General features: G+C 31.9%; 3 protein-coding genes and 1 long non-coding RNA gene across 9 annotated transcripts in view; 2 read left to right on the top strand and 2 right to left on the bottom strand.

The window, feature by feature from the left end:
• LOC143064633 (argininosuccinate synthase-like) overlaps positions 1–48813 on the top strand; it is a 64269-nt gene extending 15456 nt beyond the window's left edge. For 4 of the 6 annotated variants that reach the window (XM_076237589.1, XM_076237588.1, XM_076237584.1 and 1 more), the window contains exons 2-15: positions 983–1103; positions 1475–1543; positions 3416–3540; positions 3840–3960; positions 4636–4710; positions 5571–5641; positions 6290–6411; positions 7595–7679; positions 8793–8857; positions 9297–9370; positions 10577–10634; positions 11152–11308; positions 11819–11884; positions 12848–13046. In XM_076237589.1, coding sequence (XP_076093704.1) covers positions 996–1103; positions 1475–1543; positions 3416–3540; positions 3840–3960; positions 4636–4710; positions 5571–5641; positions 6290–6411; positions 7595–7679; positions 8793–8857; positions 9297–9370; positions 10577–10634; positions 11152–11308; positions 11819–11884; positions 12848–12890 — 1239 coding nt within the window. In that variant the 5' untranslated portion in view covers positions 983–995 and the 3' untranslated portion in view covers positions 12891–13046. Of the gene's footprint in view, positions 1–982; positions 1104–1474; positions 1544–3415; positions 3541–3839; positions 3961–4635; positions 4711–5570; positions 5642–6289; positions 6412–7594; positions 7680–8792; positions 8858–9296; positions 9371–10576; positions 10635–11151; positions 11309–11818; positions 11885–12847; positions 13047–42598; positions 42657–43166; positions 43324–43831; positions 43898–48629 lie in introns of those variants that run through there. The other 2 variants (XM_076237586.1, XM_076237585.1) reach the window with 2 other exon arrangements.
• LOC143064632 (nose resistant to fluoxetine protein 6-like) lies at positions 14243–39099 on the bottom strand. The gene is made up of 15 exons (XM_076237583.1): positions 38647–39099; positions 37500–37687; positions 36653–36728; positions 35829–35922; positions 35346–35530; positions 31592–31759; positions 30275–30371; positions 29388–29480; positions 24971–25139; positions 22799–22878; positions 21726–21833; positions 20676–20799; positions 19717–19903; positions 15140–15282; positions 14243–14497 (listed from the first exon to the last, which is right to left on the bottom strand). The coding sequence occupies exons 1-15, from the start codon at positions 39038–39040 to the stop codon at positions 14369–14371; spliced, it is 2235 nt and encodes a 744-aa protein (XP_076093698.1). The 5' UTR covers positions 39041–39099; the 3' UTR covers positions 14243–14368.
• A 13819-nt stretch (positions 48814–62632) lies between the features above and the next one.
• Positions 62633–118817, bottom strand: LOC143062563 (uncharacterized). Its single transcript, XM_076234227.1, has 46 exons — positions 118398–118817; positions 116624–116811; positions 115196–115271; positions 114753–114843; positions 113847–114040; positions 112342–112509; positions 111401–111497; positions 110843–110935; positions 110115–110283; positions 109633–109712; positions 109067–109174; positions 107315–107432; positions 106277–106463; positions 105342–105484; positions 103796–103921; positions 100088–100192; positions 99529–99904; positions 98221–98408; positions 97267–97342; positions 96391–96484; positions 95772–95962; positions 94948–95115; positions 94524–94620; positions 94027–94119; positions 93442–93610; positions 92613–92692; positions 91931–92038; positions 91055–91178; positions 90432–90618; positions 87567–87709; positions 86909–87031; positions 82009–82435; positions 80802–80989; positions 80083–80158; positions 79423–79516; positions 78957–79141; positions 77345–77512; positions 74699–74795; positions 74021–74113; positions 73238–73406; positions 71431–71510; positions 67013–67120; positions 66149–66272; positions 64376–64562; positions 63852–63994; positions 62633–63387 (listed from the first exon to the last, which is right to left on the bottom strand). Exons 1-46 carry the CDS (start codon positions 118783–118785, stop codon positions 63259–63261), a joined length of 6816 nt encoding a protein of 2271 aa, XP_076090342.1. The 5' UTR covers positions 118786–118817; the 3' UTR covers positions 62633–63258.
• Positions 118818–131147: 12330 nt separating this feature from the next.
• LOC143062437 (uncharacterized) lies at positions 131148–132782 on the top strand. The gene is made up of 2 exons (XR_012974750.1): positions 131148–131213; positions 132522–132782. It is a non-coding gene; the product is annotated as an uncharacterized LOC143062437 (long non-coding RNA).
• The last annotated feature ends 11397 nt before the right edge of the window (positions 132783–144179 follow it).

Here is a 144179-nt window from a genome sequence, read left to right as displayed (position 1 = left end):
AACGAAACAAACACGTTACCAATCAAAACAACTTGAGTGCATAGCTTAAACTGTGCACCAACAATAAATATACAGATTGACACGTATGACCTTGTACAAACATCACTGCAACATCATAGGGTTCCTCTATAGAGTAAATTGCTGGCTAACAGCATGATGAGAAACGATATTTCTCACACAAATCCCTCAGTCTCGGTTGATCATAATCCAGTTTTTATTTAATTAGAACTTCATGCATATCATCCAGACACCATTCACTAGTTGTATGATTTATCTGGCCAAGTTATCTTTACAAGCATGTGCTGTCTTTTGTCCTTTTTTACGATTTTATTTAAAGCCATAAAATTTATTCGTTTAAAAGAGTAGTTTGCTTGATTTACCCTTAAAGTTAGTGTCGTAAAACGAGTCTAACAGTAACAACTAAACAACTTGACTGCACCCAATAAACAATAAACCAGTTTCTGATTGTGTCCGCGTTGCTCGGTCTTTAGTTTTCTGTTTTCTATTTTGAGTACTGTTGTTTGCCTGTTCAATATTTTGTTTTCTGTCATGGCATTGTTATTTTATTTTAGACAAATGAGTTTGAAAATTACTTTGATATCTCTCGCTTTTCTTTATCATTCTGAAGTAAAATAAAATATATTTTCAATGTATTAAAACTGAAAGAAAGCATCGTGGCTTCTTGAGGCGTTAGTACGATTAAAATTTATTTTTAATTATTTAAATGCATAAACAGTTAATATGCCATGCTAACAGCACTATTACCACTTACGAATTCGATATAGCATATTTGCCAACGGTCTCAGATAAGATATAGCGTTGTTTAACCTCGGTTTACGGAGTCAATTCTAAATAAACCAATTGACAGTTTCGATCTTGCAAATAAAGAGAACAATACTCTGTTCGGTATTTATTATGCTCTGCAATCACATTCTACTTCTTTGGAAATAAAGAAATGAAACAGTGCAATTCTCTATTTTAGGCAAACCAATAGAATGACAAGTGAAAGCAAGCGAGTTATTTTGGCCTACAGTGGAGGATTGGATACTTCTTGTATACTAGTTTGGCTCATTGAAGAAGGTTATGACGTTATCGCGTTCTGTGTAAGTAGTGCACTTCTATACTTTTCTTTCGACTTTAACTTTTTTAATTATATGCCGATTTTGAAATTTCTTTTCGTTTTTGGTTGAAAATGTCGACATTCTTCCCAAATAAGATCTGGTATGAAATCCATTTAAGTTTAAGCTTTATGGACTTTACTATCATTTTTTTTGTTTTGGAAATAAGTTTCAAGTTATGATAGCTTTTATATTTTTTAATCCAAGACACTTTTTTCCTCCAAAGTGTTGGCAATTACAGATTTTGTGCATCACAGATAAATTGAATGAAAATAAGCGGATAGAAAAATGTTAATGTAGCATCGTTAGTTGTTTTTAAATTCGTGCTAATTGAACAATTTACTGGTTTTCCATAGGCAGATGTTGGACAGGAAGAAGACTTTGAAGCAGCAAAGGAAAAGGCAAAAAAACTTGGAGCAAAAAAGGTATTTCTATTTTATTCATTTCAAGAGTATATTAAGGATACACAAGTAAAAGGCTTAATTTTGATCAAATGTTTGAATACGAATAGTAAAGGTATAGAATACGCGTTCATGAGACAAGAAAAGCTAGAACAATATCAATTTATGAAAGGACAATTTATTTTAGTGCTGTTCTTCATTTCAATGGTTGTTGGGTGTACTATATAATGAACCATCATGAGGTCATAAGATAAAGACAGTTCTTTAATTTGTCTTGAACTAATTCATGATTTTTTTTCTGATTGATGATTTTTAAAAGGTATCTATATAATGATTGTCATACATAATTTTTAATTTAATGCAAAGTTAATGAAATCTTATCAATAATAAAAGTAAATTAGTGTATGAACTGGACAGTGGTCAAAACCAATTAAAGGAGGAATTAACGTCAATCCATGCCTTTACTTCAATTGAAAATAAATAACATTCAATCGACATATTATCTATAAATACTTTTCAATGAAATAAGTGACAAAAGTAAAGATAATATAAAAATAGTATACTTATATTCTAGTTTAGTTATAAAATAAATAAACAAATAATGAGCAAAATTAAAATTGAATTTCCTTATGTGTTTGCTTTATTAAAATATTACTGTTTGAACCGGATTTTAAAAATATTCTCTCAGTCATTTAATTTGTTCAAGATAAGTGGTTAATTCGACAATATCATGCTTTCATAGCTATTCTGTCTAAGTTTTAACATAAAGTCACTCAGTTCATGTCAAAAATATACCTACTGAACCTATAATTGCATATATGAGTGCACTAGTACCCGGAAGTTTGATATTACAAAACAGGTACATGTACATAACTTCTAATCTTAGAATCAGGTACAAATTACCTGTTTATTCAAATTTCAATTGTTTTTCAATTTAAACTTTTAACAAGGATTCTACGGTGGTGCCAGTTATTAAGCTTTGATACCAAAGTCCAATATTGTACTTCTCTACAAAGTGCCAGCTATGCATTTGAACTAGTTTTTTTTTTAAATAGTTGACGACTTTCGTCTATGTTTTTTTTGACGGGATCCGAGTTGTTATACATTTGTTTGATGTGTTTGTCATTTGCTTAGTGACTTTCCGTTTAGAACTTTCCTCGGAGTTCGGAGTTTGGAACTGTTTTTCTATACCTTAATGATAAAGTTGTTATTTTGATAATAAAGTTGTTCATTGTTATCAACGTCCACCAACAATAATTATGAGCTAGCACGTTGGCTTTTTCTTTGAATTATTTCACGTTTGTCATGCCTAGGCTAACTACTAAATTAAAAGTTGTTTTACATCATTGTCCCTTGGTGAATAGATAACCCCATGCCAATAATGCTACACCTCCTTATATTTTTTTTATATTCTACAAACAATCAGATTTTACTGCTTAAAATGAAGCTAATATAACCTTGAAACTATACAAGCTTACCAACAGTAAAGAACGAAAAATATCCACTTTTGTCATTAATTTTCACTTTGGATCCATCATGATATAACAGAGGAAATTGGCTATTGATAACGTTTAATTCACTTACATTTATTTTTTCAAATGGATCATTGTTTCATGGTGTACATGTCAAAAGTTATAAGAAGATGTGCTATGAGTGCAAATGAGACAACTCTCCATATCAGCCAAGTCATAATTTGTAAAAGAAAAACCATTATAGGTCAAAGTACGGTCTTCAACACGGAGCATTTGCTCACACCGAACAGTAAGCTATAAAGGGTCCCAAAAATGACTAGTGTAAAACCATTTTATCGGGAAAACCAACCGTATAACCTATATAAAAAACCGAGAAACGAGAAACCCTTATGAACCACGTTTAAATATGCCTTTCTTTTCGTAGATGATAGTTGCTGATGTCAGCAGAGAATTCGTAACAGATTTTATATGGCCTGGTATTCAAGGCAACGTAACTTATGAAGATCGATATCTCCTTGGTACCGCTTTAGCTAGACCATGTATTGCCAAGTAAGTATACTTTCTATTAGTTGTTCTATATCATTAAAATGTTCTGATTTTTTCTTAGTCAATGGATTTGCAACAGAAAAAAATAATGTTTATCAAACTTTGACAAGCACGAAAAAACGTTGGAAAATTAAAAATATCATACTATTGATAATATTAAAAGGTATAAAAAATAAGTTAACTTAGTGAAGCTACTTAAAAACTTGTTCATTTGCTCTTGAAATCAAATTTAAATTCAATTCTATGTAGTATATTGTACACGAAATCATGGTATTTCCACTTCAATATTTTTACCATGACAGAGCAATGATTAAGGTAGCAAATGAAGAAGGAGCTCAATACATTTCCCATGGTGCAACTGGAAAAGGAAATGATCAAATACGATTTGAATTAGCAGCTTATGCATTACACCCTTCCATAAAGGTAAAAAAGCAAATTAGTTCAACTTATTATGTTGGTTTCTTACTGATAATTAACATGTTCTTGTTAAAATATCCTCAGACCGTGAAATAAATGTCAACCAAAATGCCAACATTACATTACAAGTTTATTTCATAAGAGTCTGTACTTTTGATTGACTAAAAGCAATCACGAGGTATAAATTCTATATCAAATTGCATTTCTTAATAAAACTCACATTCATAACTGCACGTGTTTCCCGTGACGACATCACTACAACGCGTAAAACAAAAGAACATTTTAATATAATGTGTGCTTCGGTCAACGCTTTTACACACCAATAAAGTTACAAAAAGAAGTATCAATTCTTAAATAACATGTACAGCTTATATCCTTTCAATCCTATAGAACAAACATTTGCTTGATGATTCAATTCAGATAATCTAAATCTAAAAAAAGAAGACATACATGTTAACGTGAAATGCGTATTCATTTTGTAGTTGGACGACGGTAAGGAATCCATTAAAAAGCATGTGGTTCAGCTTTATATTTACTGAATTAACATTTATTAAATTACATATAAAGAATGATTATGTATTATTTATTATTGTAACTGAAAGTAAAGTTTCTTTATTCAATTTTAGATTACTTTTCGTATTAGTATGCAAGAGTTTTTATAAGATCTATATTTAATTTTAGGTAATTTCACCATGGAGAATGCCAGAGTTTTTCAATAGATTCAAAGGACGAAAAGACTTATTTGAATATGCAAAAGTAAGTTGTTATCATCCTGAGAGATTGGTATCTGCTATTATTATGAAAATTTAGTGAACTGTTTTATATTTGTTTCTATTTAGATATTTGTGTACGTCTTAAGAGTCAAAGCTGTGCAAGTATAATAGATGGTAACACAAAAAGACGTTTGTTGAAACCATCTTTGGTATTTTGTGAGTAGTTTCACTGTAAACCATTTAACTCCTCTTTTTCAGCACAATAATACTGTGGATAACACAAATAAATGTTTGTTAATTGAAACCGTCTTTGGTTTTGTGTGAGTAGTTTCGGCTGTTGTCTGCTCTATGGTCGGGTTGTTGTCTCTTTGACACATTCCCCATTTCCAATTTTATGTTTCACTGTAAAAAAAATCCGTTTTGATTATATTTCATTTCAATTTTTAAACATTTCTTCCATCTTGTTTAATTATTAAAAATTTGGGGATCTTTCCCTTAAGCAACTTTGTGGAATTATCAATACTATACTTTGTATTATTTGTGAGCTCTGCTCGCAGTATCTCTACTTGCTAATTTGTGTTTGAGTCCACAGCTTCGAAAGTCTAGCTGCAAAGTAGTCTAAACATTATTTAAAAATCCAAACAATTTTACTTTGAGGACATCTGAAAGAATTTGGCTTGAAACGAATGATATCACCATGCTTTCTTATTTTTTTTAATCGCTAAATGAAATATTCATGAATATTTTCATTGACCAATTGTGTTAAATTTGTGCACAAGAGAAAAGGTAGACAGAAGGTCAGTTATATGACTGAAGGATTAAATTCATGTTGAAATATTACTGTATTATTATTGATTGAAAAAAGGTATTGTCAATGCTTTTAAACTTGTTTTTTCCTTACAGCTTCACAATATTTCACTCCCAGTAAACCCTAAAGCACCATGGAGTATGGATGCAAATCTAATGCATATAAGGTAATTAGTAGAATCACAATAATGCAACTATGTTGAATTTATATCAACAGCCGGTAATATAATGCGAAATTCAAAACAACATATTTCAGCAACGATGTTTTTTATAAATGCAATATACGCTAAAACAAATGGAGCCTATTAATAAGAACTAAGAGATTTCAAAAGTGTATGACATATTAAGGCATTTGTTTGGGAATTGTTATTTATTTACTACAAATATTCCTCTTCATAAAGCCTTATGTAAATAGTTATCAAAGGTACCAGGATTATAATTTAGTACGCCAGACGCGCGTTTCGTCTACATATAGTTAATATATATTTCGTCCTCGAATAACATTAAATAGACCTTATATTTCTTATTTTGTTAAGATTCGTTAAAAATGTATCATTAAAGTAATCACATGTTCAAATTATATAAAGGCAAAACCATGAATATATTATTTGTTTCGTCTACTTACAGTTTGAAAAAAATATTGTAATTTAGAGATTTTCTAAAACAAAGGTACAGTTCATTTATGTTGATCACTCACGTCTGCTTGAAATTATTGAAACGATAAAAAAAAACCGTATTTATTGTTCTATGATATAAAATAGATAATTTATCAAACTGCTTATGATGCTTACTGACATCTTTTGTTATGATTACAGCTATGAGTCTGGCGTTTTAGAAAACCCAAATACAGAAGCTCCAAAAGATATGTACCAAATGACAACAGACCCTGAAAAATCTCCAGATGAAGCCGATGTATTAAGCATTGATTTTGAAAATGGTAAATTCCATCTTATTTTTTTATAAAAAAAAAAAAAACAATTTATTTATACATAGTAGATGGTTAGTGGAAATATATCGAAAAGAACAGCAGACAACACAATGAACCAAAGAAAAAATCAGAAGATACACCAGGAACTAGACAATCAATTGTATCATAAAAACTAAAGATTGGGAAACATGAGCGTGTACAATACATGACTGAATTCAAAAGTTCTTCGAGTATGAGCAGTTCCGGCTCAACTGGTGGCTTTTCACAAGTACAATTTTTGAAATAACGCTAAATCCATGCAAAGGCGTCAACGATATAATAAAGAATGAAATTGTGTCTGTTTGTGATATATGTTTTTAAATGGTCTTACATATAATAGATGCATCATCATAGATAACTTGTACTTTCCTATTTCTAGGTATTAAGCTTACTTAGCTGCATCTGTAGTATAATGTGCATTGTCATTTATATCTTTCTTTTCTGAAACATGATTTTATTACTGTAACTTATTGGGATGTATTACACTAAAATATAATACGTTATTGATGCTGAAAATAGTTCCATTTATTCAGAGTGTTAGGCTATACTATAAATAATTGCTTACGTTAATCACAATTCTAGTCTGATAATCACTGTTTCTCAGCTTACTGACAGACAGTTGATATCAGTTTGATGTTCATTTTTCACGGATATTATCTTGATTAGTTTTTTCCCTACAATATTCATGGTTTTGCCTTTATATAATTTGAACATGTGATTACTTTTATGAAACATTTTTAACGAATCTTAACAAAATAAGAAATATAAAGTCTATTTAATGGTATTCGAGGACGAAATATTTGAAAATTCAATACCTTAAACAAACGTTGAAAGAGCTGATAAAAACAATAGGGACATAATGTATAGCCAAATCTTGACAAGGATTCAGAGCTTTGCATTAGCGAGATATATTTCTTAACTTTAAATGATTTAATTTTTTTTATCAACAGCCAGCTTTAATCTAATAGTATCAATAGGCTTTAACTGCAACTTCCATATTCGATTCCAAATTGGAAATCTGCAGAAGACCATACAATTCTAAAAGACAATACTAATTACAGAATCTATACATCAATGACATAATTAAAGCTCTATCATGTTTTTAGATTATGTGCAGTTCTTTTTTTATAATATTTTTTTTTTATGCCTAAAGGGGTACCAGTAAAAGTAACCAATCAGAAGACAAAGGAATCCATGACTGATCCTTTAGAACTTTTCATTTATCTTAACAAAATAGGGTAAGATATGGGTTGAAACAAACTGAAACATCCTGTATAGTAGAATTATATGACTGGTAACATGCACATTCGTTTCGTAAAATGCTATTTACAGATACAAATACAGACTAAACAAGTAAATTTGTAAGGTGTAAATGCGTAAGCCTTTTTTTTTTTAGTTTTACCTATAATGTCTGTTTGTTTTGCTCACGCATTGTTTGCTTAAGGAAATGCCTTTACCAAGTCAAGAATATGACAGTTGTTTTCCATTCGTTTGAATAGTTTGAGCTTTTGATTTTGCCATTTGAAAAAGGAATTATCGATTTGAATTTTCCCTTGAGTTCGGCATTGTTATTATTTTACTTTTTATGACTTTTAAGTTCCACCTGGAACACGGTATCCCCCTAAAATGGAAACTTTCTAACTTGTGATAATTTGGGTTTTTTATGTGCTCTCATAAATGATTTTTGTCAACATGTAATTATTGCTTTCTTTGAATTATTTCTCTCAGAGACAAACAAAAAAGCATTAAAGGACAACTATTTTCTTTTCATTATTTACTTTATAAATAAAATCAAAATTCCATTAGATAGAAACTTGCTTGTTCAGCTGGTGATTACGTAAGGGCAAACTAAAAAGACTTTCTACTTATTTATGGAGACAATGGGATACATATTGGGCTCATTGATGTTTAAATCTCTGACGACTTTTGTTCAAACTTTTTAAAATAGTCTGTATGCATAATCAGAGTATATGAGTTTCCAAAATAAATAAATGTTAGATCTCGCGTTTTAAAATTGAAAATTTAACCGTCTTGGGTGGTTACGTATCGTATCACACTTGATGCAGTGGTATAATCTACATATATAGGTCATATATAGAACAAACACATTCCCAGTAGTCATCTATAATTGGCTTTGAAATGCTAATATGCGAAACAATTAATTCAGATAATGAACAAAATATTAAACGAAAGACAATATGATACACAATTACACATCAACTAATGACTACCGAATTACATACATTTGGCTTTAAAAATGCACAAATAGAATTTTGAAGGGTCGAACATGTTGATTACCGCCACCACTCTTTTTACCCTGTGGCATAGTGTAACATTGTTTTTCATTGTAGAGGTAAACATGGAGTAGGTAGAATCGATATTGTCGAAAACAGGTTTATTGGAATGAAATCAAGAGGTAATTTCTTTCTTTATTTAAACTTGTCTCAAATTACATAATTTACTAAATCTTGATATAAACCACATGTGATATATTTTCATTTTGTTGCAAGATGTAGCTGTCAGAAAAGGAGGAGCGAAAGATACCCGAGGGACATTCATACTACTATGTCAAAGACAAATTGTCAATGCCATAACTAAAAAAAGAAAGACCAATAGACAAAAAACAATTGTACAAAAAACAAAACATAGAAGACTGAGCAACACCACCACCACCACCACCAAAAATTAGGGTGATGTTAGATGCTTCGGAAGGGTACGCAGATCCTGATGTGGCACCGCCGTGTTGGTCATTGTATTACAAAACCGGTAACAAGTTTATTTCGGTAGATAACATTCGTTATTATATTGTTTGAATTCCTCGGTTTTCCCCCTAAAACTTACCATTTCTGTTTCAGGCGTTTATGAAACTCCAGGCGGTACAATACTTCTAGTAGCACACACGGATATAGAAGTTTTTACAATGGACAGGGTATATTATTTTAACTTATTTAAATGATTATAAACATCAATATTAGAATATGGGACACATTTTGAGTGAGCTACATGTCTGTTAACCTTGAGTTACCATTTAACATACTATGTTGAATGACAGACACAGTTTCCATGATGTGCAGTGTAATTTGCTAATAAGTTAAATTGTATTGATGAGATATTGTAAAAATAATTTACTGAACAAAACACCATATTCACAGATTCTGTACAACTTAAATATATAAACAAAATATACAGCCAATAGCTAGCAAATGAGATCAGACTGGCTCTTTGAGCTTAGTTTATCCCGTTACAATTACGAGTGTTCAAACCATTTGTATGGTTCTCAATCCTAGACAACGTAATACAAACGGCAAATAGTATGTGCAAACAAATACATTACTTACAAGAACGTAACACAGCAACACTATATTAAGTTAATGAATGCATTCAATAAAATTGAGAAAGGAAATGGTGAATATGTCAAAGCGACAACCACCCGATCATAGAGCAAACAACAGCCGAAGGCAACCAATGGGTCTTCAATGTAGCGAGAATTCCCGCACCCGTAGGTGTCCTTCAGCTGGCCCCTAAAATATGCATAATAGTACAGTGATAATGGACGTCATACTAAACTCCGAATTATACACAAGAAACTAAAATTTAAAATCATACAAGACTAACAAAGGCCAGAGGCTCCTGACTTGGGACAGGCGCAAAATTGCGGCGGGGTTAAACATGTTTATGAGATCTCAACCCTCCCCCTATACCTCTAGCCAATGTAGAAAAGTAAAAGAATAACAATACGCACATTAAAATTCAGTTCAAGAGAAGTCCGAGTCTGATGTCAAAAGATGTAACAAAAGAAAATAAATAAAATGACAATAATACATAAATAACAACAGACTACTAGCAGTTAACTGACATGCCAGCTCCAGACCTCAATTAAACTGATTGAAAGATTATTCAATAAACTATATCGATTTAATTAATCGGATGACCACAATATAAAACTGTGTTATTTGTTTCAGTTTTTCGATATATAGTTTTAATAGTCAAATAAATATTGAAAAAGTCAGCATACTTTACAAAATTTCTATGTTTAATTTCTTTGAATGAAATGCACAAAACAATGAATATAGCCTAACATATTCCTAAAGACAGTCCGTTGTCTTCATTGTTTACTGTTTCAATATTTGTCTAGGAAGTAAGGAGAATAAAAAGAGACCTTGATATCAAGTTTGCTGATCAAGTATACAGAGGTAAGGTATTAAATTCTTTTAATGATATTATTTCACCTATTTCCCGTCTTTTGGCCTTCATTCTGGCAGGTGTAGATGTTCAATTGACGTTTTCTACAGATTTTAGCTATCCTTTTTATTACTGTAACATATGGGCTTCAAAATTATTGTGATTATGTATCCTCAACCTGTGGTTTTCGTCAGATGTTGATTCTTTAATAAAAATATCCCCAATATCTTCAGTCACTATTATCGACTGCTGTTTTTCTTATTCTATAAAAATCCTTTTACGCTCTACACTTTTTGCGCTTTTCCCCATGCTAAATTCGTTATGAATTATTCGTTTCACAGATGATATTGGATATGTTCCTTATGTCGCAATAACAATTCCGTTCCCTTTTCACAAATTTTACATACTGGATGTGTACTCAAAGAGGAGCGAAAGGTACCCGAGGGACAATCAAACTCATAGATCGAAAATAAACTGACGACGCCATTATGTAGCATTTGTGTATATTTTTTCAAATTGTAATTTTAGGATTTTGGTTCAGTCCTGAATGTGAGTTTACACGTACGTGCATACAGAAGAGCCAGGACGGTGTAACAGGTTCTGTTAATCTTAAAATCTACAAAGGTTGTGTCTACGTTCTTGGTAGAACGTCACCAACATCTCTCTATAATGAGGAATTAGTTAGGTAGGTCAAAAACCAGTAAACACTTTCTTTTTATAAATCATTTGATAAATATTTGTCACTTATGTAATTTGATAGCTCCAATAAAGAGTGCAAAATAATAAATAATTTTACAGGGACAAGGTTCGGAAAGGAAAATAATGTATCTGACCAGAACATATTGTAGACATGATGCAAAATATAATCAGACATAATAAGATTGAAAACGACGGAAATAACATGAACTACAAACGGAGTGAAATCATGTGCATGACCAGGGTTTGCATTTCCCGACATGCATTTCCAAAGCTTATTTGCACTCGAGACAACACAAACGAACAATTAAACATAGCTCTTGTAAACGAAATTAGATACCTGAATATAAGTTCACCTCTGCATATATATATAACTGAAATCATTTCTTCGAAAGGTAAATACACCGATTTGTGGAAAAAATATGTCTTACTAGGGTAAAATATGATGGATTTATCATACTCGTGATGACACGTTAAAAAGCTGTGTTCTTCTTTGTAGTATGGATGTTCAAGGTGATTATGAACCAACAGATGCAACCGGTTTTATCAAGATAAATGCTTTACGGTAAAATAAAATAACACATTTAGTATACGTATAAAAAGAGCGACATATTGTTTTTTTTTATTTAAGTACTAGGAACAAAAAGACGTTTTATTGCGCCCAAAAATTGAAATAAATATAAACAAAGGTAACAATCGTCTAAGGTATTGAACCGCTCCTATAAGGATTCATTACTTTCTATATGTAACATTTAAAAAAAAAAGGCATTCATTGCAGTTTTGTCATTAGTTTGATTAAAGTCAGTCATTCCTTGTCAAAAGAAACCCATAGCATGGTGTTTTTTTAAGAATATCAACATACTTTAATTGCATATAAGAGTGCATCGGTTCCTGGAAGTACAAAACTAGGTTTCTCTTACCTGATAAAAAGGCGGCAAATTATGCCCTTTTACTACATATAACTTTTTTATTATAGAAAATGAAACTTTCAACAATAATTCCAGGTCTTTAAGCTTTCAAATCATACCAAAAATTACTTAAATATTTGACATATTTTTTAAATTGATAGCTTTTTTTACATTTAAAATCTCGTTTGGTCGTAGAATATAAATTCCCCAAAAATTAAGACAATAACAAAATTAAGATAAAATGTTTCTGCTGACACAGAACAAGATATTTCTTTTAGTGTGACCTACAGAATTAGACTATTTACCGGATTTGTAATCACATAAGCAACACGACGGGTGCCACATGTGGAGCAGGATCTGCTTACCCTTCCGGAGCACCTGAGATCACCCCTAGTTTTTGGTGGGGTTCGTGTTGTTTATTCTTTAGTTTTCTATGTTGTGTCATGTGTACTATTGTTTTTCTGTTTGTCCTTTTCATTTTTAGCCATGGCGTTGTCAGTTTGTTTTAGATTTATGAGTTTGACTGTCCCTTTGGTATCTTTCGTCCCTCTTTTACATTATACAATAAAGACACTAATAACATGGATAAATGAATGACTTTTTCTTTTTCATATTTTCAGACTTCGAGAATTCCAGCGACTTAGAAGTTTGTCCAACAAATAAGCAGCATATATTATTCCTTGATGTGTGTTTTTAAATGACATAATTCTTATTCTTAGTTTCAATACCCTCAAACCAAGATAAACTTGTAGTTTCGTTATGTGTTTTATATTTGCTTATCATAGTTATTAAAATTTGGAATAAAATTATATTCGTATACCAATTGTATTGTGTTTCAAAGGTATCTTTGTAGATTTATTACACTTGTGTCAATAATATTTGCATGGAACATCTACTATAGATGCGAATCCAAAATCTTATCCATCAGCTAAAGGACTTACAATTTTCCTATTCGTTTTTCTACTTAGACGAAAATTAACACTTTGTCTATATTCTGAATCGACTAGAACGGTTTTATTTTCAGGTTCAGAGAGTGTTCTTATTTATGTTATTTAAAACTGTTCTACAGTAGAACACTTATTGACAGATGTACACTAGAAATTCTACACATGTGTGAACTAGAACACATTTGTACAGCTGAGTTCTAGCTCTAGGCAAAAGTAGTTTGTCGATGTTTAAACCTCATAGATCAAGGGAAAAAATCATTGACAAGATCACATACAATATCTTGGGGAATTGGGTGAACTCCAAAGCAGCGCCAAATGCGTAGACAAGACGTAACAATCGGAAATGAGATGGAATCGGTAAAATAAGAAGATTTTCCAACAGTTATACCCATTGTTTCATCCGAACTACACTTCCCTAGAACAGATCCTGTTGTAGAATTTCTTTCACTAATGTAAAGAAATTATGTCACTTCAAATTATATACTTGTTAATATGTTCTAACCAAGAGCTAAGAAGTTTGGTTTAGTCAGATATTTCGGAGGAAATTTTGAATTGTACTCTCTCATGTTTGCAACACTGTTATTCATTTATATATGCAAGCCCAAACTACACTTAGTCGATTTTGTGATTTTAAATTTCATTCAAATAATCATTATCTGATGTATACGTTTAATCTGAATGAATAAAGATAACAAGTGAATGATAAACTTAAAGTGTCAAAATAGCCATCGCTTATCTTTATCTTAAAGATAAATGATTAAGCAACTAGTTCCATTTTTGAAATTGCTCTTTTTCTCTTGCATTCTAAACCATTGATCGAAATGTGCTCTGATACTTTTATACAAATGAGAAAATGAATGGCATACAAATTATGAAAAGGTACACCATTTGTTGCGATTTTTATATAATACTATCACTAGAGAAATGGACACCTGTTTAATGTAAATGACGGTCAGAGTCTTCTATTAACAGAATTACGCCTGATAATTCGAAAGTACATTATGATTTTTTTCTGTATAAACTGGATGCAACGTTCTCGGGTAGATTTGAGGCTTTTTAATCCGAAAATACTTTATCACTGTTTTTAATAGGAGAAAATGAAAAATCTATTGCACTTTTTTATAGAACAAATTGTTAGCAAAATTTATGATATTCACATTTGATATTATCATTTGTACAGTCCATAATCAACGTTTATTTCTTCGTTTTTTCTTGTCGCTTGAAAATCACCTTTTCAAGTCCCATCATCGGCGCCTCAAACGCCATTGAAGTTATAAAAGCTGCTGCATATGACAAGGCAAGATGTCCTAAAAATTCATAGATCTACAAGTAAAAATTTCATAATTAATTTATTTAGAATTTATTTTTTATTTGATAAATACACAATGTATCTTAAGTATGATTTAAAATATCCCATGTTTACTCAAGTATTCATCTTATTTATCGTGTTTTGGGCCTATTTGAATTACACGAGTAATTTGTGAGCATTAGTCTTACAATCTTAAATGTAACACAGTTGTTTAAAAAGAGATGAACATTTTTTTTTACTGTAATGGTTGGGACAAGTGTGGGTCCACATATGTTTGGTATAAGCACAATAAGTCACAATCAACACTCCTATAAATTATAAAAGTGGGGGATGTTAATGTTTCAAAAGTAAGACAATTTAAGATTTACTCTCCAGTCTGGTTGGAATCTGTTTATTTTACAAAATGGTTTTGTTTATTTCCTTGCTCTTTAAGTCAAAATATCAAACCATTCATCTTGATCAGCGTTCTTTGTGTAACAATATCTAGCCTATCTTTATGATCATATTTATTGAGTTTTGCACAACTTGTTTTCGGGTGTTTCTAAAATAATCGCCTTTAGGATTGTATGATAGAAACTAAAAAGTGAACAAAAAATATATAAATGTAATGTTGATGAAAAAGGAAAGGTGCAAGTAACAGTGTTTTCACCACTTACAATTTCTGTATCAGTAAAATGAATCAGCCTTCGTCTTGTCAATAGGTAGTAATAGATAATAGGAGGATGAACAAGGTATGCACAATATGTAAGTCTGCTAAGTGGAATAAAGCCTTTCCAGGATAATACTGTATTCACATAACCTATAAAAGGGAAAAGTTTAATTGAGTTATATCATCTAACATACATCAAACCTACTACATGTGAAAACACACATGGGATGTATTTCGTTTAAATTTATTAAACTATATTTGAAAGAGAAAATCTAGTTGAAAGGACACACAGATGTAGATTTTGTTCCAATACGCCAATATAAAAAGTATCTAGCAGCCATTAACACTCACTAAAATGTCATAAAGTATGTTTAAATAAACTTTTATAACAGGTAGATCCCACTGTCACTGTGTATCATCGCCACCGGAAATTGGGTACTAACGAAGCGGAGAAAAATAGAAAAACAAGTAAACAAGTTAAGAATTCATTCAATTTAAAGCATTACCACTCATTGGATGAGGGTGCCGCTTAAGAAATGATTTTCTGATATACAATTCTTTAAATTATTAGGCAGATAAGTACAAAATTAATACAAGATTGTGTGTAATACTCCAAAACTTGCCACTTAGTACCGGAAAATTTCGAGGTCGATCGTCCTCTGTCGCCCCATTCTCAAGATATTGAACTGTTTTTCATTATTTTTCCAGACACGTTTTTAGATTATTATAGTGTGGCATCATATTTACTGAATTTTTTTGTCAGAAACATGTTTTTTTAAAGAATATGGACAAAAACATTGTTTGTTTGTTGTACGGCGAATTGCAGGACGTTGTACGGCGAATTGCAAAATAACAACTTTTGTCTGTACGGCTTCTTGCAATATATTATAATTTTAAGAGGAAATTAATCAGTGTTTAAATAATATCAAGTGACGATATTTTGTTGATATCAAAGCTTTACAGGCTTACAAATATACAAAATGTCTTACTTATCAAATATTATTAAATATATGCCGTTAATTCAGTTCAGAAGGCCTCGTTGCGTACCGCTTTTCGATTTTGTACAAAAAGGTTTTTTTCAACCATATTATCCTAAATACATTTATATATCATTATACTACTAACGACTGTTGTCTTATTTGTTGTTAGGTTGAATTGTGTAAGTTCAATAAAATAAACCGTCCATTCATCTTTTGTTGGTGCTAGCTTTTTTTTAATTTTATATAAAAACAGTGGAGATGTGGTATGATAGCAAATAAGATAACTATCCATCAGGATAAAATAAAGTGTATGCAAGCAATTATGCTATCGTACGGCCTTCAACAACGAAAACTCGTACTACAGTCGTCTATAAAAAGCACCGACAGAAAAATATGGAAGGACTCAACAAGAAAACTAACGGCATAACTCATATACAGTGTAACAAAACAATTTATGAAAACAACAAATAAGATAGAGATGAAGAAACGACAAACACCGAACCACAGGATCGAGAATTCGGACAGACAAAATTAAGAAAATACTTTGTTTTCATCGAAAGTAAGGAAAAACAAATCGTGAATTGCATTTCGAACTAATTTTCTTGTCAGTTTCGTTTTAAAAATATATAATTTATATACATCTTAAATGCTGTCAAACAAAAGGTATTTCTATCAAATGCATTAACCATTTTATCTAATGCATAATTAGATGGGGTGAAAGGGGGTCCGTTAATAAGTTAACACTCAATTTTGGCAAAAACAGTTAACAAAAATTTTAAATATTGATAAGAGTTAACAGCAACTTTAATTACCATTTTTTCCAAACGAACCCAAAAGCAATGAAAAGGGGAAGTGCATAATTATCTTCAATGTATTCAAAAGTTTGAAAACCACTGTACAAAGTCGCAGAAATGCTAAGCTCCATAAGGAATCTTTTATAAAGCTGACTAATTTTCAGAAGACACACGCAAGTACCATATTTTTTTATTGACACATGGACAGACAATTGAACGGATGGAAAAGATCGACTCCAAGAAAAAGGACTATGTCATGAATAATCGAAAATGCTTCAAACAGCAAAAGGGAGGCTTCTTCTGGTTATGTATATTGTTGAGTAAATGTTTTATGTCAATCAGTCGTAGTAAACTTGGGTTATCGTCATGACGTAGGAAAGTGTAACAAACAGTTAGAATAAGTGAATACTATAGGGCCTGAACATTATTTATTTTTTTATGGCGGGAGCTCTTTTAAATTATGGTTACATTTCAGTCAGGGTATTCATACGACTCATTGCTTGCATGATTTTATTAAAAGGAATTACGAAGGTTTACTCATTTTTATTATAAATCATCAAAACCAGTGTATAAATCAGAAAGTAACATGTAAGGTGTCACAAGTTGAAGCGCTCTTTCATCTCCAAGTCCCAATTAAGAACTCTGAGCTGATATAAAAAGGTACTCAGGGTCAATATAACTCATCAAACATTCCACATACTTCTGAATTATTTTGATCATAGGACTGACCAGGGTTTTAGCTGGATAAGAAGTGGCCCTTCCTTTTAACGTTTTTGATACATAACAAATAGAAGGCAGATATAACTACATTGGTTAGACGTATAAAGAGGGGTATGAGATATCCCTAAACATGTTTAACACTGCCGCATTTGTTGCACCTGCATGACCCAACTTGAGTCTGTAACCTTTGCTACATTTGTATATAGTCTTGTATTTATTTACTTTTTTTTAAATTTTGTTTCATTTATATGTTTCAAGAAACAAACATTGAACTTCCACCCCCTTTTTGTAGTTAAATGATTGATCACTTAGGAGACAGCTTCGGGTATATCAATACACAGTTACAAGTTTAGTTTCGCATTATAGCCATGGTGAATTTTCTAAATATGAAAGTTTTTGTACAATTGAATTGATTTTTAGATAGTTGAATAATAATATAGCCTTCCTAGTGAGTTTATATGAACATTTAGATTGTTTTTAACATGTTTTAAAAGCCATTTTTCAGTTTGAACGTCGATACGTTCCTATCCGTACCGCCATAGATTTAAAAATTTTGTATTGTTTTTCAACAAAGATTTGACGCTCGATCTTTTCAATTCAATTGTATGGAAAAAAACATCAGAAATGCATATATTTTTTTTTTACCTTTTGATAGATATATGTCTATGGTTTCAGGAAAGATTTCACTCTTATTGATTGACATTTTCCTTTGGACCAAATTTTTGAGATCTTTGTGACATGTTCAACCCCCTATCTTGCAATATTTGGTATCAAATAAATGCTGATTGTTGCCATGGTTACACAAAAAAAGATTATATTTCACCATTATTACTATTGGAAATCAAATCTATGGACGATTCTCTTGCCATAAATATACACATGCATAACTCAAATAGTAAGCCTTATTTATTAGTAGGAAGGAAGGGAAAGAGGGTGTTTAAAAATTATGAGTGCCAATTCTAAGTTTTTTCCTATCTGTGAATTGACACCCCATCCTAGTGCATAATCTTCTCGTTGCGTTGGGTAGTTTCTTCTATTTGGTCGGGCTTCTGGTTCTTCGACATTTTCCTCATTTCCATTCTCAATTTTATCAAGGATTTACTATACTCAAAGATTTTTTACTTTGCGGAAGCAACGTAAAAAAAGGAATGGACAGCAAATTTTCATGTGATTCTTGTAAATTACAGTTAAAATCAGTTAACAGAGAAAATAATGTCAAAAACAGTGAACACTTTAAGTATTAAGTAACATATAACTGGAATCTCAATTTCAAATAAACAGTTAACAATATTGCAAATTTTAACAAAATAGATTACAGACAGTGGGTCGAAAACAGTTAAGGGTTTTTAAATTCATCAGTCAAATAACAGTTTTAAACAAATTAAAACCTTGAAAAAGACAAAAACAGTTTAACATAAAAGGGTACCCCCACTCACCCCTTAGATATTTGAACTTAATACTTCATTTTCTTTAAAAGGACGGTAAATAACTATTCTAAAATTAGCAAGTTGCCATACAGTTGAAAACAAGTTGCCATACAGTAAATTTGTCAACACGAGCAAGTTGCCGTACACTAGACTTTATTTTTCATGGTCTATATTCTTTAAAATACATCTTTTCGACAACAAATTTCAGTAAATATGATGCCACACTATAATAATCTAAAAACGTGTCTGGAAAAATAATGAAAAACAGTTCAATATCTTGAGAATGGGGCGACAGAGGACGATCGACCTCGAAATTTTCCGGTACTAAGTGGCAAGTTTACGAGTATTACACAAAATCTCGTATCAAATTTGTACTTATCTGCCTAATAATTTAAAGAATTGTATATCAGAAAATCATTTCTTAAGTGGCACCCTCATCAAATGAGTGGAAATGCTTTAAATTGAATGAATTCTTAACTTGTTTACTCTTTTTTCTATTTCTCTCCGCTTCGTTAGTACCCAATTTCCGGTGGCGATGATACACAGTGACTCTGGGGAGAATCTTTTAAAATTATAATAACGATTAACAAATCTAACAAAGCTAATAAACTTGATACATTCAAACTAGAAATAATCAAAATATAAGTTTGTGCAACTTATTACCTCCATATCCATGAGCACATGCAAATATCACCCAGGAGACTGCAGCGCCCCAAACGGTTCTGTGCACCGTAATGTAGAATGACGACACTTCCTGTGACGGACGATTACCGTTAACGTCATCATATATACCGTATAAAACTGCACATGCTAATACAGCGGCAACTAACCAACCAAATAAATTAACAAACTGAAAAAGAGATACACTTCAATAAATTTTGAAAATATTATTCAAATATTGATATAAAAATGTTTCTTGTTCGGAATGATAATTGAACTTTCGAAAGTGAATAGAAAAACAAAGAGCTTCTAACATGTGTTAGAGTAAGACAAACTTGTCTTCTCAGTGTTTCTTTTTTGTTAAAAGTATACATACATATATAACATATGAAAATATGGAGCCTTTATTAACAGTTTAGATATACGTTATGATAAAAGGGCAAGGAGATGAAAAAAAAGGAGTAAGCAACCAAAAACAGAAAATTTAATGAGGATTCATACTGTTATCACACATTGACACACATACCATGTGGACATATAATTATGTTATCTTACTCCTAGTCATCTTTTTTCATTTTGAATGTGTTCACATGTACTTATAATGAAAATGCAAAAAGTAGTTTTCATTGGTTGAGATATTTAGATAAACTCATCATAGATAGCAGGATTTTAATTTTGTAATTGCACAAGACGCGCTTTTCGTCTACAAAAGATGGACGAAAGATACCAGGGGGACAGTCAAACTCATCAAAAGACTCATCAGATACGCTTGAATTAAAAAATGGTAAAAATACCAAATAAAGTACGAAATTGAAGAGCATTGAGGACCAAAAATTCCTAGTTTTGCCCTATCAGAAACGTAAATCTTTATGATAAAAGGGAAAGTAAAAACATCCCATAAAAAGGTCAGTTAACTTACAGATTACATACATAAATATAATCCTAAAAAAATGAAGACTTACTTTATTTATTTTCAACTTTAAATCTGTTTTATAAAGCAGATATCCAGTAAACATTCCCACTAAGTAAGGTCCCATTCGGAAGTAAGGCCTGAAGTAAAGTTCTCCCCAGTGAGTCATATCTCCTCTGAAATAATCATTCAAAATAAATAATGGTCTGACTTAAAAAAAGTATCAACTTCAAACTCATAAGTTATTAAATGACAGACACGGAGATATCCACAATTCAACCATTAACTATAAATGTTTGTGTATTTTACATTTGTCGGTACGGTTTTCAAATTTACATATAATTCTTCAGTATTTCAAAATCCAGATGTGTTTCATATATTGTTTTTAACAAAGATGACCAAAGATAATGTTCCATCTGCAAGGCCACAATACCAGGCTCTATGCATCGATTATGACGTCACTGAATACGACGTATCACCAGTTTTGTTTTACGTGAACAACACGACGGATACCTTAAGTGGAACAAGAACTGTATATCCTCATGTTTAAGCACCTGTGTTTCCTTTTAAAGGACTAAAGAAGCTGTTGTTTTTGATTTTGTTTTCAGTTTGTTTTGCTTTCAATAGTTGTGTCGTCTCTATCGATGCCAGTTTTGTATATCCTTTGCTCATCCAAACTATCATATTCCGTAAATGTCTAAGAGCTCAATAGAAATACATTTACCAATGGACTATGTATTTGGTCACTTCTGAGACATTCGTTTTAATATGATGCATAATCTTCGAATATAACCCCTCAAGTATTTTAAATTGGTCTCACATGTTAAATATGAATGGCGTCCTGGGCATACAAACCCACTCGTGCGTTTTGGTGTTGCTCAATCATTTTTTGAAGATTTTGTGACTATTGTTTGACTATTGTTTGACTTTTCGCTCGATTTTTTTTTTGTTCATTGTCTGGTATATTTTTTTCTACTTGAAGTGTTTGAGATTGTCTTTTTTTGTATTTATTAGAAATAGGAAGATGTGGTATGCGTGCCAATGAGACAATTCTCCGTATCATCTTTTTTATAAATGAGTTATGGTAATACGTTATATTTACCCATCAAACATTGACATTGGAACATTCCATGTTGTTGCCATAACTCCCGTTGTTACCCACGTTCCAATTAAAAAAGCTAACAGTACAGCAAATCCAGCTAGTTGAAAACTAAATACGAACGATGTAAATAAGAAGACAGTCTAATTTGACAAATTCAATAACATTTTTGAAAAAGAAAGTCTTATATATTACCGTTACTCATCATACATTATCATATTATTATAACAAAGTCATCAATACGGCTCTATACTGGTCTGATCAAGCTAGATCTACAAAAAGCTATAGATACAGTCATTTATTATATTTTATGCTATAAAATACAAATAAAGGATGTAAAAACTGTAGATCTGTGGCTAAAATAGGTTTGCAAACCCGGGCCAGATTAAAAAATACTTTGTCATGTTAAGGATTCAAATGTGCATGAGATTTATGTCATACCGAAATACAAAATGTCTAGACCATAACACTGCTTCTCAATTTGATTTGAAAGAACTTAGGATTGAAGAGTTTTGTCTTAAAATAAAACTTTTTTTCTAATGTCAGTAAGTCAAATTATTTGAATATTATGTTAATTTCAAACGTTAGAGTTCCATAAAAGTTGTTATTTCTAAGATTTAGAAACCATAAGTGTGTCAGCTAGTTTTTGCAAGATTTAATAAATAAAACAAAATTCTTGAGAAGATTGAAAAACTTTGGGCTTGACAAGGCCTTCACACTTTAAATTCTTAACTTACATGTACGCAACAACATCACAAATTCATATCCTATTTCTTGTTATGTAGCAATGGTAAGCAAACATATACAAAAAATGAACACACATACACACACATGTAAGTCTTAACTTACATGTACGCAACAACATCACAAATTCATATCCTATTTCTTGTTATGTAGCAATGGTAAGCAAACATATACAAAAAATGAACACACATACACACACATGTAAGTTTGATTTATATATTGTCTGTTAAAAAGCATCTAATTATTTATTATTTGTAATGAAAGTTGTATTTGCCTTTGAGTTGTTTAATTTCCTTTTTCACTTCAACAATCTAGTTAATTGAAATACTTACAAATACAGCGGAATGATTATTAAAGGACTAAGTACAAAAAACTGCATATCATTAGCTAGGTACCAAGCCCATGCAAAGCACTGAAAAATAAAGATTTGAACAGTAACGAATGCGTTAACATATTATTTAAGTGTGTTTCAGTAAATATGGTTTCTTATGTTATGATAATAAACCAAGTCATCATTATCAATTTCCGAGTTATTATTAAGTATTTATGTATGAGGACTTTCTTCCACAGGAAATGCCTGTGCCAAGTCAGGAATATTTCAGTTTCTTTCCATTCGTCTGATGTGATTGAGCTTGTAATTTTGCCATTTGATAAAGGACTTTCTGTTATGAATTTTTCTTACGGTTAAGTATTTTTTTTATCTTATTTTTCTCTGTTTGAGATGTAATTGTATGTTGATAAACGCCAATTCAGATACCTACATTCATGGCAAAAACACTTAGACTTTAATGTAAAGATGTCACATTCAGTTTGAGAAAAAGATGTCATTGTGCATGCGTGTATATTTGATTAGAACATTTATAACATTCTCATGAGAATGGGATACCACATCTTAATGTTAATAGTGGTTAATAAAGCCCGTTCAATTAAAGACGATCCATGTAAACTAATTGGTCCTTTGAATTTTTTTAAAGGTTTTAAATTCGGAAATTACTAACATAATCTTAAAATATCGGTTCATATGCATTAATGTTTGTTTTTGAAAAATTAAAACATAAATACATATATATTGTTTTATCCTGCAATTGGGTGTTCTACTATACAGATACAGCCCTACAGATATCGCTATGCTGTATCTGTATACTATACAGATATCGCTTTAAAGCTCCGCCCATTGCCGGACTGAGGATTGTATGAACCTGCGTGACCTCTGAATGTGTATTGCAGTCGCATTCCAATGACGTATCAATTGCGAATTAACGATTACGTTTATTATACATTCTGTTTGTTGTCAAACATTTCTGTAGAGCAATAAGAATCACATCAATTTTCTGATAACATACACACATTAACAGCAGGCTTTTCTACGATGACAATGTGTATGATTGTGTAACAAAAACAACCATGTCAATTTCATCCTGCATGTTTATTGAATGTCGAGTCTGAAGCGTAGGACAAGTCGTACACTCCTGTTTCAAATTGGACAATGTTTCGATATTTGTTTTTACTGTAGAAATTAGTTGTTATGTTAAAATAGATAATTATTCACCTTGAGCGATGTATTATTGTTGACCATTCGAGATTCTTTTTTTGCGAACCCGTCTTCAGCTGAATGTGTGATTACTGTATCGTATTACTACACGGGCCTCAAGGGATTTCAAATCAAAAATAAATGCAAAACATGTGTTTTTGTGTCTTTCAAAACACAAATAATATACAGAATTAATTGCAGGATAAAGACAATAACTGTTTAGTGTCTTTAAATATCAGCTGTATTTATACTCGGCTCGAAACAGGTGTTATAGCTCGCTAAAAGCTCGCATACACCTTGTTTTCTAGCCTCGTACAAATACAGCTGATATTTAAAGACACTAAACAGTTACTGTCTATATATATATATGCAGTTATGAGAACTCATGATGCTACATGCTGCCGATACTGTTTACTTTTATTTTGGCATTGCACAATTTCGTGCGTTTCTCATTCTGTTTATGAAATCTTAACATTAAATACGATGGAAGTGTACTGATTGATACTGTGTCTTTTGTTTTTATGTTAGTTACTTTTGTGCCTTGTATCGATATTTTGTGTTTGCGAATTGCAACTGATGTTTAATAATTATTTATATATTGTGCTGTCCGGTTTAGGGGAAAGTTGAGCGCTCACAAACATATCTATTCTCGCCACATTATTTATGTGCCTGTTCCAAGTCCGTAGTTTGTTGTTTCATTAGTCTCATCTTAGTTTTTCGCAAATTGTTATGTTATAAATTCAGTTTTTAGTTTATCGTTTGAATTAATATATTGATTCACATTATTCATGTCGGGGCTACCATAACTAACTATATAGTATTGGTTTCTTATGTTGTTAAATGTCGTACATCCTCAGCATCTCATCAGATGGACATTCATTTTATTGTTGTGTAATAACATTTAGATTTTTTTAGGACAAACACTACTTGTTCCGATGTTATAGTAAAATGATCTATGAATTGTCAAACATACCGAATCTGCTGGTTTTTCAAAAAAGTTGTTGATGTACAGTAGATTATAGTACCAAGATGTTTTACAGTAATTATACTCATTTCCGTCTTTTTTCCATTCCGGACCACTACCGGTATATGGAAATAATGAAACATAAACCATCAATACCAACATGTATGGAGGAGTTAATCTGGAAAATAGTAAATGTATTCACAATCAATACCAACATGAATTGATGTGTTAATTTGTAAAATAATTCACCATCAATATCAATATGTATGGAGGGGTTAATCTGTAAAATAGTAAAATAATACACCATCAATATCAATATGTATGGAGGGGTTAATCTGGAAAATAGAAAATAATACACCATCAATACCAATATGTATGAAGTGGTTAATCTGTAAAATAGTAAAATAATACACCATCAATATCAATATGTATGGAGGGGCTAATCTGTAAAATAGTAAAATAATACACCATTAATATCAATATGTATGGAGGGGTTAATCTGGAAAATAGCAAAATCATAAACCATCAATATCAATATGTATGAAGGGGTTAATCTGTAAAACACCATCACAACCAACATTTATTATATACTTAGTAGTAAATACAGATGAATTGTATGTGTATTACAATCAATGGCAAGCGTGCTGTATCAGCCACCCGTGATGATATCGATATCAGCACGGTTGCAAAAGCTTTACCACACCTTTAATCTGTATGACGTCACGTCATCGATTGCAGTCACTGTTGCAAAGCTTTATCAAATCCCTAATCTGTATGACGTCATGTCAAACCTATAATCTGTATGACGTCATTTCAAAACTCCTTATCTGTATGACGTCATGTCACATAAAAAACATCTTACAAAATATTGAATTTTTGAAATACTAAGGCTTTTCTACCTCAGGCATAGATTACCTTAGCTGAATTTGGCAAAACTTTTAGCAATTTTGGTCCTCAATGCTCTTCGACTTCATTCTTTATTTGGCTTTTTTTAACTTTTTTGGATTCGAGCGTCACTGATGAGTCTTTTGTAGACGAAACGCGCGTCTGGCGTATATACAAAATTTAGTCCTGGTATCTTTGATGAGTTTATCTACTTGAGGTAAATGTGTATAATAAAGTGTATATGATATGGCTTTTTCAATGTCACACACCACATCAACCCTCAACCAATATAATCCCTCAGAGCAGAGCTCTTGGGATTATTATGGTGTCTCGGGTTGATACGGATGCGTTATTGAAAAAGCCATATAATAATCTCTATGTATGGAGGGGTTATTCTGCAAATTATAAACATCAGACACCATCAATATCAACATGTATGGAGGGGATAATCTCAAAAATTGCAAAATCATAAACCATCAATACCAACATGTATGGAGGGGTTAATCTGGAAAATAGTAAAATAATACACCATCAATACCAATATGTATGGAGGGGTTAATCTGGAAAATAGTAAAATAATACACCATCAATATTAATATGTATGGAGGGGTTAATCTGGAAAATAGTAAAATAATACACCATCAATATCAATATGTATGGAGGGGTTAATCTGGAAAATAGTAAAATAATACACCATCAATACCAATATGTATGGAGGGGTTTATCTGGAAAATAGCAAAATGATACACCATCAATATCAATATTTATGGAGGGGTTAATCTGTAAAATAGTAAAATAATACACCATCAATATCAATATGTATGGAGGAGTTAATCTGTAAAATAGTAAAATGATACACCATCAATATCAATATGTATGGAGGGGTTAATCTGTAAAATAGTAACACAATACACCATCAATATCAATATGTATGGAGGGGTTAATCTGTAAAATAGTAAAATAATACACCGTCAATATTAATATGTATGGAGGGGTTAATCTGGAAAATAGTAAAATAATACACCATCAATACCAATATGTATGGAGGGGTTTATCTGGAAAATAGTAAAATGATACACCATCAATATCAATATGTATGGAGGGGTTAATCTGTAAAATAGTAAAATAATACACCATCAATATCAATATGTATTGAGGGGTTAATCTGTAAAATAGTAAAATAATACACCATCAATATCAATATGTATGGAGGAGTTAATCTGTAAAATAGTAAAATGATACACCATCAATATCAATATGTATGGAGGGGTTAATCTGTAAAATAGTAAAATAATACACCATCAATATCAATATGTATGGAGGGGTTAATCTGTAAAATAGTAAAATAATACACCATCAATACAAAAAGGATGTATTGAGGAGTTAATCTGTAAAATAGTAAAATAATACACCATCAATACCAATATGTATGGAGGGGTTAATCTGGAAAATAGTAAAATAATACACCATTAATATCAATATGTATGGAGGGGTTAATCTGGAAAATAGTAAAGTAATACACCATCAATATCAATAATCACATTTGATTGGTTAATAGAAATACCTGTTCACCTCAGGTTAATTTATATTCCTTTGTCGTTTGAATTAGTTTACTGGTTAATCCAACACGTTTAATTTACCCACCCTTCCGCCCATTTCTTTTGTATTATTTGAATATTTTAGTACATGCGTTATACCTTATTAAATCGAAAATGTTAGTCTTTTTCAGATAATGTAGATTGATGAATTTGATGTCTATTTGGGAAGTGACTGATGCAATTATATATTTAGGAAGTTAATATTTATAAATAATATGGATTTTAAATGAGAAATTATTTGTGACATATATAGATATAGGAAGATGTGGTGTGAGTGCCAATGAGACAACTCTCCATCCAAATAACAATTTAAAAAGTAAACCATTATAGGTCAATGTACGGCCTTCAACACGGAGCCTTGGCTCACACCGAACAACAAGCTATAAAGGGCCCCATAATTACTAGTGTAAAACCATTCAAACGGGAAAACCAACAGTCTAATCTATATGAAAACGAGAAACGAGAAACATGTATAAATTACATAAACAAACGACAACTACTGTACATCAGATTCCTGACTTAGGACAAATGCAAACATTTGCAGCGGGATTAAACGTTTTAATGGTACCAAACCTTTTCCCTTTTTCTGAAACAATAGTATAACATCAAAACAAAGAAAAACACACAATAAAATATCAATTGGCAGGCTTAACTCCATCAAAAAAACGTAAATTAATACACTATGAACGAATAAATTTGATCTGCGATATCTGAATGTAAATGCACAGTTAATAAAATATTAGGATAAAAATTCAAGGCCAACAAGCAACAAACAAGTCCAAACAAAGCCATGGCAAGACACCACTGCGAAATATTTAACTCTACGAAAATTATCACATTTGAAAAAAAAACGGTTTTAATAATACAGGTAAATCTTGAAGTTTATACAAATGTAGTAAGTGAAAATTGGAAGATATTCTAACTTATCAAAGCTGGTATATAGACAAGTTCTATATAAATATAAAATAACAAAAAAAGCATTAAAAACAGTATCAACAGGTCGAATTAACAAGAAAATACGATTTGAGAGTACTCGCAGTTACTGACAGCTAGTTAAAAGCCAAAAACAATTAATAATAAAAAATCATGCATCACAGACTAAAATCAACTAAAACACATCCCAGGGATTTAGTATTTTAACGTCATGAACAGTCAGAGAAGACATGACTATCTATAAATGTTTATTTATGCAAAATATGATTATCGTTACTTATGTGTTGCGTCTTTTTTAATTACATCGAAATGGGAATAGAGGGAATTACGAGCAACCAAAAAAAGTAAGATCAAATATATGATCGGTGCAATTTAGGGATAAATTAACTGTTTTCCGATGATTTAGTCATGCATAGAGAGTATTTAAACAGTTAACTTTCCCTGCAAATTGCACCTATTATAATCTTGCATTTACTTATTTACTTTGATCTTGCTTAACTGCCTACCAGGGTGTCATACCACAGAGGGTAACATGTCGAAAAATATAAATTCTTGAGTCAAAAGTCGGAAATACGTGAAATATTTTAAACAATGCATTGCACAGGTAAATAAATTCGGCTTGAAAACATTGAAAATCGTTTGACCTGACAAAGTGTTTAAAAAGAATTTTTAAAAATTGCGGTGGAAATGTCTGAAATAGTGAATATGACTAACTTTTCAGAGCGGTTCGGATTAAAATGAAAGTTTATTTCAAAAGCTAAAGAACGGCAAAAAAACGGTTAACAAGTTTTATTCTGATTTCATATATCTGTATTAAAATCTGTACCACAATCTTCTTTGAACATTGCATAGTATGATACTATTGTGTTTTGTGCACTTTCCATAATACTGATGTTTGAAAGCAATCAGAGTTACAACGCCTTCTATTAACATCTTCATATATTTAAGAGTCTTATTGTATAACATTGATACAGAAAATACATATCTCTAAATTTTAAACTTGGTCTTACCTCCAAAATCTATGAAAATAAAACATTCCCCAGTTTAATTTTCCACGTTTTTTCGCCATTTCTTTCATCACAAGGTATGTCAATAACAGGCCACTGTAGAATGGAAATTTCAAATAAAACAAAACAATCAAGTTATATATCAATTATATGATAATTTTAGAAAATAAATCTGATTGTTTGCAACTCTACACATGGACATTTAAGCTGTGTGTTTCCGAATTTATTTTAACCTTGACTATTTTTTCATATGTTTCATACACTTCCGGAGCACCTGTGATCACCTCTAGTTTTTTGTGGGGTTCGTGTTGTTTATTCTTTAGTTTTCTATGTTGTGTCATGTGTACTATTGTTTTTCTGTTTGTCTTCTTCATTTTTAGCCATAGCGTTGTCAGTTTGTTTTAGATTTATGAGTTTGACTGTCCCTTTGGTATCTTTCGTCCCTCTTTTGTTGTTATCAGATAAAAAGTAAAATCACAAAAATACTGAATTCCAAGGAAAATTCAAAAAGGAAAGTCCCTAATCAAACGGCAAAATCAGAAGCTAAAACACATCAACCGAATGGATATTATTGATTTGGTGCAGGCATTTGCATAATGCATTTTTCCTTTAGTCTTGTCAAAATTTAGACTATAATGGTTTACTTTCACAAATTGTGACTTAGATGGAGAGTTGTCTAATTGGCATTTATACCACATCATTTAGATACAATTTAAAGTTGTAGCATCTCCAGATGCTTATAATTTCCCGTTATTCTTAATGAAAGTTAAGTTTCAATTTGTCGTTTCTTGTGCATCCGTCATTGAGTATAATCCTTACAACAATTCAGATAAACATATTAGGAAAAGGAGCTGTTTTCATTAACCAATACTATCTATTTAATTGTTTACCTCAAAACAAAAAAGGTGTCCACTGATACAAGAGCGTTACTAACAGCAGGAAAGGTAACTCTTTTCATCATTTCAGGTAGAAATGTACCCACGTTATCTGTAAATAAAAATACTCAGTATAAGTATTTAACGTAAACACAAAACAATCAATGATTTCTCGATCCCAATTGTCTTTCGTTGCTATACCTCAATCTCATGACCAGGATATTGTATGCATATGCATAAGTAGTAAATAACTTGACCATGTCTGTTGCTATATAAACTCGTCAAAGATATCAGGCATATAAGTTTGTTCTTGCTCTCCTAACAAAATACTCATTACTGATGCTCGAATAAAAGAAGGTTAAAAGTCTTGATTTAGAAAGAAGTTGTAGAGTATTGAAACCCCACAATTATGAAAGTTTTGCCAACGAAATGTATTCCTTAGGTAGAGAATCCTTAGTTTTTCAAACAATTCAAAGTTTTATACACATGACAATATTTATGATAATTCATATCAATACTAATTAATTATAAGACCAATGATTTCATTGCTACATCTCGTCTCTGAACGCTGTATCAAAATGATTCATTTTTAAATTGTTCTTTAAAGTATTGGCATCATTTAAAATTAAATAATTGTGGTTCTGCATCAGTAAATTGTGTTTTGTTTCATACACACACGAGTTGTAAGGATTGCTATTGTTTGCAATGTATACTTCTAAAGGAGGAGACCGAATTCATTGAGCCGCAACTCCTATGAAACCATGTTACTCATTTTGATCCCTTTTGGTAATGTCACGGGTTTGTTTTGTTTTACTTAGCTTATACGGTTATTGAGCTAAAAGGGTAAAAAACTACGGAAAACTTTGACACTTGTCACACTTTTCTAAGGGTATTTAATATTTTTATGTTAAAATCGAGATGAATGGGGTCTTTTGCATGACGTTTCTCATTTTCATCTTTTTCAAGAAATAGAATTGAATGCATGAATCGTGTCCAAATTTTTTCTATGTTGACGCCTCTTGTTTCAACACTTGCCCAATTGTACCGCGATTTTGCTGACATCTTCATGCTAGTGATATATATATTAATCAATTGAACTCTGGTTTGAATAATTGTTGCAACTGTTTTAATTTTAATTTGCCGTCATACACATTTTTTATATATTTCTTCTTCCTGAAGTATATAAACTGTTTTGATATATTAAAACTTTTTTAAAAGAAACTAATTCTTAGTTGTGGAAATATATTTGACGACGTATTTTACGATTTAAGCAATTGCTATGTTTCTTACTTCCTGTCAATATTTAGAAAAAAGAAAAAAACATTTTCTTACCAACATCAAAAAGTACAAATATATACGAGTGTCCAAGTATAACCCAAGTCATTGATATAAATCTGATTCCATTGATAGCTGTCAGTGAACCTTCAGGCTGATGCGTACTAAGAAGTTTTGAACCATTAGTATATACAGAAAAGGCAAGCAGGATTTTTCCAAATATTCCTGAAATAGCAAAAAGAAGTAATTTTTTATTTATAGACATTTTAATTTTCAGACGTATACAAAGATAGATTTGGACATATACAGTTTTAAAGAAAAGACTCAAAATATATATTATGACAATATGCTATTTACCTACTGCAACTTCGAGGAGAATGAATTTATATTTTATACAACATGATAAGTAAATCTGTTTCATATGATCATGCCTTCTTTTAAATCAGTAATATGTGATAAGCAAGAAAATGAAAGTTGAAATTAACATTTTGAACACAAATGTTAGTAATACCTGATTGATATATGGCACTAATATTAGCCATACCTTAGGTAATTGACACAAATGCTAGCCATATATGGTTAATAATTTATTAATACGTTAGCCAAACCTGGTTGATATTTGACACCAATGTTGGTCATACCCGATTGATAATTGACAACAATGTAGGCCATAACAGGTTGATATTGACACAAATGTAGGCCATAGCTGGTTGATATGGTTGACAATTGACACAAATGATAGCCATATATGGTGAATAACTAATTAAAACGTTAGCCATAACTTGTTGATAATGGACACACATGTTAGCCATACCTGGTTGATAACACATGTTAGCCACACCTGGTTGATAATAGAAACACATGTTAGCCATACCTGGTTGATAATGGACACACATTTTAGAAATACCTGGTTGATAATGGACATACATATTAGTCATACCTGATTGATAATGGACACACATGTTAGCCATACCTAATTGATAATGGACACACATGTAAGCCATATCCGATTGATAATTGACAAAAATGTAGGCCATAGCTGGTTAATTATGGACACACATGTTAGCCATACCTGGTTGATAATGGACACATATGTTAGCCATACCTGGTTGATAATGGACACACATGTTAGCCATTGTCAACGTATATTTGTTCCTAATAATATTTGTTCCTGAGGGAAACAATATTATTATAATATTTGTTCTGTGGAAATTATGTCATGGAATACTTTTTCCATCTGTATAATATTTGTTCCACTGATATTAGGAACTTATCTTATATATGTGGATGAGTATAACAAATGTTCCTATTATTCTGAAGTTTAGTTTACACCTGATTGATTAGTATATAAATCAAAACAGGTTTTGAATTTAAGTTATATGATTATTATGTAAAATGAAAAGTGTTAATGAGTTAGATATATTCACCTGTACGCAACACCTGAATGTATACTGAAACATGGAGGCTGATGAGTATAAATAAATGTTTCTGTTCTTAAATGATGGATTTTATGTTCAATTTCAGCTGTGAACTATAAATGTTAATTCTAATGAGAAAAATATCATTTAAAGTTAAAATATGCATACCAGTAACAGAGGTCGGTCATTTAAAGGCGTATCAAACGTATCATATACGTTGACGCATCCGCATCTCCAGATAAACCCAAAAAAACAGTATATGATCCCGAGCTTTAATTTTATGTACTTTCAAAATGCAAATGGGCGACTGATTAATTTCTAATGCAGAAATTTACAAAATAATAAGGAAATATCGAGTTTTGTGGAATATGTAACCCTACTTTTAAAGATATTCCGGATAGTTGGAGCAGTTTACAGGCATGATAAGAGTGAATACAGTAAAATCGTTTGTTTGTGTATGAACTTGTACTCACGTAGAACCAAATTACTAATTGACAAATAGAGTGATACTCAGTACTTTCTATTACCTTTTATGATAAAGTCGCAAATGAACAATATTCAAAGTTCCTTACATGTATATAAGTAGTACATTTGATTTTTTTTTGTGTTTATTCATATAAGATCTTGAAATATTTTTTAACTAGATTATTAAAGGATTGTGTACGATATTCGTGTACCTGCCCTACATTGGCTCCTTTTTAAGGGCATGTAAAAGGAGTTGATAGAACCCCTTATTTTTGTTTTACAAAACACCACTATCACAAATATTGAAAGTGTATGTTTGATTGTTTCGAAGAGATTCCAATTAGTTTTTTTAAATGAAGTATGGTCTTATTAATAAGCTCGGGAACACATAATAGTTTTTGATATATCTGCAGATGCGGATACGTCAACGTATACGATACGGTTAATACGTTTGTAAATGACCGACCTCTATTTGTGGATAATTCAGAAGTGACTATTTAATGTCTACAAAATTGGGAACAATTATTTCCCATATTCACGATACCTGTTCTTATAATAATTGTAAATACCAATTTACCATTCTGGCATTATTAATGGATAGAATATAATAGTATTATTAGGGCGGAAAAGATATGATATAAGATTTTTTTCCATTTTTTTTATTTTAATGAATGATATGTCAAAATGATGAAAGTCAAAATGTTATACCAGTCATGATATAATTTCTACCATAATATTGATTTCAAAGATTATTTATTATGTAATAAAACTTCCTATTGAAATTTATTTTATGTGATAAAAATTCTGAGGCATCGGTCCTTTTATTATGCTGATGGAATAAATATCACATAACGATAATTCCAATTGGAACTTTTGTTACATAATAAATTATCTTTGGAATAAATATTATGAAGGAACTTATATTCAGTGACACCATAACTGGTTGATAATGGACACACATGTTAGCAATACCTGGTTGATAATGGACACACATGTTAGCAATACCTGGTTGATAATTGACACACGTATTAGCCATACCTGTTTGATAATGGACACACATGTAAGCCATACCTGGTTGATAATGGACACACATGTAAGCCATACCTGGTTGATAATAGACACACATGTTAGCCATACCTGGTTGACAATGAACACACATGTTAGCAATACCTGGTTGATAATTGACACACGTATTAGCCATACCTGTTTGATAATGGACACACATGTAAGCCATACCTTGTTGATAATGGACACAAATTTTAGGCATATCTGGTTGATAATGGACACAGATGTTAGCCATACCTGGTTGATAATGGACACATATGTTAGCCATACCTGGTTGATAATTGTCACACGTATTAGCCATACCTGGTTGATAATGAACACACATGTAAGCCATACCTGGTTGATAATGGACATACATGTTAGCCATACCTGGTTGATAATGGACACACATGTTAGCAATACCTGGTTGATAATTGACACACGTATTAGCCATACCTGTTTGATAATGGACACACATGTAAGCCATACCTGGTTGATAATGGACACAAATTTTAGGCATACCTGGTTGATAATGGACACAGATGTTAGCCATACCTGGTTGATAATGGACAAACATGTTAGCCATACCTGGTTGATAATTGACACACGTATTAGCCATACCTGGTTGATAATGGACACACATGTAAGCCATACCTGGTTGATAATGGACACAAATGTAAATCATACCTAGTTGATAATGGACACACATGTTAGGCATACCTGGTTGATAATAGACACACATGTTAACCATACCTGGTTGATAATGGACACACATGTTAGCCATACCTGGTTGATAATGGACACACGTATTAGCCATATCTGTTGATAACGGACACACATGTTAGCCATACCTGATTGATAATGGACACACATGTTAGCCATACCTGGTTGATATTGTACTATCTGATCACTATCTGTGAGTAATGGGATTTTCTCGTTTGCCTCAACTGCAACTATTGCATCGGGTCCCTTTTGCTTTGCGGCCTGTTGCCACTTAGGCCACTGTATTAATGTTATATCGTATGCAGTACCAGCTGTCATTATGGTTATGAAGAAGGATATTACCACCCTAAAAATAAGTAGAAGTACTTTTTGTTGAATTTAGAAATAAACACATTTGTTTGAAAATACCCTTTATCATCGTTGTTTTTATTATCGATCAACAAAACACACCAAATTTGTATAGTTGAGCAAAAGTAGGATTACGGGATACGACTAAATCTGATAAATAGTAATATATAATAATCATTAATAAAATTAAGGTGGTCTTTTGAAGTGGGAATTCTTCAATTAAGCATACATAAGATGTAATATTCTCATCTTAAACATATATAGTTTAATATCAATTTTACTACACGACTACTTACAGTACGATTACAGCTCTAGTATCATACGGTCTATCTGGTTCTTGGCATTCTGCTTGGTAGGCTATAAATAGGTTGTTTGTAACATTTTTCACAGCTATAAGTACAATAGAATGAAATAGCAATGTCAATGTAAACAATATTTTATGAATAGATAGTTTTCAAATTCAAATAAGTATATATACATATAGATTATAGATTAGACCGTTGGTTTTCCCGTTTGAATGGTTTTACACTAGAAATTTTCCTTATAGCTTGTTGTTCGGTGTGAGCCAAGGCTCCGTGTTGAAGGCCGTACATTGACCTTTAATGGTTTACTTTTATAAATTGTTATTTGGATGGAGAGTTGTCTCATTGGCACTCACACTATAGGTATACTAACTGTTTATATTGAAATATTAATATACTGTACAGTTTATTAATTAAATCATCTGGTGTTAACGGTTTCTACAAATTTCCAAGAAATCATACTGTAAGTGATAACTATCTAATACGCTAATCTGCTAGTATATATTTTGTACAAAAGTTTATCACTAGGGTATATTACCACCTGATAGTTATGGATTCTGCCAATTTGACACGGATGTGGGGGTATGGGCATCCACCGATGAACAAAATCAGTACATGTACAGCAAAAAGTGAAGAAACAAAGCTTGAATTTGTGTTCTTCATCTCAAGATGTTCGCATTATATGTTTCTTGTACTGAAAATACTCTCATATTATCAATATGTTTTACTGTTGATTAAACATTACAACATTCAATAATATACAAGATGCATTTATTTTGAGAAATTTTATGCAAATATTGGAATTCAATCATACATACCTATATCAATTAAACGTTGTGTATCATTGACTGTACAACTGTTTGGCATACACATTCCAATATTTAACGGTGTGTACTAAAACATATTCAATAGCAATTTAGATATGCTAACCAAATCATATTTGCATTCTTTTCGGTTTTCGTTAAAAAGGAATATTGGCTATTCATAGGACCTTAGACGCAGTTTCTTGAGGTTTCAAAAAATTATAGCTCCTCAGCATTTTGTTATAATTTTTTTTTTTAATTTGAAAAATAGTGAAGATACGAGCGTCAACACCAAAAAGTCATATATGTATCTTTTCGGTTTTCGTTAAAAAGGAGTATTGGCTATTCATAGGACCTTAGACGCAGTTTCTTGAGGTTTCAAAAATTATAGCTCCTCAGCATTTTGTTATAATTTATTGTTTTAATTTGAAAAAGAGTGAAGATACGAGCGTCAACACCAAAAAGTCGGAAAAAGTTAGAGCGCCATAGCGGTTAGTAAAAAAGACGAACAAAATAACTGTCTATATAATTCCGATCCATGAAAATGTATTATGTCATGCGCTCCTTTTATTTCTTCTCTTGGCCTTTATTTTCAAATTACCTGTTTCACTACATTTTGAACTACAAGTGATATTTTGTACCTTAGCTTTGCTATGACTATGTATGTTTGTTTTATGTTCTCAATTTTAAAAGTAACGAAGACATACATAATGGCGGGTAAAAATCCGTTCGTCTCGTAACTTGGGTACGGTTTTTTTAACTTTATGTCAATGAAATGCCCGGACTTACCGGAAGAGCAATGTTATTGAGATTGACTGTTACTTTACTACCCCAATATATAAGATCAAGTGTTATGTCTCACCAGAGGTAGTATTGGTGGTAAAGCTTGTATGTTAACTACGGTAACCATGCAATATTGTGTTCCAAAAGAATATGTTAAATTATTAGCGACTGTTTGACCTTCAATGTCAAGACATTCTTCATAGTCACCCAGCCATTTGAACCCCCCGCCCAGCAAATTAGCAGGGGGTTTACCTGCAGAGTCCAACACTGAAAACAAAACAAAAACTCTCGTTAATCGTACTGATGATTATTGTAGTCTTTCTATCATAACTAGTGGAATATAAAAAGTCTTCTCCTTTCAATGTCAAAAAGCATAATGAACGAAATTTGGCTCTTAAAATACAGAACATAGTACATCGTATAGGTACCAATTCTTTGTTTATGTGTCACACTTGTCCAACTACAAGACAGACATGAAAAGGAGTCTAAACCGAGTAAGACTAGTTGCGTCGACATGTCTATCATCATACGATTCAAATTTAAAATATCAAAACCAAGAAGATATTAGACAGACCATAGGCACCCGATTGTAGGTCTATAACAAATTTAGCATGTATCTGGTGACTTGAGAGCATCTGATGTTATAACGATTGACAAGTTCATTACATAACCATGTTAGTTAAATTCCCCAATATTTTCATATACACTTTTTTCTTTGTATTGACAAAATGCTCACTTGAAACTATATTCATATTAAAAGTTACTTGTGAAAGGGTAGTCCTCAATGCTTTTATGTTAGTGTTTAAAAGTTCCTATATTCAAATAATTCATACAGAGGCCTAATGTCACTCAATATTTAACCTTCGTGTCATTTTTCTTGTTGGCCGATCAATTAGCTTGGAAACTGTATTGGTTATTTTCCTAAACTTGTCTTTTTAATTAGATTTATGATTTTTCTAGGTTTATTTTACATTTTTCCTTTTGTATGTTCATGATCTGCCTATTTTCTCATTTATGTCTTTAAAGTTAATATTGATTTCGACTGATGATAACTTCGATCTCTGAAAAGGCATTTGAATCTTGTTTGAAATATTGTATCAAACAGAGATTCAATCTTTTAATATCTGTGAGTTTTTTTGTCTTGTTTAAAAACGTCGATCGTTCCTAGTTTAATCTAGTTAACTGTTTGCATGATTTTGAGTCATTTATTGAATACAAAGACTTACTTCTCAGTGCCCAAAATTGTTGCTGATTTATTCCTTCAATAATGCCATTTGCATGAATTTTACAAAGTTCTGATATATCTGGTTCAGGTGGCTTGGTTGGTTCTTTGTTTGAACTGGTGCTAACAAGACCTGGAATTTCTGTCACATTGTCTGCCATAACACTACTTTGTGCTGATAACTCTTTTCGCAGACTGAACACTGTTCTAAGATCTGTAGCTTTGCCTATGGATTCGGCCATTTGTGCATATTTCAATGGCGATTTTTTAATGTTATACTTCTGTTCTTGAAAAAGTTTGTTCACATGTAAAAAATTATCTATATATCCCTGGTTTTGATTTAAAGAATAAACTTCAAAAGTGAAAAGAACAAAACAAATGAAAACTGACAGATTCATTTTAGGAATATTCCTCAGATCTGAGTTTGAGATTGATCACCTTAGTGTTCACAAACTTGATTAAAATTGAGGTATTTTGTAACTTTACTTCGCATAATATTTACTGATAACTTGATATGTAAATATTTTCATTCTGACGTTTATCACAGTTACAAAGGACAGTTTGCATGTATCTCTCATGAATGATGACATACACATGTGACATGAAGGTTAATAAAGAGACGTTCAATTTTATATATTGCACATATAATCTTAATTTTTAACCTACTAATTAAACTCATCTAGTTTAATTTTAAAATTTTATGTTTAAAAAAACATGAAAAAAAAATACAGAAGAGACAATGAAATGAAAAGTTTATTAGTTGATTGAAAAATTGTTGTTGTTTAACAAACTTTCATGACGGATTAATATAAGTTTTTCCAAACTTGTTTCCGAATTCAATATTTGAACTGCATGAAACATTATTAAACTGACATAACTTTCGGCAAATTTTCTTTGTCATAGCGGCTTTCGATTATTGGTTGAGAGAACTATCATCCTCAAAAATTAATTTGTAAATATGATTTAAAAAAAGATAATGAGTAAAGTCAGGTCAATGTCAGATTCAGATTTTATTAGTTTATTTCTATACGAATATGTTAAGCTGGGATTCATGTATACTATTTATTGCTGTAAAATTGATTAATAAATTATTTATTTTATTATCAAGACTAAAATGACTTCAATTGAAATAAGCTGTTTGCTTATATGGGTCACCCTTGTGTTAAGGCATTAGTTGTTCCTATGTAACAATCATTGCTATATTTGAAGGTAGTATTATGTATTTCTATATATTGCCTTTACCTGAAAAAATATTATCATTATTATTATTATCTTCTGTAAAAAGTAAAAGTGGCCTTCGTTAACAAGATCATTAAGCAAACTAATTTTCAGAATACATGTACTTATAAAACCAGTGGGCATTAAATATAGTGTTTATACTAATAAAATGTCGTTTTCCGCTAAAACCACCGGTCATATATATTGATAGCGTGATAAAAGAGATAAAGAAGATGGGTCATCTTCTGGGACAAAAATAGGACGTAACGATTAAGAGTGTTTTTTTATAAATCTTTCGTCATCGAAGACGCGTTCTCACCAAACATAATAATATTTTAAATAAAACTTTTTTTTAAACATACTTGATATGCATTCAAACATTTCTTTGGATTCTTTCAGAATTGTTTCACACCACACTTTCGTATGGTAGGTTGACCGTTATCTGAAATCTGGATGTGATTGATAGTAGTGAAAATATTGATTATTTCGAGAATTTCGAAGTCGAGCTACTGGCGTATCGTTTTAAAAAAGATTGTTTTTCATTTAAGTACACTTATATAATTTGGAAATGATGAAGAATAAAATAATATCCAGTTGAAAAATTCTTTAGAAATTAAAATTTAAATGAAAAAAAACCAACTTTTTAACAGAATAATTTTCGAAATGCGCATCTGACGGTGTAAAATGTTTACTTCGTTTAACTTTATCACTTGACAATGGTGTTGACTGTTTTGTATTTACCCCTTGGTATCTTCGGTGTCATTTCCTTTTTCTTTTCATTTCTTTTTTTAGTGGGGTAAGGGCTAGAAAAAATTAAACATCATTTTTTTTATTTTAGTTTGAATGCATTTAATTGACATTTAGACCGACAGATGACTCGAAAATTTATGTTTTTTTTGTTTTGCCTCGCCTGCGACGAACATTAAAGAATGCGAGACACAGTGATTACAACCCGACTGTGGCGTAAACTATTTGTATAAATTTTCGTATTTAAGAAGGTAAGAGACCTGGTTGCTTCATACTTTATGTATATTAGGTTCCTTATGTTTCCGTCGCTCATGTGTCCATTGTCCTTGACATCATTTTCATGGTTCAGCGACTGCATTGGTAATTTTTCTTGTAAATGGCTCAATAATTATGAGAAATAGGATAACTGTATTTTGTTTATGGGTTTCTTGCAACGTCTAGGAGTCTGTCATTTAGACTTGATTCACCTGACCTCAATCACATTTTATGGATTAGATATCAATAAGACAATCATATGTTGAGTATGGTATGATTGCAAGGTAAGCATCTGATCATTCTGGGTTCATCTGACCTTGCTTGACCTCACGTCCAAAGTCATGGAGCAATGTGAAGTTTTTTATTTTATTTATTCTGGTAAAATAGTACAATTCCTTTTGGTGACCTGTATTTTGCTTTGTATACTTTTGTTTGTGTACTTTTGTTTGTATTTTTTTAGTTTTTTTTATTGTGTGGCTATTTAACAGGATGTCGCCTTCCATTATGACGTATTTCTGTTCACCTAGCATTGGTATTTGGTTTCTATTGGGAAAAAGTGGCTTCTTATATGTTTACTTCCCTGTAAATTTCATCCAACAACGTCATAAACTTGAAGAGGAAAATTACAATAAATGAAAAACATAAAACTATTTTAATGGCTTTGGCTAACTCGTCTGTGAATTTGTATGTGATAGTTTAGGTTGTTTTATGTAATGTATCCGTTTTTATTCTGTAGTTAATCACCACTTTGGTTTTATCATATATATCTATTATATTGTCATTTTATAAAAAAAAAATACTGTTTGCAAAAGTATGAATCATTCTAAATAATAAGGACGTTCTTATCCCAGGCAGACAATCCCTCAAGATACTATGTCGTTCCCACAAGATAGTTATATCGTTCCCTCAAGATAGTTATCTCGTTCCCTCAAGATGCTATGTCGTTCCCTCAAGATACTATGTCGCTCCCTCAAGATACTATGTTTTTCCCTCAAGATGATATGTCGTTCCCTCAAGATGCTATGTTGTTCCCTAAGATAGTTATCTCGTTCCCTCAAGATGCTATGTCGTTCCCTCAAGATACTATGTCTTTCCCTCAAGATACTATGTTTTCCCCTCAAGATGATATGTCGTTCCCTCAAGATGCTATGTTGTTCCCTAAGATAGTTATCTCGTTCCCTCAACATAGCAATAAAATTATATTATTATGAGGGAACAACATAGTATATTGAGGGAACGACAAAGCATCTTGAGGGAACAACATAACATCTTGAGGGAACGACAAATGAGAAATAGAATATATAGAAACAAAATATACAGCCAATAGCAAATGAGATTAAGACTGGCTCTTTGAGCTTAGTTTATCACATTAACACGAGTGGTCAAACCATTTGTATGGTTCTTAATCCTAGAAAACGTAATGTAAACGGCAAATAGTGTGTGCAAACATTACTTACAAGAACGTAACACAGCAACACTATATTAAGTTAATGAATGCATTCAATAAACTATATCGATTTAATTAATCGGATGACTACAAAATAACCTGTGTTAATTGTTTCAGTCTTTAGATATATAGTTGTAATAGTCAAACAAATATTGAAAAGTCAGCATACTTAACAAAATTTCTATGTTTAATTCCTTTGAATGAAATACACAAAACAAGGAATATAGCCTAACATATTCATAAAGACAGTCGGTTGTCTTCATTGTTTACTGTTTCAATATTTGTCTAGGAAGTAAGAAGAATAAAAAGAGACCTTGATATAAAGTTTGCTGATCAAGTATACAGAGGTAAGGTATTAAATTCTTAATAATATTATTTCACCTATTTCCCGTCTTTTGGCCTTCATTCTGGCAGGTGTAGATGTTCAATTGACGTTTTCTACAGATTTAAGCTATCCTTTTTATTACTGTGACATATGGGCTTCAAAATTATTGTGATTATATATCCTCAACCTGTGGTTTTCGTCAGATGTTGATTCTTTAATAAAAATATCCCCAATATCTTCAGTCACTATTATTGACTGCTGTTTTTTCTATAGAAATCCTTTTACGCTCTATACTTTTTGCGCTTTTCCCCATGCTAAATTCGTTATGAATTATTCGTATCACAGATGATATTGGATATGTTCCTTATGTCTTAATAACAATTCTGTTCCCTTTTCACAAATTTTACATACTGAATGTGTACTCAAAGAGGAGCGAAAGGTACCCGAGGGACAATCAAACTCATAGATCGAAAATAAACTGACGACGCCATTATGTAGCATTTGTGTATATTTTTTCAAATTGTAATTTTAGGATTTTGGATCAGTCCTGAATGTGAGTTTACACGTACGTGCATACAGAAGAGCCAGGACGGTGTAACAGGTTCTGTTAACCTAAAAATATACAAAGGTTGTGTCTACGTTCTTGGTAGAACGTCACCAACATCTCTCTACAACGAGGAATTAGTTAGGTAGGTCAAAAACCAGTAAACACTTTCTTTTTATAAATCATTTGATAAATATTTGTCACTTATGTAATTTGATAGCTCCAACAAAGACTCCACAATAATAAATAATTTTACAGGGACAAGGTTCGGAAAGGATAATAATGTATCTGACTAGAACATATTGTAGACATGATGCAAAATATAATCAGACATAATAAGATTGAAAACGACGGAAATAACATGAACTACAAACGGAGTGAAATCATGTGCATGACCAGGGTTTGCATTTCCCGACATGCATTTCCAAAGCTTATTTGCACTCGAGACAACACAAATGAACAATTAAACATAGCTCTTGTAAACGAAATTAGATACATGAATATAAGTTCACCTCTGCATATATATAACTGAAATCATTTCTTCGAAAGGTAAATACACCGATTTGTGGATTAAATATGTCTTACTAGGGTAACATATGATGGATTTATCATACTCGTGATGACATGTTAAAAAGATGTGTTCTTCTTTGTAGTATGGATGTTCAAGGTGATTATGAACCAACAGATGCTACCGGTTTTATCAAGATAAATGCTTTACGGTAAAATAAAATAACACATTTAGTATACGTATAAAAAGAGCGACATATTTTTTTTTAATTTAAGTACGAGGAACAAAAAGACGTTTTATTGCGCCCAAAAATTGAAATAAATATAAACAAAGGTAACAATCGTCTAAGGTATCGAACCGCTCCTTTAAGGATTCATTACTTTCTATATGTAACATTTAAAACAAATAATCATGATTTTACGGAATGGAAAAAATATTATCAACAACACAACTTCTAGGTTATCTACGTGCATAAATAAACGTATTGGTAATGCCACTACAGCCAGATTATTTAACAAAAATGCACGTGGATATCCACAAATTTTCCCGTGCAATGCCAAAAAATGACTAACATGTTTTAGATTAACTTCTAAAAATACTATAAGGTCAACAGTGAACGGGAGAACCTTTTCGCTCTCCTTTTCCTGTGATATTACCTGAAAAACTCAAAACCTTATATATGTGGTAACTTGAACCCAACCTAAGTGTGGTATTCAATATGTGGGACAGACGGGACGAGAGTATTTCAAAAGAAATCAAGAACATCTGTACCGCTTTCGTAGACCCAAAAAATTCAAAAGTTTAGTATATCAGCATTTAGATAAGCATAATCATAATCTGAAATATATAAAATTCCAACCGCTCGAAACCGTTCAAAAACAACCAGGAGAATCGCACAAGCAATTTGAAAAATCACGCGAAGTTCGCGAATTGTTTTGGATAAAAAGACTTCAAACAGCTTATCCTCTCGGTCTAAATGATAAAATATTAGGGCAGGGGAACATATCTAAAACTCATATCGATGTCATTAATATTGTTGATAAACGACTTAGAAATAATAGGTCTCATGGTAAACGCAAAAACCGCAATCAACGTATTAAACATCGTATAAATTATACACTTGCTGATCTGTTATCTATAATAAAGAATAATGGCAGACATCAAGTATTATGCAAACTGGGTCAGATACCTATAAGTAAATTATATGCTATTTTTCTGGAGTGTGATAAAATTTCTTTTTTAGCCCATTTTATGAATACACCCGTATTATTACAGCTTTTTGTCATCACAGGCTTTTTTCTATTATGGATAAACCTGAAAATCATAAACGACATTTTCTCAAATTAAAATATATAAATAGAGGTATTGATTTTATTAATTTGTCTAGCATATTCAATGACTCTTCTGTCTATAGCTTAATACCTCCATATTTTGATAATATAGAACAACCCATTATTTCGTATTCTTATAAAAAAAACGAGCAGAAATTTGATTTTCAATTATACGTCAATTACAACAGACGTCAATATAGAAAATAATGTTCCTTCCACTTGAGATTGCGAAACATCTAGTTTTAAATATGTTCCCTATGGTCATGTTATCACAGGAGACCTCAACATAGTCGATGACCGTGAAGTCATAACTTTTCTAAAGAAAGGACCGAAATACCGTCCTCCATCTAAAATAGATTGGAAACAGTGTCGTCAGGTCATTAAAGACGCTCTGTCTGCCTATTGTAAAAATTGGTGCAAACGTGAAAAATCCGATAAAAAATCTTTAGACAGTTATTTGAATAAAATTATGAATACTGTTGATATTCGAATATCTCATTTAGAAAACAATTCTGAAATTAATAATAGGAACCATGATATACCCATTTCTAGAATAAAAAACAAACTCGAGGTACTCGCAGAGCGGTTTGTGTTCGTACCGGCAGACAAGGCAGCAAATAATGTAGTGGTGGTGTGACGCATATACTACACGAAAGTTCTTCAAAACGAAATTATCAATTCCTCTACATTCAGGTCAGTGCGCACCACAGAGAGTCAAATCGTTAACAAGCATACCACTGCCACTGCCCAGTTTAAAGCATCTTCCGAACATTTGAAAGTCCCTACCATGTACTGGTTACCGAAATTACACAAAAAACCATTTTAATTCCGTTTCATCTCCGCTTCGAGTAAGTGTTCTACTACTAATCTATCAGTGCTTCTAACCACCTCCCTTACTACTATCAAAGAACTGGTTATTAACTTTTGTAATAAAGCTTATGAAAATAATGGTATTAATTATTTTTGGAGTGTTAAAAATTCTTTAGAGGTTTTAGATAAAATACATGCTTTCAATGGTCCTTACAATTCTGTTGACAGTTATGATTTTTCTACTCTGTACACTACACTTCCACACAATCTTTTAAAGAAAAAGTTTTTGAATTTGATAAAATGGTCTTTCGAAAAATCTCATTGTAATTTTATTTGTTGTAACTCGTTTAAGGCCTTTTTCTGTAACGAAAAAGGAAAGTATGCTAGATACACTTACTGGAAATGTGAGGATATGATTGAAGCTTTAAACTTTCTGCTTGATAACATTTATGTACGTTTCGGCGATAAAGTGTATCGTCAAGTAGTAGGTATTCCTATGGGCACCAACTGTGCCCCTTCAATAGCAGATTTATTTCTATATTGCTATGAATCTCAGTTTATGACCAAACTCAGTAAAGACCCATCATTGTTACATTTGGTTGATACATTCAAAAATACCTACCGTTATCTGGATGATATTTTTTCGTTGAATAATCCAGAGTTCTCTAAATATACTTCAGAAATTTACCCAAACGAACTTACTTTAACTAAATCTAACAAAAACAGCAGCAGTTGTCCTTTTCTAGATTTAGACATTTCAATTTCAAACGGGAAACTTCACACTAAAATTTACGACAAAAGAGACGATTTTTCATTTCCTATTGTTAATTTTCCTTTTTTAGACGGCGATGTGCCTTTGGCTCCATCATACGGTGTTTATATATCGCAACTCGTTCGGTTTGCCCGTGTGTGTTCTGATGTCATAGATTTTAACGAACGTAATCAATGCATCACTGGTAAATTGTTGTGTCAGGGATTTCGATACCATAAATTACTTAAAACTTTTACTAAATTCTTTCATAGATACAAAGATTTGATAAGTAAATTTGGCTATACCTGTAGAAAGCTTATTAAAAATGGTATTTCACATCCTAAATTTTATGGTAATATTGTACTTAAAGCGAGGAAATCACTATGTGATCCTTGTAAACTCATCGAACCTTTAAACAAACTTATAAGTAAGGGTTATCGTACCAATATTGTAATTAGATCTCTGAATATAGTTCACATTGGCACTAATATTGATTTTGTCATTAGCAAATTAAAACATAACTAAATTTCCTTATCTTTTGAGGCGAGATGTATAGAGACACAGACACGTTAACTTTTGTTTCTATAGAAGTCGCTCTTCACTATACTACTACCTGTCGATACATTTATTTTTGGCATTGCACAAGTCATGTCTTCTTTGACTATTAATGACGTTAAAATACTAAATCCCTGTGATGTGTTTTAGCCGATTTTAGTAACTGATGCATGATTTTTTACTATTAATTGGTTTTGGCTTTTAACTAGCTGTCAGTAACTGCGAGTACTCTCAAATCGTATTTTCTTGTTAATTCGACCTGTTGATACTGTTTATAATGCTTTTTTTGTTATTTTTTATTTATATGGATCTTGTCTGTACACCAGCTTTGATTATTTGTAATATCCTCAATTTTTCACTTATTCTTACAACATTTGTATAAACTTCAAGATTATAAAAAACCGGTTTTTTTCTATAGTGAACATTGATTGGTTAAATATTTCTCAGTGTGTTTGAATTTGTTTGTCAGCTTTTTGGTCATGAATGTTTGTCTCTAATATTTATTTAACTGTGCATTTGTATTCAGATATCGCAGATCAAATTTATTCGTTCATTGTGTAATCATACGTTTTTTGATTGAGTTAAGTCTGCCAATTGATATTTTATCGTATGTTTTTCTATGTTGTGATGTTATGCTATTGTTTCGGAAAAAGGGAGAAGGTTTGGATCCATTAAAACGTTTAATCCCGCTGCAAATGTTTGCACCTGTCCTAAGTCAGGAATCTGATGTACAGTAGTTGTCGTTTGTTTATGTAATATATACGTGTTTCTCGTTTCTCGTTTTGTTTATATAGATTAGACCGTTGGTTTTCCCGTTTGAATGGTTTTATACTAGTAATTTTGGGGCCCTTTATAGCTTGTTGTTCGGTGTGAGCCAAGGCTCCGTGTTGAAGGCCGTACTTTAACCTATAATGGTTTACTTTTTTAAATTGTTATTTGGATGGAGAGTTGTCTCATTGGCACTCACACCACATCTGCCTTTATCTATTCATTGCAATTTTGTCATTAGTTTGATTAAAGTCAGTCATTCCTTGTCAAAAGAAACCCATACCATGGTGTTTTTAAAAGCATGGTGTTGTTAAGAATATCAACATACTTTTAATTGCATATAAGTGTGCATCGGTTCCTGGGAGTACAAAACCAGGTTTCTCTGACCTGATAGAAAGGCGGCAAATTATGCCCTTTTACTACATATAACTTTTTTATTATAGAAAATGAAACTTTCAACAATAATTCCAGGTCTTTAAGCTTTCAATTCATACCAAAAATTACATAAATATTTGAAATATTTTTTAAAGTGATAAGTTTCTTTTACATTTAAAATCTCGTTTGCTCGTGGTTTATAAATTCCCCAAAAATAAAGACAATAACAAAATTAAGGTAAAAAGTTTCTGCTGACACAAAATAAGATATTTCTTTTAGTGTTACTTTCATTATACAATAAAGACACCAATTACATGGATAAATGAATGACTTGTTCTTTTTTATATTTTCAGTCTTCGAGAATTCCAGCGACTTAGAAGTTTGTCGAACAAATAGGCAGCATATATTATTCATTCATGTGTGTTTTTAAATGACATAATTCTTATTCTTAGTATCAATACCTTCAAACCAAGATAAACTTGTAGTTTCGTTATGCGTATTAAATTGGCCTATCATACACTACAAACCATTAAAAGTCTGAAATGGCCTATATCTGTACTCGACTGTACTGATTTTTACTCGACCAGTCTGAATTCGTCTGAGATTTACTTGATAATACTCGACTGTAGTCTGAACCATACTTAACAGTCTGAATGTGTACTTGACCAGTACTTAACCGTTTTATACGAGTCTGAACTGTACTCGACCTAGTCTGAATCGTACTCGACCTAGTCTGAACCATACTCGACCTAGTCTGAACCATACTCGACCTAGTCTTAACCAAACTTGACCTATTCTTTGTATCTATCAACTGAAATTGATCAATTTAGGAATTGTTTTAATGGACTATTTTTCCATTAATTTAAGCCTAGTACAAAAATGTATAGCTTTATGGTTTCAGTTGAGTTCAGGTAATGCAAAAATGTAATGCAGTGAATGTTTTTTTTATTAAGATATATATAAAATAGTATATAAAACAACTTAATAAATTTCAAAAAAATGAGAGCTTAATTGTTTTGTTTTATATAATCATTATAATAGAATTTCCATAGCAATCCTTGATAACCTTTTTACAAAAGGAAATGTATTCCAAAGTAACAGTAAAAAACAATTTCAATTAATTTAAGTATTTTTTTGGCAAATTAACATGGCATACATAAAGCACTTTAATATGTTCTAATTACCTCAGTACATGTGTGTTTTACAGGTAAAAAAAGCCCTATTTTCTTAAATTCGTGTATTACTTATCTAGTACATACATGTATATTCGAAAGGACTTGTTATTTAATTTAAACAGGATGTTGCAATTTTGAATCAATGTTATTTAGAATTTAATACCTCTGACCAGGTGTGATCTTATTTATGAGTTTGCCCCCAAGCAGAGGTTATACTTTATATTTCGAGATCACCATTAATAAGAAAAAACAATTTTACTTATTTATTTAATTTTATCCTTTTTTTTATATAAGTTATATATAATATATTTTTTTATCCTAAATATAATCAGAGATATATTTCTTTTATAAGGTTAAAATCTTTTATAAATTTTATTGGCTGTTGTTATATATGTCAGTTGAAAAGAAATTTATTTTAACTGTGAAAACAGTAGAGTTTTTTTTGGTCTAGTATGGTACAGACTGGTCGAGTATTGTTCAGACCTTTGGTTTAGTATGGTTTAGACTGGAAAATAGGTCGAGTACATGTCGAGAATAGGTTAAGACTGTTTCAGATTGGTCGAGTAATAGTTCAGACTATTTTCAACGGCAAAGAAAAGGCTCATGTACGATTCAGTACAGTCAAGTATGGTTCAGACTGGGGTCGACTAATGTCAAGTAAAAGTCAGACCAATTCAGACTGGTCAAGTAAAAATCAGTACAGTCGAGTACAGATATAGGCCATTTCAGACTTTAATGGTTTGTAGTGATAGTTATTAAAATTTTAAATAAAATAAGATTTGTATATCAATTGTATTGTGTTTTAAAGGTAGCTTTGTAGAGTTATTTCACTTGCGTCAATTATATTTCAACGGAACATCTACAAAACTTTACGACAAAAGAGATGATTTCAGCTTTCCAATTGTGAACTTTCCATTTCTAAGTAGCAACATTCCAGCAGCACCTGCATACGGGGTATATATCTCCCAATTGATACGATATTCCCGTGCTTGCATTTCCTATCATGATTTTCTTGATAGAGGGTTACTGCTCACAAGGAAGCTATTAAACCAAGAGTTCCAAATGGTGAAGTTGAAATCATCCCTTCGTAAATTTTACGGACGCCATCACGAGTTGGTTGACCGTTATGGAATAACCGTTTCACAAATGATATCGGATATGTTCCTTACGTCGTAACTACAATCCGCTTCCCTTTCATGAATGTGACCTACCGAATTAGACTATTTACCGGATTTGTAATCACATAAGCAACACGACGGGTGCCACATGTGGAGCAGGATCTGCTTACCCTTCCGGAGCACCTGAGATCACCCCTAGTTTTTGGTGGGGTTCGTTTTGTTTATTCTTTAGTTTTCTATGTTGTGTCATGTGTACTATTGTTTTTCTGTTTGTCTTTTTAATTCTTAGCCATGGCGTTGTCAGTTTGTTTTAGGTTTATGAGTTTGACTGTCCCTTTGGTATCTTTCGCCCCTCTTCTACTAAAGATGCGAATCCAAATTCTTATCCATCAGCTAAAGGACTTAAAATTTTCCTATTCGTTTTCCTACTAAGACGAAGATTAACACTTTGTCTTAAACAAACAGTCTATATTGTGAACGTGGAATAGTTTGTTTTTGTTGGTTTGTTGGTAATTGGCTATAATTGCTGGAATGAAAAAACCAATTCTTTGTAAAATAACAGATCTTTATTAATTGCTGGTCAATGTTCAAGTGCATACATGATAAACAATACATAATAAGTTCATACATATATAATTGAAATAAACATTAGTCATTTAAATTGAATGCAGAATAATATAACGATGGAAAATATATATTCGCATTATAAAACAATAAAGATAAAATGGGGGAGCTAACTAACTCAATTAAATTAATGTGCTGATGCCAAATAATGTCATCATGAGACAAGAGCCTCTTTTTGGATTTAAATAAAGTGTTGCTAGGGTAACCAAATTATTCACTTTAAAACAAGGTTAAATTAATGATGCATAAACAGAACATTATTACGTTAAACACAAGAATATAAAAACATGATAATAATAAACAACAATGGAATCTGGACCATAAAAATGCATATGGAAACAAAGAGAGAACTGTGCTTTATTTTCATTTCTCGTTCTGACTTTATAAAACAAACATTTATACATGATTCAAACGCATACTTAAACTGTGCAAATTATTAAAACAATATACACATCTCAGATTGTTACCTTTTAGCCTTCATAGTTAATAAAATACACATTCTCAATAATTTTGCATTTGACGCTGTTTATTTTATTCTTAAAAATGGGAGATAACTCTTTAAGATATAGCTAATACCGCTATGTTACTTGAAATAAATAATGGAATGAAACGTACTATAACTACTTGCGCTTTATGATCATATTCAATATAACTACTAAATAACTCAATAAAAACACCAACGCTTAATAATATTTACACGATAAAGCAAATGACTAATATAAGTAAGTCTTGTCTTTCAAATACTTTAACATTACGAACTATGAAAATATGTACAAAGTCGCTTTATTTAAACATTACAGTTAGATAGTAATTAAAAAGAATGATAAAAATGCTAAATTCAATAATAGAAAACTTTAAGACTTTGTCTCTAAAAATAATTATTTACATTAGAAAATTCTGTAAATGTAAAAATACTTTTAACTTCAATTAAGCTGTTACGAATGCAACTATACCCTTTTTAGTTTATAATATCTTAACATGTAGAAAATAATCATTTAAAATATCAATGCATAAAACATGAAAATATTCATTTAAAAATATCAATGCATAAAACATGAAAATATTCATTTAAAAATATCAACTTATTAAACATAAAGCGACACTCACCTGGAATGAAAAACCAATTCTTTGTAAAATAAAAGATCTTTATTAATTGCTGGTCAATGTTCAAGTGACCCCAATTTCATAAAATACAAGTTTTGTTTCATTCCCAGGTGAGGCCCAATTAAGGTAAAATAAATATGTACACAAAGTAAAATATCTCATAAACTATGTCACTGGCCCCATGTCACCTAAGAGCTCAAATCTACGATAGCGTGGTCTTAATCCGGACATGCTAATCCAACATATTGTTAAAGGTTACATAATATTTGCTATCGCTAATAGATAATATATTAGACTCTAATTTATAGCTTTTGTAAATCTTTTGTAGAAAAATGTCAAATAATAGCTATTTTAATTCTTTGTCAAATTCTGGTATTTTATATAATCTCTTTTAAAATTAACTTATAAAAGTTGGGTGACATGACGACAGCGAAATTCTTTTATTTATAAAATAAATCAAAACTCATTTCTATTGATACTATAGTAAAAATATGTAAAAGGTCTATAAGAAAAGTGATGGTGCGTTTTCCCCTATCACAAATATCCCCGTCATTAGAGATTCTTTGTCCTCAAAGAACATAAGAAATAAAGTAAAAAGTATCCAAATTCTAAAAATTTCCCTCTGGGATCAAGTCAACATTCACTTCTGAAATACATATTTACAACAAGTCACATGAAATAATAGGATATTATGCCCTTTTTTCAGCATACAAGCATACAAGTCAAATATTAATGTTATATGTCACACAATGTAAAATTTGAATAAAGAGGTATATCTTTGAAAGAATTGCATCGTACCAGTGTTCATATTGAGGCAATACACGCAACTATGGCAATCAATAAACAACCTTGAAAACATTGTTGTGTACAACTAAGATGTATGATGTGAATGGTGATTTAAAAATGTTTTTCAACATTTTGCCTTTAATTGGATTGACTGTAAAAGTGTCAGGTACCTTGATTTGTTGTTTTGTGTGTACATTAACAATGCTTAAGCCTGACATTTCAACATTAAGTTTTGTATATAAAGTACCAGATATTCTCATGTTTGTTATGTTATTTGGTGTAGCAATATCCCAATCTGATAGACATAAAGGTAAATTAACAACTGGTATTGTAAAGCATGTTAAACCATTGCTGAAATCAAGTATGATTTTAGTGTGATGTCTTGTGCAAACTTGTTTATATAAATAATGCAAAAAGTGAAATCACAAAAATACTGAACTTAGAGGAAGATCAATTGGGAAAGTCCATAATCACATGGCAAAATCAAATAACAAAACGCATCAAAAACAAATGGACAAGAACTGTCATATTCCTGACTTGGTACAGGCATTTTCAAATGTAGAAAATGGTGGATTAAACCTGGTTCTATAGCGCTAACCCTCTCACTTTAATGACAGTCTCATCAATTTCCGATATTTTTACATTGATGCGTTAAATAAACAGACACAATAAATAAAATAGTCAAAATATGGGTACATCAGTCATCATCGTTTAACAATTTTAAAAGGAACAATTTAACAGAACACAAACACATCTACTATCTACGAACACACTTATTGATTTGAGTGTCTGACGTCAGAAAATTTTATACGTCACATAAATTTGTCGTTCAATGTGCGTACAAACAATTTTAAAATTTTCATGGGAATGTTAGCATACAGGGTTAAAAAATCAAAAGTATGTAAGAATAAATTTAAGAAATAGACCGAGATTTAATACTCCAACAAATGAAATAATTGTGATTGCTGCCAACACAATTGATGGCCACTGATTTAACTGTGGTGATAATAACGAATCACAATTTTGAGTTGTTGATATAGGTGATTGCATGTAATGAAATGTTGGTGGTGTTTGTGGTGTCACAAAAGCAGCTGATGATGGAGCTTTTTGTAACAGTATGAGTGCTGTTGTCAATGCACGAACTTTGTTAAATAGTATAATGCACGCTATCGTCAAAAGTATTGATAACACAAGAGATATCAGCGAGATCATCTCATATGTGTTTGGCCAAGAATCGTCAATATCTATTTCACGATCAAGTAATGGTTCTGACAATGAGGTAAATATTTTTCTGTCGGCTTTTGCTGCTTTCGCTATTCTTTTCAGACTTAAGTGTAAATTATTATTTTGTGCAATGACTGAATTAAAAGTACATGTATGGTTGTAAAAATGAAGGTTTGGAAGTGAAATGTCTGCTGGTTCTGTAAAAATCGTGTCACCTAATATTAAGTTGTATGTGTCGGATGAAAACAAGTGTACAGTTGAATAAGTGCTAAGTTTACAGGATGTACTATAGTAACTGTGTTGGTAGTGTTATCAAACAATCCTATTTTTGCAGGTATAAATATTGAATCTGTTTTAACAGAAAAGAGACCTGGGACATGTATTATACAAAAGGAACATCCTTTATAAATTTTATGACCTGATGGACAGTCAAAAGCAAGTGTTTTGGTTTTGTACACAAGTAAACTTGTGTCAGTTATTTCTTTGACTGCTGGCTGTATAATGTTGGTGAGAAATCGGAAATTGCAATTTGAATGTACGCTTTTTTTGTCATTGAACAGTAGTGCAAAGGAACAGCTTGGTGAAACAGATGAAAGTAAAGGAAAAGTTTGTGTACAGTACAGTGTATCTATTCTTGAACATGTTTTTATAAAGTCATCTGATAATTCTGCATATTGTCTGTTGTCAGATGTGATAACTAAGTACTGTGGAAGATCTAATAACTGAGTTGCATGATTGCTGGTTGTATTTATAGGAACTGGATGCGAATTTATTTTGTATAAAGTGAGTGGATTCACAAATGTAGTGATTGGAAATTTGATGCTAATGAATACATTTTTGTGATGTCTTGTATATAAAATGTTAGCTTGTGAATAATAATATGATGGGTTCACATTATTTAAGTAAAAACCTTTGAATTTGTCATTTAATATAGATTGAATATGCTGAATGGTATGTTTGAGATTAAAAATGGTGATAATTTGCCTTTAACTAACTCATGTACAGCTATTTTGAGTTCTTCTAGATACTTATTAATTTCAGCTGTTTCATTCAATTGTTTGAGTAATTTTGACAATTTGATGCTTATTTTCTCAAATTTTGAGATAAATTTTGCAGTTTCTTTAGTTATATTTTGAATACCTTCATAATTGTTCTTAATACCCAATATAATATTGTCAAATCTCTTATTTGTTTTTGACATATATGATGATAACAATTTATCGTGATGTGTAATGTCTTTGGCAAATTCATTGTTTCTTCGAATTAAAATGTTAACATGTTTTGCTAATCTATTTACATCCTTAGTAGTTGCTGTGCCAAATAGAGATTTTGAAATTGAGCCAATAAAGTCAAACAATCCACGCTTTAGTCTAGATTCTGTATTGGACTTGTCTTCAATATCAATATGTGGAATAAGTTGATGAATCACATCCACTGTGTGATTCACATCTGATGATACTTGTGTTCTGATAGCAGATCATTGTGACAAGACTTGGTTTAAGATATAACAATGCTGATGTGTAATATCACATTGTTCAAAGTTTCCATCAGTTTGTTTGCTAGGAAGGGGAATCTTGAAAGTGTGAAGCCAATTTTCATGACCCGAAAGTAAATTTGGTTGTCTCTCAAACTCTACTCCATAATTGAAACGCTGTATCTGGTACACCTTGTCAGCTGACACACATATCATTATCCACAACCATATAAAAATCCTGGCAGAAAACAAAGAAAAAGGAAATTGATAGAATGTGAAATGTTTGTTGGGTAAGAGGTTGCATGCCTCTTTTAGCACTAAGTAACATGAGCATAAGCTCATAATTCTTAAGGGGGTACAGATCACCTAAGAAAAGTTAACTCTTACTCATAGTTTGATTCATTGCTACGTTTTAAAATTATGTGCAATATGCAAGCTTTTAAAAGATCGGGATTAGAATGTTTACATTATTGCTAAGATCAGCTGTGCACCCTTTGTTATTCATTTAATCTTTAAATTCATTTGAAGTAACTCATTTTCCATAAATGAATCTTCAATGAGACATAATAGGGAAATTTCAAAGTGCAATAAATTTACCAAAAGAAAGCCAGGACGTTAGAAAGGGAGGGAAACAGAAAGAGAAAGGACCATAACTGTTTTCGTTTTTTACTAGGCCATGCCTATGTCTTAAATATAATGAAATAAAGTACAAAAATTCAAAAGTCTAAGGATGCTACCATTTGATTTTAGGGGGGGGGGGGCTAGGATTTACAATTGTGTCTTGCACTTTTTTCTATAGTTGTAATCATCATTATTGTCCTGTATTTTCTATTTCTCATTCTTTACGGACCTGCAATTTCCATTAGTTGAAATTGTTTTCATATATTGTCATCCTGCTTGTTATGCCAAATTACTGATCCTGTCTTTGTTTGTTCAAAAGCCTGTCTTGCCTTTTTTCAAATTTCATCCAAGCCCCCCTCCTCAAATGAGGGTGGATAGGACCTTTATCGGGACTCCGGGATCGACTGTTTTTAAGGTCTGGATTCAGAGATTGACTCTTTCAAGATCTGGAAATTTGTTTTCGGGATGTCGGGATTTAAATTTATTTAAATTCAGGACCTCGGGATTTCGGGATCAGGGCCCTACCTACCCCCGCCCCCTTTAAATGGTAGATCCCTCCGATAATTAAATTTTAACCAAATAAATAAGAATCCCTGGACAATTACACAATGCTTATGTTCGTAAGTCTTCTTATCAAATTGATAAAATTAAAACTAAATTGACTCCAAAATACTTTTTTTTTAAACGAAACATTTAGTTTTTAAAGAAATACACTATGTACGTAGTAATGTAAAAAAAAAGATTACGAATAATTTATAATTTCATAATTGCTGCCATATTTTTTAAAGTGCAATTGAATATTTTATTGCATGCTTTATATTCATGTAAAAAGTAAGAAGATAACCAGAGGGATAATCAACCACCAGTGCATCATTTACATGTCACGGAACAAGGCAAACAGAAGAAAACAACGTCCGATGCAGTCCAAAAAAACACGACACATATTTTTGCTTTCTGAATTCATCTTAATAAACAAAATACATCTTTCTAGTATTTTTTTCCAACCTTTATCCTGACAGGTGTAGAAAATTAACGGGTGTCTTCTATTCCGTCCGCAATTTTAAGGAAAGTAAAGTCTATATTTAGAATCATAGATGAAACTGAAACTACACATGTATGATATAAATAGAACATGTTATGTTCGCTTTATCAAATTTAAATTTCGAAGACATAGCAAAATTTGTTATTTTCTTTTGTTGCGCTTTTGTCATGTTTGTGTATCTTTCCGATTTTTTTTTATCAAATGCAATTTTGAAATAAATATATAAAAGAAAGTGTGGTGTTATTGCAAGTGACAAGTGAAAATGTTTCTTCTCAAGTCTCAATTCAAGATAATAACTGAATAGAGTAATCATTCTCTATAATAATAAGCACCCCAAAAATAATGTGAAACTTGTCACTGCCGTACTTTTAACTAAAAAACAGTTGTATCTAATTTTCATAACCTCTGCAGAAATACTAAAAAAAAATCTATGTTAAACGAACTTGATTTAACAGTATAAGAATTTTCCACAGTCGGCTCTATTTCATCTCTTATGAGCCATGGTTCTTTAGTTTTCACCAATGGTTGTGTCGTTAAGTTTTGAACTGTATATTTGTGAATCTGGCCAAAAGACCAATAAATTGACAATTTTTATCATGTAAAGCATCTGCCAACTTTAAAGCTTTTCCCTATGTATCATGTGTATTTTTGGCGTGTCATGCTTTTAATTTCAACAGCTCGTATCTCAAATAAAAAATCAGTTACATCCTTTTTTTGCCCCTGCAACTGAAAGTCAAGGGGGGGGGTGATTATTTTAACACTGTCCGTCTGTCCTTCCGTCCGTCCCATTATTGGTATATAATTATTTGGCATTACTCCTAGCCTCCTACTGTTTGATTCCTAGGAAGTTTTCACTTTGCTGTCTGTTGAGTAGTTAAGCACGTACACTGCGCTTCAATATAAACGATTCCCTTTTCAAACAAGTTTATGTGACTACATGTCTATTATGTATTCCGTGTGCATTGAATGGGTTGACATTTCATAAAATGTGTCTATATTGTTGTATGGTCGATTAAAGCTTGTGTAATATGATTTCTTAAAATAAATATGAATTCATAACTACATAAAAGTCATGGCTCGTACAAGTGTTTCTTACCAAAAAACACAATTATCGTCCTTCAGGTCAAAGTTCAAGGTCACATGAAGGTCAAAATGTTAAGAAGGCACACCACCTCATGATGATACATCCACATGCCAAAGATGTAAGGCCTAGGTCAAAAGGCAAAGAAGTTATGGCCTACATGGTTGTGTTTTTCACAAAAAAATCCCATAAAGTTGACCTTGAGGTCACATTTGAAGGTCACACAAAGGTCATCATGATGCAAGACACTTAACCCTGTGATGATACATCCACATGCCAAATAGCTAAGGCCTAGTTCAAAAGACGAACAAAAATATGGCCATTATGTACTTTTTGAATAGATTTTGCTCTTATTTAATGAACCAATTTGAGGGTGGGGCGTAATTTAAACTTAAATACCAAAAAATCTAACGATTAAATTTTAAAATTTTTTTGCCAGAACAACCGACTAGTATAGCACTTTAAATGCTTAGTTTTATTAAAAAAAATAAACGACACATTTTTTTTCAAAAAAGAAATTCTTCTTCAAATCCCAGAAGCACAGCATACAAGAAAGGGGTATCAGTGAACTAATATTCACCTCCTTGACCTAATAATTCTTTCTATTGGGTACTCTTGGTCATCATTTTGATCCTTTGGATCTACATCATCATCATCATCATCATCATCATCATCATCATCATCATCATCATCATCATCATCATCATCATCATCATCATCATCATCATCATCATCATCATCATCGTCGTCGTCGTCGTCGTCGTCATCATCATCATCATCATCATCATCATCATCATCATCATCATCATCATCATCATCATCATCATCATCGTCATCGTCGTCGTCATCATCGTCATCGTCGTCGTCGCCATCATCGTCATCGTCGTCGTCATCATCGTCATCGTCATCATCATCATCATCATCATCATCATCATCATCATCATCATCATCATCATCATCATCATCATCATCATCATCATCATCATCATCATCATCATCATCAGGTGCTTGATGTGCATCCTGTTGAGGTTGTACTTGTGGCTGAACTGGCATTGGTAAATCTGGACGAGGCACATTCCTGGGAGGTGCATTTAAATTTTGTCTGTGATCAGGTTGGTGGTATAGTTTTAACCTGTTTGCCTTGATCATACTTTTGAGTAATTTATGGTCGCCACATCTGCGCAATTTGTATGTGTAATTAGAACCTTTTTCAACAATGCAGAATGGTCCATCTTGTTTCTTGTAAAGTTTAGAGGAATATCCAACTGGTACTTTTGAAGTAAATACTAAGACTTGGTCGTTTACTTCAAACTTTTGCAATTCTGTACGTTTGTCATAATTTGTTTTCTGCTTTTGTTGAGCATGGTTTAAGTTTTCTGTAGCTATTGCCTTAGCTATTTTCAAGTTGTTAAGGATATTGTCAATATGTGTTTTCAGGTTTTTGTTAAGATCTTCTCTTGGGATAAGGTTGGCATCAAAAGGAAGGTTCATGTCTTTGCCGAAAACAAGAAAGAATGGAGAATACTCTGAAGAAGCAGATGGAGTCATCCGAAAAGCCAATAGAATACTAGGCAGTAGTTCTGGCTAGTTTGATTGTTGTTCATTAATGACAGTTCTAATGCATTGGATGATGGTTTTGTTGGTACGCTCAGCAATTGAATTTGTTTGCGGATGGTAAGAGCTTGTGAAGGAATGTTTGACATTGAAAATGTGGTTGACTGCTGCAACAAGTTTGCTCATGAATCCTTGACCACGATTTGTACAGATTGAAACTGGGCTTCCATATCTTGTAAATATCTCTTTGTGCAATACAGAGGCAATTTCTGCTGCACTTTCTGACTTAACTGGAAAACATTCTACCCATTTACTGAAAGAATCTACTATGATTAAAATGAAGCGATGTCCTTCGCTTGTCTCTCTCTTAAAAGGACCAATAAAGTCCATGTGCCATCGGGCAAATGTGTCTGTAATTGGCATTGGTGTCATTGAAACTCTTTTGGAATGTTGTGGATATTTTGCTTTTTGACATGGTTCGCAACCTCTAATGTATTCTGTTACTACTTGGTACATGCGTGGAAAAAATAGACTGGTATGTTCGATCAAAACCAAAGTGCCCGTGATCATGGTATGCTTTCATTAGATCATTTCTAAGTGCACGTGGCAATGCTAGTTGTTTAATGAACCTTTTGATTTTTCTTAAACCTTTTTGTCTTGGTTGATACTGATGATACAGAACATCATCTTGCATGATATACTGGCTTGCCTCAAGGACAACTTTTTGTGCTATTTTCTTGTCATCTGGATGTGTGTTGTTTTTAACATATTCATATATGTGACAAAAATCTGGACATTCACTCTGAAGTTTGCCTATTTCAATGGGTATGATATCAGATGTTGTTAATTCTGCAACTAAAGGTGATGTACTTTTAGGCTAATCAGAATAGACAAATGTAACTTCTAGATAAGGATTTTCAGAATGGTCAATAGCATGAATTGAAGGTATGACATCTTCAGGTTCAGAAATATCAGATTCTTTTGTGACTGGATATTCACGTCTGGAAAGACAATCAGCAACGACATTTGTTTTACCTTGTCTGTATAAAATTTCCATGTCATATCTTTGTTACAAAACTGACCATCTGGTTAAGCGACCAGTGGATTGTTTGATGTTGTTCAGAAATTTGAGAGCATTGTGATCTGTATAGACTTTGAAATGTTTGTATGCTAGATAAACATGATAAGTTTTGACACTTTCCAATATAGCTAGACATTCATGCTCACTTGCTGACCATTTTCTCTCTGCTTCCGTTAAACTTCGACCACCATAAGCTATAACTTTTTTCTTGGCCTTCTGAATCTAATTGAGCAAGAAAATAACCAATAGCTGTGCCGCTGGCATCAGTGGTAAGAATAAAGTCTTTCGACATGTCAGGATAAGCAAGAATAGGAGATGAGATCAGAGTTGTCTTGAGTTTATCAAAAGCAACTTGACAATCCTTTGTCCATTCAAAAGGTACATTGTCCTTATTCGGTTTATGCAAAGGACCTGCAATGTGGCTATACCCTTGAACAAATTTTCTGTAATAGTTACAGAGACCTAAGAAACTTCTGACCTGTTTTTCAGTTTTTGGAACTGGGAAATTTTCTACAGTTTCAATTTTAGATTTGTCAACTTCAACACCTTTCTTCGAAACTTTATTGCCTAGATAAATCATTTCTTTGCGTGCAAACTGACATTTGCTAGGTTTAAGAGTGAGGTTTGCAGCTTTCAATCTGTCAAAAATCAGCTGAAGATGTTTTAATTGATCTTCGAATGTTCTGCTAAAGACAAGTATGTCATCTACATAGACTAGAGCAATTTGGTAATTGAGACGATGAAGAACCTGAGTCAAAAGATGTTGAAAAGAAGATGGTGCTGCTGATAAACCAAAAGGAAGCCTTTTCCACTGATAAACACCACAAGGAGTGACAAAAGCAGATTTGTGAGCTGTAGTTGGGTCTAACTGACACTGCCAGTATCCGGACAAAAGATCCAGATCCAGGTGCAGCCCATTCACTGGTGGACTCTTCTATGATACCGTGTTCAAGCATTTTGTCAATTTGTTTGTTCATTTCTTCTAGAACTGGTGGAGATTGTCTGTAAAATCTTTTTCGTATTGGTGGCGCATCACCTGTGTCAATTGTATGTTTGTATAGATTTGTATTTCCTAGTTCACTAAGAACTTTGGCAAAAACTTGTCTATTTTTAGATAGAAATGCTTGGAGAATAGTTTTTTGATCTTCTGACAGATCTGAATCACTGAAATCAAAGTCTGAGATACAATATCTTTGGGATTTGGGTGAACTCCAAAGCATCGCCAAATACGTAGACAAGATGTTACAATCGGGAATGAGATACAATACGTAAAATAAGAAGAGATTCCAACAGTTATACACATTGTTGCATCGAAACTACACTTCCCTAAAACAGATCATGTATTAGAACTTCTTTCACTAATGTAAAGCAATTGTATCACTTCAAATTGTATACATGTTAATATGTTCAAACCAGGAAATAAGAAGTTTGGTTTAGTCAGATATTTCGGCGGAAAATTTGAATTGTACTCGTTCATGTTTGCAACACTCTTATTCATTTACATATGCAAGACCAAACTACACTTTGTCACACTAAATTTCATTCACATTATCATTATCTGACGTATACGTTTAATCTGAATAAACAAAGAAAACAATTGAAATGATAAAAAGTCAAATGGTCAAGATAGCCGTCGCTTATCTTAAACTAAAAAAAAACTGAAAAAAATAAATGAATAAGTAACGAAAAATATTATGCTCTTTTTCTGTGTCATTGTTCGAAATGTAGCCTGATACTTATATACAAGCATGCCATAAAAATAATAAAAAGGTTCAACATTTGTTGCGATTTCTTTTTTTAATTCAATCACTAGAGAAATGGTTATTTGTGTAATGTAAATGACAGAGTCTTCTTTTAACAAAATTACGCCCTTTGTTATTGAGAACGTACATTATATCAATATGCTTTGTTTTCTGTATAATATGTATGCAAAGTTCCCGGGTCGAGTTATAATTTAGGCTTTTCAGTCTGAAGCTACTATATTACTGTTTTTAGAAATAGAAAATGAAAAACCTATTGCATTTTTTTATAGAACAAATTGTCAGCAAAAGTTATTTGAATCACATTTAATATCATTTCTGCAGTGCATAACCAACGTCTATTTCTTCTTCTTTTCTTGTCGCTTGAAAATCACCTTTTCAAGTCCCATCATCGGCGCCTCAAAAGCCATAGAAGTTATAAATGCTGCTGCATATGACAAGGCAAGATGTCCTAAAAATTCATATATCTACAAGTAAAAATATCGTTCTTAATTGATTTAGAACTATTTTTAATTTATCCAAATACACAATATATCCTTCAAAATTTTCCAAGTTTACTCAAATATTTAATTTTTATTTACGAGTTTATTTATTTATCGTGTTTAAAGCCTTTTTCAAATTAAAAGAAAAAAAGTAAGCAAGTGTCTTGCAATTTAAAAGTTTTTCATAAAAAAATAAAATAATAAAAAAAGAAATGACCAGTTTGGCAACACAAAATATCAAGAAATTCATCTTCAGCGGCGTTCGTTGCGAAACCATTACTAGCTAATCTATATGATCATATTAGTATTACACAACTTGTTCTCGAGTGCTTCTGAAATAGTCGTCTATAGGTACAGATTGTACATAAGAAATTTAAAAGTGAAAAACCACAAAAATATAATGGTGATGACAACGCAAATTGGCCAGACACTGTTTTTGCCCCACTTACAATTTCTGTATCAGTAAAATGAATCAGTCTTCGTCTTGTCAATAGGTAGTAATAGATAATAGGAGGATGAACAAGGTATGCACAATATGTAAGTCTGCTAAGTGGAATAAAACCTTTCCAGGATAATACTGTATTCACATAACCTGTAAAAGGGAAAAGTTGTATTGAGTAATACCACCTAACATACATCAAACCTAATGCATGTGAAAAAATACTTGTGATGAATTTTGTTTAAATTTATTAAACTATATGTGTAACAGAAAATATAATTGAAAGGACAAATATATACAAAGAAAGATGTAGATTTTGTTCCAAAACGCCAATATAAAAAGTATTTAGCTGCCATTAATATTTAAAAAAAATTCATAAAGCAGGTTTAAATAATATTTTATAACAGATAGATCACACTGTGTGAAGAACGTTTCAAAATTATGATAATGTTTAACAACAAGTCTAGCAACGCTTATAAACTTGATACAGTTGCACTAGAAACAATCAAAATATAAGTTTGTGCAACTTATTACCTCCATATCCATGAGCACATGCAAATATCACCCAGGAGACTGCAGCGCCCCAAACGGTTCTGTGCACCGAAATGTAGAATGACGACACTTCCTGTGACGGACGATTACCGTTAACGTCATCATATATACCGTATAAAACTGCACATGCTAATACAGCGGCAACTAACCAACCAAATAAATTAACAAACTGAAAAAGAAATACACTTCAATAGAAATTCTGTTTTGAAAATATTATTTAAATACGGAATGTTAAATTGAAAGGAACTTTCATAAATGAATAGAAAAACAAAGAGCTTCTTACATATGCTAGAGTAAGACAAACTTATCTTCTCAGTTTTTCATTTCCTTTAAAAATATATATACATATATAACATAGAAAATATGGAGCTATTATTAACAGTTTAGATATACGTTATGATAAAAGGACAAGGTGATGAAAGTAAACTAGTCAGCCACAAAAAAAAAAAAACAAACAGAAAATTTAATGAGGATTCACACTGTTATCCCACAATGACACACATAACATTTGGACATATAATTATGCCATCTAACTCCAAGTCAGCTATTTTCTTTTTGAAAGTGTTCACATGTACATATAATGAAAATGCTAAAATCAGTTTTCATCAATTGAGATAATCAGGGGATTCCGAAACTTAAATCTTTATGATAAAAGAGAAACAGAAATATCCTGTAAAAGGTTCAGCTAATTTATAGATTACATACATAATATATAATCATATAAATATGAGGGGCCTGATGGGTTATTTTCGTTCTTCGTGATCGGCGCATTTTGGCTATCGTGATCCGTTTTTCTTTTTTTTTCTTCTAAAATCTGATTTATTGCACTATTGCTGTTATAATGAATACCATGTCTACAGCATTTGACAAGGCACCCCTGTAGTATTAGTTTTACTGAACAAACAGGGAGATTGTTCAGTAAATTAATAATAATAATAAATGGTTAGATTACATTCTATGTATCAAAGTATGTATACAGATTACTACAGAAATTAATTTTCGGAAACAAATTACATAAGTGAAAAGCTTTGACTCTGTATATATGCCAGTTGACCTGGTCATGACCTATTGATTAAGGATCACACGATAGAGGCAAATTAACAAGCGAAACAGTTTGTATACATATTAATTATGTTGGAGTACATGCTTGGTTGCAAATTGAAGTACATTATATTAGTCTATTTATTTATGAATATTTGATATATTAAATGAAGGATGCTTCTAGGATAGTAGGGGTTTAATATTTTTTCCGTGATCCTTTTTTCTACAGATTTTTTTTCCTCATATTTCCGTGATCCGTGATCATGGAAATTCATTTTCTGTTAATCGTGATTGACGAAAAAATCAACTCGTGAATCGTGATGAGACCCCCCCCCCCCCAAACCAGGCCCCTCAAATATATCATTACATTAGATGTATGTTTCATTATAATACGTTATTCTGATTGGCTAACTGCAATCTCGCGTTATTCCTTAATCAACTGCATGACACATTAAAATTTATCATTCATGATGACACGAGGTCCCATAATAAAGTGCACAGGTAAATTTAATAAAAACTTGATAAAAATCGTGTTTTCATGATCATAACTAAAAAATGTAATTATAAGTATGTATGCTTGTAAAAGTGTTGACCCATGCGCACATTTTTAAAATGAAGCGCTTCCACTCTTCATACAAAATGTATTTCGGTTAACGCTTTTACGCCCCAACGAAGTTACAAAAAAAAGCATTCAATTCTTAAATGAAGACTTACTTTATTTATTTTCAACTTTAAATCTGTTTTATAAAGCAGATATCCAGTAAACATTCCCACTAAGTAAGGTCCCATTCGGAAGTAAGGCCTGATGTAAAGTTCCCCCCAGTTAGTCGTATCTCCTCTGAAATAATAATACAAATTAATTAAGATCCGCATTTATGAAAAGTAGCTTCAAACGTAGATGCTATAAAATGACGGACACGGGGATATACATAATTCAGCCATTAACCAAATGTGTTTGTGCATTTTATATTTGTCGTACAGTGCGGTTTTCAAATTAGTATACAAGTCTCAAGATTTTCAAAAATGCAGATTCGTTTAAGATATCGTTTTTAACACAAATGACAAAAGATAAAGTTCAATCTGCAATACCACAAAACCGGCCTCTGTTTATCGATTGTGACGTCACAGAACGCGACGTATCACCAGATTAATTTTACTCGCCGTGAACAACATTAAGTGGAACAGCAACTGCATATCCATCTGCTTTAGCACCTGTATTTCACCTAGTTCTTTTAATTGGCAACATATGCTTTTGTTTTTCCTTTTGATTTTCAGTTTGGTTTGCTTTCAATAGTTTAAACGATATCCCCGGGCTTGTATGTCCTATCATGTTTTACCTTGATAGAGGGTTGCTGCTCACAAGGAAATTTTTAACCAAGAGTTCGAAATGGTGAATTGATATCATCCCTTTAAATTTCAACAGCACTAGATTGATACTTATCAGTCCTTCAGTACTGACATGATTTATTCATTGTTTTGTCATGGTTTTTTTTTTCTTCTTGTAGTGTTTTAGTGTCTTTTTTTCTAATTATTTTTCTCCTTTAAAAAAAATGAATTATGGTATTAAGTTATATTTACCCATCAAACATTGACATTGGAGCATTCCATGTTGTTGCCATAACTCCCGTTGCTACCAATGTTCCAGTTAAAAAAGCTAATAGTACAGCAAATCCAGCTAGTTGAAAACTAAATACAAAAAGTCATATACAATATATATACATTGTCGGAAAATATAAAATGTATTTGTACTCGCTACGAAACAGGAGAAAAGCTCGGCGGAGCCTCGCTTTTCGTCCTGTTTCTTAAGATGTCTCCCTTTGGTGCAAAAATGCCATTTTTTGGCATTAAAATTGAAATATCTTTTTTAACTCATCGGTGACCTATATTTTTTTTATTATAGTTTTCAAATAAGCTGTAAATAAACTAAATAATTGTTAAATTTAAGCGATTTCTGTAATTTAGCTCTTTTTTTATTTCGATATCACCTGTATTTCTCCTATTAGTTCATCAGAAAAAAAGGACATTAACACAAATTTTTTTATTTCATTTTTCCATTAAGTATAATTTTTATGATAAATAAAATTTAGAAAGCAAATGGGGAATGTGTCAAAGCGACAACAACCCGACCATAAAGCAGACAACAGCCGAAGGCCACCAATGGGTCTTCAATGTAGCGAGAAGCTCCCGCACCCGGAGGCGTCCTTCAGCTGGCCCCTTAAAAATGTGTATACTAGTTCTGTGATAATGGACGTCATACTAAACTCCGAATTATACACAAGAAACTAAAAATAAAAATCACACAAGGATAAAGTTCATTTGTTAAAAAAATATAGCGAAATCCTATATTGGAAAAAAATATATATTTATACCCGCGAGCCCACTTAAATGATTTTAAAGAACTTAGGATTGAAAGTTTAACAGAAAAAACTACATAAAAATAAAACTTTTTTCTAATGTTGGTTAACCAAATTCTTTGAAGTTTTTGTAAATTTCAGACGTTAAAGTTCAATTAAAGTTGTCATTTTTATGATTTTTTCCAAGATTTTCAAAGATAAAAAAATCTTGCGAAGATTGAAAAACTAAATGGGTTCTCTCAGAGTTCTAGATTTCTGACTTGTGCAATAATGTTGAACCATTGAATTACATTCAAACTATGACATTTAAAATGCGTTTCTACTTCACATTCCAACAAGTACGGATATTCTTTTCGGGTGAAAGTTAAAATAAAACAATATCATATGTCTATAACTGTATTCAACCTTTCAAAAAGTACCACATAGCTTCTCAAGACATAAAAGGAAGCGGTATATTTCAACAAGATCTTGGCATAAAACGAGAGGAAAGCTTCATGTTACAAGTTATACCCACTTAAAAGTCTTAACTCCCATATACGCAACCGCATCACTACTTCATAGTATATTTCTTATGTAGCAGTGGTAAACAAACAGCATTAAAAAAAAACACACACACACACACACACATTTAAGGTAGATAGGGTGACTTCCTCCATCTTGGATTTGGAAATACCAGAAAACAAGGACTAGATATTTAATAGAATGAGCAAATTTTTAGAGTAGTAGGCAATTCATGTGTAAGAACTTTCATTTCAATATAGAAAATTACATGTTTATCATACTTATGGTTGTGTTTTACAACAAAAACAGAAAACTTTTGTTTGATTAAATTTTTTCCAACTTTACCACATAAGGGAAGGCAACTCAAATGCAAGGGCAGATAATTCAGATTAAGGTACTTTTACAATAGAATGTGTTGGGAATTTACCTATTTTATAATGTAGAAAGAAATTGGTATGGTGACCCCATTTTTTCTTTTTCTTAACTGAAAACATACTATTACAGCTATCTTCTCATATGTTATCTCAAAGTTATATGGTGTAGTTTACGCTTTATTGCCGAAAATTTGGTTTTCCATGCAAAATTTATACAAACCTGTTAATTTTGAACACCATGTTGCGTAAAAATAAGCCCCGTGACCAATTCTTTTTTTTTCTTTTTTTAGCTCACCTGGCCCGAAGGGCCAAGTGAGCTTTTCCCATCACTTGGCGTCCGTCGTCCGTCGTCGTCCGTCGTCGTCCGTCGTCGTCGTCGTCCGTCGTCGTTAACTTTTACAAAAATCTTCTCCTCTGAAACTACTGGGCCAAATCAAACCAAACTTGGCCACAATCATCATTGGGGTATCTAGTTTAAAAAATGTGTGGCGTGACCCGGTCAACCAACCAAGATGGCCGCCACGGCTAAAAATAGAACATAGGGGTAAAATGCAGTTTTTGGCTTATAACTCAAAAACCAAAGCATTTAGAGCAAATCTGACATGGGGGTAAAAATGTTTATCAGGTCAAGATCTATCTGCCCTGAAATTTTCAGATGAATCGGTCAATCGGTTGTTGGGTTGCTGCCCCTGAATTGGTAATTTTGAGGAAATTTTGCTGTTTTTGGTTATTATCTTGAATATTATTATAGATAGAGATAAACTGTAAACAGCAATAATGTTCAGCAAAGTAAGATCTACAAATAAGTCAACATGACCAAAATGGTCAGTTGACCCGTTTAGGAGTTATTGCCCTTTATAGTCAATTTTTAACCATTTTTCGTTAATTAAAGTAATCTTTTACAAAAATCTTCTCCTCTGAAACTACTGGGCCAAATTAATCCAAACTTGGCCACAATCATCTTTGGGATATCTAGTTTAAAAAATGTGTGGCGTGACCTGGTCAACCAACCAAGATGGCCGCCACGGCTAAAAATAGAACAAAGGGGTAAAATGCAGTTTTTGGCTTATAACTCAAAAACCAAAGCATTTTGAGGAAATCTGACGGATAAAAATGTTTATCAGGTCAAGATCTATCTGCCCTGAAATTTTCAGATGAATCAGTCAATCGGTTGTTGGGTTGCTGCCCCTGAATTGGTAATTTTGAGGAAATTTTGCTGTTTTTGGTTATTGTCTTGAATATTATTATAGATAGAGATAAACTGTAAACAGCAATAATGTTCAGCAAAGTAAGATCTACAAATAAGTCAACATGACCAAAATGGTCAGTTGACCCGTTTAGGAGTTATTGCCCTTTATAGTCAATTTTAACCATTTTTCATAAATTAAATTAATCTTTTACAAAAATCTTCTCCTCTGAAACTACTGGGCCAAATTAATCCAAACTTGGCCACAATCATCTTTGGGGTATCTAGTTTAAAAAAATGTGTGGCGTGACCTGGTCAACCAACCAAGATGGCCGCCACCGCTTAAAATAGAACATAGGGGTAAAATGCAGTTTTTGGCTTATAACTCAAAAACCAAAGCATTTTGAGGAAATCTGACATGGGATAAAAATGTTTATCAGGTCAAGATCTATCTGCCCTGAAATTTTCAGATGAATCGGTCAATCGGTTGTTGGGTTGCTGCCCCTGAATTGGTAATTTTGAGGAAATTTTGCTGTTTTTGGTTATTATCTTGAATATTATTATAGATAGAGATAAATTGTAAACAGCAATAATGTTCAGCAAAGTAAGATCTACAAATAAGTCAACATGACCAAAATGGTCAGTTGACCCCTTTAGGAGTTATTGCCCTTTATAGTCAATCTTTAACCATTTTTCATAAATCTAAGTAATCTTTTACAAAATCTCCACTGAAACTACTAGGCCACAATCATCTTTGGGGTATCTAGTTTGAAAAATGTGTCCGATGACCTGGCCATTCAACCAAGATGGCCACCACGGCTAAAAATAGAACATAGGGGTAAAATGCAGTTTTTGGCTTATAACTATGAATTCAAAGCATCTAGAGCAAATCTGACAAGAAGTTAAATTGTGTCAAGTCAATATCTATCTGCCCTGAATTTTTCAGATGAATTGGACAACTGGTTGTTGGGTTGCTGCCCTCCAATTGGTAATTTTTAAAGAAATTTTGCCGTTTTTGGTTATCTTGAATACTATTATAGATAGCGATAAACTGTAAACAGCAATAATGTTCAGCAAAGTAAGATCTACAAATAAGTCAACATGACCTAAATGGTCAATTGACCCCTTAAGGAGTTATTACCCTTTATAGTCAATTTTTAACAATTTTCATTAATTTGGTAAATATATGTAAATTTTTACCAAATATAGTTCTCTGTTACTAATGGGCAAAGTTCATTATAGATATAATTGTAAGAAGCAAAATCGTTCAGTAAAGTAAGAACTTCAAACACATCACCATCACCAAAATACAATTTTGTCATGAATCCATTTGTGTCCTTTGTTTAATATGCACATAGACCAAGGTGAGCGACACAGGCTCTTTAGAGCCTCTAGTTTTAAAGCATGATATAAACTATATTTTGTCAAATTATTGAAAAATTCTATGGATTATAATTTAGACACCCCAGTTACCTTAAGTTTGATTCATATTGTATGTTATAAAGCATAATTGTAAGCAATTTTGTTGAGTTGATTAATTTCTTATTTCACTTCAACAATTTAGTTTATTAAAATACTTACTAAAACAGCGGAAGTAGTATTAAAGGACTAATTACAAAAAACTGCATATCATTTGCTAAGTACCAAGCCCATCCAAAGCACTGAAAACAAAATTTGAATAGTAATATTATATATATAAGTGTTTCAGTAGACAGTTTTCTTATGCTCTGATAATAAACCAAGACTAGTATCAATTCCCAGTCATCATTAAGTATTTACCTATTAGGACTTTCTACCAAAAGAAATGCCTGTACCAAGTTAGGAATATAACAGGTTTTTTCCATTCGTTTTGTATGATCGAGGGCTTGACAGGCTTTCTGTTTTGAATTGTCCTTTGAGTAGTATTTTCATTATTTTATTTCTTTCTGTTTGAAAGGAAATTGTATGTTGATAAACGCCAACTCAGATACCTTCGTTAATGGAAACAACACTGAGACGATTTAATGTAAAGAGGTCAAAATCAGTTTGAGAAAAAGATGACATTGTGCATACGTGTATATTTGATTAGAACACTTAACTTTACCTTTAAAGTTCTGAAGAGAAAGGGACACCCCATCTAAATGTTTATGGTGATGTTGTTGATAAAGCCCGTACAAGTAAATACGATCCATATGAACTATTTGAATAAAAATATGTTTAAATATAATCAATTTAATTCAGTAGCAAAATCTTAAAATATTGGTTTATATAGTACTTACATGAATGATCATTTTTGTAAAATTAAAACATAAATAAACATATATTAGTTTTCTCGTTTGAGTTGTTTTACATTGTCTTATCAGGGTCTATTATAGCTGACTATGCGGTATGGGCTTTGCTCATTGTTGAAGGTCGTACGGTGACCTATAGTTGTTAATGTCTGTGTCGTTTTGGTCTTTTGTGGATAGTTGTCTCATTGGCAATCATATCACATCTTCTTTTTTATATTGTTATACAAATGTACAGTTATGAGAACTCATAATACTAAATGCTGTCGATACTGTTTGCTTGTAGTTTGCTATTGCACAAGGTCATGCGTTTCTTCAGACTGTTTTTAACGGCTAAACAATAAATCCGTTGGAAGTAGACTCATTGGTACTTTAGTCAAGTTAGCTTTGAGATACTGCTAGTACTCGTATTTTGGTGCTTTGTGTCTATTGCTTTTATGTTAGTTGTTTTATGCCTTATACCGATAGTTTGTTTTATTTAAAATTGCAACTGAAGTTCAACGTTTATTGTTATGGTGTGCTATCACACCACTGTTTCGGGTTAGGGGAGGATTGAGCGCTCACAAACATGTCTAACCCCGCCACATTCTTTATGTGTATGTACCAATTATGGAGCTTGTTCTTTAATAGGCCTTATTTTAGTTTTCGTGAATTGTTATGTTATAGAATCGGCTGTTGATTTTTTATATTTCATGTCGGGGCTTTCATAACCAATCATATGGTATTGGTTTCTCAAGATGATAAAGGTCGTACATTCTAAGCGTCTCCTTATCTCTGTATATTTTCTGTTCTTCCTTTGTAACATTTTGATTTTTATGCCCAATTTATGGGCATTTTGTTTTCTGGTCTGTGCGTCCGTCCGTCCGTCCGGCCGTCCGTTCGTTTGTCCGTTCGTCCGTCTGTCCCGCTACATGTTAAAGTTTTTGGTCGAGTTAATTTTTGATGAATTTGAAGTCCAATCAACTTGACACTTGGTTGACATATGATATGGTCTTTCTAATTTTACACGGTCCACTGAATGATAGTGCGAATACTTGAGACACAATCTTGTTAAAGACTCTATCTACTTGAGCCATTGTCCCGATGTTATAGTAAAATGATCTATGAACTGTCAAACATACCGAATCTTCTTGTTTGTCAAAAAAGTTATTGATGTACAACAGATTATAGTACCAAGACGTTTTACAGTAATTATACTCATTTCCGTCTTTTTTCCATTGAGGACCACTACCGGTATATGGAAATAATGAAACATAAACCATCAATACCAACATGTATGGAGGGGTTAATCTGGAAAATAGTAAAGTCATACACCAGTTAAATATGAATGAATGAGATATGAACTTACCGCTATAAGCTAGCACCACAACGACACAGAAAAAAAATTGTGTAATGAACGATTTTGTCATGGTGGGTACACGAAAGTATTGACAACACTACAAGCAATAAGCTGTAAATAAGTAGCGAATGTCATTTTTGTAATTTTGTATCGCCTGAAATGAACATTTATTAAACAGATCAGAGTGGTGTTTTGTGTTTTTTATTTCAATAAAATATGAAATGCAATTGAATATTCATTAAAACGATTTTGAAACAATGCATTGCAGTGGTAAGATAGGTTTGGCTGGAATCTTTGAAAATCAATTGAACAGATCACAATTGACCAGACAAAGCGTTTGAAATATTATTTAAAAATTGAGGTGGAAATTCTGAAATAGTGAATATGACTACTTTTAAGAGCGGTCAGATTAACATGAAAGTTGATTTCATATTCTAAAGACTGGCAAAACACGATTCACAAGTGTTATTCTTTTTTTTTGACATCTTTATGTCTTTGAGAGTCTTATTGTGTTACATTGATACATAACATACATATCCTCTTTAAATCATAAACTAGGTCTTACCTCCAAAATCTATGGAAATAAAACATTCCCCAGTTTAGTTTTCCTCGTTTCTTCGCCATTTCCTTCATCACAAGGTATGTCAATAACAGGCCACTAAAGAAATAGGAAATAAAACAAAACATTCATTACGTAAGTAATGTTTCAATAATCTAATAATTTTAGGAAATAAATCTGAACTGTAGACATTGACATTTGAGCTGCGTGTTTTACGTATTTTTAGTCGATTTGTTTTATATCATGTTGTAGTCAAATAATGTATTTTCTTTTCAAAATTGTCAAAATTGTTTTTCGTTTTTTATACAGATTAGACCGTTGGTTTTCCTGTTTTAATGGTTTTACACTAGTTATTTTTAGGCCCTTTATAGCTTGATGTACGGTGTGTGCCAAGGCTCCGTGTTAAAGACCGTACTTTGACCTATTATGGTTTACTTTTACAAGTTGTGACTTGGATGGAAAATTATCTCCTTAGCACTCATATCACATCTTCTAATATCTATATACAATCTTAAGATATTAATTATTTCCAGTTGTTTTAATTGAAAGTAAATTTTCAATTGTCGTTTGGTGTGCATCAGTCATTGAGTTTTAAATTAATTCTTACAACAAAACTGATAAACATTCTAGGAAAAATCTGTTTCCATTTACCACGACTTTGTACTAGTTTTTTTTATTGTTTACCTCAAAACAAAAAAGGTGTCCACTGATACAAGAGCGTTACTAACTGCAGGAAATGTAACTCTTTTCATCATTTCAGGAAGAAATGTACCGACATTATCTGTAAATGAAAATACCCAGTATAAAATATTAAAAGTAAACGCAAAAAGAATAGAAAACTCTCTTTTCCAACTTTTTTTAGTTGCTATATCCCAAAGACATGACTTTGCTTTTGTCACAATCGATTTATGATTTTCGAACAGCGGTATACTACTGATGCCTTTATTTATGCATATGCATAAGAAGTTAACTTGTATGTTGCAATAGAAACTCATCAAAGATCTCAGGTATGGAACAAAATACCCATCACTGATGCTCGAATAAAAAAAGGTTAAATGTTTAAACTAAGTCTGAAGTTGTAGAGTATTTAAACATCATAATTCGAAAGGTTTTGCCAATGTAATACATTCCTAGTGTAGATAATCCTTAGTATTTCAAACAATTCAAAGTTTTATACATATATGTGACCATATTGATGATAATTCATGTCAACACTATGTAATTATAAGACCAATGATTCCACTGCTACATATCATGTTATGTACATGTAATAGTATACGTTTCCGGTTTTTTTTTAAATTTTAAGGATAACCTCGTAAATGTAAGTGCAACCAATAATGATTGTAATTTATTTGTTAATTAGATGACGTCGTCTATTATCGCTGTATCACAGTGATTCATTTTTAAATTGTTCATTAAAGTATTGGCATTATTTAACATTAAATTATAGTGGTTTTGCATCAGTTAATGGTGTTTTATTACATACACACTCGAGTTGCAAAGATTAATATTACATGCAAGGATTATTTATACTACTAAAGGACGATACCGATTTCAATGAGCCGCAACTCCTTGAAACCATACAAAGTTGGAAATATTTGTGATATGACGTATAATTTTTTTTTTTGAAAATATCCAAATTCGGAGGGAGAGATCCGATTGCGCCATTACTTTTTCTCCAATGCTACGTTTGCACCACATGTTTTAAAGTTACATGGTGTCATTTACGCCAAAAAAAAAAACAACATAAAATTGCGCCAATTAGAAGAAAAATGACTTCCCTCCTCTTTAATTCGGACGTGGAACCGACAGTTTACACGGCAAATGTTTCCTTTTCTGAAACATGTTTTCTTCTTACTGCTGCTACATGGGTACTTCCCAATTTAATGTATGTAGTAGCTTGTTTATTGTCCAAACACACAAACATTGAAGGATGAAATGCATAAAAGTTCGTAATAATGCCAAATAATAATAAAGCCCATAAGCATGGTGGGAACAAAGCACTGTGTCATCAACATATTGACTAAAACATAGTCAGCAAAAGCTTCTATTTTCTTCTTTATTTGCATATCTTTATCAAATATTCAGCAAGTTTTATTCTCTCTCTGTACATTGACTGTCTACAGATGCTCATCTTCATGGTGAAATATATCCGAACATATGATACTTTTTAAGCAAAAAATAAGAATAAATATATTAATCATTAATATTTATGATAGATATGTGTACAGGTAAATTGGGGCAAATGAGTTCCGAATATTGGCGCAATTGATACATTTGGAAAACAAAATTTGGCGCAAATGATACCGCTGAAAAACAGTAATTGGCGCAAAAGAACTGCTGCAAATGCGGAAACCGTTATTGATCTGTGTTTTATTTGCTTTTATGCATGCTTTGTCGACGAACTGCCACTTCTTTTTTCATTCGATTTAGAAGGATTTTTTTCCATTGTTTTACTCGTTTTGATCCTTTTCGGTAATGTCCACATATTTTACGTAGCATATGATACCTCTGCCTGTGGACTATCAGTCCCCGAGGGTATCATCAGCTCAGTAGTCAGTGCTTCGGTACTGACATGATTAAACAAACTTTACTAAAATTGTCCGTTTATAAATTTTGAAATTATTATGAAACTAAGGTTTCAACTCCCTCAGGCAAAGTTGGCTTTAGATGAATTTGGCTATTTATTTTAGGTATTTTTAACATATAGCTCTTCAACGATTTACGGTACTTATACATCTTCGGATTTCAAATGTTTGGCTTTGAGCGTTCCTGATGAAGGTAAATCCAGAAAAGCGCTTCGGACGCAATAAATTATTAAACGTGTTGTTTCATATTTTTTATTCATACAGTTATTTAGTTAAAAGGATGAAAACTACTGAAAATTTTGACACTTTGTCAACCTTTTTTTAAGGGTACTTAAATTTTTTATGTTAAAACCGAGATGAATAGGGTCTTTTGCATGACGTTTCTCATTTTCATCTTTTTGAAGAAATAGAATTGAATGCATGAATCGTGTCCAAATTCTTTCTGTGTGCACCTTATTTCTGTGTCGACGCCCTTTGTTTCAACACTTGCCCAGTTGTACTGCGATTTTGCTGACATCTTCATGCTAGTGATATACATATGAATCAATTGAACTCCGGTTTGAATAATTGTTGCAACTGTTTTAATTTGCCGTCATACAAATTTTGTATATATTTTTTCTTCCTGAAGTATATAAACTGTATCTTAGTTGTGGAAATACATTTGACGACGTATTTTACGATTGAAGTAATTGCTATGTTTCTTACTTCCTGTCAATATTTAGAAAAAAGAAAAAAATCTTACCAACATCAGAAAGTACAAATATATATGAGTGTCCAAGTATAACCCAAGTCATTGATATAAATCTGATTCCATTGATAGCTGTCAATGAACCTTCAGGTTGATGCGTACTAAGAAGTTTTGAACCATTAGTATATACAGAAAATGCAAGCAGGATTTTTCCAAATATTCCTGAAATTGTAAACAGTAGTAACATTTTTATTTTTAGACAAAGTTACATTTGGACATATACAGTTATAAAGAAAGACTCAAAATATGTATTATGACAAAATGCTATCTACCAACTGCAACTTAGATCTAGTAGAATGAATTTACATTTTATACAACATGATAAATAAATCTGTTTCATATGATCATGCCTTCTTTCAAATCAGTTATATGTGATAAGCAAGAAAATAAAAGTTGAAATCAACATTTTGAACACAAATGTTAGTCATACCTGATTGATATATGGCACTAATATTAGCCATACCTTAGGTAATTGACACAAATGTAAGCCATATATTGTTAATAACTGACTAGTACGTTAGCCATACCTGATCATGTTAGACATACCTGATTGATAATTGACACAAATGTTAGCAATACCTGCTTGACAATTGGTACAATGGTAGCCAAACCTGGTTAATGATTGACTTGAATGTTACCAATACCTGGTTGAGATACTAGTAGACACATATGTTAGCCATACCGCGTTTATAATTGAGGCAAGTGTTTGCTATACCTGCTTGATAATTGACACAAATGTTAGCCACACCTGGTTAATAATGGATTCAAATGTTACCCATATCTGGTTGAGAATGGACACATATGTTAGCCCTACCTGGTTGATAATGGACATAAATATTACGCAATCCTGGTTGGTAATGGACACACATGTTAGTCATACATGATCGAGAATGAACACAAAAGCTACCCATACCTGGTTGACAATAGACACACATGTCAGCCATACCTTGTTGATAATGGACAAAAATGCAAGCTATGCCTGGTTAAGCATTGACAGAAATGTTAGCCATAACTGGTTGATAATGGACACAAATGTTAGCCACACCTGGTTAATAATGGATTCAAATGTTACCCATGCCTGGTTAAGAATGGACACATATGTTAGCCATACCTGATTGATAATGAACACAAATATTACCAACACCTGGTGGATAATAGACACAAATGTTACCCATACCTGGTTGATAATGGACACAAATAATACCCTTTCCTGGTTGATATTGGACACACATGTTAGCCATACATGATCGAGAATGAACACAAATGCTACCCATACCTGGCTGATAATGGACACAAATGTCAGCCATTACTGGTTGATAATGGACACAAATGTAAGCCATACCTGGTTGATAATTGACAGAAATGTAAGCCAAACCTGGTTGATGATTAACACAAACGTTAGCCAAACATGGTTGATAATTGACACAAAAATTTGCAATACCCACTTGAAATATGACACAAATGTAAGCCATACCTGCTTGATAATTGGCATACATTTTAGTCATAACTGATTGATAATGGATACAAATGTTAGTCATAACTGGTTGATAATGGACACAAATGTTAGCCATACCTGGTTGATAATTGACGCAAATATAAGTCATACCTGGTTGATATTGTACTATCTGAACACTATCTGTGATTAATGGGATTTTCTCATTTGCCTCAACTGCAACTACTTCATCAGGTTCTTTTTGCTTTGCGGTCTGTTGCCACTTAGGCCACTGTATTAATGTAATATCGTATACAGTACCAGCTGTCATTATGCTGATGAAGAAGGATATAACCACGCTAAAATAAGTAGAAGTACTTTTTGTTGAAATAAACACATTTGTTTGAAAATACCCTTTATCATTGTTGTTTTTATTATCGTTCAACAAAACACACCAAATTTGTATATTTGAACAAAAGTAGGATTACGGGATATGACTGATAGTAGTAGATATTAATTATTAATAAAATTAAGGTGGTCTTCTGGAGCAGGAATTCTTCAATTAAGCATACATAAGATGTAATATTTCTCATCTTAAACATATATAGTTTAATATCAATTTTACTTCACGACTACTTACAGTACGATTACAGCCCTAGTATCATACGGTCTATCTGGTTCTTGGCATTCTGCTTGGTAGGCTATAAATAGGTTGTTTGTCACATTTTTCACAGCTACAAGTACAATTGAATGAAATATCAATGTCAATATAAACAATATTTCATGAATAGATAGTTTTAAAATCCAAATAAGTATATATACATATATTTTTACTAGTTCAAAACGTATGTGTATATTGAAATATTTGAAATTTACTGTACAAATTCAAATTCAAATTCAAATATACTTTATTGCTAATCAAAGCTCCCCCAAGGAGCAGAACAATCAACATTAATTACATACAAATGATTACAAGTGATTCAATATGATTAAGACACAATGTTGTACAATATATGAATTGAATCGGTTTCTAACAATTTCCAAGAAATCATAATGTAAGTGATAACTATATAATACTATAATCTATCATGCACAGGGAAAACACCCAAAAAGTAAAGAAACAAATCTTGTATTGGTGTTCTTCATCTCAAGATGTTCGCATTATATGTTTCTTGTACTGATAATACTCTCATATTATCAATATTTTTTCTGTTGATTAAACATTACAACATTAAATAATATACAAGATGCATTTATTTTGAGAAATTTTATGCAAATATTGGAATTAAATCATACATACCTATATCAATTAAACGTTGTGTGTCATTGACTGTGCAACTGTTTGGCATACACATTCCAATATTTAACGGTGTGTACTAAAACATATTCAATTGCGATTAAAATTTGCTAAACAATTTATATTTTTGCAATCATTTCGTTTTGCATTAAAAGTAAAGTACTTGCTATTGTGAGGATCTAAGACGTAGTTTTTAAGGTTTCTAAAATTATCACTCCTCAGCATTTTTGTTTTCAATTTCGTTTTTTGATTTGCAAAATAGTGAAGATACGAGCGTCAACACCAATAAGTCGAAAAATGTAGAGCGCCATAGCGGCGAGTAAAAAAGACGAACAAAATAACTGTCTATATAATTCAGATCCATAAAAATGTATTATGTCCTGCTCTCTTTTTATTTCTTCCCTTGGCTTTTGTTTTTAATTTACCTGTTTCAATACATTTTGAACAAGTGACATGTTGTACAATGCTTAGCTTCATAATTATTTCGTTTAAGAAAATAACTTGTTGCTATGACTATGTAGCTTTGTTTTATGTTCTCAATTTAAAAAGTCATGAAGACAGACAATAATGGCGGGTAAAAATCCGTTCGTCCCGTAACTAGGGTACGTTTTTTTTTCAAACTTTATGTCAATGAAATGCCCGGACTTACCGGAAGAGCAATCTTATTGAGATTGAATGTTACGTTACTACACCAATATATAAGATCAAGTGTTATGTCTCACCAGAGGTAGTATTGGTGGTAAAGCTTGTATGTTAACTACGGTAACCATGCAATATTGTGTTCCAAAAGAATATGTTAAATTATTAGCGACTGTTTGACCTTCAATGTCTAGACATTCTTCATAGTCACCGAGCCATTTGAATCCCCCGCCCAGCAAATTAGCAGGGGGTTTACCTGCAGAGTCCAACACTGAAAACAAAACAAAAACTCTCGTTAATTGTATTGATGATTATTGTAGTCTTTCTATCATAACTAGTTGAATATAAAAAGTCTTCGCCTTTCAATATCAAAAAAACATAATGAACGAAATTTGGCTCTTAAAATACAGAACATGAATACATCGTATAGGTACCAATTCTTTGTTTATGTGTCACACTTGTCCAACTACAAGACAGACATGAAAAGGAGTCTGAACCGAGTAATACAAGTTGCGTCGACATGTGTATTATCATACGATTCAAACTTAAAATATCAAAACCAAGAAGATTTTAGACAGACCATAGGCACCTGAGTGAAGGTTTATAACAAAATTAGCATGTATCTGGTGACTTGAGAGCATCTGATGTTGTAACGATTGACAAGTTCATTACATAACCATGTAAGTTAAATCCCCCCATTTTGTTTATGTACATTTTTTTCTTTGTATGAACAGAAAGCTCACTTGAAACTATATTCATATTAAAAGTTATTTGTGAAAGGGTATTCTTTAATGTTAGTGATTAAAAGTTCCTATATTTAGATAATTCATACAGAGACCTAATGTCACTCAATGTTTAACCTTCGTGTCATTTTTCTTGTTGGACGATCATTTAGCTTGGAAACTGTATTGGTTATTCTCTTAAATTTGTCTTTTTAATTTAAGATTTATGATTTTTCTATGTTTATTTTACATTTTTTCTTTTGTATGTTCATGATCTGCCTATTTTCTCATTTATGTCTTAATATCTTTAAAATTTATATAGATTTCGACGGATGATAACTTCGATCTCTAAATAGGCATTTGAATCTTGTTTGAAATATTGTATCAAACAGAGATTTCAATCTTTTAATATCTGTGATTCAAATGCCTATTCAGAGATCGAAGTTATCATCAGTCGAAATCTATATAAACTTTTTTGTCTTGTTTAAAAACGTCGATCATTCCTAGTTTAATCTACTTCTAAAACTAGTTTGAACGATTTTGAGTCCTTTATTAAATACAGACTTACTTCTCAGTGCCCAAAATTGTTGCTGATTTATTCCTTCAATTATTCCATTTGCATGAATTTTACAAAGTTCTGATATATCTGGTTCAGGTGGCTTGGTTGGTTCTTGGTTTGAACTGGTGCTTACAAGACCTGGAATTTCTGTCACATTGTCTGCCGCAACACTTATTTGTGCTGTTAACTCTTTTCGCAGACTGAACATGGTTCTAAGATCTGTAGCTTTGCCTATGGATTCGGCCATTTGTGCATATTTCAATGGCGATTTTTTTATGTTATACTTCTGTTCTTGAAAAAGTTTGTTCACATGTAAAAAATTATCTATATATCCCTGGTTTTGATTTAAAGAATAAACTTCGAAAGTGAAAAGAACAAGACACGTGAAAACGGACAGATTCATTGTAGGAATATACCCCAGATCTGAGTTTGAGATTGATCACCTTAGTGTTCACAAACTTCATTAAAATTGAGGTATTTTGTAACTTTACTTCGCATAATATTTACTGATAACTTGATATGTAAATATTTTCATTCTGACGTTTATCACAGTTACAAAGGACGGTGTACATGTATCTCTCATGAATGATGACATAAACATGTGACATAAAGGTTAATAAAGAGAAGTTTAATTTTATATATTGCACATATAATCTTAATTTTTAACCTACTAATTAAACTCATCTAGTTTAATTTTCAAATTTTATGTTTAAAAAAAACATGAAAAAAAATACAGAAGAGACAATGAAATGAAAAGTTTATTAGTTGATTGATAAATTGTTGTTGTTTAACAAAACTTTCATAACGGATTTATATTTCCAAACTTGTTTCCGAATCCAATATTTGAACTGCATGTAACATTGTTAAACTAACATAACTTTCGGCAAATTTTCTTTGTCATAGCGGCTTTCGATTATTGGTTGAGAGAACTATCATCCTCAAAAATTAATATGTAAATATGATTTAAAAAAAGATAATGAGTAAACTCAGGTCAATGTCAGATTCAGATTTTATTAGTTTATTTCTATACGAATATGTTAAGCTCGGATTCATGGATACTTTTCATTGCTGTAAAATTGATTGATAAATTATTTTATTATCAACACTAAAATGACTTCATTTGAAATAAGCTATTTGCTTATATGGGTCACCATTGGGTTAAAGACATTATACAATTATTGACTTTTGATGAGGTTGATACAATGATTTATCAACCCCAGAGATGTGATATTCACCAAGGCCAACGGCCGAGGTGAATATCACATCTGGGGTTGATAAATCATTGTATCAACTGATATCAAAAGTCAACAATTGCTTTATTATATGACTCTTTAGTTCTCAGTGTCATTTTCATATTTTTAGATTGTGAAATATATCCTTGGTTAGATGGTATTTTGCCTATTTAAATGTCCTCACGCTAGAATCTGTTGATCGGCGAGTATTTTTAGAATCCTTTTCTATCAAAATCTTCTTAATTTCCTCATTATTTAACGATGGAAAGCGTTTTTCAGTAGCTACTTCTGCTGCTCCAGCCATACTTTGTTGCCGGAAACATGTAACTGTCGTCTGTTAGATAGAAACGATTTTATGTCGAGAGCGCTGATTGGTTGATATTTATTCGGTCGTCCAATTAAAAACCATTTTATTTATACATCCCTTAAATAGCTAACAAGAATTCCCCGTTTCTATATTTAGGTACACGGACGCTGTTCCAAATCTTATATTAACCTCTCGTGATTTTTGACGCGGTGAATATAATGTTTTATCAAAGAGGATTTCCTATGCTTTTAGCCAATGAGAAAACAGAAAATTTATAGTCATATAATAATAGTTGTTCCTATATAACAATCATTGCTATATTTAAAGGTTGCCTTATGTATTTCTATATATTGCCTTTACCTGAAAAAATTTTATCATTATTATTATTATCTTCTGTAACAAAAACATCAAGATCATTAAGCAAAAAACGAAAACTAATCTTCAGAATACTTATAAAACCAGTGGGCATAAAATATAGTCTTTATACTCATAAGATGTTGTTTTTCACTTAAACCACCGGTCATACATATTGATAGCGTGATAAAAGAGATAAAGAAGATGGGTCATCTTCTGGGACAAAAATATGACTCAACGGTTAAGAGTTTTTTTATAAATCTTTCCTCATCGATGACGCGTTCTCACCAAACATAATAATATTCCAAAAAACTTTTTTCTAGACGTACTTGATATGCATTCAAACATTTCTTTTTATTCTTTCAGAATTGTTTCACAATTGTTGACCGTTATCTGAAATCTGGATGCGATTGATAGTAGTGAAATATTTCGATAATTTCGAAGTCGAGCTACTGGCGCATCGTTATTTTTTTTTTTTTTTTTTAAATTCATTTAAGTACACTTGTATAATTGGATATGATGAAGAATAAATTAATATCCAGTTAAAAAATTCTTTAAAAATTAAAATTTAAATGAAAAAAAAACCAAACTTTTAAACAGAATAATTGTCGAAATGCGCATCTGGCGGTGTAAAATGTTAACTTCGTTTAACTTTATCACTTGACAACGGTGTGGACTGTTATTGACCGATTTGCGCTTTTGTGATAATCCCGTGGTATCTTCTGTGTCTTTTCTTTTTTCTTTTCATTTCTTGTATTAGTGGGATAAGGGCTAGAAAAAAATTGAACATAATTTTTTTTTATTTTAGTTTGAATGCATTTAATTGACATTTAGACCGACCGATCACTCGAAAATTGATGGCATTTTGTTTTGCCTCGCCTGCGACGAACATTAAAGAATACGAGACACAGGGATTACTACCCGACTGTGGTAAACTATTTGTATAAATTTTTGTATTTAAGAAGGTAAGAGACCTGGTTGCTTCATACTTTATATATATTAGGTTCCTTATGTTTCAGTCGCTCATTTGTCAATTGTCCTTGACATCATTTTCATGGTTCAGCGACTGCTCAAGAAATGCATTGGTAATCTTTCACGTAAATGGTTCAATAATTATGAGAAATAGGATAAATTTATTTTGTTTATGGGTTTCTTGCAACATCTACGTGTCTGTCATTTAGACTAGATTCATCTTGATCTCAACCACATGTTTATGGATTATATATCAAAATTAAAGTGTATGAAAATGTATGTTTCGCATATAGTATAACCTTAAGACAATCATATGTGGAGTATGGTATGATTGCAAGGTAAGCATCTGATCATTCTGGGTTCATCTGACCTTGCTCGACCTCACGTCCAAAGTCATTGGGCAATGTGAAGTATTTTATTTTATTTATTTTGGTAAAATGGTACAATTCCTTTTGTTAAACCTGTATTTTGCTTTGCATACTTTTGTTTGTGTTCTTTTGTTTGTATTTTTTTTAATTTTTTTATTGTGTGGCTATTTAACAGGATGTCTCCTTCCATTTTGACGTATTTCTGTTCACCTAGGATTGGTATTTGGTTTCTATTGTGAAAAAAGTGGCTTCTTATATGTTTACTTCCCTGTAAATTTCACCCAACAACGTCATAAACTAGGAAAATTACAATAAATGAAAAACATAAAACTATTTTGATGGCTTTGGCTAACTCGTCTGTGAATTTTTATGTGCTAGTTTAGGTTGTTTTATGTACTAATGTATCCGTTTTTATTCTATAGTTAATCACCACTTTGGTTTTATCATATATATCTATTATATTGTCATTTTATAAAAAAAAAATACTGTTTGCAAAAGTATGAATTATTCTAAATAATAAGGATGTTCTTATCCCAGGCAGACGACCCTAGCCGTATTGGGCAAAACCTTTTGAAACTTTTGGTCCCCTGTGCTCTTCAACTTTGTACTTGTTTTGGCTTTCGAACTTTTTTCATTTGAACGTCACTGTTTAGTCTTGTGTGGACGAAACGCGCGTCTGTCGTATTAAACTTTAAACCTGGTACCTTTTATTAGCTAGTATTCGTGTGTTTCTCTGTCCTTTATGTTCCCCCATTCATTTGTATTGTAGTCCTGTCATGTAATGTTGTCATTGTAATGTTATATTTAACATTGCCACAAAACCAGGTTCAACCCACAATTTGTTTCTAAAAATTTCCTGTACCAAGCCAGAAAACTGGGCATTGTTATATTATTATAGTTCGTTTCTGTGCGTGTTACATTTTAATGCTGTGTCGAGTTCTCCTAATATAATTGATGCGTTTCACTCAGTAACCCGGATTTGTTGGTTTTTTTTCCAATCGATTTAATATGAATTTCGAACAGCGGTATACTACTGTTGCCTTTATTTAGTGAGTTTGTAAACTGTAAATAAGAGAATCAATATAAAAAGAAAAGATTCGGTGTATTAAGAACAACAGTACAATTACAACTTATAATACTTATGCATATGATTTAAGCCATAAAAAAAGAGTTGAGGTACATTTATTACTTATTCCAAACATTATTTCAAATACCTTAAATTTCATTAGACAGGCATGTCTACTTCATGACCTTTGTCCATAACCAAAACTCAAAACTTGTTTTCATAGACTAAATACCCTCCCTTAAAAAAAATCGATTTTTCAGCAATAAATGTCTTTTCCAAGAAACTAACTACTAAGGTAAACAGTAATCTTATTAAGCTTCTCTGAACTGAAAGCAATTGTACTTGGTATGGGTTTATACATTTTGGTATGTGGTGTGTCGGAAAAAAAAAGAATAATAACTTAAATAACGCAGTGGTATATCAAGGTACTTTTATTTTGACATAATATTGAAAAAAAATTCACAACAGACTGAACAGTGTCCAGATAAACGAACACGTTGATAAGCATTATTGTTTATTCCAATTTTGCTTCATTTTGCTTTCACTTGCGCAAACACTCATTTGTCACTCAATATACAAATGTTTCAAGTTTTGAGAATAAAAACACTTATTTTTTATGCTCTTTACTTTTAAATATGACTTTTTCGAGTCCAATCATCGGTGCTTCAAAGGCTAAAGATGCAAGAAACGCACCAGCATATGACAAACATAGATGTCCAAGAAATTCATATATCTAAAAAGAGAAAATTTAGAAATCAAGTAAAATTCATTTCGATACCTTTTTATCTTTTAAAGAAATCAATATTCATGTTTCAATTTCTGTTAAATCTTTCATGTTTGAGGCCCTTATTCTTGAACATGCTTAATGTTACATCTGGTATTAACAAAACCAGAGTTACTTGATTGTCCTTGATAATCGTCACTCCGCTTAAATTAAGATAATCTAGATATTTTGTTAAAAAAACAACTCGGTTATTTAAAATAAGTACGGAGGAATATAAAAATGCCAGGTCAAAGTGTGATCTTAAATCGTTATTAACATCATGATAATTTTGTAAATGATAGCTTTCAGCAACTAAAGGAGGATGTATGTAAGCAATTTGACAATATATATTTAGATACCATATTGGTAAAGTATGATCAGATACCCAATTTCGTTTAATGGAATCATTGTATTGATAGAAAAACAATATTTCTTGTATAAACAAATATAACATAATTAACATGTAAAATATACTTTGTGTTTATGTTTACTCCTTTCTACTCACAATTTCTATATCAGATAGATGGATCATTCTTCGTCGTGTATATAGATAGTGATATATCACAATGGGATGTACCAGATAAGCACAATATGTTAATCTACTCAGTGGAATAAAGCCTTTCCAAGATAGAACTGTATTCACATATCCTATAAAATATGTTTAGTGAAATATTATAATAATCATCCCTTCGCCATCACGAGTTGGATGACCGTTATGGAATATCCGTTTTACAGATGAAATCGAATATGTTCTTAATGCCGTAGTTACAATCATGTCAGAAACTAACAAAACCTTTAAATAGACTTATTAAAAGGGGATATAGTTACGATACTGTTGTCAGGTCATTAAAGATTGCATATTTTGGCTTTAACATTGATTCACTGATAGGGTCTTTGCATCGGAACTAAACACATTTATTTCTTAAAAAAAACAGTTGTTGGCATGACACGGGTTATGTTCTTCTCATATATTTTATGATAGTATGATACTAAACCCCTAACGGGAGGGATTGTACCTGATATTCATATGATGAAGACATAATCTTTCAATCAGTTTAATTGAGGTCTGGAGCTGGCATGTCAGTTAACTGCTAGTAGTCTGTTGTTATTTATGTATTATTGTCATTTTATTTATTTTCTTTTGTTACATCTTTTGACATCAGACTCGGACTTCTCTTGAACTGAATTTTAATGTGCATATTGTTATTCTTTTACTTTTCTACATTGGCTAGAGGTATAGGGGGAGGGTTGAGATCTCATAAACATGTTTAACCCCGCCGCAATTTTGCGCCTGTCCCAAGTCAGGAGCCTCTGGCCTTTGTTAGTCTTGTATGATTTTAAATTTTAGTTTCTTGTGTATAATTCGGAGTTTAGTATGACGTCCATTATCACTGTACTATTATGCATATTTTAGGGGCCAGCTGAAGGACACCTACGGGTGCGGGAATTCTCGCTACATTGAAGACCCATTGGTTGCCTTCGGCTGTTGTTTGCTCTATGGTCGGGTGGTTGTCGCTTTGACATATTCACCATTTCCTTTCTCAATTTTATGTTCCCTTTTCACGAATGTGACCTACCAATTTAGATAATTTACCTGGTTTGTAATAGAAGAGGGACGAAATATACCAAAGGGACAGTCACACTCATAAATCTAAAACAAACTGACAACGCCATGGCTAAAAATGAAAAAGACAAACAAACAACAGCACACACGACACAACATAGAAAACTAAAGAATAAACACAAACCCCACCAAAACACTAGGGGTGATCTCAGTTGCTCCGGAAGAGTAAGCAGATCCTGCTCCACCCGTCGTGTTGCTTATTTGATAACAATTCCGGTAAATAGTCTAATTCAGTAGGTCACATTCAGGAAAGGGAAGGGGATTGTAGTTACGACGTAAGGAATATATCCGATATCATTTGTGATACGGTTATTCCATAACGGTCAACCAACTCGTGATTTACGAAGGGATGATTCCAACTTCACCATTTGGAACTCTTGGTTTAATAGCTTCCTTGTGAGCAGCAACCCTCTTTCTAGGAAATGCAAGCACGGGAATATCGTATCAATTGGGAGATATATACCCCGTATGCAGGTGCTGCTGGAATGTTGCTACTTAGAAATGGAAAGTTCACAATTGGAAAGCTGAAATCATCTCTTTTGTCGTAAAGTTTTGTTTTCAACCGACCCTCATTGTCAATTTCTAGATGTAAGTCAAGATATGATGCCGACTTAACTGTATCTGTAGTATCCGTCATCTCTAGCTCGATTGGATAGATGCGTTCCACATAGTCACCAAATTTTGAATTATTTAGTGAAAGAACATCATCTATATAGCGAAAAGTAGAGTTAAAGGATAGTGCTAACTTCTTATCTTTCTTCCTAAGAAGTTCCTGCATGAAGTCAGCCTCATAATAATAAAGAAACAAGTCGGCAAGTAGAGGGACACAGGTTGTTCCCATTGAAATGCCGACAGTCTGTTGAAAAACACGTCCTCCGAACGTAACAAATATGTTGTCAATCAAGAAATCAAGCATCTTGATAATATCAGTTTCAGAGAATGTTCTGTTCGAATCAGAGTGATCCTTTACAAAGTAGGATTTATCCCTCCCTAAGACAAGATACTTGTATCTACGTTAATATATAGCATGCGCAACACGACAGATGCCACATGTGGAGCAGGATCTGCTTAAAATTCCGCAGCACCTGAGATTACCATTTTTTTTTGGTTGGGTTTGTGTTGCTTAGTCTTTAGTTTTCTATGTTATGTCTTGTGTACTATGATTTGTCTATTTGTCTTATTCTTTTTAGCCATGGCATTTTCAATTTATTTTCGATCTATAAATCTATAAGCATGAATAGATATATGGTATTTTTCGTCCCTCTTTTGTAACAGAAAAAGAAAAACTGATAAAATTATGGCGAAAGGATAAAGCTAAAAGGTAAACAAATGTACATAAAATATCTCACAGAAAACAAAATTAGTAAAACAAACAAATACAACTGGTGAGGAACTCATGTAATCAGAAACAGTTGGGAGTTCTTGTGGTTTCGTTCTCCTTAGTTGTTGCGCGTAATCTTGATTAGTGAGAATTTATGAGATGTGCTTAATTACTTTAACACAAGATTGTTTGCAATATTTATCTGATCATACAAAAATACATTCAATATCAATGTATCTTGTTACAATTTGAACGTATAGAATGCGCTTTAAAAATAAAAACAACCGGGTTTATTAACGGTAGAAAACACCAAAAGCAACAATTTCAAATAATATATAATATAGAAAAAGATGACATAGGTGACAAATGCTTTATTTGTAAAACTATAATATTTGACAAAAGATATGTTATAAGATTGTGATTACCTCCATATCCATGAGCACAAGCAAAAATTACCCAGGCCACAGCAGCACCCCAGACGGTTCTATGTACAGTTATATAGAACGAAGATATCTCTCTTGATTCACGACCGCCGTTTACGTCTTCATATACACCATATAAAACTGCACATGCTGATACACCCGCTATCAACCAACCAAATAAATTGAGAAACTATCAAGATAAATACAAATCTAAGATTAGACCAGGGGATGTCTAGGAAAACATTTTTAAAAAACATGAATTTATTGATCCTTATTTGGGTGGAAAGCTCTTGTTTTTTTTAGAAAACATGAATTGATCGCTCCTTATTTGGGTGGAAATCTCTTGTTTTGTAATTACAATTATAAATCAATCGTCAACAAGAAAATCCACAAATAACTCTCGTTGTTCTATATTTTATGTTACGCCCCATTAATTTCCCTTATAACCAAGTAATCCTATGTAGCAAAAAACAAAGCTTCCACCATTCCCAATCAACCGTCCGAATCGGAAATAAAAGGAAGTAAAGCTCTCATGCGTGCCATAGGGGACTTGTCGAGTTGATTTTTAAATTATAATGTTTGGTTGCTTTTTCTTTTTATCCCTGTCAATTTAATGTCATACTTACTCTGTTCATTTTGAACTTCAAATCTGTTTTATAAAGTAAATATCCGGTAAACATGCCAACAAGATATGGTCCCATTCTGAAGTATGGCCGCAAGTATATTTCATAGTAGTGGGTCATATTACCTCTAAACATAAACAATAAAGCATGCATATAAATACAACAAGATGAGAACAGTAGGGATAAATAAACTCATCATAGATACCAGGATTAAAATTTTATATTACGCCAGACGTGTGTTTTGTCTACAAAAGACACATCAGTGACGCTCGAATCAAAAAAGTTTAAAAGTCCAAAAAAGTACAAAGTTGACGAGCATTGAGGACCAAAAGTTCCTAAAACGCTTTGCCAAATACAACTAAGGTAATCTATTCCTGAGGTAAAAAAGCCTTAGTTTTTCAAAATTTAAATGTTTTGTTAAAAACAGACTAAAATAAACTCAAATGGAACAAAGTTATCTTATAATAAATGGTTTTCTCTTAATCTGTAAAAAGTCTTGTTTTTTATACATGAAAAAGTATAAAATCAAATGTAGGCAGGAACAACCATTATTATCAAATCTAATCTAAAATTTATAAAAAATATGAACAGGTTACAGTTACTTATTTATTAGAAAAGTTGAATATTAAACAAAATCAACGAAATCCCGTATAACACTATAAGCTGGTTCATAATAATTTATTATTTCAACACATGACTTCAGGATATAATGTTGGGTGAACTAGCTTGCAAGGTGATATGTGTATTGCTTATTGTTGAAGGCCGTGTAGTGACCTACAGTTGCTAACTTTGACATTAGTTGGTCTTTTGTGAAGAGTTGTCTAATTGACTATCATACCCCGTGATCTTATTTAAGATAGATGAAAAAATGTTATTCACCCGTCAAACGATGACATTGGAACATCCCACTTCGTAGCCATTATTCCGGTTGCTATCCATGTTCCACATAGAAATGTTAATAGTATGGCGTAACCAATCATCGGATAACTAAAACAAATATATTTACATTACCTTAATACAAACTAATCAAGCAAAACAGTTTTTGTAATTTTACGGAATAGTTAAAACTAAGTGAATTGACTTTTGCAATTTTTGCTATTTGCAATAATATATTCATACCATCGTTCAATTATTCGTTCAAAGTCAAGATTCTGTAATTCTTGTGGTTCGTGGATCATGTGGGGGGTTGTCGTTCGTTGTTTTCTGCCATAAACATAATATCTGTTTTTCGTTTGAATTGTTTACATTTTGCCAACCCAGCGTCCTTTATAGCTGACTATATGGGGTTTCCTAATTGCCGAAGTCCTATAATAATTGCTTACATCATTGATGTCTTATTGGCAATCATACCATCTCTCCGTATTATTCAAATTGCTTGCTTTGTTGTTTGCCAGTTCTTGGGTTTTTTTTTTTATTGTTTACAGTACTCAATTTTTACACTCTATTGACGTTTAAGCAATAATTATTCTAGTTAAAAAAAATTGTCAAACGAGCATGATATTTATTATCATTTGATCGAACTTCTTCTGAAAGGGTCACCATAAAATCTCAATCAACTTACAAAAATAATGGCAGTATAATCAAAGGACTGAGTACAAAAAACTGCATGTCATTAGCTAGATACCAAGCCCATCCAAAACACTGAAATACATATTTTTGAGAAAGCGATGTATTGAAATTAATATCACAACTAACGCTTTTAACACGTATGGATAAAAGAAAAAAGACAAAATCACATGCTGTACACTGGTAAAAATAAAAGAAAGAACTTAATTGCAAAAAGAACAAACTTCAATGAATATTATCTAAAGTTTGCATAATTACATAATTACGGGTTTCGTGTAAATACTATACAACATTAACCACCAAACCAAGAATTGAACGCAGTCTTTTATAATGTTCAAATCAAACCATTTGGGTTATAAATTATGTTTGAACAAAAATAAAATATGTTTCTGTCATTCATGATAACAGTAGACAAAAATTTTATATTAATTTAGCTCTCCAAAACTATGTTAATTGCATTGATAAATTGACACATTAATATAATCAATTTAGTACAAATAATTTAGTACAAGATACATATGTACCAAGGTTTCACTCAAAAACAATATTCCACATCCATCATTATCTTTATGAAATACATCATGTAGAAAATATGAGTATATGTAAAACCAAGGCTCATGAAAAGATCTATAAAGTGAGGTCATTTGGGCAGATTCTGCATTTTTTAATTAAAATGTATTAGACAAAATTCTAAAATGTAAATACTTATATCGGATAAATTTGCACATGTTCATTTATAGAGGATTTATCGTATAAATGTCCAAACTTCTAATACCAAATGTTAAAAAGGTCCTTAAAAATGCTACTCAGTTAAGTTATCGTACCGTGTCTTCTGGCTTTTCAAAGAAGTTATTGATATACAAGAGATTGTAATACCAGGAATTTTTACAGTAATTATACTCTGCGCCATCTTTTTTCCATACTGGACCACTTCCGATATATGGAAAGAGTGAAACATGTACCATTAGTACCAACATGTAAGGTGGTGTCAACCTAAGACAAGAAAGTACGTTAAGGAAATCTAAAAATTAACAAAAGTATAACAAGTTACAAATTTGTTTTGTGCGAAGTGCTTTTCTGTATTTAACTTCATTAGGAACGTTTAAACCTAAAACAAATATTTACGATAAAAACATTGTCTTGGTAAACAGTTAAAAATTGATGTGCTGATGATGTTAGCTACGCGAATTTTGCTTTTAAGCTATATGATTATTCATATGATATAGCTCAGTATATTTCAGAAAAATAGACGAACGTCTTTTTGAATTAGAAAACAAACAAATAAATAGAACAACTAGTATGGTCACAGTTGAAAAAAGGTTGACATGATACAGTTATCGCCTAACAACACCTACTTAGACATTTTGGACAAAGCTATTAAATATGTATGGAATATGTGTTATTCATACCTCCAAAATCTGTGAAAGTAAAACATTCCCCAGTTTATTTTTCCTCCATTTTTCTTTAGCTCTTTCATTACTATGTAAACGAGTAATGTTCCACTGAAATTTAAATGCATATTGTGCTTTTGTGAATGGTAAATGGTAAATTAGTTAAACTAACAACTAGTTAGTCCTGTATAACTTAAAGAGATGTTCGTGAAATCGTCGACACGACTTCATGCAATGCTCATACGTAGTATTTGTAGCTTAATTGAAACATATTGTAGTTTTAACATCAATTCAGTAGAAATGAAATTCTGAATTTTTGTCTGGTTTTTGATAAAATTCATCGTAGATCTTCTTTAAAATATTCATCTTGTTTTTTCCTGTGTAATTATTGTTAACAGATTTTGTAAAACTCCGACCGGTATCTCGTCAGTATTTTTTGTAGGAATTAAATGAAAAATAATATTCTAGCAGTGATATCAACAACGAAATAACTTCAACTAAAGAGTGACATTTACCTAAGAACAAAAAATGTATCTACTGAAACCAAAGCATTACTAATGGCGGGAAATGTTGCTCTTTTGATCATCTTGGGTAGAAAACTTCCTACATTATCTGAAATGAAATATTTTGCTGATATTTTTATCAAATATTAATACGAAAGTATAACGAGGGCAGTTGGTTTTCAATCACCACTACCCATTAAACTAGAAAAACAATAAAAAGTACTTAGGGACTTTCCGTTTTGAATTTTCCTCAAAGTTAAGTATTTTAGTGATTTTACTTTTTGCAGTAGACGCAATCAATTGCTTATACATATTTCACGTGAATTATGCGTATAGGCTCGATTAACGTGAAATTCACATTAATTTCACGTTAAATACACGTGAACAAAATTTGCCTATGTAGACTATAGTGCTTAACTGCATCAAGATATCTTACCAACATCACTCAAAATGAATCCGTACGCATGTCCAAGTATAACCCAAGTCATGGATATAAACCGTATTCCATTGATAGCTGTTAAGGAACCTCCTGGTTGATTTGTGTTTAATATCTTCGAACCATTAGTGTACACAGAAAATGACAGCAAAAGCTGACCAAACATTCCTGCAAATATTATATGTTTTTTTTACTTCTTTAAGATAATTAGGGGAAAAAAAGAAAACTTGAAACCATCTTGATTAAACTATGTCTATATTATCGAATGCTTATTGTCACGAGGTAGGTGCGATTGATATAATGCAATTACATATGCTATTTAATGAAATTAAAAAATCAAATCCGTCAACAATGTCTTAAATGAAAAGACTGTCTCGATTGTTATTTTTTTTCAATCTTGATGGTAGGTCTCAATGATTACGACGTATTTTTACACTGTAAAAGTTGTAACTGTTTTAGATCAGAAAATCTGGAAACGATTTTATTATGAACAAATTAATGTAAACCTTAAGCTCAATGCAACATTTTGAATTCTCAAAAGAAAAAACAGCAGCATATATTCATAAACAGAAAATGCAAAAGTAAGACAACTGACAAGTAGTATATTGCTTTAAGTGATATAATTAGGAAAATACGGCATCTGTTTCTTTACCCTCACCTTAAAGGAAATATCAAACGCAAGCAAATATACAAGCCAAATAAATTAATCGTTGCTTTAACTAAGAACACAAGTACATGTTAGTCTTTGAACTAGTTTTTGAAATGAGTATCAAACTATTAATGCCTCTAAACATTGTTTCATTATTAAGCTGGTATAAACAGACCTGGTGTATATTTGCTATAACTATCTGTTTCATCATGATGAATCAATGGCGTTTTTTCACTTTCTATAAATGCTGTTTCTGCATGTAGTTCCGAATGTCCAGTTGTTTTCTCCCATTTAGGCCGCTGGATCATTATTACATCATACACGGTTCCAACAACCATTACAAATACGAAGAGAGATAATATAACACTAAAAAGGTAAGAAGAATGGTCATCAGATAATTTAATGATAGTTGAATTTTTGAGTATTTAGTATAAATAGTACAATTTAGGACCTATAAACTAGATGTTTTGAATAAACCACAGTTAACAGCACAATGTACAAAGCTTAATTGGTTTATCAATCATTCAAAATCAAATGATTTTTTAAATGTACATAAGCGTATCATTTTCCAAAAATGTAACATAAAGATATATGAAGAGTAATGAATATGCAATTGCATACAAAAATGACATTGCATGTTTATAGTAAAACTTTCCAAATGTATATACAAACGGACATGTACGAAATGGATATAACGCAGGATTAAAACCAATGCATAACAAAATCTTCACTCTATGCATTCGTATTTTTAGTAATATAATCATATAAACAAAATCATATTATTTAATACCTACAGAACAATAATAGCTCTCGTATCAAAAGGTTTATCTGGTTCCTGACATTCCGCTTTATTAACTATAAATATGTTGTTTGTATAATTTCTAATGACTGAAAAGAAATGTTACATACGTAAGAAAGATATAGACATATATGGTTAATACAATTTTAGTAATCTTGTCTTTCATTTTTGCAAAAATGCTTTGTCTATATGCTATTATGTATTTTCTTTTTACATATGACTAGCTCTGTTTCTGTCATTGTGTTATTGTGCCAATCTTTGTTTACATATTTGTTTGATTAAGATTAAAACATGATGACTGCAGTACTCCTATTCTTTTACATTTTTACCTAGTATTATGTCTGTTTGTTTTGTTCACACATCGTTGTCAATATAATGGAATTTGATTCGACTGTCATACAAGTGAGAGGTTTAGCTATAGCTATAAAACCAGGTTTGGTACACCATTTGTTGATTGATAAAAATGCCTGTACAAAGTCAAGAATATGATGGTTGTTTATCATCCGTTTGTTGTGTTTAAGCTTTTGATTTTGCCATTTGATTAAGGACTTTCCGTTTTGAATTTCCTTGGATTTAAGTATTTTTGCGATTCTATTGTTTACAATCTACAAGTTTATATCCCAAAGTTGCTTTGTTAGTGGGCGATCCTTCCTCACAATCCTGGTTCCATATTTATGGTATGATAACCAGTGTATTACAGTACTAACTGTTACTTTCATTACTGTCGAACTGTATTTTAATTTTCATTTTGTGTTTTATTCTTTTTCTTGTGTAATCATACACATATAATTTTTATGTTTTCTTTTGACAAACAAAAAGTATAAAAAAAACCTTAATTTAGGTTTTTAATCAGGCTATCCAAAATACTTACTAGAGTTAGTTAATATTTGAGTATCTTGCTCTGAACAGCTATCAGGTAGACACATACCAATACTTAATGTGGTATACTGTAAAATTATTAATATGGAACAGTATGTAAACTTTTCAACCTTCAGCACTCTTCAAATAGATTAGCCCTACTTTATGTAAAACACAATGTAGATGCACAGATTTTGGTTTACGAAGGTACATAACATCCTCATTAAAAGCGGCCAGATTTGACTAAAAAGTTCTCCCAATCTTTTGTCATAAAGGTGCTTGATTTATCCATTGACAATATATGTTGTAGTGGACTTGTCTTTCAACAGATAGTCGGCTGTTACCAAGGGTATCTATTTCAATTGTTTATTGCTTGATGAAGCTTATAATACCATCCATCTCATTGAAACGAAAAATAAAGGCCATCACAGATACAGCTTTCAAGTACGGTTTGAATCAATTATTTTAAAGATAAAGTTAAATATTCTACAGTGCAATACTGATATAGTCAACATGGACATGTTTCCTTTATGAAAAACATTCTCCCGTTTTACTCAACAGTGACGGTTTTGAACATTTTGACAGAATACGAGTAGTCATCGTTTTTCTACATGAAATGAGTAGTACGACAGGTGGTTCTAGTTTCAAGATACTGTTTACCCTATCAGAGCACATCATTTCATCCCCGTTATTTAAAGATGTTCTTATTGATTTTGCCTTAGACAAAATTCATGTAAATACTAAAAAAAATACAATGATAAAGATACTATTTGTAGGTTATCCTGTCTTTCTTGATAAAAAATTAAACCATTCATAAATGTGTTAGAGTTTGGTGCTAAACCAGTCATTGAATAAAAGAATACGATCTAAACTCATTACAAGTAGCTCTGTTATTATGATTATTGGTTAAAGGAATTCCAATATACCAAGAAACATTTAACCAGTATCATTAAAATACTTTTCTCACCTGAGGTAATACGTTTGGAATAGCTTGCAAGTTGATTACAGATAACATGCAATATTCGGTACCAAATATCATTTCATTGTTTCCAACAGTAGTTGACCCTTTGATATCCATGCATTCGTCGTAGTCTCCAAGCCATTTGAATCCTCCTCCAAGTAGATTAGCAGGTGGCTTTCCAGCAGCATCAATCACTTACAAAACAACAAACGGTTAAATGTTAATCTAAAACAGAGACTTTTGTACGTACCATTTCCTTCCAATAATATATTAATTACAAATACACACTACCCGAATAAAATAAATAATAAACACAAAGAAAAATATATCGTAACAAGTTGTTACAGGATAATTTTTGTAGCTCAAATACTTTTTCAGACGAAAAATGTAATTCATGTTGATGAAGATGTAAGCAACTATATACCTTTAATCACGGGGCGATATTAAACAATGATCAAACCCAATACCAAATATAGATAATAGAGAATGGAAACGGGGACCAAAGAGCAGAAAACAATCCAAGGCCACCAATTGGTTTTCAGCACAGTGAAGGTTTTATTTTAATTTGACTATAACACTGTGTGTAATGTTTACATTAGTGATTTATAAAAAAAGGGCATCATTTCAATTTCATATTTTTTTTACATTTTCAAGCAAAAAGCCTTTTGCCGTATTGTTTTGTTTTAAAACGAAATGGTAATATTTAGATTAGATAAAACTTGTTTATGTTTTACTAATCTAGATATATACTAAAAAGGAAGAATTTAAAAAAAAAAGTTAATCTCTTTTGTTAATTTCATGTAAGAAATTTCTCTTTTCTTCTACATTTCTTCACTTGTTAAAACACCAGACAACAACAAATAACAACTATACACAAAAATATTAAACACTAAACATCAATAAACAAACGAATCATACACAACAATGAACAAACAAACAAAAACACATAACAAACAAAATTGAAAAATATACAAAAATGTTAAATCAGGCATTAATTTTTATATATATATATATAAGTAAGGCCGTTAGATTTCTCGTTTGAATTGTTTTACATTGTCATTTCGGGGCCTTTTATAGCTGACTATGTGGTATGGGCTTTGCTCATTGTTGAAGACCATACGGTGACATATAGTTGTTAATGTCTGTGTCATTTTGGTCTCTTATGCAGAGTTGTCTCATTCGCAATCATATCACGTATTCTTTTTTATATTAATATATGTTATCAAAAAGCAGTAATTAATCTCACGGCTATTGATATCAATTACATATATTTTAAAGCATATATGTTACTGAAAGCTCCGCAAAACAACTTACTTTTAAATGCCCAAATCTTTTGTTGAGCTACAGCTTGTACCACACTAGATACACCAGTTAGACAACGATCAGACACCGTCGGTGATGATGACTTTGAAGTACTTTCTGTAGATGGCACTGCAGTCACGTTGCTTTCCTGCACTTCGCTTCGAAGGTTTGAAAAATGATAACAGGAGATTGTTCGTAAATCTGTAACATTGGACAACATTCTGGTAAGCTTTCCATATTCTATGGGTGATTTGATCACGTATAAATCTGACCCCTTCGCAATACTATTGATATGCACAAATATGCTATGATATCCGTCATAGTTGTCGAATGAAGAATATGCGCATCTATCCAAAGACGCCACACTTAAAATTATCAGTTTAAAGAGCAAATTCATTTTTTAAAAGCTTGCAGTGTTTTTAAATAAAAATTGATGGACAAACATAGTTCATAACATCCACAGACACACATTTATAAATACCAATTATATCTTATTCAAATATTATTTTTGTTTTTATCTAAATATGATTATAAATCATCAATACATCCCATTACTGACCCTTTATGGTACAATGTAGTTGATATTACTTGGACTAGATGGTGTGATTACACGGAAGTCAGCTGTAGTGTATAAATACTCTGTGTATGTATAGTACATGTCAATTAAATCATTATTCTATAACAAATTAGCAATTACAAATCACTGGGTCCTTGTGGGTCAAGTAATAAAAAAATCAATACACACGAGACGGTCGAATTATGGGCCGAATTCTAGAATGGAATACTCATCTCTCAAACCCCGTCTCGTGATCATCTAGGTAAACTTTACTGTAATCAGTAGGTATGAGTTCATTTGATTATAAATAGCAAACATTTGCAATTATAGAAAAAAAACAAGATTGCTATTCTGTAGTCGCATGTCTCCGCCCTGTATGAACCAGGAATTAAATCGTGTGTCAAAATGAGTAATTTTGAAACAGTAGTCAAAATATAATATAAATTCTGTTATTTCTATGAAAGTGGTTCAATCACAATGTTGTCTAAATAACGGAGCCAGTAAAGAGATCCCGTACCAACTGTCAAATCAAACTCGCGATTTAGCACGATCAAGAGAATATGAGGACAAATTAATCCATTCGTTTGATGTGTTTGAGCTTTAACTTTTTCATTTGCTTGGGGACTTTCCGTTTTGAATTGTCCTCGGAGATCTGTGTTTTTGTAATTTTACTTTCTTCAAAGTATGAAAACTTCATGGCAAACGGTCTCTGGTATTGATGTGTTTCAGTCGAACAGAACAACGGAAGGAGACGATTGTCATACACCTCCACGGACTCAGCATCTATGATGAGTTCATTAGGGCGCATTGCATTTGCGCCAATTTTTGAAAATTACAATCTTTCATTTGCACAACAAGGTTGTATTTCATTTCGCCATAAAACAAAAACTTCATTTGCGCCATTTTACAGGTAATTCAGGTAAGATATAACTGAAAGTTAAGTATTCATTGCTCTAAAAGGTTTGTCTCTACAGTATTACCCCCTGGATAATTGAATGAGTTTAATACCATACTCATTTCTGAAGCTGAGAGTCACTAAGGTTTATAATTATATATAGTGTTCCCATGTTCGAGGTGTCAAGATGGACATTTTCAATTTAGACATAAACCATTGTGTAAACAGAAGAAATAAGAAGTCTGTAATTTTTATGACCACATATTTAGATCATTAGATCATATGTTCTGAAAAAATGGAGACAAGTCGTTTAGTGGTACCCCCAAATAAAATAAAACCTTGCAAAGGATGAGTTCGATGTAGATGAAACACGTAAACCAAATTATAAGCTTGATGTCTTCAACGTTGTTTTTTTAGACATTATCATAAATCAATTCAGCATGGCAAAAGTAAAATAAAGTCAACAGTAGTACCGCTGTTCAATAGTCATGAATCGATTATGCAAAATCAAATAAGGGTTTCAAACTAAAACCGAGGGAACACATTAACCTAACGAGGAAACGAACGGAACTACAGATAAGAACCACTGAAATGCATCAAAAACAAACGTCAACATATAAAGACAAGGACTATTTGGCTGGTTTTATAACAGAAATTTTATACGAATAAGCACACTCAGCACAGATAAATTATATAGTAGAACATTATGAAGTCCACAGAATAACAACTGATACTTTCCATGGATTTACGACAGTACACCAAGACGCAACAAATGAATTTTAAACTGTGCGTCTAACAGACGTTTATATTATCAAGTTAATTTCTAAAACTAATATAAATTTGTTTTATTATAGACGAGTACAAAGAAATGATAATGTTGACGACCCACTGGTTGCCTTAGGCTGTTTTTTGTTCTTTGGTCGAGTTTTTGTCTCTTTTGACACATTCACCATTTTCATTCTCAATTTCAAAATTTTGTAATGGTGTTATTTCAGGTATTTTCTAACCATGACAGGGATATTAAAATGAAATGCTGTTTGTTATGGTGTTATCATTTATATTTTCTAACCATATCGGGTTTTTTTCCTAAACCAAACTTGTGTATAAACAAAACAATCCTGTACATATAGTTGCCTTAAACTTAAAATAATATAAATAAAATAGAGTTGTAATCTGAACTTTTACATACATATAGAAAATTACAAAAAATACCTGTAATATAAGGCAAGATCGTGAAGGACCAACTTCAAACACATTTGTCAAAACTATAATCACTAAAATATTGAACTTCGAGAAAAATTCAAAACGGAAAGCTCCTAATGAAATGGCAAAATCGACATAACAAGCACATTAAAGGAATGGAAAACAGCTCTCATATTCCTGACTTGTAAACAAACATCATAAAACAAAAACTTTATAGACCACTTTCTGGACTACACTGACCAATAAGACATATGTGAGATGTTCCGAAAATACAGAATTAAAACTACACTCGATAAGACATGACACAATATATTACCGTACTTACTAAAGAAACATCATAACTAATTGAATACATGATGAAAAACGGAGATTGAACTAAAGATTTAAATTGTGTAAGCTTGTACACAAAATCTGCTGTTTTTCTATCTTTTCTTGAACTCACAATTACATAAACATTGATGTTGATGTAATCATTGTTACTAAAAAGAAGCCGGAGCAAGTTCCATTGCAAAGGATATTTTGATTGCAAATTGGGTCTATCCCAATTTATTTTAAAATGGGAGACCAGTAGGCACATACATTTTGTGTTTTGAAATGGAATTGGTTTTGATACGTGAAAGATAATAAACGTCCCTCATATTTTATGTCATTGAGGAAGTACGGCACCCAATTGATTCCTTCCATACCTTCGTCCTTTTTTCAGAGATTACTTAAGGTTCTTTATATTTTATAATATAACGTATTTCAAGCCTTAAAAAACGACAATCATGATCGAAATTGCTTTGACATTGTTGAAAGATGACAGAACTCCTTAAGCATGGATGTTCAAACATAGAAAGATAAATGCCATTCAATTAGTTTATCTGTGGAAAGAATGGTTTCAGAGGACAAAAACAAGACAGCCAGTAAATGCAGAAATGTCAAAATTGTTTATCTATGAACTTATCTAGAACATGTAAATCAAGGTCGTTATTGAAACCCAAGGACTCGCACAATCTGGATGGGAATAAGACCGTGTGTGTCGACATGTTAAGCGTATAATGTGCATCAATCATTTGCGATGCACCTCCACACTTAGTGATACTTTCACAATAGGAAAGATTACACAATCGGAAAATTTTAAGATCATCCAATAGGACTTAAATCAGAAGATTTTAGACAGTGAAATCATGTCACTACTGAGTTAAGTCAGAGAAAAATGGTATCGGTCAACAAGTTTGTGATGATGAACGTAAACTTTATGGAATGATTTCAGTCGTTCTTCCTCATAACTTTGTAACCACACAAAGAATGGGCGAATAAACAAAAAATGTACACGTATAAAATATATTTATGTACAAAAAAATAAACTTTAATAATAAAATAAATAAACCCATTTACTACAATTGGAACGTCAATGATATTCCAAACTATATTTAGTGATACAATATTACTTTAATATCACATTTATATAATATCAATGCATGTATTTCTAAAATATGTCTAATATGTAAATATAACACAACTGTAACAGGGGCGGTATGTCCCATCAGATCTACAGCAGTTACACCGACCGAAAAATTTCATTTCGTCAGTAAAACGATACAACTGTCTATCTTGAGCACATATTTCATTTAAATTTTTTATCGCCGTTTCTTTTCTTGCTTTTTAAAGATAACCTTCTCAAGTCCCATCATAGGTGATTCAAATGCTAAACTCGCAACAAATGCTACCATCATTGATACTACTAAGTTTCCAATGAATTGATATATCTGCAATAAAGGAAATGTATCAAAATCCCTTTTATTTACATATTGGTTTAATTAAGAAAAAGATGTGTAACCACAAGCGTGTTTTATTTTTCGTATCCAGAATCCCATTCATAATTATTATCTAGTCAAATGTGAAAAATATTTTTGAGTTTCCATTTTTTATTTTTGCCCTGAGAGCAACATTTTATAGAATGTGTGTTTGTTGTATTGTCGAAATGAAATATGTTGCTGTACAATCGGGACTGTTAATGATATGTATATCAACACATACATATTTCATCGTTTTGGTGAATTGTGATATGTTTTACTCATTCTTGGTCTATTCTACATCGCATGCGATGCTAAAAATGGTTTTCTGTATTTAAAAAATGTGCAGAGAAAAGTTTGTTTATATCTTCCGAAGTGTTTTATGTTCGTTGCTTGTTTGATTCGATTCTGCTTTTTCAGTTTAGTTGATTCAAAGGAGTAGGTTCAGTTAAACAAAAATATAGCAGTTTTACAAAATTGTTAAAATGTAAACTTTTAGATATTTATTGGAAAGTAGAATGCTTCTGCTACATAAATATGGGCCGTTTTTGACAAAAGAATGCACATATATACGGTACTGGTATCATTAAGTCATGCTAAATTACTGAAATCACAATTTTAGCATTTAAGTTAAATTTTCTACGGTTTCTGTCTTAAATGAAAGTGGCCGCATTTGTGTTCAGTCTTAATATTGAAACTTTAGTTGTATTTGATGATAATACATAACATATATAAAGGTTGAGGATGAACACGGATGTGGCCACTTTCAATTTTAATAAAAACCATCTGAAGGTTACATTTTTTGGCATATTTGATAGATTTTTCACATAAACTAATTGAAACAACTGAAATAGACACTTACGTGTTTAAAAAGTGTCTAAAATCTTTCGTCAGATGAACTTGAAATTTGAGGCCAAAATCGGCCCTTACCGGACCTACTCCTTTATTTTATTGATAATAAAATCTAAGTATGTTTAAGAAACGTTAGTCCAAAATTAACATTAGCCATGGCATTTTCTATCTATGAGATTGAATGTCCCTCTGGTATCCATCGCCCCTTTTTGTGAATGTGCAGTCAAATTAAACTGTTAGATAACATGAATGCGAGATGAAGAGAATGACAAACATTTAAAAACAAATATTTCAAAAATACCGAAATCTTAGTTAAATTCAATATTTCCATTAAAACTGACAAAATAGATTGTTGAACTTTACCAACCAACGGAACACAACTGTAATATTTCTGACTTGGTACATGCACTTTCCAAAAAAAGAAATTGTTGGTTAAATATGGGTTTATAGCTAGCTACAAACGACTTAAAACCAGTTGTTGCCTCAGGGAGTTCAAACTTTATTGAATAAAAAAAATATATTTATAGTTTATTGAACTTACAACATCTATATCTGTAAGATGCATCAATCGTTGTTTGGTGTATTGGTTATAATATATAACAATTGGATGAACGAGGTATGTACAATAGGTTAGTCGACTCAATGGTATAAAGCCTTTCCATGACAAAACTGTGTTTATATAACCTGTAAAAATATATATGTACAATAGGTTAGTCGACTTAATGGTATAAAGCCTTTCCATGACAAAACTGTGTTTATATAACCTGTAAAATATATATGTACAATAGGTTAGTCGACTTAATGGTATAAAGCCTTTCCATGACAAAACTGTGTTTATATAACCTGCAAAAATATATATGTACAATAGGTTAGTCGACTTAATGGTATAAAGCCTTTCCATGACAAAACTGTGTTTATATAACCTGTAAAATATATATGTACAATAGGTTAGTCGACTTAGCGGTATAAAGCCTTTCCATGACAACACTGTATTTATATAACGTGCAAAATTATATAAGTACAATAGGTTAGCCGACATAATGGTATAAAGCCTTTCCATGACAACACTGTATTTATATAACCTGTAAAATTATATATATACAATAGGTTAGTCGACTTAGCGGTATAAAGCCTTTCCTTGACAACACTGTATTTATATAACCTGCAAACTTATATATGTACAATAAGTTAGTCGACTTAAGTACGCTTATTAGAATTTTCTCTTTTGAAACAATAAACATGCTCTAATCAGTGGAATAATTTTCATTTCAGACCAGATTTGTAGATTATTTCAAGATTTGTCACCAAGATATTTTATTTGTAACTTCATTGATAAAATTTAAACAATGCAACTTGATAAATATTCGTATAACATTCTGTCATTAATTGCATTTATATTATTTGTGAGATAAGTTTTATATATGTAAAACACTAAAGGGCAGATATGTTCAAAAATTTAAATTACTAGTAACTTACCTCCATAACCGTTTGCACATGAGAATACAACCCAACATACACAAGCTCCCCATAATGTTCTATGTACTGCATTATACAGAGAGGAAACCTCTTGCGATACACGGTTACCATTAAGATCGTCGTATTGTCCATACAATACAAGACATGCTACTACAGCTGCAACTACCCATCCAAAGAAGGCTGCTACCTAAAATACAGGAACAAAATTGTAGGACCATGACGATAGAAACTTCCATACATCATGGTATAAAAATGAATATGTGGTCTAACTACTAATAAATCAAATATCAATAAGATACTTAATGGACAAATCTGTGAGCTATAACAGTTCACTGAACCATATTCAACAATGAGTAAAACATACATCTTAAATCAACATAGTAAAATGATTTTCACATACAATGAAAATAGCAACGGATTATTTATTATGAAGCACAGAATTCTTAGAACATCATTCAGCAGATGGAAGATAATCCAACTTATATGGACAACGTCTTCAGTGGCTAATAAAGAGCAAGGTAAAATTGAGAATGGAAATGAAGAATATGCCAATGAGACAACAACCCGACCATACAGAAGACAACAGCAGAAGGTCACCAACAGGTCTTCAATGCAGCGAGAAATTCCCGCAACTGGAGGCGTCCTTTAGCTGGCCCCTAAACAAATATATATACTAGTTTTATGTTCTCTTCAAAAAGTCTGCAGTTAACGTGTACATTAACAAAACAAGTTAGTTTTTATCAATAGTATCACCTAGATTGACATTTTTGCGTCTTTTTATAACACAATTTTGATTGTTGTACCCCTAGTTATGATATATTTCATTATGTTTGTTTGTTTAGTTGAACATTGTTATCGATATAATGGATTTATATATGACTGCCATACAAGTGAGAGGTTTAGTCAGCTATAAAACTAGGTTAAACCACCGTTTTCCTCATAAGTAAATGCCTGTACCAAGTAAGAAATATGATAGTTGTTTAGCGAGTCCGGTGTGTTTTTTTTTTCGTTTTTATATCTATAAGAATAATTACTTACTTTAGACATTCGATGTTTGAAATTAGTTCTATAAAGCAAATAACCAGTATACATTCCAACTAAAAATGGACCCATTCTGAAGTATGGCTTGACGTAAAGTTTCATGAAGTTTATTCCCCTGCAAGTAACAATCAAATCAAAATATTACTAAAATATTTCTATACTCATACTATTTGGATATTGTCTCCAAACTGGATTATAAGTTTGTTCATAAATATCTGCAGTTAATAATATGTAATAATACGGATTGTCGTCTATTGACATAGTAGATTTTAGATGTGCAACTTACAAACTACATTGATACCCTTTTAATGCAAATTAAGAAAGCGATTTTGTCAAGTTTTTTCTTTATTGCTTTCATTTATACTGTATAGTTTCATTCTAAGGACTCATTAAATGAACGCATTAATTAGTGTTTAAAATTTGTTTAAGGATCGGGAGGTTCTGTTGTCCGCTGAGAAGGATGTCAGTTAATCTTATTTTGCAATTTGTTCCCTTTTTTATGTCCCATTTATGGGCATTATGTTTTCTGGTCTGTGCGTCCGTTCGTCTGTCTGTCCTGCTTCCTGTCAAAGTTTATAGTCGAGGTAGTTTTTGATGAAGTTGAAGTCCAATCAGCTTGAAACTTAGTAAACATGTTCCCTATGATATGATTACAATGCCAAGTTAGAGATTTTATCCCATTTTCATGGTCCACTGAACTTAGAAAATGATAGTGCGGATGGGGCATCCGTGTACCTTCTTGTTTGAATCCTATTTCAAGTGACTCTTGTATAAGTTGTGTTGTAAACGTATACATTTGAGACTTATTCAACGAGTTATATTTAGTAAGCCCGAAAAAAATACGAAACGATATATACATAGGATTATTCTAGTAAACCTTTTATTTCCCTTAAATGCCCCTTAGTGGAATTCAACGAAGAAATAAAACATTGAATGCACACATGTACTTGTTTACCAAATTTAAATCGCCTATATATATAGTATATGTAGCATAGAATCTCAAACATAATGAACTTGCACTTTATGAGATCTGCAGTGGTGATGTTCAGTTGAAAAAAAAAACACAATTAAAGAAGAACTGAGCAAATATGGGTTTGTCCAAATTTCGTTTGAGGTTTTAAAATGAGTAGAATTATTGTAGATTATCATTGATCATCTCAATGAGATTGGTTTTCTCGTTTGAGCCGGAACGGCGAAAGCGAGAAAGCAATCGAATTGAGATGACCAATGATAATCTGTTTATCGCTATTTTACCTATGACGACGTTGTCAATTTCATATAAAAAAGAAGATGTGGTCTGATTGCCAATGAGACAACTGTCCACGAGAGACCAAAATGACACAGACATTAACAACTAAAGGTCACCGTACGGCCTTCAACAATGAGCAAAGCCCATACCGCATAGTCAGCTATAAAAGGCCCCGATAAGACAATTACAGGCTCCTGACTTGGGTCAGGCACATACATAAATAATGTGGCGGGGTTAAACATGTCAATTTCGTTAGCAACACCACCTGTCTCCTTAGTTTCTAGCGATAACTTTCCATTTCATGCGAGTAGCATGATATGACAAATTATCACATAAAAACTCAAATGAAAAATGCACAAAATAGCAATAATCAAAAATATCAAAAAAAAAACAGTTGAGATGGTTTTTTTTTAACAAGCACATAATATAGTTCAATAGTTCTGAAATAACAATAAATCTTTCTAATTCCAGGAACTTTGGGTAATGCAATAAACACTTACCCGTCAAATACCGATAAAGGTATTTCCCAATGTGTGGTCATTATACCGGTGGCAGTCCATGTGCCCAATAAAAAAGCCAAAATTACAATTACCCCAGCAATATGGAAGCTGAAAAGTATAATACAATAACTTATGATTTACCGTTTAATTTCAAAGATTTAAAAAGCCCGAATTAAATTCAACAAATATGAGGAAAGTGTGAAAATTCGATTTTTAAATATATTTAATAAAAAGTCTGGAAAAATTCTACACGGAAAGTCCCTAAACAAATGAAAAAAAAATCAAACGCACAATTACATCAAACGAAGGATAAGAATTGTTACATTTGGTAAATGCATGCGCAGTGTCTTCTGTCGAAAATGGTGGATTAAACATTTTTATTACTAGCTAAACCTCTCACTAAAAGTTAAACGTCCTTTAACTGCAACATTGTCAAAACCATTTAAAACAAACTTATAGGGGAATCCGACGCAATATCTTTGTTAATTTATGTTCGAATATAGCAACAATGTATATCTTTAAAGCAGTACAATCATGGATGGATTTTTTATACTTTAAATACTTACTGAAAAATAGGCAGAATAATTAAAGGACTGATAACGAAGAACTGCATGTCATTAGCTAAATACCAAGCCCATCCAAAGCACTGAAATATAATGAAATATTTATAGATGAATTTCTACTTTGATTCAAAGTTCTGGTTAAAACAAGATCGTAAAATGCAAATTGTGCAGAATAATTAGATTCTCGTATTACAGTTTTTGTTTAAGTGGCTCTCTGCTTGTTTCTTCAAAACCCTTCTGGTATAAAAGAATGTTTATATCAGAACTGGTACGTTTCTCTTCTATACTCAGGGTTTCAATTTTTAAACATGTTTTAAAATTTCGCGAATTGGTGATTCAGACTACACAATGGGGTTAATCACAAGGTAAATGAGGTGTTTGTTAAACAAAATGAGTAAAGTCTCGTAAAATATATACAATGTATCTGCTACAACCTTATATCGAGATACAAATAACACCATGTTGTCTCCATAAAAAAAACTTACCGATTGGTCTGGGTCATCAACAAAGTTGTTGATATAGAAGAGATTATAATACCAGCCGTGTTTACAGTAATGAGGTTCAAGCCCATCTTCAGGCCACACAGGACCACTTCCGATATATGGAAACAGTGCAATATATACCATGAATATTAACATATAGGGTGGCGTTAGTCTGCAAATGAAAGTATACTTTATATTACAAGGCGCTTGTCATGAACATGATCAAGTTAACTTTCATGGCCCAATCATATTGTAAACTTCATTTTATCTACAGTTTAATTGACTTCTTATGTTGTTTGTCCCTCTCTAACTCTTTAAAATGCTTGGATATATTTACAAGGAACCAAAACAAAACAAAAAATATTGATACACTACAAAAATGGCTTCTGAATAAATAATCTGTTTCAACCTATTTTCCAACGTTATCTGGTGCATGTTATCTTCTCTATAATAAGAAAAACTGTATATTTTTACAATGATGATTTAAACTACTAATGAAGAAGTGTTAAACGCTGCCTATTGGTAGGTTTGTCATATATTTTTTTATCTGAAGAGAACTTTACGTCTATGTTTATCTATGACGTTTTGGTATGTTCTTGGTAAAGTACTTGACAATTCCATTTTTTTAGTATGATTATATTGACTTTTTTCCAAAATTAATATTTCATGTTTTTAAGTATTATTATTTCATGAAATGGTACTGTGTAATGTAAAATATAATATGGCTATACCTCCAAAATCGATGGAAATAAAACATTCCCCAGTTCAGTTTTCCGTCATTCTTCTTCAGTTCTTTCATTATTAAATATGTCAACAAAATTCCACTGTAAAATTCATAATGTAAAATAAAAAAAAATGTTTATAAAATAAGCTCCATCAACAAGGTCGACAATACTTGATAGCGTGTAGTTGTGTGTAATAATTGCTAGACGTTGATAATTGGCCCATCAATCCATTATTGCATCAAAAATGCACCAAATACAGCAAGTCAGAGTCTAAAATATCTTGTGATGAACGGCAAAACATGCTTAGCCGATTTGAAGATTTTTTAAAAACTTGTGTTTATGTAATGTGTTAAATGAATGTTGACATTTAATTGACTTTGAATAGTAGAAAATGTCACATCAGAACCAGCATAACAAACGCTTTCCCTTCCAATAACAAAATTATGACGAAACATAAGTGAGATGACCAGATTGAATTTTTTCAACTTAATTTATCAAAACGTTTACATCCATTTATAGTTATTTATAGTAGCAGATGCAGTCATTTCTTACTTAATTCATTACCTGAGAGTAAAAAATGTGTCCACAGAGACGAAGGCATTAGCAACAGCCATGAAAGTTATCCTGTTCAGCATGCGAGGAAGGAAAGTGAGCACATTATCTAAAACATAAATTTATGAATTCTTTTATGTAAAAAAAATAACTATATATGAATTTTAACATTATTCTATATAATAAAAAATTAATAAACATCAAATATTGGAGAAAAAAATGTCCCAGAAAAAAGAAAAATATCCGTGTCATTTCATTCATCTAATGACTTATAAGGACTTTCGGTTTGAATATTTCTAGACCGTTAGCATTGTTGGCATGTTTTTCCAAAATATAGTCCCGAGTGAACCTGGTTGGGATAGAAAATTGATTTATAGAGAAATACACTGTTGAGTGTCTCTTTATAGAACATCATATTAATTTATTGAGAAATACACTGTTGATTGTCTTTTTATAGAACATCATATTATTTTATTGAGAAATACACTGTTGATTGTCTTATCATAGTTTTATCTGTTTTACTTTTACTTGTCGTTTTTATTCATTAGAAACTTCATACTTGTTTGAAATCTAAGAGATACTTTATATGAATTATAATTGTGTCAACCTTTTTTCAGAATGTAGATATTTCCAAATAATTTCTTAAATGAGAATCCCCTAAAATGGGTTGGTATCTTTTAATATATAATATCATTTAGAGAGGAGATGTGGTATTATTGTCAATATGACAACTATCAACAAACGACCAAAGGCAAGGATGTGGTCATTAAATTATTTATTTCCCAGTATTTAGTATGATTGTTATCATTGTATGACGTAAATCCACAAAAGTATGACCCTTTGATGAAAGCTGAAAATTGACTTTGTGAGAGCCTTTTGTTTTCGAAACTTTGATTTAATTTTCTGATGGTGGTTTAAGTCGCACATACTTTAAATATGGAGTCTTAACTTACCATCTAATGAAAGCCCGAAAATATAGCTGTGACCAAGAATAACCCATGACATCGACAGAAATCGTATACCATTTATCGCTGTCAATGATCCAGCACTTTGATCAGTATTCAGAATTTTAGCTCCGTTCGTGTATATGGAAAATGCTAATAAAATTTTTCCAAAAATACCTACAAAAGAACATACAGGTGTTAAACCAATAACCAAAATGATTGTCGAATATTTATGATATAAAAAGTTATCAAAGGTACCAGGATTATAATTTAGTACGCCAGACGCGCGTTTCGTCTACATAAAACTCATCAGTGACGCTTATATCAAAATATTTATAAAGCCAAACAAGTAGAAAGTTGAAGAGCATTGAGGATCCAAAATTCTAAAAAGTTGTGCCAAATACGGCTAAGGTAATCTATGCCTGGGATAATATAAACCAATTCAATCCAAAAATTGCTTCTATACTTCAATATATATATATATAATATAAAGGTTACACCCGGCCATCGAAAGCTTCATTTTAATGAAGCCCAGGTGGTCGTGTGGTCTAGCGAGACGGCTACAGTGCAGGCGGTTTGGTGTCACGATATCTCAGCAGCATGGGTTCGAATCCCGGCGAGGGAAGAACAAACAAATTGCGAAAGCAAATTTACAGATCTAACATTGTTGTGTTGATGTTTAGACGAGTTGTATATATATATGTATATATAATTACTCTAAATTGGATAAACTGTAGTGTGTATACATTGAAAGGGATCTGCTACAGTTGGCTACATACTATTGGACTTTTACCGCTAGAAGCTTGGCGGTTGTCAGAGTGAAGTAAAACTAGTTAATCGAATTGAGAATGGGAATTGGGAACATGTCAAAGAGACAACAACCCGACCAAAGAGCAGATAACGAATCCTTCTTTATATCTCTAGGGGTATTTTAAGGGTGCATATTTGCCACTATTTAACCCCCAAGTTTATCAAGAAAATAAGAAATTGTATAATGGTATTTGTCAGTCCATATTTTATAATTTCCCTTTCATTCCATTTTCAATGTGCACATCAACTAGAGTTAAATACATATGGCAAAAAGTTTGAAATATCAGACAGGCTTTATTTTTAAATCTTGCCACATGTATTATGTGCTTTTCTTATACTAACAGGTATATAAGTATACCTAGATCAGTTTCATTCATTTCCTTTAAAAATAATCTAAATTCGTCAAATAATATTAGTTAGAGATTGTCATTGGGCAATTCTGAGAAAGGCAAAGTTTTTTAGGTTAATTTTGTGAAGTCAACCCCTTTGATTGTCTTTTCATTTTGATGAAACGGGGTTTTCCTCAGTCATGGATATTTTAAAGTCATTATTAAGATGACCACAGTAAATTTTGTAATTGTATCTAGTACAATGAATAAATATGTCATTACAAGTTTAATAACACCATATATTTACTTGCATAGCACAAGTTGTATGTTCAGTAAAGTTAACATGTCTTTATGATATTTTTTTTCCAAACTTACCTGGATCCGAAGTTTCTTCGACAATAATCTGTTTATTCTGTCCTATCAGCGGAGCTTTTTCACTGGCCTCAACAACCAAATCCCCATTGAGTTCAGAAAGCATCGCTTGTCTTTGCCACTTTGGTAGCTGAACTATTATTATATCGTAAATTGTTCCAGCAACCATGATCACAATAAAACAGGCTATGACTGCACTGAAAATATATTGTTTTAAATGATATACGTATCAGACATTTCATATAAAGCAGGATAATAATATTAGATATTGACTTTTCATTTTTAAACTCAATTAAAAAAGTCAAATAACTATTATTGTAATCTTGTCATATTGCAATATGCTTGTGGATATTATTTCATATCAGTATATTTTGAATTGAAAAATAAGCAATGTTAAGAGTTAAAAGTAGAAGTAACGGAGGCAAACAATGCAAGCAAACTAAAGAAATATTTACATTTACACTAGATTCATTGGATACATACTAATTGATAGTTAACTTTGTCTAAGAAACATATTATTTAATTAGTTGGTTTTTTTTGCTTTGAACTAGGTATGCGTAAATGCAAGTATTCTTGGATCGGTTCATTGTGTCTTTGGTGTTTTATTGGTGATTTTTATGATTTGTTCTTTGGTAGCTTGTCATTTTGTGTTTTTGAATCTGCACTGACCTTTAAATGTCTTTTAATTGATATGTTCTTGTTTTGTTCGTAGGGATCATTTTGAAGGTTGTGGTTGTATTGATATAACGATGCATTATCATATTATTATAAATTTTACCTTGTTTACACATGACAATGTTGTAATTTAAATATGCTATAGCATAATTTTGCTTATTGCAATTGACGTCTTTATCTTTATCTTATTAGTGCAAGTAACTTTTAATTTCTGGTTCATTGTTTCGTACTTACAGCACAATTATTGCTCTGGTATCATATGGTTTATTTGGATGTTTACAACTGACAACTGCTTGTGTAGAACTGTTGGATACAATGCTTATCACTGAAAGTGTAAATGGCAAAATGGTTTTACAGAACAAGAAAGTAGTTAAATCTAACTCAACAACTCTTTTTTGTTATAATATACCTTCTTTATATATATTGTCATTATTTTATTTCAGTATTTTCTTTTCAAATGATATCAGAATATATACACGTATCATGCTGCTTCAATCGCAATGATCATTAATATAATTTTTGTTACTCATTTATAATTTCTTCATTTTATCTATTTATATTATTTGTTGATTAAATATTTCTTTTCATATCTTACAATGTGATAGCAATTTTTTTTTTAAGTTGATGGTTGTTTCATAAACACATGTCAGTATGAATTGCTTGTATTTTTCACCTACCCGAGTTGATCAAATTGCTGGCATCAGTATCTGAACAGCTATCAGGTAAACACAACCCAACGCTAACTGAAGGAACCTGAAAGTAAAATAAAAATTCACGTAAACATTTAGTATTTAAAGTTCACGTAAACATTCACGTAATCATATAGTATTTGGGGTTAGTGATTTTCTACGTTTTGTTTCATATACTTACTATAACCTTAATTCTCTCCGCGCCAGAAGTCGCGTAAGGCCTCCACAGCCTTCATATACTGTTGTTTGTTAATTGATAGTTTTTCGTTATTGCCAAGCATTGTCGGGTCGTTTTCGTTATTGCCAAACATTGTCTCATATACTGTTGTTTGTTAATTGATAGTTGTTCTTTATTGCCAAGCATTGTCGGGTCGTTTTCGTTATTGCCAAACATTGTCTCATATACTGTTGTTTGTTAATTGATAGTTGTTCGTTATTGTCAAGCATTGTCGGGTTGTTTTCGTTATTGCCAAACATTGTCTCATATACTGTTGTTTGTTAATTGATAGTTTTTCGTTATTGCCAAGCATTGTCGGGTCGTTTTCGTTATTGCCAAACATTGTCTCATATACTGTTGTTTGTTAATTGATAGTTGTTCGTTATTGCCAAGCATTGTCGGGTTGTTTTCGTTATTGCCAAACATTGTCTCATATACTGGTGTTTGTTAATTGATAGTTGTTCGTTATTGCCAAGCATTGTCGGGTCGTTTTCGTTATTGCCAAACATTGTCTCATATACTGTTGTTTGTTAATTGATAGTTGTTCGTTATTGTCAAGCATTGTCGGGTTGTTTTCGTTATTGCCAAGCATTGTCGGGTCGTTTTCGTTATTGCCAAGCATTGTCGGGTCGTTTTCGTTATTGCCAAACATTGTCTCATATACTGTTGTTTGTTAATTGATAGTTGTTCGTTATTGCCAAGCATTGTCGGGTTGTTTTCGTTATTGCCAAACATTGTCTCATATACTGTTGTTTGTTTATTGATAGTTTTTCGTTATTGCCAAGCATTGTCGGGTCGTTTTCGTTATTGTCAAGCATTGTCGGGTCGTTTTCGTTATTGCCAAGCATTGTTGGGTCGTTTTCGTTTGGATTATGATTATCCATTTGGTAACGTTCACCTCTCTTTTGTTTTAATATATCAAAAGTAATTCAACACACTCAATAAATTTATAAGATACAATAACATCTTTTGAACATTGAGATTGAAGTGACAGTACTTACGAAGAAAACATGGGAAGTTGAATTCGTTTTAACAGCAGACTGGCTATACAGACCTTGAGTACTTACAGGAGACAACATGGTTGGTTGAACTGGTTTTAACGGTGAACTGACAATGAGGGGTTGAGTACTTACAGGAGAAAACATGGTTGGTTGAATTTCTTGTAACGGTAAACTGGCCATAATACCTTGAGTACTTACAGGAGAAAACATGGTTGGTGGAATTTTTAACGGTAGACTGGCTATACAGTACTGTCCACTGATACTGTATGATGTTTTGTTGATACTAACAGCAGCAGCTTGGATTGAGAGACATTCATCATAATCCCCGAGCCATATAAGTCCTCCTCCGAGTATATCGGCAGGTGGTTTCCCTGCAGCATCAATCACTGTAAACATAGGTAAACATGGAGTAGTGTTTCTTCAATAAACTTGATAACAAAACGAGAGAATATGAAATTCCGGCCTGTATTTCTAATTGTTTGAAGGCTTTTATTATTAATTTAGACTTAGATATAAAGCACAATTCACATTCACCCTTTCAATGTTGTGGTCACTCACTATATACTTAACATATATATACACTAACCACCCTTTCAATGTTGTGGTCACTCACTATATACTTAACATATATATACACTAACTCTAGTGTACAGATTCATGTATGTACTATTAAATTTTATGTAGAATCAAAGATTATGAACTTTATCCTAATTCATTTCTTAAGAATAATATATAGTGTCATTTCGTGTGCATAATTTTGTGAAAGTTTATAAGTAAGTACTAACTTTTTGCACATACTATCAGTCTTGTGTCGCAAGATCGTCAATAACTTGCCAGATAAAGTATCTACTTACAAAAGTATTTGATTCAACCTAACATATTTAGTTTGAATAAAATTAGTATTAATGAAGCCAAACATAATGGGTAACATTCTGTTTATATTATTCCGCTTTAACTACATTGTAATTTCCCGTAATATAGTTAAATAGAGGGCATTTGTGAGTACATCATGAACTCAACATCACCTCACTTTATCATTAGGATATATAATATCAGATAAGTTGTTTATTCACAAATCATCAAGTCATATTTGATAGTGGGAGTGGACATTAAACTGATCCAAATGAAATACTTGTATTGAGAAAATAACTTCAAGATTTTAAGGAGTGACCTCAAAACGCTTCTGTCCATTATCGAAAGAAAAACATAAAGTTTTGTCAGTTGAGAACATCTTGACAGTTTGTTTAGGTTTCTTCGACAGGGTAATGAGATCCTGCTCCACAAATGGCATCCTTCTTGGTACTCATATGAGTACAAACCCGGTTATAAGTTTAACTAGGTCGTTCACATTGGGGGATGGGGAACTTTTTGTTAGAATGCGTAATTCACCTAAATATTTTTAATAACAAATTTATTTTTGTCCAGTAGCTGAAAAGTGGTAACATATTCTTTTTGTGAGCTTTAGACAGAAAACATTATCTTATTTTACTGTTCAAAAGTCCTTTTCAAATTTGGCCCTTGAAACGTTTCGAAAGTATAATAGGTGTAACAGAGTAGATGACATCTTACTGACATACATACCAATATTTGAATTTCTATCATACATTGGAACTTACCCGTGTGGGCGATAAAAAAGGGAATGTCTCTAGATATAAAGTTCCGGCGACAACTAGACATATATATATATATATATTCTTTAGAGAGAGTCCACTAAGGATCTTGTATGGACTTCTACACATAACAAACAAAAAAGTCGAATGAAAACATCCATTTGAAATATTAGTTGATTTATCACATATTTTGTCCGCCAAGTAAATTATGCTCTCACCCAGAGAAAATATCGTTTAGACTGAATCAAGTTTTTTTGTTGTAAATTCCTTATTAAAATCTGGCGCAAATAATATAAACTGGTGGGAAAAGAACTGCAGCCATTTAAGAAGAATTAGTATTTTAATTAGTTATAATTACTTACTTCTTAAGGCCCATTGCTGTTTGTCAGCCAATCCTTGGATTATACCTTTGACATGATTGATGCATATGTTGGACACGGGCAGCGATGGAGGCAATGTGGTCGAGGCTGGAGATTCTGTATCTGTTGTTAAATCAGATGTTACGTTTTCAACAGGAAAACTTTCACGAGATCGAAAAGGATTTTGCTCGCTGATGAGATTTCTGAGATTTGTGCTTACAGCAAGTAAATCTGTTATTTTAGAAAGTGTATTAGGGTTTTTATTAATAAAACCGTTTAACTTATGTAAGTTTTGTACATCATGCATTAATGACATGTATCCTTTATTGTCATTTAATGGTTCTATTGGCATCCATACGGCAGAGAATGCTAACATAAATAATAGAAACATATTGAATAATAATATCCAGTTTAATTAATGAAATATTGCATTAATGAATTATTCTTTAGTTTTAGTTTTATATCATATTCATATCATTCATTTGTTTAAACAGTATGATAATTATTGTATATCACTCATGAATCATACATCTATTTCATAACATCATGAATTATCATGTGATCAAAAGGTTGAATATATAGGAATGATGACGAAAGAAATTTATTTAAACCCAATTTCACTCATTACGGTAGAATACGGAAGTATGTGTAACCTACTTGACCTTGAAGATATAACCGTCGTCTTAACAATACATTTATTACTTGCAATATTTTCGACAATTTCATAACCTTGCAGTATTATTGTTCCATAAAAGTCATTTTGTAGAACTACGGGCAGGGAATTTATAATTGTTCCTTTTTATTTCAAGTTTGCTTGTTTAGTCTGTATTGTGTTTTTCTTACTTCTAATGTGTTGCCCTTAAAATTTCAGACGAATAAAACATAACATTTTGTTTTCATTTTTTTTAACGGCACTTGGTATATACCTCCGTTGGTGGACTATCAGTCGCCGAGGGTATAATGAGCTTAGTAGTCATTTCTTCGATTATAACATGATACATAACAAAACTTTTTTTAAAGTTGTCTGGAAATAAGTTTTGAAATTGTAAAGAAACTAAGATTTCAACTCCCTCAGGCAAGGCAAAGTTGACTATAGTGGGATTTAACTATTTTTGAAAGTCCTTTTTAGTTATACCTGTAGCTTTCAACTGTTTCGGTTCTAACACATCCTTAGATTTTGAAAATGAATATCTTGGGTTGGTAAGTATGGCGTGTCAAATGTTTCAATATTCACAAAAAAATAAAACATATGTTCATACAGTTAAATGTATATGCATAAAACATAAATAATTGTTCATAAATCAAATATTTGTTAATAAAAACAAATCATTGTTCATAAAAAAATATATGTTCATAAAAGTAATATAATGGTTCATAACAGTAAAATGTATGTTCATAAATTAAAAAAATTGTTCATAAATTAAAAAAATTGTTCATAAAAGTAAGATAATTGTTCATAAAAGTAAAATATATGTTCATAAATTAAAATAATTGTTCATAAAAGTAAGATAATTGTACATAAAATATATGTTCTAAAAAGTTTATAAAATTAGAATAATTGTTCATGAAACTGAGTAAAATATTTGTTCATAAAAGTAAAACAATTGTTCATAAAAGTAAATTGTTCATAAAAGTAAAACAATTGTTCATAAAAGTAAATTGTTCATAAAAGTAAAATAATTGTTCATAAAAGTAAAATGTACGTTTATAAATCAAAATAATTGTTCGTAAAAGTAAGATAATACTCTGAAACCTGACCGGACTTCCGATTGGACAAGATATAAAAAAGAAGATGTGGTATGATTGCCAATGAGACAACTATCCACAAAAGACCAAAATGACAGAGACATTAATAACTATAGGTCACCGTACGGCCTTCAACAATGAGCAAAGCCCATACCGCATAGTCAGCTATAAAAGGCCCCGATAAGACAATGTAAAACAAGGACTGAGAAAATTATGGGGGGAAAGTTGCCAAATGTACTAGCATTAGGCTCTCCTTCTGTGTGACCAACTGAGGGAATTTTTGGAGCACTGGAATTAGATGAATGATAATAAATATAGAGGTCTATAAAAAGGACCAATCAACAAATTTGATATATATACCGAATGTTTAAAATAGACGGTACTGCACATGCAGATAAGGAAAAAAGGGGGAAAATATATGGGTTTTTTTTATACTATTTAATTTTATTTCTAGTAATTTGAAGATTATTTACATATTTGCAAGATCATATAAAAACACATAAAAAAATGTTAGGAGAATTCCTGAAGACGATATCAAGTTTCCATAATTGAAAATAATTATTTGATAAAACTATTTCTTACAGTAAAAACGAATTTATCAAATATTGAATAATCGAGTACGGATTGTCCCGGATTTGACGTTTTTTTCATAACAGAATTATATACTTTAAGTCGACCGGGATCACTGAAACAAGTTCACACCCCGGACTGATCTTAATGTATTACGCGAAGAATGTTATGTAAGCCCGAACTAAAGAGTACACGAAATAAATACACATCAACAAATGTAACTGTAACTTTTATAACATGTATAAATATATGTTTGGAAGACAACTCCAGTAAAAAGAAACTAAAATAACTTCAAATATGTAGTACAACTGTACCCATCAGTAATGCCACAAAATAACTGTGTACCGGGGAAATCCCTACTGATATGACAACCGGAGAAATAAAGAGCAGACTAGTAACACAGACATATATGCTACTATCGTGCCTGTGAATGCAGTATAGTATAATACAATAAAGCTTAAACAAATGCGTGTGTGGTGGGAGGGATATAAAAAAGAAGAATTGGTATGGTTTCCTTTGAGACAACTCTTCACAAGAAACCAAATGACACAGAAATTAACAACTATACATCACCGTACGGTACGGCCTTCAACAACGAGCAAAGCTAATACTGCAAAGCAATCTATAAAAGACCTTGAAATGACAAATGTTAAAAAATTGAAACGAGAAAACTAATAGGCGTGTGACATTTTTCAAAAAGACGCCTAGTTAACGACTTTAATTCACCACCTAACATACAACTATATTATATAGCATTCGAAAGCTTATTACCTGTACTTTCTGATTTGTCCGATCGTCAATAATTCGTACGGTGCAATTTTCGTCAAATCAAGGTCAAAGGTTAAAATTAAATATTCCAAAATTTTGCCAGCATTTTACAAAATGCCATTTTCTGGTACTTGTATGGATTTTTATTTCTAAAAATGGCCTAAACCTTATGAATTCAAATTACCATATCCAAATCAAATGCAAACTTAAATGTTGATTGAACTTTATTATCAGAAAATTGCATTTATAAAAAAATCCAAAAATGATAAAAATTGCAATAAAATCTAAATATTTTCTGAAGTTTGAATATTTGAATGTCAAGAATACAATAGATTTATCGTTTATAGGCCGAGGAAATTCTAAACTGCAACTAATATGATAGAGGTCAACATGCAGCCTTCTAATGACGCTTTTGCAGTTGCTCTTAAAACACCATCTGAAAATGTGGATCATTTGCTTTTATTGGCTGAATAATATTGCCAATATCGGCAGATAATGATCAAGCATAATTTAAAAAGGGGGTAATGGAAGAACAAAAATTGTATATTGAAGACCTATTGGTGACCTTCTTGTCTGTTATATGGTCGGGGTTTTGTCTCTTTGACTTTGACACGTTCCCCATTTCCATTTTCAATTTTCTATTTGGAAACAGATGTAACGAAGTTTATTCTCGTTCAATGTTCGAATGCAAACTGTTTGTACCATGCGCTTTTCAATATCAAATCCGGCGAATTTCTTTTAATATTAGACTATTATTATATACTTTACTAGTTATTTTATCAAATTTAACTGAAAATTAATAATTGAGATTCATTAAAATCAAATACCCTTCCTGAGCAACTGTAATCACCATACTGATTTATGTAGTGTTCGCACATTTCGGTATAGTGTTTTAAGAATTTTTGTGTCCGTCCTACTTTTCGCCTTGGTCATGCTGTCATTTGTTTGCTTTTTCGACTATAGTTTGAGACTGTCTCCTTGCCATTTCCTTTTTTCACAAAAGAAAAGAAAACCATAATGTTCAAAGCTGAGCGAAACAAAAACAGTATAACTGAAAACTCAGATATTGATGCAAAATATAAAAAAGTAAAACAACAAAATTTACCGAACTCCAAGTGAAAATTAAAACGGCAAGTCTCTTATAAAAATGACAAAACAAAATCCTTTTAACACATCAACTTTAAGTGGAAAACAAGGAAACCACAGAAACACTGAAGTTCGACAATAAAAAAAAAATAACGACAATGCATAGACACGAATTACTAGATAACAACTGCAACTGGATAAATACAACCCCGATTATCATTTCTCACAACTGTATTGATAGTTTAGAATAAAATAACTCCATTTAACCATATTTATTCTTAATGTACATATACTATCTTTAGGTTAATATGCCAGTATGCTTAACAGATGATCTACTAAAATAGTGCTATTTTTTCTAAATGCCTTAAAATATTGTGTGGCACATCTACATTATTTTAATGCAAAATCATGGCCAATTAAATTTGAAATAAATGTGGTTCAAATGCTTTTACATTTCTGTTTCTATTAAGCAATATTACTTGTAACATTTAGCTGAAATAAATATCAATATAAAAACTGCTCTGTTTTGTAAATAAACTCATCATAGATACCAGGACTAAATTTTGTATATACGCCAAACGCGCGTTTCGTCTACAAAAGACTCATCAGAGACGCTCGAATCCAAAAAAGTTAAAAAGGCCAAATAAAGTACGAAGTTGAAGAGCATTAAGGACCAAAATTCCTACAAGTTATGCCAAATACAGCTAAGGTAATCTATGCCTGAGGTAGAAAAGCCTTAATATTTCAAATTTTCAAAGTTTTGTTAACAGTTAATTTATAATTATGAACATATCAATGATAACTCAAGTCAACACAGAAGTGCTGACTACTGGGAAAACACCCTTAACACTAAATAAAGTATGTTGTTTGATTTTATGGTAAATAACGGTTATATCACAGACAAAATTTTGGTTTTCATGCATTTTTGCCATTTTCAATGGAATTTCTGAAAAACAGCCTTATTTATAAAAAATCCGACATTAATTTTCATCAGTTACTATTAACATCTGTTCTAACAGAATTCCATATGTCCATACAAAATATTATTATTCAGAAGACAGAATATGCAAAAATGTCGACATCTTGTAACATAAGTTGTCTGTCCTTGACCTTTCGTTGTGATTTGATGGAAACTGACCATACGAATTGTTGACAACCGGGCAAAAAAGATAGTACAGAGGTTACAACATGCTTTCGAATGAAATATGAATTAGCCGTTTGTTAGGTGGGTGTATCAAATATTAATTTTATGGTTAATGTCACTCGTCTATAACGGACTAATCTATTTACAAAATAATGAACGAAAAAACAAATATGTAACACAGCAACAAACGACAAACACTAAATTACAGGCTTCCGACTTGGCACAGACACATACAGAATTTGGCGGGGTTAAACATGTTTGACGGGCGTCCATGCGTTCTTTAACATTTGCCAGGGGTGCAACAGCACAACACAAAAACAAAATTTACAAAACAATAAACGAATATGATATACGGAAACAAAAGCAACCACTGAATTACAGGCTACTGACATGGGACAGGCACATATAGAATGTTGCCGGGTCAAACATGTTAGCGGTCCCCCACACCTGGGACATAATACAGATATTCTAAGAGAATATGTAGTTACTTTTTTTACACATATTCATTTCAAGCTTCGGTTGCAAGGTTTAACAGAAATCAAGACTCTTTGTTAACACTATACATCGAACCTGGTGACCATAGTAAAAAAGAACCGATCAATTTACTCAACCTCACAGTGATTCAAGTCGAGATAAACAATTATTCATACTCGTACGGTTATTTGATTTTGTCAACTTTTGACATCGTGTATGTTTTATGATATACATTTTTTTTCAACGTATTACATATGTTGGTTTTTTTTCCGATATATATTCTGAACCCCAAAAAAAGATTTATGATCACGAGGTCATATATATTAACCAAAGGTCAAGTTATAAGCAGCAGAAAGACTAACAAGTGATAAAATATCATTCCGTTCTTTGAATTTTGGATCTTTGCTAAACAGCAAACAAGTTGAGTCTTTTACCATGAAAGGTATGTACATGAAATTAAACCGGCCATTTTCAACCGTTTTAATGATAATAATATTCACTGAAATTACAAGTGTAAACGCCGAATTTGCATGTACATGTATGATGATATGAATAAGTGATTTCAGGGTTTCAGTAAATTATATTTGTATTGTTACCTTTAATTACATTTTATTGTTTTGCAAAAGGTGTGTTTAAGTCAATAGTTAAGTGTAAATATGATATAAATCATGCATATATAGTGCGCATAAAGTTGATACAGTGTCTGTGTGTTCTGGTCAACACTTGTTGTTTATTAAAAGTGCAGAATTATTAGATTTCTGAGGATATTAGTTTTACTGACTAACTATGGTCGAGGCAATAACATGTTTTAAAATATGCATGCAAAATCAAACTTCGTATGTGGCATTATACAAGGTGGTATAAATAACAAATAAAAATCCTGTGCCTGTTAATCTTATTTTTATTTACTAGACAGATTTTGAAAACATCATAAAAATCTTAATAGTATTTTTCGTAATCCAATCATTTTTTACATTGAACTTTTAAACTTTATAAAATAAACTGTTTAATCTTTTTATCGAAAAGGAACATAGAAATAATTCATTTTTTCTGTCTTCTCTTTGTGAAGGAGTACACCCATTTTAACTTTTGAAATATTGTATTCAACACTCATTACCAAACTAATCTATTTATGAAGCATTATAATCTAATCAAATGAGAGGCGGGGAGGGTTGTAACAACTTACAGAATTACAAGTGTACTAGCAAATGACAAAATATCTTTCAGACCAACAAGTGCACTAACAACTGACAAAAGCATTCAGCGGAGCTACATATGGTCTTACAACTGACAAAAACACACTTTACGAATTTACAAGTGTACTAGCAACTGACAAAAACATCTAGTGGATCTACATATGGACTTACAACTGGCAAAAACATCTTGCGGAACTGCAAGTGTACTACTTTCAACTGACAAAAACACCATGCAGATCTACAAATGCACTAGATATCGAAAAAAAAACACCATGTGGAATTGATACAGGCACACTAGCAACCAATGAAAAACACCATGTGTATTTAATACAAGTGCAAAGTTTAGAAACCCATGAAAAACACCATGTGGATTTAATACAAGCGCACTAGCAACCCATGAAAAACACCATGTGGATTTAATACAAGCGCACTAGCAACCCATGAAAAACACTATGTGGATCTACAATTGCACTAGCAAACCGTAAAAAAACATCAAGCTGATTTACGACATAAACGACCTCCGATTCTGTAAAATGTACCAAAACCGGCAAAAATACTAATACTCAGCGGACCTACAAATATACGGATGAACTCAAAACATCCGACCATTGGGTTATCGCGAGTTCTACAAAAACACAAAAACACCGAGCAGATCCACAATTTGTCTACAATATGTAAGTCTATAAGTTTACCAAAATTATAAAATTGAGAATGGAAATGGGGAATGTGTCAAATAGACAACAACCAGACAAAAGAGTGGAAAACAACCAGCCGAAGTCCACCAATGGGTCTTCAATGCTGTGAGAAAATCCCGCACCCGGAGGCGTTCTTCAGCTGGCCCCTAAACAAACTGTGTACTAGTTTAATGATAATGGAAGTCATACTCAACTCCGAACTTTATAAAAGAAACTAAAATTATAAATCATACAAGACTAACAGTACCCAGAGGCTCCTGGCTTGGGACAGGCGCAAAATTGCGGCGGGTTAAACACGTTTTTTGAGATCTCAACCCTCCCCTTATACCTCTAGCAAATGTAGAAAAAAACAAACATATATTTTGTAAAAAATGAAAGACAATGAAGGGATGATTTTGCTAAAAGGCATAATAGTTCTTATCAACTTTGCAGTTTTCAAATACATTTTTTTTTTTTGGTAATAAACTTTTCAAAATCATAAATACTAACACCGAAATATTTTATTTTTAAAGTGTTTTCTTCTATTTTCAGGGAAATTCCAGATTAGCAACTTATTTGTTGTCTTTATATTATATGGTAAGCAGTTAGAATCAAACACGAAAAACAGTTTCATTTTACGCGTGTTCTTTTTTCATAAATTGTAGTCCCCTTTTACGGATTAACAGCATAAATTTTCTTCAATATTGCATTGTAGCTAAATATCACTATAGTGTTCTATAATTCGTTTTATTTTTTCAGAGCTTGATATGAATACAAATATGGGACACATTTTGATTTCAAACTAGATAAAACCAGCAATTTATATTTGTTTAAAAATTGAATAAAGAAGAAAACACCGACTAATAAGAGATCAAAGACTGGATTCTCATGACATTACATTTTTTATTGCTTGTGTTTTTGGGGTCTGTAATTGCGATGTTATGAAATGTAGTTAAATCCTCATTTCTAAACTTAAATGAGTTTTATTGTTTTGCTTGCTGACTATTTGGTGGTTAATCCAACATGATAGGTAAACCTGTATATTTTAAACTTATACATTTTAAAAAGATGTGCAAGATTTACAGCATGTTTGCCTTTTGATTGATGTAAGTCTTCCTCTACAGATTCATGCATGGTAGCTTTGACCTCAGCATACTGCCATTGGCCATCTAAAACAACCGTACCACCTCCGGAGGAAAACTGTATGCAACCCGTGATGGACCGAAATCAACAATGGTTAACTTGTGCTGCAATTGAAGGAGAAGCTGCATGTAACAGTATGACGAATCCACAATGTACTTTCGAAAATGCCCTGTCAGTCTGCTTTTTAGCTGAACCACTCCCAGTTATTTGATTAAACAATATAACATGTAAAGACTTACATTATTCAGATATGTGACAAGATCTTCTTTTTTAATGACCAAGATTTCTAGAATGAAAGTCTCGATTACTTGACCAATTGTTGAGAACAAGACAGCTGTTTAACTACATTTATATTTAGAATCAAATTAATTATTCAACATCTAAAACATGAATTTTATATAATCATGTAGTATGTTGATATATGTGAATAACTTATTTGTTTGTGTTTTTCAAGTTTAGATTGACAGTTTATTTTGATTTTAGGGTTCTAGTTGCAAACATACACTTTGAAGAGAAAGTGCGTACAATGAATGTTTTAATTTCACGAAGGCATGGAAAACCTTGACTTGATAGTTAACAAATTAGTTCTTAACAAAATATGCAATTTAAACATAAAATACCACTGAATATGTTAAAATGCCAAATATGTAAAAGTTGCACATTGAAATGACGGACAGTTAGTAAAATGTAATTTGTATTGTGATGTTTGGTTTTTGAGTGAATGTGATTTGCAAAAAAAAAAAATACATTATTGCAATCAAGGCACCAATGAATTTCCCTTAATGTTGATATAAATAAGATGCATTTAGTGAATGGTTTCTTATGCGATTAACCTGTTGAAGTTACCATTCATTACTTTCATCACTGCCGATTATAATATAACAAAAGAACATCTCTGGTCAATGATCTTTAGAATATGAACAGACACCGTTGATATTGGAACGTTTTTGTTTGGAAAAGATGCATATAATTACGAGCCTATAACTCTAAACAAAAATATGCACACTTCAATTCGTTGTTTCATTTAACAGTCGAAAAGATTATAACAATCCATGTTATTTTTAAAAACCTTTTATTAGATATATATAAAAAAAAAAAAAGCAAAATAAGAAAGCAAAGAACAGAATAAAATGATCAATTCCATTTTCTTGGAAAATGTTACTTTTACTTTTAATAATTGAAGAAAAGTTATTGGTCAGTGAACATATACATTCAATTGATAAATGAATTAAGAGTAGTCTTGTAAAGATCTCATTCAAATGAACCCATCATATATATCATGATTAAATATAGCACGCCAGTTGCGCACTTCGTCCATGCACAAGATACCTACTAGTGACACTCGAACCTAAATAGTCAAGAACTTAGCACGAAATCGAAGTGCACCGAAGACCCAAAATTCAAAAATTCTAAGGCAAGGACTGAATAGTAATATACAAATCCTTGTCTAAGTCAGCACTCGGTGAATACATAAGGGAGATAACTCTCTAACTCAGTTCGGTGTTATTTCCATCACTACTTTTAACTATTTACGTGAAAAATAACTAAAATTATTTGTGGTTCTCAAAACTTTAGTTAAATTGTTGACTCAAGCGTACCACTTAATTTTTTTAAAAATTATGACCTATACCATGAAGTCTGAAAAGAAATCCTCCAACAAATATATTAAAGATATGTTGGTTTTTTTTTTGTTTTTTTTTAAATCTGTTGGAACTTACAAAAAACTGAAATATAACGAACAGCTTAAAATTCTAAGTCGATATTCAAATGAGAATCTGTTACTTCGTTTTGCTTGTTGATCACGTCAATCCAACAGTAAAACATTGCTTGTTCATTATATATACATCTTATAAATAGTATTTGCGTATCAAGACGAAACAGGATACTTATCTAAACTCAGTGGTAAGACTAGTGTTTTGTTGTTTGTTTTTTTTTTAAACGTTGAAGAATTCTTTAAAAATAGATATAACATAATCACATTCAAAGTCAAACAGTTACTGTTAAAAGAGATGTTTCCTTTATAGAAAAATTTCCTGATAAATGTTATCATTAATGAAAATGGTATTGGTTAAAACCACGATGCCATCAACACTTTTAAAACATTTAGTACCTTTAGTATGAAATGATTTATGCTCACATTTGATTTACTAAATACTGGATTTGACTAGCAGGCAATATAAAAAAAACAGATGCTGCAGAAAAATTAACAACCGTATGAAACATCTGACATGGTTGTCAATATAATGGAATTTTAAACGACTGTCATACAAGCGTTGAAGTGAGAGGTTTTTATAACACGCTAGCTATAAATATGCTTAGATTTTGTTTCTTGTTTATTTCCGTGCATTTCTGTATAGAATTGTTTTCGAGTTGTCCTTTCTAAAGAATGCGCTAATACAATTTGACCGTCAGTCCGTTCTCGTATAAGATTAACGTTTTGAGAGAAGGAAGTTTCCTACGAGTTCAGGTCATTTAAACAACTTCAAACTAAGAACAAATGTTCATTATTATTTGAACTTATATATATATGCCAAAATAAAGTTTCGAGTCATATTTTGAGACTCACTGAGAAATGTGTCCATGTTATTTTTATTTGTACAGTCAGGGAATGTGTCGTTAGATATCCACTCAACTTTACAAATAAAACAGGACGGTCTTTAGTTTCAAATTCTATGTAATGACGTTGTGTATCATATTTTTACTTTGCTGTATTTCCTTCATCACTGGCGTCAACGTGATGATCGTAACTGCATTGTCTTTGTATGTAAAATTAATAAATCTTTACGTAATCAGCTTGAAAAAGATATAAATAATATATGTCCAGAATACTTTACATTGTCTGAAACAGATAGATTACAATTAATTCTATCTTCATTTGATATTATGCAGCTTACTGTTCCGTTCATTAAAAAGTCATTTGCACTGAGGGGAGTGGACACAACGCCTGCATAAATATTACTGTTTTATCATTTATATATGATGTTTAATATGTTCATTTTTCCATTGTGTATATTGTATTGTATTGTTTGTATATGCCTTCAACCCCCAGGGGTATAAATGTGCATTTCATGAATAAATAAATTATTTTTTTTTTGTCGTGTGACTCGGTATTTGTTTATCCAATATATCGGGATTTTGGCTTTGGTCGTTTCCTTACGCGGCTAAGTCAAGAGTTGAAAATCGGACATGGCTTTTTATCTTTTTATAGTAATGTTTTAATTTTGTATACCCTTATATTTATATTTTACTTAAGTTGTACTTTATCGGGAGAGTTTATTCGTCATTATGTTTACTATATCAACTACAGAAACAATTTTGTTATCATCTTTGATATATTTATTTGTATGATTGTTTGGATTTTTCAAGTATTTTATGTTGTTTATCTATGGTTTGTGTTTTATTACATAACTTTGCTACAGGATGCCAATTATTGTCACATTAACCAATGATGTCTGTTTGGGTTGCTCACACAATTTTGTCAATTTAACCATGGAAGTATTAGTCAGTATAATACTTCCATGATATAACTGAACTATTGAGTGTGAGGTTTTAAATTGGCTATCTATAAAACCAGGTTTAATTCACAATTCTTCGAAAAATGTCTGTATCCAGAAATGAATATGACAGATGTTTTAGTTGTTTCGTTGATTGATATAGTAAATTGTTTAGTTATGTCAGGTTTAATGGATTTCCCTCTTTTTTAATTCACCTTAGAGATCGGTATTTTTGTTGATATATGTTTTGGCTACTCACATCTTTACTGTACTGATTGTTTGACTGGTTGTTGGTTGCTCAACGTTCAGTGACAAATATTTCATGCATGTTTAGGACGACTTACTGTTCTACATTCTGTATCTAGGATTTAAAATATGAGTGGAATTTTTAAACTATTCAAACTTTAAGAACAGATATTATATACACTGTATGTGATTTATTTGCATCGTGTTATCACTATCTATTTTCAGTATAGTTAAAAGCAAGATGGGTTCAAAACTTGTTTTCAGCATCATGTTTTGCGGTTAGTATTTTCTTTGAATAAACACATTTGAGTCAGTTACTGAAATAAAACGTATATTTTTTTTTATGCAATCATAAATTAGTATACATTAAATTAAGACTGAATTCTGAGAGATGAATGGTAATGATTGTTTTATGGGTAAGTTGTTCGGGGTTTTTTCTTTTCTCGGAAAATAAATAGAGATTAATACATGGCCTTTTCCATATCAGCCTGGGTATCATCCCGAGACCCCCATATCAGCCCGAGACGGAGTCGAGTTGCTGATATGGGTCGAGGGATGATACCCAGGCTGATATGGAAAAGGCCAAGTATTAATCGCTTTATCATATACTTCCGACAATGGTTTTATGTAAGGCAAATAAACAAATGCAATAACTAAAACAGTCAAAAACTGTATAAAGAAGTTAAATTATGAATCAAATATACTATAATTCTCCAACAACAGCATCACTACCTCCATAGTGGGTCTCATTGGGGTCTAAGCGTGACGCGGGATTGCCGATTGTTTATAAGCGTGAAACGTGAAAGTCGACCATTTGTGCCGTGAAAACGGGAACTGAAGTCTAGCGGGACACGGGAAATTACAAAAAAAATGAAAATTGCTTACGTACATAGCGTAAGCGGGATACGGGAATCTGAAAAAACAGTAAGCAGGACCCGGGATCAGAACCCCCCAATGAGACCTCCTCAATATATATGTATGGTAACATTTCCTATAGAGGCATTTTGAAACATTGAAAATTTGGAAGAGTTATTACTCCCTGTTTGTTGTACTATAAAATGATTCTTATGGCATTTGTTAGCAAGTACTAAACTATCCCCACAAAAGTTCCCGTAAATTTTGACTCGTCATAAAAAATATCTCACGTCACAATGGAAAAGTAAACAATCGATACCAGAAACACCGGAAGTAACTTGCACGAGAGGCACTGATATGGGTTTTTTGCACGAGACGCCCCTGATATGGGTTATCATCCCGGGTGGGAAGATATGGCTTGTGCACTTCCGCCCATTACACATATGCAAATAAAGCTATCATATTAATGCTAAGTATATGATAAGATACAATAATGTTATCAAGAAATGAATTTTATTTTACAGAATAAACTATGATCTTTTATGTAAGCAGATCAATGAAATATTTTATCAATTCCGAAATATACATCAAATGGAAATAATTGTAAATGCATTTAAAACATGCAAATATAAAAAAAAAAAAGTTCCATAATTTTTCATATAATTGCTATTTCTCTAAACTTTTCGCTGCCATTTTCACTTGACATTTTTAATCTAGTTTATCTATTACAGTTTTGTTTCATCTGGCCATGACATTTCCTCCGAATCCACCTGCCGTACCAGTCAGGAAATTCTGTAAATCCTGTAATCAAAGTTTGGAAGAGAGGAACATGGCATGGGAAACATGCACTAGCATACTAGATTCAGTCGAGTGTAATCTGAATCCGTCATGCAGCTTTGGTCAATATATCTGTTTCTTGGATTTGAACAGTGTGAAATAGAATGAAATTCTGATTTATTTGTCAATTAAATATATAAAAAAATATATAAGAACTTGATGGATTTTTTTTAATTTGCACACACATAGCAATATGAAAAAAAACTTTAGTTGGCATGTTCACATTTTAACGGAATTATAGTTATCAAACTTTTGTTGACCTTTAATTCACGGTTTTTTATCTTTTTCTATTATAATTAACTGATAGTTTTTCACTAGCAATCATGCCATGTCTCCTTATCATTTCAAAATTGTAAAATCAACATCATAGACGCACAAAACAGCGAAAAAGGGCACGGGTAGAATGATATGCAACGTTAACGCAATGAAAGGGACCATAGTTTGTACATGGTCCCTCATAAATTGTAAAATCTCTCTATTCAATGCTATGTTAATTTCAATCAATGAATTTAATAGGAGATCTTAGCAACAATCTTACTTCATGATGTTGTATTGTTACACCCCTGTCCCAGGTTAGGGGAAGGACTGGATCCCGCTTTCATGTTTAACCCCATCACATTCAGTCAGGAGTCTGTAATTCGGTGGTTGGCGTTTGTAGAGCTGTGTTCCATATTTAATATTTAATAAGAATTTAGTTTTCTCGTTTGAATTTCGGGGCCTTTAATAGCTAACTATACATGCGATATGGGCTTTGTTCACTGCTGAAGGCCGTACGATGACCTATAAATGTTGATTTCTGTGTCATTTGGTCTCTTGCGAATCGATGTCCCATTGGCAACCACACCACATCTTTTTTTATATATCTATGGACGATGCCCTCCTCCTTCTTTTCTGCTTATGCATGAGTATAGTTCCACATACTTAAGATTTGACAAACAGTGAAAATAAAACCCTGAATTTATTAATTGTCATAAATGATGACACGAAAGGCAAATAAGGGGGAGAGTTTTGTTTGCAAACTAAAGAACTGCAACACGTAAATAGTTTCGGATGAATAGGTACCAAGTGTAAATTCGAATTCTTGATTTTTTTTTGTTTGGGATAATTTTTAAAATAAATGCATTTGTTAATAAACATGTTTGTGTCAGTGAAGGGTGACTTTTAAATTGGAGTTGGTAAATTGGAGTTGGTAAATTGGTGGTCTGACACCTTAGTAGTGGTATAAGCAGTCAGACTAACTTTATGTTACATTGTTCATTGGAAATCGCCAGTCTTAAAACAAAATTGACAATCTTTAATTTTATAATAAATCAGTTTACAATAAAAAAAAAAATGTTTATTAAATCTAATAATATTCCATTACGTAATGGAAACAAAATATGATAATAATGCACTATCGGTACCCAAGAGAATCATGGTGTAGCTTGAAATGTACTGATATTAAAAACACACGGCATTCCTCTTGGCTGTAAGACAAAACAGTTAGGGTCGCTGACACATAATGGCCCTAAATTAATGTTCATGCAAGTTCTCCATGCTGTATCTAAATCCGTAAGCTGTTGAGTGCAGTCCAGCGGGTTCTGTATGTAGCCTGATGTCCTAAAGGTAGGAGCAATTGACGCTCTGACATACCTATACATATCAAATGCTGAGGCGTGCGTACTCAACTGTAATATCAGAGTAGGCAGCGCTGTAAATAATCAAAACATGTAATTAAGAATCACCGATTACAATTTGATCTTACGTGAACTAAAGTTTCAAGACTAACAATTAAAAGATCTAAGAAAAAAGTTTTTCATACAAAAGTAAGAATATATGTTATTTTGATCCAAATCGATCAGTTCTGCAGATAACATACTCAGTTTATCATTACGAAATATTCTTCAGATAGTATATATGCCCACTTTCTCATCACGAGGTATTCTGCAGATATTACTATCACTTTCTCATTAACAGGTATTATGTAGATGTCATTCAAACTTTCTCATAACGAGGTACTATGCAGATATCATGCCAATTTTCTCATTACCATGTGTTATGCATATGTCATGTCAACTTTTAAATGACGAGGTTTTATACATAGCTCAATGTCATACTCATTTTCTTATTACGGGGTATTATTGAGACATCATACCTATTATCTCATTACGAAGTAATATGCAGATGTCCTACTACGAGATATTATTGAGATATCAAAAACATTATCTCATTACGAAGTAAGATGCAGATGTCCTACTCACTTTCTTGTTACGATGTATTATTAAGATTATCTCATTACGAAGTAATATGCAGATATTCTACTCACTTTCTTGTAACGAGGTATTATTGAGATATCGTTACGAAGTAATATGCAGATGCTCTACTCTCTTTCTTATTACGAGGTATTATTGAGACATCATACCCATTATCTCATTATGAAGTAATTTGCAGATGTTCTACTCACTTTCTTGTTACGATGTATTATTGAGATACCATACACATTATCTCATTACGAAGTAATATGCAGATGACCTACTCACTTTCTTGTTACGAGGTATTATTGAGATATCATACACATTATCTCATTACGAAGTAATATGCAGATGTCCTACTCACTTTCTTGTTACGAGGTATTATTGAGATTATCTCATTACAAAGTAATATGCAGATGTCCTACTCTCTTTCTTGTTACGAGGTATTATTGAGATATCATACACATTATCTCATTACGATGTAATATGCAGATGCTCTACTCTCTTTCTTATTACGAGGTATTATTGAGACATCATACCCATTATCTCATTATGAAGTAATATGCAGATGCTCTACTCACTTTCTTGTTACGAGGTATTATTGAGATATCATACACATTATCTCATTACGAAGTAATATGCAGATGTTCTACTCACTTTCTTGTTACGAGATATTATTGAGATATCATACACATTATCTCATTACGAAGTAATATGCAGATGTTCTACTCACTTTCTTATTACGAGGTATTATTGAGATCTCATTACGAAGTTATATGCAGATGTTCTACTCACTTTCTTATTACGAGGTATTATTGAGATCTCATTACGAAGTAATATGCAGATGTTCTACTCACTTTCTTATTACGAGGTATTATTGAGATCTCATTACGAAGTAATATGCAGATGTTCTACTCACTTTCTTGTTACGAGGTATTATTGAGATATCATATACATTATCTCATTACGAAGTAATATGCAGATGTTCTACTCACTTTCTTGTTACGAGATATTATTGAGATATCATACACATTATCTCATTACGAAGTAATATGCAGATGTTCTACTCACTTTCTTATTACGAGGTATTATTGAGATCTCATTACGAAGTTATATGCAGATGTTTTACTCACTTTCTTATTACGAGGTATGATTGAGATCTCATTACGAAGTAATATGCAGAGGTTCTACTCACTTTCTTATTACGAGGTATTATTGAGATCTCATTACGAAGTAATATGCAGATGTTCTACTCACTTTCTTATTACGAGGTATTATTGAGATCTCATTACGAAGTAATATGCAGATGTTCTACTCACTTTCTTATTACGAGGTATTATGCAGATATCCTTTTCACTTTCTCATTACATGGTTTTTTTGAGATATGATGCACACTTTCTAATTACCATGTTTTCTGCAGTCCTGCCAGATATCATGCTCACTTACTCAATACGAGGTATCACGATATATCGTGAGATATCATATACAAATTTCAAACGTACTTTCTCAATACAAGGTATTCTACAAATATCATGCCCACTTTCTTATAACGAGATATTATGAAGATAGCATACATGCTTTCTCATAACTAGGTATTGTTTTATGTCATGTCCTCTTTCTCATTCATTTATTACATTGTCGGTTATCAAAAGTTGATTATAAATATAACCTTTAGTAAGTCTAGTAAGTGGTGGAGTGTAAGAATATAATATAACATACATATGTAAATACAGCATTTTTTATCAGTGTAACCGGAGATGATTTCAAATGTAAAATCACATTGTCTCCACTATGACTCGAACCCGGGACTCTGTGTTATATGGAAGTACGTTAACCGACTGGGCTAAAGTAGTACTTCCTAAGCTCAACCGCTTATGCGGCTGACAAAGTACTAATCTACTTATGAAGGAAAGCAATCACGTTATGTTATTATATAAAAATCTGTTATTGAATAATACAATACCGAAGAGGCCAACTCCGATTTCAGGCGAAATTACTGAATTACGGAATCACAACAGCGGAACAAAAATACCTCCTTTACATTTTCACGAATATGATTGGTTAAGAGCAACCACGAGGAGACCGTGTATATTCCATATTAGGTTAATAAGGTAGCAGTGGAGTTGTGTCCCTTTATACAAATAACATGGTGGTAACAAACAAATCTTAAAGGTTTCAACAGACGATTAAACGGATAATGAACGATTGAAATTAATTCCATACAACACATTTAAAGCTAACAAGTTGTTATTGTTGGCATTTGTTTTTGAATAGACCTATGTAAGTTGGTTCATAATACTAACAGTATTGAAGACGTGATCACTTTTATAGTTTAAACATATTTATTTATAGTGGATTGGGAAACAAGTTTTGCAACTTATATTAATCCCTTTCCACTTTGCGGGTGCGAGTGCTGCCTTGTTGCGGCATTAGCCTACTCTTTTTCGAAATCTACAAGGGTATCTTTAACGTGCAAGAGATATGGCTCTCACTTAACACGGATCAGCCATTTATCGTCCCCTTCCGACGGACTATCATCGTTTCCTCAAGACCATACTCGCAGATGGTGTCAAGGGAGAGTCAGAGCCGAAAATTGAGTTCCTGAAATTTTCATCCCAAACGGGAATCGAACCAGGAACCTTTGTGTTAGTAGTCCCATGCACTTACCACTACACCACGGCTCTCTTTTATAGGCCACTAGTCTAAAAATCACATGTTAAGATATTCGGTAAAATAAATTCGTTACATAGTGTCTAGTGACCTAATACGATATACATGGGGTTAGCCTGGGGTCCTGGCTAATCTTGTTAGTATAGCCAGGCGTGTATCAATGTACTGCCTGTCAATGATTGGTTAATACTAATTTTGTCCTCAATGTTTGTTTTACATCTGTATCCAATTAATTTTGTTTAACATCAATTAGTAAAAATTAGACTAATTATTTTTCTTTATGAATTGATGTATAGTGTTATCATATCTAATTATTAGTATGATGATACTTAGTAAGCAGAAAAGGGTTAATTCTTATCAGCAATCGCCTGGTGAGAAAGTTAAAAGTTTAAGATTTCACATGTCCATGGTGTCAATTGGATTCCAATTGTGCTGGTTTACATCAAACATCAAAATTTATGCAAATATTTATTCAGCCTCACTTTAGATTCAGAGTCAACTGGCACTGAATCAATCACATGGTATTTGTTCCCCACCTGGCCCTTACGACGCGCAGCTAGATTGGGCCGGATCCCAGGCTAACATGGGGTCAGTAAACTCAATATAACGTATAAGGTCACTAGGGCACCATGTAACTAATAAGATCAGGCTGCATTTAGATCCTACTGTCGCTCTAAGTCTCTAAATATTTATTGTTAAAAAGTCAACATACTCACGCTTCTTATCACCCCTTCTAATTCTTTATTTTCTTTCGAGTCCGTCATCACTTTTTCGGAAAAAAAAAGAGTTTTGGATCCGTCCATGATTGGAAGGTCTTGCTCGCGAAATAAATAAAAAGGTAACTGGTTAAACTTCTCTTTGTAGATTCAGTTACTAGAATCATGCATGAGCGCTAGTTAAATTATCGAAACTTACCTAAATTTCCTATAATACTCCTTTCATTGATAGGAACATTTCTTGATGAAATCAAATAAATAAGGCAAAAGAAACACAAGTGTGATATTCCCATCTGAAAAAGATTGCTTGGTATTTACAATTCAAATTTCTTTTTTCTTTTCTTTTACATAAATCAGATTTTATCGAAATTCTAAAATGAAAGTCTAAATAGTCAATAAGGTGAAAGATTTCAATGAAAAATGAACCAGATGATAATAACCATTTAGTTCTAGATCTTCCTGCTGACTTTACACAGGATCCTCTAATCTACAGACAACGTCTTTTTAAATCATACAAAATGTATCCGAATGGGAAAGATATTATACTCTACAACTACCAACAGAGTGAGACATGAGACATTCTTTGATACAGTAATAATAAAGTTTCGTGTCTCTGTTCTACTGTTACATATTTATTTTGTTATTACAAAGCTAAATTATTTTCTGAAACGATCTTTATCTGTGAGTTTGAATGCCCCTCTGGTATATTTTGATCCTTTTTTATTGCACATTCTCTTGATTATTTTTTTTGTTATCCCAGTGGTAGAAATTAAAGAAGAAATCTAAAACTGCATATTCGTGTACCGTCTCAAGCCAGGAATTGAAGTGTTGTCGTATTAAACTGCTTTGTTTCCTACTGAGTATTTGTATTGATGGCAGTTCTTTAATATTATATTTCATGCGACTGTCATGCAAGTGAGATGTTTGAGGGGGGGCAAGGGGTTTAACTGTTATGCTGTTATGGGGCATTTAAATTCTTTGTTATCTGTTATTCTGAAAATATATTTACTGTTAGCTGTTATTGTCTTATTCTTTGTTATCTGTTATAGGACTATTATCTATTTTGTTATCTGTTATTGTGAGAATCTATTTGCTGTTAACTGTTATTGAAAATTGGAATGTTAGCATTTTGACAGCCAATCTTCCGTCGAAATTGAAGATAATTGAAAATTGTGATTTGAATGGATAATAGTCTCATTGGCACGCTTACCGCATCTTTTAACAATGTATATCTATTGGGGTCTTTCTACTGGTAATATCGGGTGGACCTGTATTTGCAGAAGAATTTCAGTAACATACATCACATAAACATATAAAATCAATTGGACCCAGGACCATTCCAGTATATATTATTATTATCCTTTGTAATAAATTCCATTGTCTGTGAACATGTAGCAGTTTGTACAAATTATAATTCACTTATTACTTGTACAATAACTTATAGTATGGATTTTGTTATATAAAAGGCATTGGTACTCCCTATAGATTTTTTTATTCAATGACCACATAATAATCTTTATGTTGTACTATTGTCCCTGATTTGGGGAGGATTGGACACCAACTAGCATGCTAAAGTTGACGCAGTCACATTCTGTATGTGCCTATTTCCAAGTCAGGAGCCTGGATTCAGTGGTTGTAGTTTGTTACTGTGTTACTAAGTTTCTCGTTCACTATTTTGTGGATAAATTAGGCAGTTAGTTTTCTCCTTTGAATTGTTTTACATTACTAAGTGGTGTGGGTTTGAATTATGGCTTTGGGAATTATACAACATCTTTTTCTTTTAGCATTTATATTATAAGTGCTACTCCCTCTCTTTTCATTTACATGAAAGAGAATCCTGATCACCGTATTTTTAAAAGCTTTTTAGCTGCTTCACATGGCGAAAATTGAAGCTCAGAAACCATTGATGCAAATACAGATGTGTTTTCAGTTTAATTTTTTGACAAATACCCTTTTTAAAACCTTCAGCTTCTCCATTGCTGTACCCAAATTTTCCATATATTATAATTTCACATAAGATACAGGATTGGTTTTTCACTTGGTGTCATCCAAATTTTCACTAGGTCCAATTTCTATTATACTATCAGAATTGTCACTTGAGTCAATTTCTATTATCAGAATAACCACAACTGGCATGCGTGTTTCAGTTACATGTCCTGTCTCCACTGATCTGGGTATTTTTGTATTTTATAAGTAAGTTTAATCATGAGGTCATTAAATAAAAAAAATATATTGTGCATCAATGTTTTTTTTATTACTTGTAAAGTATATATATTGCTTTTCAGAAAAAAAATAATCTAAAAATCAAATTGATAATAAAGTGTCACTGGCTGCACTATTTTCAAAAATTAAATAAAAAAATCTAAATCATTAAAAATTGATCCCTCAAATGCCCTAGATTAAAAATATCCCTATATCAAAAACAGAAACTAGTAATTTCGTTCAGAAAAATTCAACATCCAAGTTACGGAAAAAAAATCAACCAAGGCAGAACTGCCTCAACGGCCGAAACGTCTTGTTTGCACAAATTTTCTAGGTCCATACCACAAGTTATATACTAAGATCTACGAGTCATCTACTGGATTGGTCTTTGACAGATTTATTTTCATATTTCATTACTGTTATCTGTTATTATCCCTTTTCAATTCCTTGTTATCTGTTTTTCACCAAATCAATTCACTGTTTTGCTGTTATGGGGACCCCCCTTGCCCCCCCTCATGTTTGGCTAGCTATAAAACCAGGTTTAATCCACCATTTTCTACGATAGAAAATGCCTGTACAAAAGTCTTAAATATGACAAATGTTCTTCATTCGTTTGATGTGTTTGAGCTTTTGATTTTGACATTTGGTTACGGACTTTCCATTTTAAATTTTCCTCGCAGATCGGTAGTTTTACCTTTTCTTCACAACTTTTTTCTACACTCTATGTGATTAAAGCGTCACATACAGTATATTTTAATCATTCCACACGGTTGAAGATATCTTTATTTATTTTTGTTGGGTTATTTTCTAATTAACCTTTACCAAGCAATTTCAGTTATTAATATTTACCTTGCTATACATAAATGGTTTGATCTGTAAACCTAAGAGACTGTCCATTGTTTGGTCGTTTTTGTAAACACTCAGAGAGTGACCTTAGTTTGACTTCCTTACATTATTACCAAGTTTTCGAGTGTGATTTTTTTGTAATTTTTATGAACTACTAACCTCGCTGACTGTCTCCCATCTGTCATAAAGTTGAAGCACCGGACAGTATAATGTCAATAAAATTAGTTATCTTGGTGTAATCAGGGGTGTACAGAATTTTACACCGTTGTTGAAAATTCATACACCCTGAGGCTGTATGAATTTTCAACAACGGTGTAAAATTCTGTACACCCCTGATTACACCAAGATAACGAATTTATTTCTTATGAACATTTCCTTTACTCATTTTGAAACCAGGATGTAAAATTGAAAAAATGGTAATGAAAAATTTACAGTGTAACATTTTTTCAATGTCCATGTTGCTGCGCATTGTAAAATACTTTTTACTTAATTTTTTGAAAAAATCAGAAAAATTTTGTGTTCTTTGAGTTTTCCGGAAAATAAAAATTTTAAATATTTTTTAAAATTTTTTGAAATTTTAACATTTTATTTTGATTATTTTTTTTTTTTTTTTTTTTTTTTTTTTGGCAAAAAAAATAAAAATTCTGAAATTTTGGCAAATTTTTTTTTATCCCGGAGTGAACCAGGGTGGGGTGTTATTTACACCGGGGTAATTAACCAATCAGATTGCAGTATTTTTGCTGCATAAGAAATAAGGACATTTACCTCCCCCCCCCCCCCCCAAAAAAAAGAAAGATGCATTTTCGACTGATATTAATCCTATGATCAGCTTGAAAACAAGTGCATGGATTAAATAAACGAGGAGCTAGATTTTTTTCTCTCCTTTTAAAAACCAATTTGAAAACATGACTTTCCAAAGAATTAGTACACAAAACTAATCAATTTGGTGTCGTCAGTTCTATAGCAAAGACCTTGATCTCAATGACTTTAAAAGTAATTCATTAACAGTAATACAGACGAAACGTTTCAATGTATGCATTCTTGTTTAAACTAGTATGTTCCGTTAGACTATATACTGTAGCATATGAAAGGTCTTTCAGTATCTTTGGGGTCTAGTATTGGCTTTCCTAATTTGCTTTATTAATATATTCATAACTTTCATTACATCACTGGTGTCCAGTGAAACATGAGCACTGAAATCCATATCAAACCAGGTTCAGAAAAGCGTAGAAGTGAATATCATTTCATGAAAAAGTGTATTATATAATGGGATATCCATTTCACAGATGATAGCGGATATGTTCCTAATGTCGTCACTACAATCTCGTTCTCGTTTGACGAATTTAGACTTATTACAAGGTTTGTACTTACATGAGCAACAGAACGGGTGGCACATGTGGAGCCGGAGCTGTTTATCTTTCAACAGAGACATATAATACAATCTGGCCGTGTGATATTACGGGATCCAAAAAAAAAAATCTTGCGGTCATATAAAAATCACCAATTTAAAATAAGATGAATTGCATGAAAACTTTAGTGGTTGATACAAATGTATGAGATGAGCATATCGACTAAATTGCCAAAATCTTATCCTAACAATTTTAACACTAGATTTAACACATTTTCAATATGTTCTGCCAATCCAAAAGTCGTTTGTTTATGTGTTACATATTTGTTTTTCGTTCATTTTTTTTACATAAATAAGGCCGTTAGTTTTCTCGTTTGAATTGTTTTACCTTGTCGTATCGGGGCCTTTTATAGCTGACTATGCGGTATGGGCTTTGCTCATTGTTGAAGGCCATACAGTGACCTATAGTTGTTAATGTCTGTGTCATTTTGGTCTTTTGTGGATAGTTGTCTCATTGGCAATCATACCACATCTTCTTTTTTATATCATTTATGCTTTTCTTATTTGTTGTTGTTGTTGTGACTCCAAAATCTGCTGTCAGTGTATGTCAAATGATGGAAAATAGGTATTGTGACCAACTGGTGTCTTATTATTTCTAAGGATATATTCTCAAGATAGTTTCGGTGAATATTTGACATTCACTTTAAAATATATAACCTAGAAACTAAATCTGTTTTAACCCAATTTCCGTCTTTCCATTGTTGAAGTGACCTGAACCATGCCTGAACCAAACTGCTGACCATTCAATTTTTTTGGGCTATTACTGATGTTAACATTTGACATGATTCTCGTTAAACATATATGAGAAGTTATGGTGCAAGAACACTTTCAATTTAATTTTTCAGAACATTTACATTTAAAAATTTCATAATAAATGAAAACATGTTAAATAATTTCATGCATCCAAAGTGCTTTTCTGGATTTACTTTCATCAGAAATGCTTAGAGCCAAATATTTGGAAGCCAAGGTTGTATAAGAACCAAAACAGTTGAAGAGCTATATGACAAAAAACTCTAATAAATAGCTAAATCTATCTAAGGTAAAATTTGCCTGAGGTATTTGAATTAGTTTATTTATAACTTAGACATTTTAGAAAGATTAGTTATAAATCATGTCAGCACTGAAGTACTGACTACTGAGCTTATGATATCCTTTGGAACATTTCTGATGTAAACTTTTGACATGTAAGTGCTTAACTTATCAATTTTCCATATTATCTTGCATAAATATTTCCAAGGGCATATCTCCCCGCTATGCTGATTTCTATATGAATGCACCTCTGGCTTAGCTCACCCAAAAATAAAGAATCAGTCCTGAATTTTGAATTTGTAGCAAATAGTTAAAATATACACAAGTATAAAAAATATTAAAATCTATGAGAATGTTATGATTTCTAACAATATTGATACACATCAGAGTTTCCAAGTCACTTACCCAAACCAATTTGTGACAGGAACCTTGAGATCTTGAAATAATAAT

The sequence above is a fragment of the Mytilus galloprovincialis genome, chromosome 2 (genome assembly GCF_965363235.1).
Source record: "Mytilus galloprovincialis chromosome 2, xbMytGall1.hap1.1, whole genome shotgun sequence".
Lineage (NCBI taxonomy): Eukaryota > Metazoa > Mollusca > Bivalvia > Mytilida > Mytilidae > Mytilus > Mytilus galloprovincialis.
This window is presented reverse-complemented; position numbering and strand designations above follow the sequence as displayed.

Coding starts and splice junctions, on each gene's coding strand:
- LOC143064632 (XM_076237583.1), bottom strand. CDS start 39,040: ATGAATCTGTCAGTTTTCATTTGTTTTGTTCTTTTCACTTTTGAAGTT. Junction 20,800..21,725: donor CCAATGTCAATGTTTGATGG/GTAAATATAACG, acceptor TGATTATTTCAG/AGGAGATATGACTCACTGGG. Junction 19,904..20,675: donor TAAAGTTGAAAATAAATAAA/GTAAGTCTTCAT, acceptor TCTCTTTTTCAG/TTTGTTAATTTATTTGGTTG.
- LOC143062563 (XM_076234227.1), bottom strand. CDS start 118,785: ATGTTTCTATTATTTATGTTAGCATTCTCTGCCGTATGGATGCCAATA. Junction 112,510..113,846: donor CGAAGAAACTTCGGATCCAG/GTAAGTTTGGAA, acceptor GTTCTTTTGTAG/GTATTTTTGGAAAAATTTTA. Junction 110,284..110,842: donor TATTTCCATCGATTTTGGAG/GTATAGCCATAT, acceptor TTTCATTTGCAG/ACTAACGCCACCCTATATGT.